This window comes from Mus caroli, chromosome 6 (genome assembly GCF_900094665.2).
Source record: "Mus caroli chromosome 6, CAROLI_EIJ_v1.1, whole genome shotgun sequence".
NCBI lineage: Eukaryota > Metazoa > Chordata > Mammalia > Rodentia > Muridae > Mus > Mus caroli.
In genome coordinates this window covers 28,807,860-28,952,038 of record NC_034575.1, presented here as the reverse complement: position 1 = coordinate 28,952,038, position 144,179 = coordinate 28,807,860, and the positions used below count along the sequence as shown (strand labels likewise).

Below are 144,179 nucleotides of genomic sequence, written 5' to 3'. Positions count from 1 at the left end.
TATTTTGCTTAGGTCTTTCATCTCCACAGTTTGTAAGCTGTGTTATGTAAGTATCCACGTGGAAGAATTTAATTATACTGAAAGACCTTGATAAATGCTGTTTCCCAGTGGCGTCTCCTCATGAGGACATTTGGCAAGAAGCCTTGTAAACTGACTAACAGATGTGACTTAGAGGTTGTGAGGAGGCTGACACTAGTGGTCTCGCATGCCTGTTGCTTTCTTCTCTATGTGAGTTGTCAAGACTGGTAACCCAGCCTGGGCCATGCTTACCCACTGGGCTGCCTGCCCAGCTCCGTATCTAACCAGAAACAAAAGAGAAAGCAAACGTGAGGCTCAGGATTGTTTTATTCTTCAGATGTGCAGATACAAAACTTCAGAAATCTGCCCAAGGGTGAATATTTTATGAACAGTACAGAACCATTGTTTATTTTTACTCTTGATTGTCTAGGCATTTATTTAAAGTTTTAAAAATATTTTTGAATGAATCATAGAATTGCTGATATTTAGTCCCTTGACCTACAAGAACATGACAAGGTGATAAAACCACATGGAAAGATATCTTGACTACATCCTAGGTGGAGATGAAAACACAAATATAAAACGCTTTAATCTGTTTGCTTGCCCTTACTTACCCATAGCATCCATTTACTTATTATATGTGTCCCTTTCCCTTCTGAGTCACCACTGTAGAGTCTCTTTAGCTAGTCTCAGCCTTGAGGTGGAGCTGAGCAGGGCCTTGAACCCCTGACCCTCCCATTTCCCCACTGTATGTGGCACTGGCGACGCAAACCCGGGCCTTATCCATACTAAGCAAGTTATTCTTGCCAAAGGAGCTTCATCTCTAACCCCTAGGATATTTTTTGTTTAATTTTTAATTTTTATCTTAATTTTAAGATAAAATTCTGAAATGACAAAGACTCTGGCCAGGCAGTGTGACACACGCCTTTAATCCCTGCATTTAGGAGGCAGAGGCAGGCAGATCTCTGGTAGTTAAAAGCCACTGTGGGGGCTGGCGAGATGGCTCAGTGGTTAAGAGCGCCAACTACTCTTCTGAAGGTCCCAAGTTCAAATCCCAGCAACCACATGGTGGCTCACAACCATCCGTAACGAAATCTGATGCCCTCTTTTGGAGTATCTGAGGACAGCTACAGTGTACTTACATAAAATAAATAAATAAATCTTAAAAAAAAAAAAGCCACCGTGGTTTATAGAGCCAACCAGAGCTATACAGAGAGACCTTGCCTTTCAAAAATAAAATAAAATAAAATAAAATAAAATAAAATACTCTGATTTTAAGTATACATTCTATTCAAATCAAGGGGTAGCCTCCTGGCTCAGTCTGCAGAATAATTGTCTCGGTAGCTAGGCTGAACATAATCTTGACTTAGCAAATCTTTGGGGCCTTTTTTTTTTTTCAAAATTGAGAAAAAATAATATTATATTCATATCTGTATAGGATAGATTTAAGGTAGTCATTCTCTAGAGGCCTATGAAATATATCTACAAAGAAATTAAATATTAAAAAGGATTACCTGTTCACTTAAACTCTCTAGCTATTAGTTAGGCAACATTGTAAAACCTAGTTCTAAGTTATTTGAAAAATATGCAAGTGTGCCCTTAAGCATAGTCAATAACTCAGACTGTCCCCATGCTAGTCTGACTTTGTCAAGTATTTGTATATGTACTTACATATTTGGCTTTATGTGATAATGCACTCCAAGTGTCTTGTAAAGCGAATACATGTATTTCCTTCTATATCAGAGTTTCTTGTAAAAGTGGATTTGCGCGATGTTCTCTGTCATTGCAGGTACTATGCCATCATGGTAACCATGTTCTTCACTGTCAGCGTGGTGAACAACTATGCCCTGAATCTGAACATTGCCATGCCGCTGCATATGATATTCAGATCAGTAAGTGCTGCCTGCCCACAGTGTGTGAAGGGTGAATGGCTTTCATCTGCAACGTAGGCAGACAGAGACCTGGGGAAGTGGAAAGCGAATGGCTTAATATATCTTTAATAATATTTTTAATAAAATTAAAAATTCTGTGGGAATTTTACTTTCTCTTTCCTTCCCCTGTCTGCTTTTGAGCTCATATTTAACCATCAAGTTTTTGATTTCCCTCACCCTCTGCCTTGCAGTGTTTTGCTTTGTAGTTCAGGCTGGCTTGGAACTCTCCATCTTCCTGCCTCAGTGTCCTCTGTGCTGGGATTACAGACTTGTCCCACCACACCTGGCGGGAAAGTTGTTGATGGAGTGTCTTCTCAGTACTTCATGTATGATGAGCTGTCTCTCTAGCTCGTGTATAAATAAGAGCCGAGTGTTCCCCGAAGAGCAGGGAATACGGCAAGGGACATGTAGGTGGAGTTGCAACAGTCTACAAAATGGGTGCTGACTGGAATATCATTATCTTGTTGCCTGAGAGTTTTATGGGATTAACTATCCTGTTCCTACAGGGACTTGCATTAAATAATTACAGTGACTGAGATGGCCTGAGCTTCAAAAAATTGCCACATGCCATTTGGTTGATTGACACCTTTCTACAGGAGAGGGAGATCCCCACATGCCTTTTTTTTTTATTAAGAATGGAGGTGGGGAAAACTCACTAGAAGTTTTATACAGTAGATACTTGGAAAATATGACAGAAGTAGGTCTCAGATATCACCTAGCCCTATTAGTCATAGCTTGTGTTATGACTTTAGTGCGAACTGACCAATTTTTACACTTATTTATTCATTTTATGTATGAGTGCTCTAGCTGCACGTACACCCGCATGCCAGAAGAGGACATTAGATCCCAGTATAGATGGCTGTGAGCCACCATGTAGTTGCTGGGAATTGAACTCAGGACCTATGGAAGAGCAGCCAGTGCTCCTAACTGCTGAGCCATCTCTCCAGTCCCAAGAATTGGTCATTTTTTTTCATATTGTGTCTTGCAATGATTTTATTATTTCACAGGACAGATTTTCTTGTTTTATTTTTGTCTTAGTGACTGTTCATCCTTCACCCCATGTTTTCCTTTGTCAGTTTTCCTGCCCATCATGAATCATGATGGTTTTTTCCCTAGTGCACTAAAACCTCCATCCTTGTCTTTTACAGGGCTCTCTGATTGCCAACATGATTCTAGGAATTATCATTTTGAAGAAAAGGTAACAGCACACCTTCATGTCCTGCATGTGGGAGTGACATTCCAGGCCACCTCTGTTCATGTCCTGCATGTCGAAGTGACATTCCAGGCCACCTCTGTGCACTGCTCACCTTCCCTCTTCCCACGCTGGTGATAGGACTCTTCTTGGCCATCAGCCTTTTCCTGTTTTCTTTCTCTAAGAATCATGGCTAATCATGACTTTCCAAAGGCAACTGACCAGGTCTGAGACTCTCGCTGTGGCTTCTTGTAGAGCCAAACAGCTCTTATTATCACTGGATCTTCAGTGCTCTGCCAACTAAAATTAGTCAACACAGAACTTCCCCGTGCAGTATGGTCACCGTTAGCCACATGCGACTCCACATGTGAACCTAAAATTAAGCGAAATAAAAGGCAGGATTTCCCTACTTTGGCTTGTTGCACTTTAGACACCGAGCATCCGTGCATGGCAAGTGGTACCCATTTTGGAGAGTGTGGATATGGAGCATCTCCAGGGTGTGCATGGTAGGTCTGAGGGGCAGCTGTTCTAGACAGTGCTTTGCAGTCCATTTTGTTTTTATTCTTGGCATTCCTGGGGCTAGATCCCAGGGCCTCACAGTGCTGTAAACACTCTGACCATTAACCTGCACATTCACCACACATAAGATGCTCATCAGTGTAATGAACTAGCAGATAACTTTATATGCTAAGAGAATTCCCAGTAAAGTCCCAGATAGACATGAAGAAGGAGCGGAAAGTTGGGGTTATTCAACTGTGGCCAGTGGTGTGGTAGGACTCGGGTGGGAAATGGCAGACCAGCCTAGGATGGGTTATCAAAGCACCCACCTCCCCCTCGAGCCTCAGCCCTCTCTGCAGGGACATTAGGGAGAGACAGTAGAGAGTCTACAAGATTTCTCACAGCAAGGTCACCTTCGCTGTTAAAACCACAGTTGTGCAAGTGATAACATGTTTTCAGTTGTCCAGTTCCTAGTGTCTTGGTATTAGGGCTCTCTAGGGTAGGGAAGAATCCGCCCATTCAGAGACAGAACCTAAAGGGGTTTTGTTTTGTTTTTGAGATTGTTTTTGAGACAGTCTCATTATGTAACCCTGACTGACCTGGCACTTAGGTTTGTCAACCAGCTGGCCTTGAACCCACAGAGATCCACCTGCCTCTGCCCCTCAAGTGCTGGAATTAAAGATGTGCATCACCACATCTTTAGTAGGATGCTTGTCTAGAACCTACAGTTTTTATGTTACGAGGGCTATATCAAAACAAGGACAGCTGTTCTATCTTGATAGGCTTCTTCTTGTGTCCTGTATCTCCAGAGGTCTTGGAGTCCCCAGGTACGTTCTCTTGCATGTGAGTTCTTTGCAGTCCTCTTTGCTTTAAGCATACGTAGTAAACAGCCATGGTTTTTTGTTTGTTTGTTTGTTTAAGATGAAGACTGTGTGTGTGTGTGTGTGTGTGTGTGTGTGTGTGTGTGTGTATAAAGCATTATAGTCTCCTGATACAATCTTACACCGTCAGGGTTTCTTCTCAGCATCTGTTTCCCCTAAGAGTTTATTCGGACTCTGTTATCTTGAGTCTGAGCCTTTGACCATTCGCAGAGCAGGAATTTCTCTATCATCTCTCTCTTCTCATTCTCCTCTTCCCTCTCCTCCTCTCCCTCCCTGGTGATTAAACCCAGGGCTTTGTCCACGCCAGGAAAATGTCCTTTCACCAAACTCTGTCCCAGGCTTATTTTCTTACTTTCATATACATAAGATTTTATATTTTTTCATATATATTTCTTATATAAGGTTCTATTAACTTATATTATGTATATGTAATTAACTGTGTACATTATAATTTCATACACACATACACATATGTATGTATACAACTGTATATCTATAGCTATATATATGTTTATATGTAAAGTGTGTTCATCCCCGTGCCCTCTGGTCCATCTCCTGCTCCTGCTCAGCCCTGCCTCTTCCCAGCCAGCCCCCTTCCTCTCCCTTGCCTCACTTCTCTGTGGACTCCCCCATCCCTCCCTCAGCCTCATAGCCAGTTGGCCCATGATGAGGCATTGTAATCCAAAGGTACAATGTACTGGAGTAGAAAAGAAACGGTGATTCATTCTGTGAGTTTAATTTCTTTTTATCCTTCCTGGGGTCTTTCCCTTGATTACCGAGACTCTGAGGGGATCATAATGATGCAGTTTTAGTTAATGCGAAATGTCACCAATTATGTTGCCCTCTACGAATCTGTTATTCCTCCATTTATCCAGCATTGCCTACATTGTACAGAACCATTTAAGCTATTGAGATGGTTTTTAATGAAATACCTTTCCTGGAGAATGGACATTATTCCCCAAGTTTTGACTCTTGTATCTGATAATCTCTTGTTCCTCTTGAATAGTGTGTGTATAAAGACTCAATTCTGGGCTTTTAGGCCTGGAAAGGCACAGACACTGGTGAAGCCTGGGTGGGTTGAATTATTGGTTTTTGCAGAGCAGAATGCAGTGTCATGTGACATCGGGTGTGTGTCTGTTTTCTGGTTTTGTTTTCTTTTTCATTTTCTGATAAAACAGTCTGCTGGTCAACAAACTGTTAAAGACAACTACTGGAGAGTATCCCCCAGTGGTACTAAAGAGCTTTGTACTTGAATCGCATACTTCCCGGTGGTAGATCCCATTAGACGTTGTTTCCTTTCCTAAGGTGTCTTGTCCTTATTTTTTCAGATACAGTATGTTCAAGTACACCTCCATTGCCCTGGTGTCTGCAGGGATATTTATTTGCACTTTCATGTCAGCAAAGCAGGTGGTAAGAATCAGCTTTAAATCATTTCTGTTCACTGCTTGTCATTGGGCCGATTATTAGGCACCTATGAGTAATGAAAGGGATTAGAGAGCGTATGTAACACAAGGACGCAGCTCAGAGAACGGGAGGAGGTGGAGAGCAGAAACACTCGTCGTTGCAGTTCTGGTCCCTGTGCACGGTGTGTTTTCTTATTTCCTAGACTGTGCAGTCCGGCTTGAGTGACAAGGATGGGTTCCAGGCCTTTGCATGGTGGTTACTAGGTAAGTACAGTATTTACGAAAAGCTAATGACCTCTGCGCTTATGTTTGCTGAGTCTTCTCCTGTGGGACATGTTTCTTGGCAAGAAGTTTAGGCTAAACTAATTATGCCAAGGAGGAGAGTGGCACCTGGGACCAATATGTCTCTGAACCTTAGTATTCAAAAAATGAAGAGGCGAGTGTTGACTCTTTAGGCATGGTTGTCACTGGCCCAAGAGAGAAAAGTCTGCCATTCTCCTCCGGACTACTGTGGAGGGAGTCTTCTGATTCTTCAGGGCCGGTCCGTGTCTGGAAGGACCTGTAAAAGAAGGGCGTGTTAGAACTCTTGACTCTAAATTTCCCAAGGATGCATTTCTAACTCTGGGGCTTATTTCTTCCTAAGTTAACTGCTCCATATGGCAGTGTTCCCAAGTCAACTCTCATGAGAAGTTTTAAAAATACAAGTATCTCTGTGTGGAGTTAATTAGACAACCCCTCCAGGGCCTCATCCTCACATGGATTTGGAGGGGACACTCCAGTGTGTGTGGTAGGAGCAGGAGCAGGCTGACACTGATTGGGTGGAAGAAGGTAACAGGAGATCACGCCCTCCTTACCTGGGATTTGGACACTCATTAACCCTTTAGTTGCTGTTCTTCAAAGCAAAGATCTCTGTACTGTTAGGAAAGTACTTACTCAATGGGAAAATTCTCAAAGCATACAAATATGCAATTCCTGGGGAAAATTAATGTCCAGTAATCTTATACTCTCTTCATATAGTGATCGCACACGCATGCGCGCATGCACACACGCACACACACACACACACACACGATGACTGTTAAGTTTTGACTTATGGTTTTGACAAGATGGTAAATGGCACTGTGTGAAACTAGAGTAACACAGCCATTTTCATACAAGCTGCTAGCAGAGTGAATCGATTGCCTTTCTCTAGAAATATTGTGTATTGAGTTTTTTAAAGGTCTTAAAGGTTTGTTTGTTTTTTTTTTAAATGTTTGACTCAGCAGTTCCATTTATGAAAGTTTATCCTAAGGAAGCAAGTAGCATTTCAAGTTTTTATGTATATTGATTTCAATAAATAACCGGAAACCTAACTGGTCTCATATCAAGACATTTAAATGTGGTACAAGCACATGATAGGGTGATATACAGAACCTAAATTACATTGAAAACACAGTTAATCAAGGACATAAAGGGAAGGCCCGGAAAGCAACGTGGAAAGATGTGTGGACAATCTCATCCTGTGTCAGTGTGCAGAAGTGAGTGTGGACAGTCTCAGTGATTCAGTGTACAGAAGTGAGTGTGGACAGTCTCATCCTGTGTCAGTGTGCACAAGTGAGTGTGGACAGTCTCATCATGTGTCAGTGTGCAGAAGTGAGTGTGGACAGTCTCATCCTGTTTCAGTGTGCACAAGTGAGTGTAAGGATGGGGACATGGGAAATCAGAGGAGTCAGTGCAAGCACTGTGGTTTTAAAGTTTGCATATCTTATATATAAGTCTATGATAGTTACAGAACTATTTGTATACAGTGTATATAAATTACACTGTCACCTGGAGAAAACAGGTGGGAAGGCTTGTAGTAACCTGGTCCATGGTTTTTTTAGGTATTGCGGCACTGACCTTCGCTCTGCTGATGTCGGCAAGAATGGGCATCTTCCAAGAGACTCTGTACAGACAGTTTGGGAAGCACTCCAAGGAGGCGTTATTTTATAATGTAAGCAACTCCTTAAACTCTGGGAAGGGGAACTTTCCCATGCGTGGTATGATGTGCTGAATGAAATGCTATGTGATGGACAGACTGTGTTTGTATTCGAAACCGGCCTTTAGACAGAACAGTGAAGTATTTTAGGCAGGCGGCTAGTGTGTATTTTGAGTGGCAGGTATTTATATGAGATGATCATGGTCAACCACATAGAACATTTAAAGGACAAGGAACCAAGGCCCACAAAGTTCCTGTAGGTACAGTTGTTCAACCAATATAGAAAGCTGGAATGGGAGCATAAGACACAAAGCAACAGGTCAGGGCTGTGGGTATCAGTGGGGCAGTTGGGGGGTGAGGGCTCAGGGCCTGAGTTTCCCAAAGGGGCTTTAGTCATGTGATGGTTTAGGCCACCACGTGTACCTGAACTTCTTCATCATAAAGGGTCACCTGGCAGGCGCTCCTGTAGCTATCCTCCTCCCCTTCTTTACTGCTGTTGGAATATGACCAGGGAAGTAACTGCCCTCCAAGGCCTGGGGACAGTTCCTCCCATGCTCAGTTAATCCCAACAGGCAGGTGGACACATTCACTTGGCACTAGAGTTTGTGGCTGTGGATTTTTAAAGGTAAATATTCTGCCTGCTTTGTATCTTTCCTTGAGAGCAATGGCAAGCACAGTGACAGCTCAGCAAGAGTCGCTGTGACTTGATTTGACCTTGTGTGGTGTGAGGAGGATGGAGGTTGGCAGGCACTTACGTCCTCTTCCTCTTCAGCCTCTTCTCACCATTTGTTTGTTTCTTGTCCGTAGATTGTCTTCAAATCTCTTTCATACTAGTTTCTAAATCTTTTAAGATCTGTGTGGGCCTTGTAATTTCCAAATATAGTATGTAGCAAATCCTTTTGGGCACAATGTCTGTGTGCTGAGGTCCCCATTTCCCTTGTAGAGGGCAGGACCCTACCCCTGTGCTTTCTCCATGGTGACCATCAGACTCCATAAGATGTCACTCGATGGCACAGAGGCACTACACACCTCACCTTAGGGGGCGCTCGTGCTCCCTGGCCTGCTTGAGCCATTGTAGAGCTACCCTAACTGTGCAGCAGTGGGTTTGCAGTTACCTCTGTGTGATCCGTTTCTTCCCACAGCACGCCCTTCCACTTCCCGGGTTCATCTTCTTGGCCTCTGATATTTATGACCACTTTGTTCTGTTCAACAAGTCTGGTAAGTCTGGGGTCATGTGGCGGTATTCCCCGGCAGTTTCTGAGGCAAAGGCTCACTTTGACATTTGGCTCAAACACGGCTTATCTCATGTTCATCTGAGCCGTTGCTCCTTCGGGCGTTTAGACAGGGTTTAGTAGTCGCAGCAGCGAGAGGAGAGAGAGCTTCACGCGCTCTCTCCTAACCCCCACGAGGAGGACGGATATCCTTTGGCATTGTGTGTCTTGAGAATGCAAACAAGCAGTCTGGGTACGAAGCTGGGGTGGAGCCCTGGGAGGTGGGGTGGCAGCCTGGCTGTCTCTGTCTCTTCTGTGAAAGGCAGAGCTGCTCACAGGTCCCACTCGCCTTTGGCGCCAAGCACGCCGGAGCAAAATGATGACAGGGCTTGTCTCCTAGCTACAGATTAAATAAACAAGATAAAGTAATTACAAACAACATTTTAAAAAAAGAAATGTGAAACCACTGTGAAGTGTCTGTATGAAGGTAGGCTGTTGCTTTTTAGGGTGACTGTGTAGTAAGTTGATGATGGATGGTCACTCCCCTGGAAAGACCTCACACATACAACCTGATCGTCTAAAAGTACTTCTGTTGATAGGTAGACAATAAGAAAAGCCTTGTTTAAATCAAGGCTGTATGTTGCACACAGCACAGGTAGGAAATGCATTGAATACCACATTGGGCCTGATCTGCCTGTGCTAGTGCTGTGTCTGTCGTCTTTCGACCTAAAAATGTGTTATGAAAGTAGTAGTAAAAGAGACCACGAGGCTCCGAATGACAAGACCTCACTTGTCATTATTAATGTCCTCGTTTGTGGAGATCCTGGGGATCCCCATGGAGCCCCACTCCTGTGAGACCAGGTAGTGAAGAGACGTGCATGCCAGCTGCTTTCAAGGGAAACGATGCTGCAGTTCCTGTTCCTGTTTTTGCCTGTATAACCTTGGTCTGCCCATGCCGCCATGATTATGTGGTCTCTTCGCCTCTGCAGAACTCTATCAAGTTCCAGTCATCGGTGTGACGATGCCCGTCATGTGGTTCTACCTCCTCATGAATGTCGTGACTCAGTATCCTTTAGTCCTCTTTTATGTCTGTCCCCATGTTGCTTTGGCAGAGGATTGTTTATTCTAACAATGTGGGGATATGAATTTGGGTTCTGCCTTGATTTATATGGTAAGCTGGAGACAGATAAACCCATTCGTGAAGCCCCTTTGTAGAGGGAAAGAGAGTAACGGTGCAGAAGGTCAGATAGGTCTCACTGAGGAAATAGGACTCCGTGGATTGTTTACAGCTGGTTATGTTATGAAATAGTCTGAGATTCCTGCTTGAGTTTCTGGTATCCTAGAATATATTATAGGTCGACTATTATATAGCGACTATTATAAGTCGCTGCAAGGTTCTGAAACAAACTTCAAATTGAGACTAATTTAAAAGTAAATTATGTTAGTAGAAGGACCTTACTACTGTAAGAGTCGTGGCATCTTTAAAATATTGAAACAGATGGAGGTTGAGTGCCTCCTTCTGAAACCACGTAGATTTGCCATACAGAGTTGCAGGAGAGATTGGAGGGCCTGAGGACAAGACAGAGTAAGGTGAGTAGGGTCCCCTTCCCGAGAGTGGCACTCCGGCATTCACTTCGATGACCTTCATTATAAACTGTAAGGACAATCCGTAGTAATGGGCTTAGGGATGGCAGGGCCAGAGTCCTTCGGGAAGTCCTGCTAAGGAGAAGTCCACACAGCGTTCTTCCTGTTTTCTCAGCATGTCAAGTTGAAGCCAGGACTCGAACCTACACCCTAGTTTACAGAGAATAGCCTTAACCACTCCTCCAGATATGTGTGCATCAGGGGTGTGTTCATCCTTACAACAGAATGTACCTCCCTCACCGTCACACTGGTTGTGACTCTGCGAAAGTTTGTGAGCCTCATCTTTTCTATCTTGTACTTCCAGAACCAGTTCACTATGTGGCACTGGCTGGGCACCTCGTTTGTCTTCATTGGGACCTTAATGTACACAGAGGTGTGGAAAAACCTCGGGACCACAAAAAGTGAGCTGCAAAAGGATGACAAGAAGGACTGAGGTCTGCCGCCTGGGACAGACAGACAGACGGTATTATGTGAGAGCGGCCTCTGCTGCAGGTCTGGCCACCATTTCACTTTAGCTGATGCCAAATTACCAGAGTATTGAAGCAGAAAGGCTCCAGAGCTTCCTCCAAAAGGATGGGACTCATCTGCTCTCACGAGTCTGCATTTGTAGATTCCACATAGGCATCCCTGAGATAGAATAAACAAAACAAGCAAGGCTACCAGGCAGACTGTCGGGCGGCCTCTGCATTTGCTTTTCTATTTCTTTGCCAGAACATCAGAACCGTATTTGTTGAATTCCAAGTCTCAGAGCTTCTAGTTTTCTACCTGTGTCGCACTTGTTGCTACTGATGCCTCTTTGCTATGTACCTCTTTCCTCCCATCACCCCTCCACACTTAAGCACTTTGCAGCACTGCCAACATTCTGGGCACAATCAGGCACTGAGTGATCCAGTGGACATGCGAAAAATTAGACCCCAGGAGTGATGAGACCGGACTCCCTCCAGCGTGTTGGTGTTGGGAGAGAAGCAGTTGTCCCCATGAGCAGAGCCCTTGAGATCCGTGAGCTGGATGCCGGTGATGCTGGAGTAGACGGCTGGATCCCACCACACACATTTCACGTTATTTGATTAGTCAGTGCAGAGATCACACACTTCTTTCACCTGTTGCTTTCTGTAGTTAGAGCAGTCCTGCAGCGCTCATTGCACATTAGAAAGGAAGAAAACTTGGAAGTGGATCGAGAAGAGGGAGACCTTTCCTTCCATCTCCCACATGAAGTCCCTTCGCCTGTTTACGGAGATGGAGAAGGAAGTGTGGCCCAATACAGCTCACTCTTTCAGCACCCTGAGAGACGGTTGCCCCTGTGAACCCAGCCACACACTTCCGTGAGACTCCTGTGGGTTTCAAATATGTGTCTGTGAGAGGCGTTAAGACCTGGTAGCCAGAAGATACTTCTGAGAATGATCACGTGTCAAGTCATCGATGATGATTGATTGATACACAGGTGTGAGTGTGGTCAAACCCCAGCTGCCGCAGGGTGAAGTCTTCTTGTCCGGTAGATATGGGACTGCTTTTGGTGGCTGTGCATGAGAGGTGGCATGACACAGCATGTTTACATACAGAAACAGACCTGTCTCTTTTCTGCTGATCACTCTGAAGGTCTGATTTTCCTCTCTTGGATCCCCTTGAGGAAGAGTAACCCTGTCACACAGCATGTGGCGCTTGTGTGCCCTCAGCTGGATTGTATGTGATTGAAGAACAAGAACATCCATGTTGCTTTCTTTCCTCGTCCCCACTTAGGGCCAGACCCTCATTACCCTCACCTAGCCATCTGTTCCTCTGCAAACAGCTACACGTACTGTTTCTCTCGCACAGACGACAGCCTTCCATTCTTCTGCTATCTGCTGACTGTGCTCAGACTGAGGTGTGGCTCTCCATCTCCTCGGCTCACTGTAGTTCTTTGTTGCACCCTCCAAAGATGCTCTTTGATGGGTCTGAACAGCAGCAGCAAAGAGAACTGTCCCGATCCTCTGGGTCCCCTGGGAAGGCAGTTAAGACTCCTTTGCCTTTCTGTTACATTAAAAGCAGATACTGTTTCTCCACTTAAGTCCCCAGGTTTGCAGACTGATTGTCATTCTGGCCATTGACAGCTTCCCAGTGCTGGTAATGGTCTGTTCTCAAAGACCTGAATTAGATGTGAACCCATTCACAGTCCCAGAAGCTACTTTGAAATATGTGGGGTTGCCTGGACCAATGTTGCTATAAATACCAACTGTTAAAAGCCTCCTTAAAAAGACAGTAATAAAAAGTACTTTTTTCTTCCAGTTTAACAGAAGAATCTGTCCCTCGGGGTTCTTGAGGCTCCATTCTGATTACTCCTAACAGGCTATAACCTTCAGTTACCTAGAGCTTCCCTTTTTATGTTGGGAGAAGTACCACACAGCTTGTAGTTCCCTGAGACTGGCTGATACAATCTAACTGGACCGGTTAGGGCTTCAGAATGTGTATCCCTTTGTGGGTTTTGTTGAAGGAGATGTAAGAACAGATAAGAGTGTGAGCTCTGCTCGCTCAAGCTAGCAAGTGCCCCAGCTGCTTCCTGCCCTGCAGTAGACAGAAGAAAATGTAACCGACACTAGGTAGAGTTTTGTAAAATTGCCCTTCTAAAGGTTCTGTTTTCCTTCTCATTGTGTATGCTTGTTGCACAGGGCCCTGTGGTTGGACACTTCCCTGCAGTTGAGTACTTCCCCCACGCTCTCCTCTCCCCGAGCTGTCCACCCTTTAGGCCCTGCTGTTCCCCTGAACAGTTTTGCGTTCTACCTTCAGATCACATACACACCGTGGTTTCATGTCTCTCTACAGGAGAGCTACAAATAAGGAGCACACATATGCTGTTTGTCCTCCCTACACCAGCTAACCCCTTACTAGGACCATCTCTGGATATATCCATAAAATCACTCTTTATAAAAGTCATTTCTCTTTGCCTTTTATTTATTTATTTTATTTATTTATTTATTTATTTATTTATTTTTGCATGTGAACTGTAAAGGTTTTAAAAGGGCAAATAAGTCATTTTACCAAGGGCCAGGTTCCCTGGAATGTAGAGAACTGCCTATTAAACACCTTTGTTCATCTTCAGAGACAGAGTATATCGTTTGTCTCAAAATAGAGATTAAGACATGTAAAACTCTAGAGTAAAAGCCAAATAGCAAAGGCCTCTAGCCGGGAAATGTAGTGTGTCTGCAGCCACACGACAGCATGACTCGTGTATGAGGTGACAGGACGCTTGGGTTATACTTACTGTCTCACAATCTGCTGTTGTCCACGCCGTCTTTATCACTTTCATTAGAAATGTGTTTTCAGTTCTTAAACTTTTTTCTCGCAGTGCCAGGGATCAGTGCTAGGGCCCCATAGATAGTGTGGATTCTCTTGTTTTCTTCTCACCCAATACACTAGGTAGACTTACAGTTGATTTTATGAGGCTTGTTCTGCGTTTCCTTTCTCCTTCTTCCTGCCCAGCTGACCAAAGTCCAGCACTCAGTTCTCTGCCAGGGTGGTTGGTGCTGCCTGTGGCTGCCCTCTTCTGTTCTGGGAGGAACACATGTTAGTTCTGAGGGTTCTCAGCCTGTAGTCATTTCCCGTGCCCACTTTCCTCCATGCTGGGGTCCGCTTTTGGGTTTTGTGCCTTTGTTCTTCCTGACCCCTGGGTTCCTGACTGCACCTGTATCCCCTTGGGCAGTTGAGCGGCACCTGCCGTACCTGCTCAGGCCTCTGCTCCCTGGGGCTCCTGGTAATTTTCAGGAGTTTTCTAGGGTATTTATATCCATCTAGAATGCCTTGTCTAGTGTTTCTGTAAGCATCGCTAGTAAGAGTCTAGTGTATGGGAAGCACTTGGCAGAGAGCTTGCATGGAAGCTTTATCTGAACCGACTGCATATTCTTGTCCAGCTCAGCCCAGGAGCAGAGAACCACTGCTACATGGCCCTTCTGGTTGGGCTCTTTTTAGCCTAAAGACGGGGAAGGGGAATGGAGTCAATATCTGAGCAGATAGCATACTTAGAGGAAAAAGCATGTGTTAAAGATCTGAGACCCCGATCTTCTCTTTGGCTAGCGACAGATAGAATTAGGAGGAACTCCTGCTACATAAACAGAGTGCTTTGGGCTCAGTGGCTTTCTGCTGAAAGCTGTTGACTGCATCTTGTCTGTGGCAGTTGAAGCTGACATTGAGAGAGTATAGAGAAAATGTGCTCATTACTACCAGTGAAGTGTTTAGAAATAAGTATTTATAGTATTTAAGCACTGGAATATGTTTGCTATGACCAGAGCTGGGATTGGAGGCTGGCCCTTCTCAATTTTATTGTATATATATTTTTTTTTTCTAGAAGTTTCCTCACTGTAGACATTCCAGGAATGGAAGAGGCCGGGAGCATGCATAATTCATTTCTGAACTGCCAGCTCCTGGCAAAGTGTCTGACGTGTGTTACATGAGAAAGTGAATGCTTGCCAAGGCCTCTTCCTCCCTCTCCATAATGGTTCCTAACAGCCAAGGAAGGGAACAGCCCAGTGGCTCCAAAGAAGAAAAGGAGTGGGGAGCAGTTACTGGGAGAGGTTCAGAGAATGCTACCCAGCTTTTTGCTCTCTTGATGCGTGGTGGTAGGGAAGAAGGCAGACTTGTGTGCATGTTACCATGTACAGTTGATGTTCAGAAGAAACTCACCAGATTGTTAGAGTCCTAAGGGTTTTTGAAGTGGCTGCTTGGTGACCAGCACCCTGCAGTCAGTAGTACTGCTCTCCGGAGAGCTGTGTATCTTGGTCTTCTCTGTACCACCATGAGGCAAGCAGCAAAAGAGCCAGAGGCAGAAAAGGCCTGGTCTGCATCCAGACACCGCCCATATTTGAGGGGGGGACGTGTAATGATGCCTTTGACAGACGAGTTATTTTACATCTTTTCTGGTGGAAGGTAGACTCCTCAGGCAAAGTGGGAGGCAGTGGTTATCCCCCAGCAACACAAGAAAGCCTTTGTGCTTTGCTCGCAACTGCGAGCATCTCCGAGCTGTTTGCTTTCTTTCCAGAGAATGGCCTCAGCTTCCCAAGAAGGATGATTTGAAAAGTAGCAAATTATGGTGGTGAGGATTTTATTCATCCAGACTCTGAACGCTTCATTGAGTAGTACATTTTAAGAACAAAGATCAGAGCTGGAGGGAGCACAGAGCAGCCGTGTGTGTAGAACAGCCCAAAGACATTAGTGAGCATTCAGACTTTGAGCTGTGTAAATATCAGGCCTCATTCCCAGCCGTAGGAGCTATTTGAGCAGTTAAGAAGGGAAGGGAGGCTCTTTGAATAAAACGTTTTGCCAAACTGAATGTGCCCTTTTTACTGTCATTTCTTATAAAGAGCCATTTTTCACCTCTGGAAAAAACTCATAAGACATCTGGGTTTTATCTTTAATTTGCAATAGTTGTTTCTTAATAAAAGTGATAAATCCCTGCAGGTGTGTCTAATCACCATTGCCTTCAGGGCTCGTGTGTGGTTTCAAGAGCTCTCTTGTTTTTACCTTGTACATGGTGGCGGTGGGATGCTTCGCCGCGGACCATTGTCAGCAGCCTGTCTTCCTGATGCTTCGCAGCTGGATCAGTAAGAGGCCCCTCCCCAGGCTACTGCCTGCTTCTGCTTCACAAAAGTAAAGTAGATTGGTCTGCCATTGGAGTTCTAGAAGGTTGGGGCAGTGTCTGCAGCGAATCTCTCCAGTATATTGACTTTTATACTAGTCAGTGTGATCAGCCCCTTTTCTCTACAGACTACACTACTTTTACATAAATCCTAGCACAGAAGTCGCACATGCTCCAAGCAGTGTGCCATTCAGTCTGCAGCCACCCACACATGCAAACATAAAACCTCCCCCTTTTAACAGTTTTATAGACTTTTTTCAGGCTGAGCTGGGTGTTTTAAGTAGACCCACAGTTTTGAGCTGGAATGGCCTCTGAAAGCCCCATATGCTGAAGCCCCAAAGGGGTTAATGCGTGTTGAACTCCAGAATGTTCTGAACTGCCAGCCTGAGAAGAGAGACTTCTTAAGACGGTAAATTATGGTTTAGTTCAACTTGTGAGCAACCTGCATGTTTCCATGAGCAGGGCGCTCTTTTACACAGTGCCCTGTACTTCTGATACCAGCAGCAGAACAGTTGTGCACACCATTCTCTAGATGCCACTCGTCGAGAAGAGCAACCAGCACTTAGGGAGATGTCACGAGGATCCATTTCCTTTGACCCCTTTCTTACATGAAACAGTCAAGCACTATCAAAGACTGGTGCATACCACTTGGTTTTCTGTTGTCAAAAAGTCTGTTTCCCAGGAGAAACAAACACGTGGGCATGTGGGTTTGTCAACAGCCAAAGCTTTTAGGGATGTTCTTTATCTGCAAATTAATATAGTCATCTCATCATTAAAATGAAGTTATTTTAACGCCTGATTGTTTCTTAATCAGCACTTTAAGGATCTAGCATATGGCTCTGTTACTACACATGACTCGGCAGCCCAAATACGTCCTGAATCCAAGTAAATCTTATGATGATAACCACTAGAATTTATGACAATGAGTGAAGTTGATTGCATGAACAACACATCCGTGTGGGTTTCCCCGAGTCTCTTAACATTTGATTCATGTAATTAAATAATACTATTCTCAATGGAAACCAACTGTGAGGGAAATTCGTTTTGTTTTACTAACTAGGAAACTGAGGCGTGGAAGAACTACCTAGCGTAAGTACATAGCTCAGTTGCTCATATGTTGTTGGAGCTGAGTTTTGAGCTGTTAGACCCCGGAGTCTGAGCTCTAAGGATTGTCCTGTGCTATCTCCCAAGGCAAGACTTCGATCCCGATCTACTCACTGGCTTTGGTCTCCATATGCTAAATGCCACCAATGAGCCTCGACTCTGTGTTCTTAGCATGTTAGTTGTTAAGGCCTAGATGGAATGTTAAGGCCTAGGTAACTGTTACCTGGCTAGCCTACCATTTTGTGCTGTTACTAATATTATAAGGAAACGTTCTCACGTTGTTTCTGCTAGTTACTAGGAAATGTCCTCATGCCCATGTTGATTACATATTCTGTTATACTCTGTGTCCTTGGAAACTGATTGTAATAGAAGGCAGTAGACCTGCTTTGAATAGTTACGTACAGTAAGCTTAGATCCCAACGTAAGAGAGACACCTTCACTAAGATAGGAAGCTATTTGGAATAAGACTTCCATTTTGAGTAGAGGGTCCAGTAAAATTTAATTTCCCAAGACCAACCTGGGAACTGATATCCTGGTTGGCAAGTTAAGACATGAATGTTAGACAAGTCCCATCCCGGTTGACAAGACATGAGTGTGTTAGACAAAGCAAGTCCCCTGCCACAGTTGAACACCCCAACCAATGGGAACAGGATAAGTGTACAACAAAGACTTGTTCCTAAGGAAATCCCCTATCCCTACATCCCGATTGGTGGAATAACTTGGCACAGACGTTTGTGTATTTCAGGCTTAAAAGCCCTGTAGGAGCTTGACTCAGTGTCATGGTTCAACTCCCAAGTCCGGAACATGGCCCTGATCAATTGGTCTTGGGGTGTGGCATTCAATAAACCATCCCTATTTGGCTGAGATTGGTATTTATGTGGTCTATACAGTGATTCCCAGACCTCAACATTAGTTTTGTTTCGATTCATATTCTATTCTCTCAGAGCTTGAATTCTGTTCTCCAGAACAAACAAGAAAATAACACCTCAAAAATCTGGTTACAAGACATCCTGGTTCCTCGGTGTTTACACCAGGGTTTACCCATTTTTCCTAGTGCTCAAGTCTGTAACATTAGCCAACGCCGTCAGATGCGGAGCAGAACATAAGCCACAGCTTTTACAATGATTTGCTTAAGTCTCTGTCGTTTACGGAATGTTTAATGCGTGCGTTAACTGTTCTTTTCATTCCTCTAAGTTCTGTTCCAGAAGGCATTTTAATTAGGTTATCTCATCTACCTGGCTGAATGCCATCTCTGAACTATACTTTGATAACAAATCTTCAGCCATTCCACAAGGATCATTGCAAGAGTTTTCAGTTTCCATGATTCAGAATCTTTGCACTGATGAAGTTAAATCCATTACCCACTAGGTTGCTTCATACCCTCCATTTAAACAGGAGTTACTGTTAGATTATTGCTCACTCCTGGCTCTAGAACACATTCGCCTCTGCAGATGCAATTGCAGATGCAATTCTGTCAGGAAATGAAAACTGTCACCCCTTCTATAAAAAAAATGCATCAGGCTTATGTTTTGAGCTGCATGGAACAGGAACCCCAATTTAGTCCCCTAACCTAGTTTATTCTTTACAGGGATAGGGTACTGGCTGCTTTTGTGTGTCAACCTGGCATGTACTAGAATCATAAGAGGTTGGACCCTCAGTTGAGGAAATGCCTCCATGAGATCCAGCTATAAGGCATTTTCTCAGTTAGTGATCAATGGGGGAGGGCCTAGACCACTATGGGTGGTGTATCCCCGGCCAAGTGGTCCTCGGTTCTATAAGAAAGCAGGCTGAACAAGTCAGGAAGCAAGCCAAAAAGCAGCATTCATCTATAGCCTCTGCATCAGCTCCTGCCTCTCGGATCCTGCCCTGTTTGAGTTCCTGTCCTGACTTCCCATGGTGATGAACAATGTGGAAGTGTTAGATGAATAAACCTTTTCCTCCCCAACTTGTTTTTTGGTCATGATGTTTCACCACAGCAATAGAAACCCTCACCGAGACAGATGGGCGGGTTGGGGCTGGTACAATCACTCCAGGAAGTTGTTGAAGAAAATGACAGAACTTGCTATACAAATGGCACATCTGCAGAAGGCGTACTCACTGCAAAAGCCAGAGGGCAGTTGAACAGCTTCTGCTGACAGAGCGCTTACTGCACACTCCTTTGATGTTTTTATTGCCACCCTGCTCCTCGGGTGTCACATGGGTCTTGATCTTGTAGAGTGACCCAACCCTTCAGTCTTGAAGAATCTGGCCTAGCTCCTCTTGTAGCAGAGTCTCCATTAGCTTTTGGTTCTAGGCATGGAAGTATTATGAAGTTTCCTGAAGAATATCTCCAGTTTCAAATATCCCTATCCTCGTGATGCGACAGGGAGCCAGCTTTCCTTTAACTGCTGCCTCGATTTCCGCAGCAACCATCATAATCCTTTCCCCTTCACTGCTTCTGTGACTTAAGAAAGCAGATGCAACTAACAGGAGGCTCAGTTCCCTTCTCAAACGAGCCTTTATTGCATTCTTTGGCTCACCTCAGGACCGTTGTTTGTCTGGGAGTGAAAGCTTTGAGTTGAGCAGCCCTTCCTAGTTGTAGATAAAGGAAACAGTGTTGCCTGTGCGTTCTTGGGAGCGACAGTGAGTTTGCTTTGGCTTCTACCTTGTTTCCACCTGTGGGTGAAACGGTCCAGTCTTACAGGCTGCAGTTCAAACATACACCATACCCTGTAGAACAGACCCTTTTCATTGGTTTCACGACCGACCGGCTTACATTGAAAAGGATCCAGGCGACCAGGACGTATCAGGGTACCTGGATCCTTTCCCCTTAGCCGACATATGGAGTTTCAGTTGTCCATTAGTAGTTTAATATGACTTGAGTGGCATAAGGGGATTTAGCTTACCTCCATCTGCCTGTGATGTCTTCCTTAGACAGTAACACATGCAAATGCCACACGCGTACATTTTTTGTGTTTTTGCTGCAAGTTTTAAAAGCTAATTTTTCTTTCTTTTTTGAAGAGTCCCCAGCCTCCCCGCCTCCGCCCCCCCCCAAATGTGTTAAATCTAGGAAAAGATGTTATCAAAAGGAGAAAAACAGGTGGGAAAGAAAGAGATGAAAACACCCTGACAGTTCACTTGTGTTTTTGCAGCTGTGAGAGCCGTCGTTGGAATTGTTACCTCCCTTACCAAGATAATTAATTCTCTTTTAAAAAATAGAAGGCACATCTCCTTCCTTCAATCAGTGTCAACAGCCAATTACACTCTTTCATCACCCGAAGTGTGAGAACACAAATGTTATCAAGGAAGAAAACAGTTGGACTGACAAGATTAGCGATTCACTTCTTCCTAATCTTGTAATCACACAGTATGCAGCAGTTTATAATATTACATGCCCAAATTTGCTAGTAAATCATTCCATAAAGGCCCTGTGTGAACCCCCCACCGCTTCGCCTGCACTTGGTGCAGGAGAGCCTGTCTCCCCGTAGAAGACACGAGATAAATGAAGACTACCTCCTCCTCGTAGAGTTTTCCCTCATCCATTACCCTCTGCAGAGGGATGTTAATTATGGAAAGAGAGTCATATTCAGTAGAACATATAACTGCAAATGGCTTTTAGGGATAACAGAAAAATTAAACCTTCTGGTGGCAGAAGGTTTGTCACCATCGATAAGATAACACTTTGCTGTCAACTGCTGGAAAACAAAAGGCTCCTCATCTTTATGAGGGTCAGACATTTGTTACAGCATTTGGCATTTGTCACTAAAGTCTTTGGGGAGCCCAACTATGTCACTGGTACTCAAAAATCACACTCGTCACCCTAGGTGTGAGTGTGATGGGCATGAGTGTTAGATTATGACAGAGATGACACTTGTATTTGACAGGGGGAAACTGATTGAGGAAACCAGTCCCCATTCTGCCAGGGTGGTGACACTGTCACACTCCATCTTTGTCAGGGCTCTTCATGTCCTATAGGCAGGAATGGGGGAGGGGTGTTAATAATGTTCTGTTCAATCTGGAGCTGGGCTATCCCAAAAGCTGTTGCCTGTTCATGGGATATGTTGTTCTAGCTGGGCTGCCTTGTCTAGCTTCAGTGGGAGAGGATGCGCCTAGCCTTGCAGACTTGATGTGCCAAGGTGGGGGTGGGGGGATACCCAGGGGGTGGGGGGCATACCCAGGGGAGGCCCTACCTGCTAAGAGGAAAAGGGGAAGGAAATGGGGGGAAGGAGTGTGGGAGGGGGTGACTGGGAAGGGTAGTGAGTGGAATGTAAAGTGAATAAGTATAAATAAATAAATGAAAGAAAAAGAAATTAATGTTATGTTCAGAAGATGAATGAAGAGTTCTGAATTTCTACCCATTCTTAGATATTGGGATACTATGAAGCCTGGTGACCCTGTAGCTCCAGAGGCTACTCTTGGACACATGGCCTTGGCTTTTTCCCTGGGTGTGTTACTCCTAGAATTCCCCAGTGTCCAAACATGTTGACCTTAAGAGCACAAAGGACATGAAATGGGGCAGTTAAAAATCCAAAGACATTGCTTTCAATGAAGAACAGAATGGGACAGATTCATGCTCCATGAAACATTATAGGCTAGACATTGTTGTTCCCCTGCTACGGGGTGGAAGAAGGAATGGGGGCTTGGTTCAGAACTTTCCAGTGATCCACCCAACATTAAAGTCCCACTTTTCAAGGGGCATTGCTGCCTCCATGGAGGAGATGGTGCAGCTGTACCCTCTGTGAGACATGGTCACACCAGACACCCTGGCCTTTGATGCTGCATCCATGCCCATTCCTTGACTTGACATGTGCAGACTTTCTTCTCCCAGGGTGACCACAGAATTGGGTGGTCAGCCAATTTTAGGTCTCTGAGAGCAGAACAATCACACTATGATTTCCAACCCTGCTGCTGAGGTACCCAGAAAGCACTCACAGCTTCCTAAAGCATTATCGTTTCTCCTAGGGGATCTCTAGGAAGCTGTCAAGAGAAAGACATAGACATTGCCTCAAGGACATTTTCCCCTGTGTATGCACATCTCAGGAAGGCTTGATGACTGAGTTCCATAGTGTGGTGGTTGAATAAGTGTGGTCTCCATAGAATCATGAGTTTGAATGTTTGGTCTGTGGGAAGTGGCACTATTAGGAAGTGTGACCTTATTGGAGGAAGTGTGTCACTGTTGAGGTGTTCTGGTCTCCACAGTCTCTGATGGGACACGAACAACACAGACACCAAGTCGGGTTCACGCAGCAACTTTACCTCGGGCTTTTTCTTTTACAGCTCCCTTCCCCAGCAGCTTCTTCTTAGGGCATGGGCTAAGCTACTCATATTCTACTTCTGGCTTCTACCTAGGGCAAGGGCTAAACTCCTCACTACTCTACTTCTGGCTTCTACCTAAGGCCAGGGCTAAAAACTACTCTCCTCGCTACTCGAGACTCCTCTCTCTCTAGCTCCACCTCATCCAATCAGAATTCACACACACACACACACACACACACACACACACACACACACACACGCTCCAGGCATGAGCTTAGGTCATTCACAGATTGGCTGGCAGATCTGGATCATGAGGAACTGTCCAGCCTGGCAGGCAGCCCACGCGTGCAGCCTCACTGCGCATGCTCAGGCAAGGCAGTAAACAAGTGGGTTTCACAGGGCCTGCAGCCGCACCTGCTTCCCACATTGGGGCAGGCTTTGTAGTCTCCTATGCTCAAGCTATGCCCAGTGTGGCACAGTCTCCTTCTGCTGCCTTCAGATCAAGATGTGGACTCATTTCTTTCTCCAGCACCATGTCTCCTGCCATGATGATAATGGACTAAGCCTCTGAAAACTGTAATTTAATCCAGCCTCGATTAAATGTTTTCCTTCCTAAGAGTTACCATGAGTGTGGTGTCTCTTTACAGCAATAAAGACCTAACTAAAACACACAAGTGACAACTGGAGTCACCAACAGAAAAAGATCATAATATTTCCAAACAAAAATGTCCCCAAGTCCTCAGAGCATTCTTAAGTAGCCTAAATGTAGCCATGGTTGATAAATTATGGAAGACAGCAACAAAGTGCTTGACAATCTCCCACCAAGAGTGGATGAAAATGTGTCTGTTGCAAAGTTGCAAAATAAACAGAACTCCACATACCCCTGTGGATAGTACATGCTGAGGCCAAAAATACACTTGACTGTGACAGGACATGAGCATTCCGAGTGCTGGTAGAAAATATGTGCCTCTGTCACTTCTGGTGCCCAGAATGGCCCCACGGATGATGCCAACCTTCTGTTTTACAAACAGGAAGACATGATGATAAATACAAATTCAGAATACATGATCAAGTTACCCGTTACTAACAAGGAGCTATGAGGACTAAGAACTGTTCCTATGTTTTAAAGCTCTGTAAGACAGCATGCATGTGTAACTCCAGATGGGGGAGTACAGTGGCCGGGGGAGTGGTGGTGTCTAGCTGAAAGGGAATAGTTCACATTCCAAAAGAGCTGTTTATTTATTTTTCCGGCAAGTTATTTAAGGAAAAAAAAAAAAACATTAGGAACAAGGACGATTGGGAGGACGAAGGAACCTCGGAGGATCCCTGTGTGACGAGGTGGGTTTCCTTGCTATTCCGAAGTCCTGTGAGAAGTGCAGCCAGGGAGGGAGGGGGAGGACAGGCACAGAGGGAGGACAACATAAGTCATACACAATCCCCATCGAACCTTAACATCCAGCGTTTACCAGAACTCTTGAGCCAACAAAGAAGTAATGGTTCATTTTAAAGAAGTACAAAAAAAGACATGAACAGTATTTCACAAGAGAGATGCCACAGAATAAAAAACATAGTGGTTAAAAAAAAAAGTGAAAGAAGGACCTTCTGTCTCATTAATAATGGGGTGTATCCAAAATTCCGGGTGATAAGCTATTTTATATGTGTCATATTGGCTGAAAAGCAAGATATACTATGTTGGGGCTATCTTTTTTACATTGTGTGAAGGTATGTCTTTGTATTTTCAATCATTAATTCTTACCAGCAGAGAGCTAAAGGCTGGTGGGATATTAGAATTGTCATTTCTGTGATCCATCGTGGCCTTATATTTGTAAATACTTGTCCTTCCATACCTGCTCAGATACCCGAAGGTCAGACAGCCATCTATATCTAGAAGCAATCTAGAATTGTATCAGAGATTGTCTTGCTGCTGACTGGTTGAAATAAAGAGCTGGTGGCCAATAGCTGAAGCAGGAAATAGAGGGCGGGAACTTCTGGGCAGAGAGAATGAAGCCAGGGAAGAAAGCAGTAGCAGGAGATTCAGAGAGTGGACACAGAGGGAACACTGCCCGCAGTAGAGCAGAGAAAGGTATAGAGCTAGTTACATGGTGGGCCATAGGCTAGTTAGTTGGGTTGAGTTTAGAGTAATTGGGGGATTGCCCAAGCAAAAGGCCTAAGATTAAATTATATAGAAGTCTCATGTCATTTTTTAATAGTGCCGGTTGGTCTGAGAAAGTTCCACTATAATGCTAAATACGGACAAGGATTGTATCCACAAAATCCATTTGTAACTTTCTGAGTTGGAAAATAATCTGGCACTTTAAGACAGAAAACTTTATTTGACCATTATTTTTCACTCCTAACCATAATGATAGAGAACTTGAGCACTGTAAGACTGTTTATAATTGAGCTGCTTATTTTTATTTTACTTAATCTATTTAGTGTGTGTGTGTGTGTGTGTGTGTGTGTGTGTGTGTGTGTGTGTACGTGTGTGTACAGGTGCCTCTGGAGGCCAGAACAGGGTGTCAGATACCCTGGCGCTGGAGTTACAGGTAGCCGTGCGCCATCTCACATAGGTGCTAGGAAGTGAACTCCAGTCCTCTGCTGGAATAGTTCATGCTCCTAACTGCTGAGCCACCTCCCATCTCAAAGCTGCTAGTTTTGAAAAAAACCAAAAACCAAAAAACAAAAACGAAACAAAACTGGAAAGACCACAATTACATTAACAAGAAACATGTAAAACAAAACAAAAAACCCCAGAGAAGTAATAAGCGAACTACAATCTCAGCTGTCAATGAAATGGACACATCCAAAATCTTAACATTGAGTGTGAAAAACGTAATCTTGGAAGAATGGTTGCATTTTCCTAAAGCTTGAAACTTAGCAGTTGGGGCTGCCTCCGAGTTCCCCAGCTTTCATGTTAATGAGGAGTAACACAGTTTGCAAGGCCAATAATGAAGGTAAGTGGAGATGAATGAGACAGGGGACCGTGGAAGGTGGGATGGTGGTGGCATCTCTAGATGAGTTATAGATAAACTGACCAGAGAAGATCTGGGCAGGGCAGTGTGAGCCAAGCCTGAAATGGGAGGGGGCCCTCCGGTCATCTGGGCAAGGTCTGTCCTTAGAGAGTCACTCGAGTGTAGACTTGATGCCATACTCAATTTACCAGCACTTTACAATGAAGCAAGTCACCTTATTCACCCAAGCTTAGCTTTCCCTTCCTGTTATTCTCTTCCCTCATTTCTAAACCACGTTTTGTATTGACAGTCTTCAAGGATCTTTCCCTACACAAAGCAAGTATAGTTATTCTTGAGTGGTTTGTTGGTTTTGCCTGCAAGTATGTACGTGCACCACATGCCTTCATGGTTCCCTGTAGAGATCAGAAAAGTGGATTGGATTCCCTGCAACCAGAGTTAAGGATAGACTTGAACTATCACATGGATGCTGGGAGCTGGACCTGAGTTCTCTGCAAGAGGAAGAGCTCTTACCACCAAGCCATCTATCCAGTCCCGTTTGGTGTTTTGTTTTGTTTTTAAGACGGGGGTTTCATGTATCCTGCTGGTCTCCAGCTTACTATCCACCTGGCTCTGTTCCCCCAGTGCTGAGATTCCAGGTGTGGCCCACCACCCATGGTTTATGTGGTACTGGGGATCGAATCCAGGGCTGTGTGCATGCCACTCTATCAAGTTACATCCCCAGCCTATATTACTCTTCAGGTAATTTAGTGGCCTGAGTAAAGTATTTTGTAAACCTCACAGTTAGAGCAAGAATTTTGGTATGATTTATAAGTACTGCAATTTCAGAGAAAATAGATTAGATAGCTGTACCTAAGTTCAATGACCCAGTAAATATAAAATTTACATATTCTGTGGCAGTTGAGAATATTTTTGGTTTGATAATCCGTAGGAAGTACTGTGCCTTTTAGGAGTTGGGGCATTAGACACATACATTAGGATAATAGAGTTTTCAAGAAAACCTTATAAACCAGGGTGAAAATTAGATTTGGGGCTTTAGTGGCTGGGATTCTAATTTAATATTCACCTCATCAAATGGCTAAACTAATCTCTCATGCCAACAACAGCCTGGGTTAAAAAAATATGAAGCTGTTTGCATGTTAATAAATAAGAAAAAATATAAAACATGCCAACCTCTCCCCTTCCCGAGTGTAAGCTGCATGTGACCCTAATGGAACCTCTTGGATTTGATGGCGGCATTCTAATTAGTGCATCACACCTATCTCAGGTTTCATCGTTGCCATTTAACGAGGCTGCTGCATGCGGGGTGGAAGCAGTGCTCCCCCAGGCGCTGTCTGATGCCACGCTGATTACTCTTACGGAGTAGATGTTCTTCCGGTGACCATCTCATCACCTTCCTATACAGCTCCCTGTGCTAGCCGCATGGCTGGAGATGGGGCCATTTTCATTAATCACAAACTTCCGCAAAGAGTTTTCAGCTATGAGCACTTTAAAAAGAAGGGAGGGGGGCATCAAAAAGGTAAGGCACTTGTGTGCATTCACAGGTATGCAGTGTCCCAGCTGTCCTGTCACAGGGAGTCTGGGCGTGTGGTGTCTCACGGGCCTGGCATGGCTTAGACTTGCTCTCGAAAGTCCCTAGGAGCTCTCACCTCTGGGCTCTGCCTGGGCTCTGTGCTGAGACCATCTGACCACAGTCTTCTCTGAATTGCTGCTGCTCTCTGCCTCAGCTAAGGCCTGGACTTCAAGCCTTCCCATTTTTGGTCTGTTTTGTTAGGGAGATAATGTTATGTACATGGAAACAGATAACATGTTTGTTAGGTACAGATGTGTGGGTTTTCTGAGGTTTTCCTTGCTTTATTTTTTTTAATTTAATTTGGGGGGGGGGGTTCAAGACAGGGTTTCTCTGTGTAACCCTGGCTGTCCTGGAACCTGGAACTCACTTTGTAGACCAGGCTGGCCTCGAACTCAGAAATCTGCCTGCCTCTGCCTCCCGAGTGCTGGGATTAAAGGCGTGCACCATCACACCTGGCTCTTTGCTTTATTTTTATTCTTTCTTTTTCCTGTTCATTCATTCATTTATAACTGTAAACTGCTCAAGGGCTGTTTTTTTTTTCCTTTTAAGATTTATGCTTACATGTCTTAATGCATGCTTTTAAAAAAAACTTATTTTTAATTTAAAAATACTAATGGAAGCCTTGTTAAAAATTTCACTGAGATAACAGGCTCATCTGGGACAGACCCCAAAGAACGGAGGGTGCAGGGTCACTCAACCCACAGCGTGGCTAACTGGGTCTTTCCCATCCTCAGCACTCCAGCCACTCTGAGGATGGTAGTATTTCCACGTCTCCCTAGTAAGTTGATTATTTCAAAGCTTTCAGACATCCCTTCCCAAATACAATTATAATAATAGCCAATGGCAATTTATTGCCTGGCAAGTGCTTATTCTGAACATTTCTAGAAGGAATGTGGTGTAAGTTTCTCTTGAAGACAGACATAGTTTCTTCTAAGACTGAGAGTGGCTAGTCTTCCCTCCTGTGTGTCTGAGTTCTATGCACAAGACCCAGGGGTCTTGGAGCTAGAGACATGGTTCTGTAAATAAGGTGCCATGCATAAGGACCTGGGCTCAGATGCCCCTCCTCTAGAATCCCAGAACCTAGGGAAGTCCAGTGAGCTTCAGGTTCAGTTAGAGACTGTCTGGAAACCAAGGTGGATGATCAAGGGAGACCTCAATGCCTCAATTCACAACATGTTGTGAATGCCAACAAATTCATCTATGCCAATGAATTTAAGGCCATCCTGAATATCATGACATCTCAGTAGGGTACCCTCATAGAAGGGACAACTGGCCATGTTCTCTCAGCAGTCCTACATAACTGGTGGGGAAAAAAAATGTGTATTTATAAGTGACCATGCGCAAGATTTTGGTAGGCGGCCGTGACTTTGACTCTGCTCCTGGTAGAGGAATGGAGTTCCAACTACATGCAATTTCTTCTCTTTTCATCATTATGGGAACCCTAGAAAGAAGGCTAAGGAAAGAGCTAGCCCTAGTAAGGTCTCTTACTTCTGCTGACAACCTTCTCTCCTGAGAGCCAACCCTGGATGTGTATACCATATTCATCTTAGCTCAGCCATCCCTGGAGCTTCATGGGGCAGCTACAGCCCACACAGGTCTCCAGGACAGTGTCGGGATCCACCTGCCCACACAGATCTCGGCTGCCTCTGAGGGACAGCTGGTTCCTTGGGATATTTAGCCACACCATATTTTATCAAACCTAGGATCTTATAATATATACCATCATTTTGTATCCTACCAAGAAAGAAAAACAGTGCCGTCAGTTCCACCATGGAATGCCATCCATTTAAGAACGTGCCCCAATTTTTACAGATATTAAAATGTGACAAATGTGTCTCTTAGAATCAGCAGGGAAATATTTTTGCCTTTCCATTTCATACCACTTGATTATTAGTTCTGTTTCAAGACCCAGCGACAGAGGACATGGAGCTGGAAGCCTGCTTGCTATTCTAACCCGATTCATTATATCCCCCATCCCACCCTCAGACTTTCCCCAACCCCTGGTTCTATCAATGAAATATCCATCAATCCTCATGACTCAGCCTAACAACGGAAGAAGCAAAGAGCCTGTCTAACTAAATCAAACTTGGCTGGGCCAGGATTTGAACTGAGAAATTCCGACACAGTTTTGCACAGCATATCATTGGAATGCACCATTGCATACTCGGACACGGCCTCTTCACTAAGGGCTTTAGTGGAGGTAAAGGAGAATCATGATGTCTGTATTATATAATCTATACTTGAGAGGACATGGTAAGACACGGCATTGTCTGTTCAGAACATATGGAATGCCCAAGCTAAATACGGTGCACACATTCATTTGGTGCCTGCTGTAGGAGAGCATGGGGGCAGGGGAGGGGCAGGGCGGGGGAGGGGAGGGATGCCTCAAGTTATTCTCAAGGACGGCGCTGCTGTTCCTACAAACACTTTCTAACTTTATCTTAGGTCACCTGAAGCTGTCCGTGAGACTGTTCTTCCTTCTTTGCTAATACTTCTTTTGTTTACACTGAAGTGTAACACTGTAAGTGCTATAGACCTTTCTGGGGGATGGCGATAAGGACATATAGGCATCTAAGCTACATGGCAGTGTGGGACTGCCTGCCCATCCTATCCATGAGTTACTGACTTTCCACTGAGCACAGAGGCATAGGAGCAAGTAAGCATATCCCGGGAATAAAAAAAAAAATGTGCTTAAAACTGTCACTTGCCTGTCATGGCGGACAGAGAATTTGAGTGGACTTCTCTAGACATACTCTGAAATGCCTCTTCTCTTGGCTCTAGTTGTAGACAATGGAGGCTGAGGTGATCACTCAAGTGCTTACCAACAGAGGAGGAGGAGCCCCGACAGGATCCCTAGCAGGCTCATGCCTGTGGTCACACCCCTGGGAGATGGATTAGAAGGGTCCCTGGGGCATGCTGACCAGCTAATACAGCTGAATTGGTGAGCTCTAGGTTCAGCGAGACCCTGTCTCAAAAAGTATGGTGGACACCAGGCATGCCTCCCCGTACTAGGGAGGCAGAGGCAGGTGAACTCTGTGCTTGAGGATAGCCTGATCTACAAAGTGAGTTCCAAGACAGCCAGAGCTATGTAGAGAGTCTCAGAAATAAATGAACAAATAAATAAATAATAAATAAGATGATGGAGATCAACCTAAGAGGACACCTGACATCAACTTCTGACTTCCACATACATTCTCGAACACACACACAGACATACACACACACACCACCACCACCACCACCACTAGTACCACCAGGTACACAGATACATAAAAATAAAAACAGTTTTAAAAGAATTCGACAATGATAGAAAAGCAAAACAATTAGTATTGTAATAAACATTGAAACTACTGAAAAATTCAAAAGGAATAAAACAATACAAATCTTTAATATAAAGCAATATTAATATAAAATAGCTCTTAAAGAGTTTACTTGGGAAAAAATAGTGAGTCTATAAGCCTTTTTTTTTCCTGGTACCATGTATCAAACCGTAAGGACTGAGCTGGCCCGAGCCAGGCTGACTCCACGATAGGCTGTAAACTAACAGTTCAGGAGTCCCGGCCTGAGTTTCTACTTCTCAGAATTAGGCAAGTCAGTTTCTGAAACAACTGCAGGCTTAAGCCAAGGGTTCAAGAGGTACCCCTCCCCAGCTTGTGAAAGGACAGTAAACCAAGCTTGTGGCCAAGAGGACAAGAGCTACCCCTACTTGGCATGACCATAGCATCATTCGGACCCCAGCGATAGACCCACCAATAAAGATACAGATCATCCACCCCTCCCTAATGTTCTTCTTTTTGGCTTTAAAACTAAATCTGCAAATTCAGTTGGGGTCCTTTATCCCGATGGAATTGGGTCCCTTTATGAAGAAATAAACACTTTATTTTTACATACTATTTGAATCTGGAGTACCATTTGTCAACAATTCACGTACCCTAACAAAACCCAGGGCCTTTACATGATAAGCAAGGATGCTGCCACTGAACTATGTCCCCAGCTTTTGCTTATTTTGAAACAGGATCTCTTTGTGTGATACTGACTGGTCTTGAAGTTGTTTTGTAGCCTAGGCCAGCCTTGATCCCACAATCATTCTTCATTGGCTTCCCAAGTGATACAGGCATACACCGCCATACCATACAGATCCTACCAGTCTTAATTAAATGCATAATTTTAGAACTGTGAAGAAGAAATAAAGACATCTTAATTTACATGACAAATAACAGGGTTGGGAAAATTTACCTTCTAAATTACTGTAATTGAAAAGAGCAACGTGTACAGGGAAAGGCATAAACTAATCACTGGAGTGGAAAAAAAATTAAACAAACAAACCACCATCAAAACAAAACTTCAGCCTCGGCAATCTCTGACCCATCTGAAAATATACAGCAATATAATAGAAACGGGATGGGATTTGTATTAAAATTTATAAAAAAGAAGCAGCCTTGTTCCATAATTGAAGTAAAAGACAGGCTTGGGTTTGGTTAAAAAAAGGAAAACCAGGCAGACCAAAATTAAATTGCAATCAAAGACTTAGATTAAAAGGAGAGGTGAAAGGGGCAGAGAAGAGAGAGCAGGGGTGGAAGTGTTACCAAGGGAAGTTCAAAGCCAGACCATCCCAGAGAACAAGGAACAAAAGGGCCCTTTGATAGCAAAACCAGATGAAATCTCTGAACTCACAACAATAGCGCTGAGCATTTACGGGCTGATTAACATAACATCAAAATTGATAAAAACAAAACCTATTTTACACATAAGAAAAAAGAGACCGAACCGTAATTTATAATGTAGCACTAAATACTGTGATCATGTATCTGAGAGCAAACTGATAAAAAGTAAAGGATGTATCTGGCCATTGAGATAGTGCAATTAACAAAACTTAGAGAGAAGCAACATTTTACATACTAGATTTTTTTTTCAGTTCCACTGATAGCTTTTCAAATATTTAAGGAAATAGCACACAAAATTGATAAAGATGAGTTTGAGGCCAGCCTGGTCAACAAAGTGAGTTCCAGGACAGCCAGGGCTATACAGAGGAGCCCTGTCTCAAAAAGCAAAACAAAACAAAACAAAACGCTATCTCTAAAATAGCTCATTTATTCATAATAAAAATTTTTTTTTCTGAAAGTAAATGTAGGGACCCAAAGAGTGAAACTCAGATGAACTTTCTAGTGTCCGACTTTTCAGCATGGTAGCCCTCCATCTCATACAGCTACTTGCATTAATGACGTGACGCTCCTCAGCTTGCCACATCTAAGCACTCAATAGCCTTTAAGCCAATGGCCATCACACGAACAACACAGATGCCTCTACACATCTCACCACAGAAAGCTTTCCTGGACACTGAGTATTGCTTTCAGAAATCAGAATGCATGGACACACCAAGGCAAACACCACATAAGAAAACAGACATCAAAGTCCACTTAAAGTAGACACAGCCTGATACAATGGACTGGTATGTTGGACGGTGTAACAAATGAGGACTACATAATTATTATTTGATATATTTGTTCATGAAGAGCATAGGAGGAAACTAGTATTTCAGACTAGAAAAAACAAGAGTGTGATCAGTAGTAAAAAGTAAAAACTAATAAATATATAAAAATAGTAAACCTAGGTGCTGGAGAGATGGCCCCATGGTTAGAGCACTGACTGCTCTCCCAGAGATCCTGGGTTAAATTCTTAACGCCACATGGTGGCCCACAAGCATCTCTAACTCCAGTTCCAGAGGATCTAAACTCTTCTGGTTTCTGCAGGTTGTGCATGCACATGGAGCATAGACACGAATGCAGACACATATTCAAACACATTGGGGAAAAAAGCCTATTCAGTAAGACAAATGTATTTTCAAACACCAAAGTCAGTAATGATAAAATAATTATGCTAATGATATACTTGATGCTAATGAAGGTGTGGTGAGAAGACCACTCATAAACTACTGAAGGCAAAACATATCTTAAAATTCTGACAAAATCGTTCTAGAAAGCTCCTTCTAGATTCCAGTGAACTGACTCCCAAACTTGGCTGCATACTGGACTCGCTCTAGAGACTTAACCAGTGAGATACCCTAGCCTCCATCCCCAGACACCTTTATTTAATTGGCTTGAGATAGCGTCTGGGCATTAGTATTTTTCATGTTAACAGAAAATCTGATACACAGACCAAGCTGAGCACCACAATGGAGGAGGGACAGCTTCAGGAAGAGGGACAGCCCATTGGAGTGCAGGGCATGGAAGGTGAGGGCGTTCATAGTCTGGATTACCAACTACAGCTCTACCAGGCAGCAGAATCACTGGCCACCAATTCATCCAACTTGGCGGGACCTAGTCAAGGAAAGGTGACTACTCGAGTGTCAAAGCAGAGGACAGCTGAGACTGACCCCAGACCTGGGAGCATTTGGCTTATGATGTACTTTTAGGAAGACAACTAAAGTTACCTTAAAAAAAAAGAGAGAGCTGATACAGTTGACCTAGAATGGCTGAAATGATGAGGCTATAGGAACAGACTCTGGCAAACAGGATCTTCTCAAGACTGAGTTCTTGCAGGATCCAGATGACACCTCGTTAGGTTTTGAACAGCTGTGGCTTCCTGGATGCTGGATTTGATTCAAGATGAAAAGCTAGAGAGGGAGAAACCTCAGGTGGACTGCAATTGCTCAAAATGGACCGGGGATAAGGTATAAGGTAAGTTTCCTTCACTTAGGGTTTAAGCTGTGGCATGAGGTCATCCTCCTTACCACATGCTATGATCAGACATGCTGGAAACCTATTCCCCAGTGCAGAAGTGCTAGGAGGTAGAGCCAAATGAGCCGTGATGAGATGGAGAAATCCCACCTTCATGAATAGATTGATGCTGTCAGACAGGAATTACTTGCCCTTTGGCCTGGTTGAAAATGGTTGTAATATCATCTAAAGTCATCAAGTTTTGCAATAGCAAGAAGTCCATGCTAACCAAAACAGTGCTGATCAGGGATGCACCTTGAGAAGCCATAGCAAGCAGCTGGAATTATTGTGCCGTTCTCTCTAGGAACCTGTGAACAGTCTTTCTGCTCAAGGCAGGCAGGGAAGTAAGGGAAGAGTCCAGCAGTTGCCAAGTTGCCAATTAGGAAGTGAAACTGCGCTTTCCCCCAAGCAATATCGTTGATTACGGGAAGATGAACATCAGAAGGAGTGCTTATAATGTGAACTTATGGATCTTATCATTAGCACTGGCAGTGATTTTTTTTTTTAAATGATGACTAACAACTTTCCAGCATCCCAGGAAGAGGAGGTAGGTCCCCTCATGTATCTCAATACCTTGCTGGATGGTATTAGGAAGAGGAGCTCAATACCGCTTCCCATTTGGCAGCTCCTAGCCCTGTGGAGAAAGGGCAATGGTGAAAGGCTGGCTTTCTACAAGACTTCTCAGGGTTCTGATCTCATCCATAGGCTAGTAATTTGATGGGCTATCAAAAAATGATAGACAGTAAGCAGGACCCAGTAAAAAGGATTAGGTCCTCAGAAGAATACTCTTGAAGACTCTTATCTTGTTCCTGGGCCTTTCTTTCTTCTCTTTGCTTGCTGGTGGCCTTGAGGTGAACAGTGCCCCCTGTCCTTTGCCTCAAGCTCCTGCAGCCTTGAGATTCTGTCTTGCCCCAGGCTCCAAATAGTGGAGCCAGATAACCATGGTATGAAATGGAAACCAAAATGAACCCTTCCTCCTCTAGACTGTTTATCTCATATTTTGTCCAAGTGGGAGACAGATGACTAACACAGATTTTAATCTGCTCCAGTTTGGGAGCAAGGCAAGGAAAGGCACAATAGTTAAATAGTTATGGGTCATGTTAAAGCTGAGGCTCTGTTATGGAGAAGGTTATTGGCAGGGCTAATGTGTTAAGATGGGGTTGACATTAGATAATAAAAAATAGTCAACAAGAACAGTAGTATTATGCAGAGGGTCCCACTGGTCATCGATGCAAGGAGAAGAGGCTACTTACCAACCCAGAAGGATGGGTTTCAACCTTTTCGAAGTGAGGATAGCCTTATGGGCACATAGTAAATGGATCTCAGCCTTAAGTACACAGTAGTATTTCCTGTAAACACCATGGGGTAAGATCACAAGGATAATGAAAGCTGTTGCAAAATATTTCTAATAATAGGTATATAATTAGTCTGGAAAGGGCGAAAAGGAAATATATTTTTTTTATTCCTTAACGGTACTAAAGAGCTCCCCCAAATTATATTAATTCTCTTTGAGAGATGCAGTAGATATGATGTTGGTCACAAGTTAAATGGTGCTCTATCATGTTTTCATAATTAGAACAAAAACATTAATATTTTGGGTGAATCATCATAGTCCTGGAACTCTGAGCCATACAATCGTAGTTAGATAAAGCCAAAGGACCCATTGTACATAAAATGAAAAAATGTAGGGAGATTTTTGGTATCTGAGATCTCAGAACAGGAATCTCTGGGAAAATCAGTTGTGGGAAGAGAAAAACTCAAATAACATTTTTCAAAGCTAAGAATAACTAACATGCAAAACAAAAATCAATAAAAGATGCTCTTCAGAGAATCACAGTGTAAATTGATCAAGAGATTTAGAATCTTTCTTTGGTCATGAGTCGTGTGAATGAGAAACAGCTGAGACCCGTGGCCAGGCCAGGCGGAAGGACTGAACTCCTTCTGCGTGTTTAGATGAGATGGCAACAGCGCTGGTCTGTTCGCCAGATCCAAGATCCCAGTGCTGGTCTATCTGCGGCCGTGTGGGATCGGAGGAAGGGTGGGTTTGGTGTTGGAACCCGGGTCCATTATTGTAATCGCAGACAGTCTTTTGTGCTGGGCCACTTTTTCCTGCATAGATGATGCTACACGAAGAGCTATAAAACATCGAGAGAAAAGAAAGACGGTACATGCAGTTAGTCCCTTGGTACACAGGAATATAAGTTTAGAATTCCTGCAGCACAAAGCATCAGCGATCCTCAGATGAGGTGGAGGGCCAGCATCACATGCTCATGGTTGCACGGGATAGGCTTGTGCACACTTCCCCGGCGATCGTAAGTCTTTTGAGCAGGAGAAGGCAATACTGGGGGTGAAGTTAGGGCATCATGTATGTGAGGCAAGGGATCTACCATGGCTGGTTTTTAAAAAATTATTTACAATTTATCTTGAACTATTTCCTACTGACAAAACCAGGGAAAGGGGAGAGCCGTTCTGGACCCTCTGGTATCCCCACCAGACTCCAAGTGATCATTCCTGTGATTACACACATGGCTCTGGTTAAACTAAATGTATCACAAAACAAAACCAAAGTCATGGATTTGGGGAAGGGATAGGTAGGGAGATAGAAGTGAGAGGGAGATGAGAGATCAGTCAGCCTGTCTTTGCTTCCTGTAGGTACCACCACACAGTGCCCTCATGGCCAAGGCAAACTACGACCTCTAGCTTCTTTTGAGATGCTCTGGTCACTCTCACGAGCAGGGGTTCAGTCAGGGCCTTCTCTCTCTGCTCCCAGGCAGAACATTTCCTGGGCCTGCAAATGTTCCCTTTCTTCCCATCTTCCAAGTTCTGGAGAAGTCTGCCAACTTAAGCATCCTAAATCAATGACTCAGAAAGTGCCCCTATTCATCCTGATTTTGGGGCCTTCCCAGTTTTCCCTACAGCCCTTCAGTCTCCCCACAGTGCTCAAGGGTTTCACGCAGTGTTGCTCATGAACTTAGCCACACAGCGCTGGGGGAAAAGTGCACTGGTCATTCTGTCTTTACATGGGCATGCGCATTCACTCGGATGTAAAGGAGCAAAAAAAGAGAGTGAACGGGGAGACATCGCGCCAGCTCCTTCAACACAAAAACCTCATCAGAATTCCACCAACTGCAGGAAGAGACTGGGCAGCGATCTGAATCCCTCTGCTGCCCTTCCCTTTCACTGAGGGAGTCGGCACAGAGTTGTCCAGAGAACATGTGCCCCAGCCCAGACTCAGGTAACCAGAATTGTGGCTTCAATTCTAAGTTGCTAAGTGACCAAGGGTGATCTTCCAACCATTCTACACTTTTGTTTCTCACCTTTAACAGCGGGGCACAAAAGTTCACAGGGATCCTCTGCTTTGAAACAGTCGTTTACTTTCCAATCATTGTGAAGGATCACAACAGTTGGAAGAAAACTATGATAGTATGCAGAGCCCTAACATAGAACAGTACATACCTTTCAATGCCCCGTCGACTTCATCACTCCCTGCTGATCCTGGGCGCGATGAGACCCCACCCTCTGGAAGCTGAAAGGGAAGTTCTTTGGACCATGGACAAGTATGAAAGTATGTAGAATATCTCTTAGAAATATTGGAATCCTTGCTGTGGAAAAAAAATGAAGATGATTTTGAGGTTCAAAACTCCTACTGGCCATAAACTTTACCCCCAATGACTTTACAGGTTACCTTTATAGAGTAAAGTCAGTAGCTTGCTAACAAACCTCCACCTACCTGGCTCTAAACAGTATCTGCAGCACGTGACCCAGCTTAATGTGTGCTAAGGACTGTACATAACAGCAAAAACTTCTTATCTGTTGTACAAACATGACATAAGTGCAGATACATAAAACAAGGTGAGGAAGCACAGATCCTGTGTACAGGAGCTTAGAAATAAGCGTGTGTGTATGTGTGTGTGCATGTATGTGCAAGCACATGTGTGTGTATGCATGTTCATATAGGTATGGGGTTTAAAAATAAATTTTTTTCTTTATATAATATCTGATGTTGTCAGAGCAGCTTCAATAAACATTATCAATTCTGTAAATTATCTCCATTTCACAGTGAGGTAAGTGGCCCCATAGTAAGTACAGCTTTTCGGATTCTGATATAAGTATCTGTGCTGGTTATTTTGTTACAAGCTGGAGTTCCCCTGGGAGAAGGAGCCTCAGCGGCGGAATCGTCTCCATCAGATTGGCCTGGAGCACGTCTATGGGAGCATTTTCTTGATTAATGATTTATGTGGGAAGGCCCTGAGGGCAGCGCCATCCCTGGGCAGGTGGTCCTGGGCAGCCTGAGAAAGCCATGGGGAGCAAGCCATGGCCTCTGCATCAGCTCCTGGGTCCAGGTTCCTGCCCTGACTTCCTTCAGCCATTGACTGTTATCTGGATCTGTAGGCTGCAACAAGCCCTTTCCTTCCCAAGTGGCTTTTTGTCAGTGTGTTACCACAGTGACACAAAGGCAAACCAGGAGGTTCAAGCTGATTTCCAAACGTTGTGCATTTCCCCCCCAATAAAATCTAGGCCCTCTCATAGTCCACCCCTCTCCCTCCCCCCTCTCTCTCTCCTTTAAAATAATTAATATGAGGCTTTGCTAATTCACCAATACCTAAAACTGGTTTCCAATTACAAGCTAGGTCGAACACTGTTTCTCTTATGTATCCAATAGTCCTAAGCCTCTCCCCCCTACCCTTGTAAACAATGTATAACTTTTGCTCATGTATTCATTAAGGGCTTTAGTATTTTTCAAGATACTCTGTGTGAATTCTTTATTAACAGTAAATGTTCAGAAGTAATCAAAACATTTTTGCCTTTTCCTTTATATTTTTCAATGTCTTCAACAACATATTAGGAATATTCAAATTCATTTTTTTTCGTTGTATGTGAGGGAGAGCACGTGAGCAGGCACTCATGAGCCCTGGAGCATGCGTGGAAGCCAGCAGACAACTTGAAGGAGTCGTGCTTCACGTTCCACCTTTCTGTGAGTTCTGGGATCAAACTCAGGTCATCAGCCTAGCACAGCAAGTGGCTTGCCTCCCAGCCAACTTGCCAGCCCTAAGTGACATTTATATTTAAAAAAAAAAACCCTGTGATTATGTTTTTGTGTGTGCACGTGTGTGATATAGTGTACATGCATGTATGTGTATGTGCATGTGGAGGTCAGAGGTTGAGACGAACACTGCATGTCTTCTTCAAATTTAAATTCATTTATTTATTTACTTATCTACTTATTGATTTATTCAATTCTTATTTTTTGAGACAAGGTCTCTCACCAGACTTACTTATCAAGATGGCTTGGCCAGCAAGCCCCAGGGATCCTCTTGCCTGTGTCTTCTCAGTTGTAGGATTAAAGGTGTGTACTGCTGTGCCCAATTTTGGGTGCTGGGGATCCTAATTCCGGTCCCCAGGCTTGTGTGGCAAGCACTTTACCTTCTAAGCCACCTTCCCAGCTCACTCTAAATAAAATTTTAAGCAACCGGTTGTATGCAGCTTTTGTACTGCCTTTTGACATATTAGAACATTGAGACCTTGAAATGGCCTTTTAAATGCCAGCCATCAGTCAATAATCAGAGACGTTAGTTGCAAATTACAGGTACCAATCTGGCTCACGTCGATATTAAGGAAGATGATGTTGAAAAGCTACTGGATGCCTTCAGAATCAGTGGAAACCAAGAGAACTTCGTTAAATACTGGACCAGGAGTGGGGGTCGGGGGAGCTGGGGAGATGGCTCAGTGGTTAAGACCACTGACTGCTTGTCCAGAGGTTCTGAGTTCAATTCCCAGCAACCACAAGGTGGCTCACACCCATCTGAAATGGGATCTGATGCCCTTTTCTGGTGTGTCTGAAGAGATCGACAGTATATTCACATAAAATAAATAAATAAATCTTTAAACAACAACAACAAAAACCACCTGAAGGGGGACAAAGGCCAGGAGTCAAGGTCACAGCTGAGTCACAGCACAGGGAGACTGGAGGCCTATCACCCTCTGCTCTACCAGGAAGGATGCCTGCAGTACTGTCGAGTTCTTGTTTTATCTGCTGCTAGATGGAATACTGCCCCCTGCTCTGCTTTAGTGTGTCTGTCCCTCCCCCAGAATACAGAGAAGGTGTCACATGCTCTCTACAAAGCCTGCTCCTCACAGATCTTAGTGACAGGCGGGCCTCCTGCACAGTTTCAGAATTTCTCCAAAGCTTACAAGTGGAAACCATGATTTTAACAAACCTGTAGAAAATAACTGTTCAATCCAACTAACCTTGTTTCAGGGTATGGTCCAGAGGGGATTTTAAAGTGATCGTCAGAGAGCTCAAACGTTTTCTGTAGTTCATCTATTGTTGCAAAATACTGTTGGCCACTGACAGTAGGTATCGGTACTGGACCCCTGAAAACAGAAAGGATCCTATAGTGCGATCACATATACATACAGGCAAAATCTTAATACTGAGCACCGTTTCTACAGAACTACACAAGCTGAGAGAAATTACTCACTTCAGGACTTGCCTTGCATGGCGGCATTATTGCAACCTAACATTAAGAAGACACACACATGTACTGGAAACAGTCCTCCTCCACCTAGTCACTGATACTGAGAATCATGTATGTACTCCACTATAACCCTCATCCATTTAGATCTAACTATATAGCATTATGCTAATTGCTAGAAAAACTAAAAGGGGTATTTCCCTTTCTTGTTTCCAATCTAATTCTTTGAAATGGTCCATAAGTAAAACAGTTCTAAAAACTCTAATATTATCCTCTGAATTAAATACTAGCTATGGAACACTACTTCTCCTCTATTCAGATGTGTAGGATTTCTATGCCTGCTGCCTCAGATCACAGTGACCTGGGCACTCACTGCAGCCTTGCTAGTGATGCTGTGTGCACAGCAACCAACTCCACAGAAGTGCACAGAGGTCCACAGCATCCATCTGCCCCTGGCAGTCCATTTGGACCTCATACTTTCAACCCTCTGATCATGGGTTTGAAGAGGCAGGATATCTGTTGCTCAGCGCTCATACAGGACTTAGCTTCAGATGTAGTGGTGAACACCATCTTCTAGCTACCACCTGCCCCCCCCCCCCGCAGAACTTTGCATATACCATACAACCTCACATTTTGAATCAGACCACCTAAAGATAATGTCATGTGGAAAAAAGTAATTACACTTTCTTGGATGTGAGAGCAAATAGACAAAAATTTAATATCATTTATACTGACTAAAGATTCCCAACACATATCACAGACAGGAGAGGCAACACTGATGCAAAAAAACCAAAAAACCAAAAAACAAAAAACCTTCAAATGGCTTTTAAGATTCAGCTACCTAGGTATTTGCATTCATAACATTACTAAAAAGAATTTTTGAATGCTGTACTTGAGATTTGGTTATTGATCTTAGCAACTTTCTAAAACCTGGGACTTTCTCCATTACTCAAACATTCCATACTTGATTTCAGCCAAAAGGCCAGGACACGGTCATTACTCAAATATTCTAAAAGGTCACATAGAAAGGATGATTCAGAACACTGAAACCCATGACATTAATGAGAAAATAACAAGAAATATATAACCATCTCATGATCTGGTTATTTTGAGTTAAACTTAAAAAGGCTCAGTTGTGCCTTTTCATACATGGTAATTAATAAAACAGTAATTAATAAGAGCTGTTACAGCCAGTAATACCTATGATGCTCTCACTATGTGGTGGGCACTAAGTAAAACATTTTATACCCAGGACCAAAAGTTCATGGATTGATAGGGATGCCCTGGTCCTCATGCTTCTGGGACTTATAGCCTGGTGTGGAAGGGAAACACTGACCAAATGACTCCACAAATAATTCCCATTGTTTGGGCAGTGGTGACAGACAAGTACAGGGAACTCAACAGGCTGTGATTAACCTTCAGGCCAAGAACAGCCGTGGTCCAGGCCGATACTGATACTCAAACACCTACTAGAAAGGTCGTTTTCATTTCAGTCAGCAAACCCACCAATTTCTAGTAGCTGTAGGCCTGCGGTGCCTCTTGAAACAATATATAAATGAAGAGCTACAACTTCTAGACAGAGTTTGCTACTGGACCACAAGCATCCATTTGGGTGCAGAGATCTCTGCTTATATTGTTGATTATTTGGTCTATGCAGACCCCGGAACATCAATTCAAGATCTCCCAGGCAGGCATCAACCAGTGTAGTAAATCACTACCTTTGAAACAGGAGCGTGTGATCCCGGGGCGTCTTCCCCATGAGTGCCTGCCGGGCTGCCTCATGCTGTCTGTGGAGAGACTCTCTTTCCTAGGCAAGACACATGATCAGAAAATCAATGTGAAAAAGATGTCAGGTGATCAAAATAGCTATAATCATTTTCTCCTTACCTGAGGTTTCCAAGTACATGATGCGGAAAAGGGGGCAGGGCAGACAAACATAGAAAACAATTAGCAATTATTTAGTAGGAAGATTAAAAACAAATTTTACAAATAAGCCAAATACTTTGCAGACACTAAAATTTAATTCGGAATTTTTTACTTGACAAATAATAATGTCAAGATCTTTACTTTGTAATTTTACTTCTTATTTATTTATTCAGAGACAGGATTGATATCACGGATCAGCCTGATCTCAAACAACTCACTACATAGTCAAAGATGACCTTGAACTTCTGATCCTCCTGCCTTCTCTCAGTGCTGGGATTATAGCCATCATGCCCTGGTCCTGCAGTGCTAAGGATCAAAGCCAGGCTCTCTCTGCATGCTAGGCATTCTCTCTGCAACTGAGCCCCACCCAAGCCCAGAATATGATAGTTTTCAATAGTATTTCACGGTCGCATGTTTTATGCTGGTGTGAGACAAGGTCTCGCTATCTGGTCCTGGCTGGCCTGGAGCTCACTCTGTGGACCAGGTTTGCAGTGACCTCTGCTGCCTTTGCCTCCTAAGTACTATGAAAACAGACATATGCTATCATGCCAGGCCTTGGGTTTTATTTTAAATCATTCTTACGAGATTATAGACTTCTGAAGGGCACAGGGTAGAGTTGACTTTCATCTTCTCACATGAAGTAAATGATTGAACAAATATATTTAACCATAATTAAGTATGACCTGGAAACAGTGAAAATGAGAGGTTTTTTTCTTCTGCATTTCATCATCATTATCATTATAAATCCTTAAAAAACACTGGGTGGCAATATAGGAATATAAAAGACATTTTTTTTCCAAATAAAAGGGTTCATGATTTTGGCAAAAAGGGACATGGAAAAACATAGGGCTAAAAGGGAGGGGGTGGAGGAAAAAAGTGTACACACCATTTTACAAGTGCCACGGGTGTTTCTACTCAGACCTTCCAGTGGACTGCCGACCCGTTTAACAACTATACAGACACTGGGTCACCCCACTTTTAAGCTCCAGACATAAAATTCTTACTTACTAAAGAAGATTTAGCAAGTGCGCATTTGTTTTGCATAAAAGACTGTTATTTAAGAAGAGGCATATTCTAGCATGTACTTTAACGGCGAGTGCGTTTGAAGTACCCTAATCACCGTGTGCAGTAACTTCATCGTAAATAAGCCTAGGTGCTTTGATTTTCCGTTTCATGACCAGACTCCACTGTAGGTTATTTTCATGGAAAGCTGAAGAAGGAATGGTGGCAAATGGGCATGCCAGGGTACCGGCCACAGTCAGTTACAGTAAACCTTGGGAACTGGCCTGGTGTCGAGAGTTTTAACGTCAAGCATGCCAGGATACCAGCCAGTTAAAGTTACAGTAAGCCTTGGGAAGTGGCCTGGTGTCGAGTGTTTTAACGTCTTTGGGGAAACTTTTTTTTTAAGATTAAATGTTTTGAGACTGGCACTGATGTGCGTCTCATTGTGTTTATTACAAGCATGTGCCTGCAGGAGTGGCTCTGCTCTGTCCTAGTACTGTCATAACTGGCACACTCAGCATCTCAGACACCAGATATCTCGTGGGTCACTACATCACTACTGCATGCCTTGCACACAGCACAAGGCTGAACTCAATAATTATCTTTACTGTATAGCGGTGTGGATGATGCTTCCCTTTCTAAAATTATCTGGGGTGCAATTAACTGTCAACTGCTCCTATATTGAAAAAAAATTGAGGTTAAGTGTTTGAATTTAAAATTAATTTTAGCGCCCGATTCACGGGAGCTCTCATGAGCTCACTGGCCACAGGCTCTCGATGGACACTCTGTCTATCAAGATCATTTCCTCCTTCCTCTTTCTCTGGCCATGCGCTCTGGTCTCTTAGAGAGGCCAGGGGAGAAGAAGAAGATGTGTGTTGAGATCTGGAAGGAGCCTGTGATAAGATGAGAAAGGAAGACGTGCTATTCAAGCCTCACAGAGGAAAAGCTGTAAGTAACGCCACAGACGCATCTAATGGGTTCGAGTTGAAATAGAATACCAACACACTAGCCAACTCTGGGAATATTTTTTTAAAGAATTATTTATGTACTCTTTCTTTTAAAATTAATACTGTTATATATGTATATGTCAATGGAGGGGGCAGGGTGTGTTTCAGTGCATGTGTGCAGGTTGTAAGGCTTCGTGCATTGTTGCTTTTTCCATATTTTTCATTTAAAAGGGTTTTTTAAAAATATGATATATTTTGATCATATTCTTTTCCTTCCTTCAACTCCAAGTTCCTCCCACCTCCTTACCCACCTGACTTTATGGTTTTTATCTTTTCGTTCTCAAAATATCTCAAAAAATGAAATAAAAACAATAAGACAGAAAAATACAAAAGCTCAAAAGGAAACACATACAAAACATGGCATTCATGTTATGTTGGCCAATTACTCGTGGGCATGGGGCCTGCCCTGGAGTGTGCTTGATAGACCCAGCAATACTCTATTGGAGAAAATGTATTCTCAATCCCCCTTCCCAACAGCTGTCAGTTTCAAACAGCGGCTTGGTTAGAGGCGGGCCTATCTCTGCACTGTCTGTCTGTTTGAACCTGTGTGGGTCTTGTGTGCGCTATCACAGCGTCTGTGGGTTTGTATGTGCACCAGTCCTGTTGTGTCTGGAAGAAGCTGTTTCTTTTGGTCATCAACCACCCCTGGTTCACAATTGTCCAGCCTTTCTTCCGCACAGATCCCTGAGCCTTGAGGAGAAGAGCTGATGAAGACATCCCACTCAGGACCCAGTGCTCCAAAGTCTCTCGCTCTCTGCATGCTGTCAGTTGTGGGTCTCTGTGTTCCCAGATACTGCAAGAAGTTTCGCTGTCGAGAGCTGAGCAATGCACTGATCTGAGTCCCGGCCAAATGTCTGTCCTTCCATATTGCCAAGGGTTCCAGAGACTGAACGTAGGTCACTAGGCTTGTGTAGCAAATGCCTTTACCCACTGACCATCTTGCTGGATCCTTTTTGGTTATTATTCAATGCCATATGAATTCATTATGCTTTTGCCCTGAATCACACCATGCTCAAACATTTACTGCTGCAATTCCTCTTATATTCTTTTTATTATGATGATAACTTGATGCTTGATCTAAACTATGTCATAGCTGGGGAAGATAACTCCTCCTAATGGTGTATCGACAGGGCTGCATTTTTGTTTTCATTTTGAGGTGCTGGGGGTAGAATCTTGGGTGCACATGCTAGGCAGTGCTCAATCTCTGGGCTAACTGCTCCCCACTCCAAGGCTCAAAATAACTTTTGGATCTCCCACGGCCTGCACATAAAAACACATAGCAACCATAACTTCCTCCCTGCATGCATACAGGCAACTCTACACTCAGTGGGCCACACACACGGAGTACACGTGGAAGGAAGGGATGGGCTTGTTAGGAAAATGGAAGGCTTCAGTGGGAAGGGGAAAGGGATGAGAGGGGAGACATGGGGGATGGTGGAAACTGTTAAAATTCATATTCATGCATATATGAAACTGTCAAAGAATAAAAAACTAGGAGCTAAATAGCAAAATCAAAATCTCTACAAGAAAACCAGTAGCCAAAATACCCCCTCAAGCCCACGGCTGAAACCAAGATGGGCATCCTCAACCCTACCAGTGGGTGAGGATGGACCTCGGCCATAGCTGGAGGAACTGAAGGAACTAAACATTTGAAGCTGCCTCACTGGGGCTATTTGCTGAGGCCAGCTCCCACAGTTACTTATTCTTCTGTTGCTGTAATAGAACACCATTGCCAATGGAAGGGTTCATTCGGGCTTGTGGTTCCAGGGGCTCCATGAGGAGAACGGGGTGGGGGGAAGGAGAGAGGGAGGGAGGAAGGGAGGGAGGGAGGGAGGAAGGGAGGGAGGGAAAGGGAGAGAGGGAGAGGGAGAGAGGGGGAGGGGGAGGGGGAGAGGGGGAGGGAGGGAGAGAGAGAGAGAGAGAGAGAGAGAGAGAGAGAGAGAGAGACCCACAGAGGGATCCAATTGAGGCTCAAGCATTCAGATGCCAGCGGATACAGGGGACATCTCATGCCAACCACCACATGCACCAAGAGCAGCTAAGGAGAATGAAAGACAAATGTAATTGGGCAAACCCACAGAATGGTGTAAACTGAGGAGGAGCTCAGGTAGTGGCGACAGAAAGTACCCAGTTAAATTTCATATGCGGGTATCCTGAGAGGAAAAATAAAGGTGAGCCCCAGACCTCCAGACAAAGCTTTCATATAGAACAGATTAAAATCTGTAACCTGCTGTTTCAAAGTAAACACAAAGACGTAAGTAAAAGACACAAGGCATTAAAAAAAACAAATAAAATTATAATCAGATTGCCTACAAATGGAGTGGCAGAACTCAAAAATGAACTAGAGATATAAGGGGAAATATTACTACAGAAACAACTAAATCAGAAGAAATATAAGGATGAGAGAAAGAGAGGGAGAGAGAGAGAGAGAGAGAGAGAGAGAGAGAGAGAGAGGATATGAATTAAGATCTGGGAGAAAAGGACAGGTATTTCAGGAGTGGAGACTCCACATACAAATGCTAAGCACCCGTGACAGGGATAAGGAACAGTACACTCTGAAGACAGTGCCTACACGTGGAACAGACAGGCATTAGCTTATAAGAACTCAGAAAATATTTTTCAATAGCTTTTTCTGTACACAGAATACACTCATACAACAACTGGATGCTAAGCCATAGTCTAATGAATCTTAAGTATATATATATATTTTTAGAATTAATATAAAATACAGACCAACTATGTGTAGCTGTCACACAGCCTTAAACAACATGGTGGAACATGAGAATGAACGCCCCACCCCTAGATGAGAGGATACTGGCCACTGACAGCTGCTGGAGAGGAAGAGTCCGGTGGGTGGACCACACATCCACTGAAGACCACACATGCAAGAATTCATGGGCAACACAAACTGTACTTAATGGGGTTTGAAAAAAAATCAGCAGAGGACTCAGAATCAGTTAGGGAGGGAAGGGGGGATGCAGCAGGGAGGAGTCGTGGAGGGTGAATATGAACAAAATGGTTTCTATGACATTCTCAAAAAAAAAAAACAATTTAAAAAATGAGAGAAGAAAAGAAGACATTTAAAAAAAGCAAATTTCAGTTTTCAGAACGGGTTGATTGTATTAGTATTGTTATTCAGAGGCTGTTCTCATGATGTGGGATAGAGCAGAAGAGTAATTTAATGGGCTATCATAATCCTATCATCACCTAGGTCTCTGAGAAGCCTTTGGGAAGGATTCTCAGTGTGCAAGAAAGATAAAGGTGTAATAGAAAAAGCAAAACTCACGAGGCTCTGAATTTTAATTAGAAATATCAGGTTGAACTCATGGAATATTTTATCTAGCCAGGGAAAAGGACCAGAGGGCAGAGACTATAGATCAGTGGTAGAAACTTACCTAGCATGAGCACGGCCCTGGGTGTGGTCCCTAGTGTCTTTTCCTCTAAAGAGTCCCAGAAGTAATGGCCACCCCAATAGCGATGGGTGTCCCCGATGGCCACAATGTGTCATTGAACCTCTCACTTAAGGAAACCAAGCCTGCTTACTGTAAAAACAGCTCTAAGTTGTCTTTGCTACGTTTCTGTTACTGTGACAGAATTCCCAGACAAAAGCAAGTTAGGGAAGGAGAGGGTTTATTTGGGCTTGTGTGTCCAGAAGGACATAGTTCATCATAGCAGGGGAAGATAGGGCTTGAGGCAGAGAAGGCCTGGTGGCAGGAGTAGGGGCTGGCTGGTCACACCACATCCACACTCAGGAAGCAGAGAATGAAAGAAAGGGGGGCCAGGCTACATACCCCAAGGCCCACACCAGCAACCCACTGCCTTCAACAAGGCTTTACCTCCTAAAAGTTCCCCAGCTTTCCCAACAGTGTCAGTAGTTGGGGACCACGTGTTCACATAGCCCATGGGGGTCATTTGACATTCAACAACAGGTCTGTGCCAGGGAACATACAAGAGCACCAACCAGCTTGCTATGCCAAATGGCAAAGGCTCCATTTCAGGGAGGTCAACTAGAAAAGGTCACCACCGACCAAAGGCGAGATTATTTGGATGCTGTTAAAAGTGCAGAAAGTCAGTGCCTTTCAAATATGCTTAAATCAAAGTATGCTCTTTTACATTACTGTACACAGTTCACTATATATTTGACACTTTCCACATCTGGATTACCAGCTTAGGGCAGCTGTGAGTGACACTACTGTAAATACTCCGTACTCCTGGTGTGTACGCCTCTCCTTCCTATCGAGCGTATGTCAGGAATGTCTTAACTGAGGCATAGCGCACATGCATGTTCAATGTCAGTATGTCCACCTGCTGTCTACATACACTGTTTAACCTCCCATCCGTTGTCATATAAGAGTTTTCTCTGTCATGTGTTATAAGTCTGTTTTATAATTTAACACTTTTAGTTTATTCTTATAAGCATCTCAATATGGTTATAACCTGCATTGTCTTGTGGTTATATACACCTGTCATATAACATCACTGGTCACCTAGGTATTGTGTGTGTGTGTGTGTGTGTGTTTCCTATGGATTGTATGCTTTGCCCTTAGTAACCAGTAAGGGTTCTTTATGTATTGTGAATATAAATATTCTGTCACTTGTGCACCGTGAGTATCTTGGTGTGGTTTGTCTTTTTAAAGTTTAATGGCACTTTTATTAACAGAAGTTCTTAATTTAAATTTTATTACACTTGTTTATTTATTTAGTATGTATGCATACATGCCTCAGGGTATGTGCGGCACTCAGAGAAGAACTTTCAGGGGTCAGTTCTCTCCTTCTGCCATAGGGGTTCCAGGAATTGAACTCTGGTCCTCATGGTCAGAGCACAGCCATCTATCTCCCCTGCCCACAAGTTCTTAATTTTAGTGTAATTCGGTGTTTCCATATTTTTTTTGAGTTATCATTGTTTGTGTTTATAGTTAAGAAATTATTCATGGTGTCATGGTCATAAGAATCTCTCTTACATTATCTTTTAGAAGTATTGTTTTGCTTTTCACAGTTATATAGAGTGCGTAGGTTACATAGATTGCAAACCTCTGAGGTTTTGTGTGTGGTGTAGGACTGGTGGAAAATGTAATCCCTCATTTGTAAGCAGCTAATTCTATCAAAGCTCTCATCTTCTTCCTGCCACGCTCGTCACAGGTCAGTCCCATGCATGTACAGGTTTGTCTCTGAGATAGTGCTAGCATTTCCATACAAATATTAAAATCAATTTCACAAAGAGCTCTGGGTATTTTTGACTGGCTTGCATATCTGTAGATTTGAAGAGAGCTGACATGAGCATAGTGGTAATTCTTGTAATTCATAAATGCACTTAGTTTTTTTTTCTAAATAATATTTTTATATTTTCCTATGTAGAGACATTATACATCTTTTTATCAGATGTATTATTAACCTTTTTACTTTAAGACCCTCGTCAAAACATCTTAGGGAGCTATGAAGACGGCCCAGGGTGGGGTGGTTAGGAACAGTTGCTGCTGTCGTAGAAGCCCCAGGTTTGGTTCCCAGCCCCCACATGGCAGATCACTACCATCTGTAACCCAGCCCTCTTTTGGGCTTCACAGGCATTGCATACATGTGATGCACATGCACACATACAGGCATTGCATACATGTGACACACAGGCACACATGCAGGCAAATCACCTAAATACAAACTGGCTTTCTCTGAGTGGCCCTGGCTGTCCTGGAACTCACTCTGTAAACTAGGCTGGCCTCGAACTCAGAGATCCACCTGCCTCTGCCTCCTGAGTGCTGGGATTAAAGGCAGATGGTATTATACCATCTAAGAAATGTCTTTTTAAAGGATACTTAAAACTATTGCTATAATACTGAAGTTCCTTGTACTAAAAACCATACTTATTGAATGTCTGATGGCTTTGATGGCTGAACTCCACACTGTTTATTCTGGGGTTATTTGTTGCACTGGTTAGCAATGCCAATACAATGTTACACTATTTGTTGGTTAGATTATAACCTATGCTTCTCTTAATTCTCTTTTAGTAACTTTCCAGAGGCTGAACTATGTGTGCTTAAGCCACCACAGTCTGATGGGCTGGTGTTAGTCATTACATTCGCATTCTACCAGCCCTAAGACATCTTGTCTCCATTTAGACCCTTCTCCTGAATTATAGGTGGTCATGAGCCAGCATGTGGGCAATGGAATTGCTTGCTCTCTGTCAGAGCAGCAAGTGCTCTTACCCACTGAGCCATCTCTCCAGCCTCTTCCTGTAGAGCCTTCATGTCTTTCTTATTAGAACTGAGGTACAACACATAAAAAGTTTACTTAGATTTTTTATATTAAACATCTTAATTGTATGTGCATTTAAAGAAAGATTATTATTTCATAATATCAACATCTTTGGGTGGTTTTTTTTTGACATTTATTAGTTTGTGTGTATGTGTGGACCATGGCATACATGTAAAACGAAAACTGGCTCAAGTCAGTTCCTTCCAGCCTGTGGGCTCAACTCAGATGGCCAGGAGGTGACAAGTGCCTCTACTCAATGAGCCAATCTTTTTATATTCTTTTCTTTTTTTCTTCTTCTTCTTTCTCTTCTCTTCTCTTCTCTTCTCTTCTCTTCTCTTCTCTTCTCTTCTCTTCTCTTCTCTTCTCTTCTCTTTGAGACATGGTCTCTTTACATAGCCCTGGCTATCCTAAAACTTGATAAATAGACCAGGCTAGCCTCTAACTCACAAAAAATCCATCTGACTCTGTACCCCAAGTGCTAGGCTTAAAAGTATACCACTATGTCTAGCTTATTTTTATATTTTCTTTCTTCTCTTTTGAAACTAAGATAGTTTTGGTTAGAATGCAAAGAAATGGGTTTGGTGAGGACACATTCATATAACTGGCTCTTATTCTTCCCTTATAGCCCTCTCAGCTCTCTTTCCTTCTTTCCCCTTTTCTTTCCAAGACAGAAGGTCCACTACCTCTCCTGATCCTCCTTACTTTACTAGGCCTCCTCCTGCTCTCCTAGTCTCTCTGCTTTCATGCTACACACACACACACACACACACACACACACACACACACACACACACAGAGAGAGAGAGAGAGAGAGAGAGAGAGAGGCAGAGACAGAGAAAGACACCACAACTCAATAGATTCCACATATGAAATATTTAGTATTTGACTAAGTCTTGAGTCTTGATAGTTTTGTTCAACACAGTGATCTCCATTTCCATCTGTTTCCTATGAATGACATTATCTCATTCTTCTCTAGAGATGAATAAAATTTCATTGTGTACATGTACCGCATATTCTTTATCCATTCACTCATCTTTTGATAGACATCTAGCAAGGGTCCATGTTTTGGCTATTTTGAATTATGTGGCAATGAACACAGATGTGTAAAATAGCTCTGTGGTATGCTGCCTCAGAATCCATCAGGCACACAGCCAGGGGTGGAACAGTCGGGTCATATTGTAGTTCTATTTGGAGTTATGTTGCAAACATCCATATTGATTTCAACAGTGGCTCTCTTGGTTTACATTGTCATTAGCATATATCAGACCTGCCTGCCCCCTTCCTTGATAGAATTTATTATCACTTGTGTTCTTGATACTAGCCATTCTGATTTGGACAAGCGAGAATCTCAGAGTAGTTTTGATCTGCACTTCCTTAAACTGAGGATATAGAACACTTATTTTTTCTCTTCTTTTCTTTCTTTCTTTCTTTCTTTCTTTCTTTCTTTCTTTCTTTCCTTTCTTTCTTTCTTTCTTTCTTTCTTTCTTTCTTTCTTTTTTTTTGAGACAGGGTTTCTCTGACTAGCTTTGGCTATCCTGGAACTCACTCTGTAGACCAGGCTGGCCTCAAACTCAGAAATCCACCTTCCTCTGCTTCCTAAGTGCTGGGATTAAAGGCGTGTGCCACCACTGCCCAGCTTATTTTTTTTTTAAAAAAAACAACCCAGTCTCAAAAAACCAAAAAGGAGAGAAAGAAAGAATCAAAAGCCCATCTAGATTGCAAATGCTGTGTGAAGGTAGCATGGGGTTGCTGCCAGCTCTTGAGGGGATGCATGGTCAGTTCTTAGAAGACATCACTTGCTTTCTATGAAAAGTCCTTGTTATTAGGGACCTCCTCCTGGGTATAGGGAGGCAAAGGGGCTTTGCACACCATCGCCATAACTGATTGGTAAATGCCAACTCTAACATATGATACAATGAGCACTCCCCCCCCCATTACACACTGTGCTTAAGGGGGTGCCTTGAGGAGGCACAGGCAACTGGACCACAATACTCTTCTACAGCAGGTGACCATGGCAACTGCCCCTTCCCTCATCTGTCGCCACCAGGATCACCCCTTCTACTTACACATCACCTTTACTGTACCTTCCCTTTCTGGGATGACAATGGTTAATGGGGATGACTCACATTTGAGAGCTCTGAGTGGGGTTTTTATCTGTTTTTGTCACCGGTTCCTGGTACCTTGGTGGCCATGACCCGAGAAAAGCCATCTTAAAAGGCACGAAAGGCTTCTAACAGATGCTGTCTGACCCTACTTAAATAAACCTTGACTATGCAAACCATGAATGCCCACTCAAAGGCCAAGCATGTGCATCAGTGGTGTGTATTCTCAACTGTTTGAGTCAGGCTGTACTGCGGCACAGCCTCATGATGAAGTGGGGCAGAACTGTCTGTCAGGGCACATGTCAGCATGAATGAGTGAGGGTGTCCATGATGCTGGGGTGTGGAGCTTTCAACCCTGGATGCTGATGCTGCAGAGAGAGATTTGAGAGCTTATGTCTGAGCACCTCAGCTCTTAGAAACAACACAGCATACCTTTCAAGAAAGCCAGGGTGTCAAGGGCACACGAAGAAACTATGTACCGACAGGAAGGGCCCTGAATGTCCCAGAACCAGAATGACAGAGAGCAGTGGCTACTCCAGGTTAAGGCAGCCTTACCTGATCATTTCTCCCGGATGTTCCAGGGGATGGAGAGATCACAGGGCTACCTAAGACAGCCAGGAAAAAAAGAAGAGCAACCTGCCAGCCGGAAAGAATGTGGGGAAAGCCAGAACCAGCAGCTTGAAAAGAAATCCAGGAACTTACAAGAACATTTCCAAAGTTACCACGTGATCTGAAGACTGCAGGTCCTCCTGAAATCTCCCAGAATAGCCAGAAGCCTTTGGATTCTTAACTTAATCCAAAGATGGAGAGTGGCCTCCATTGCTAATGACTGATTTTTCATTTCTCGTAAGTCCTGGTGAGCAGGCATAATTCTAGACTTGACTGAGCCTGGCTAAGGTGTCAGTCAGGTTCACTATACTCTTGTCTTCAGCAGTGTGAACTGAAGAACTGGAGGGAAGTTTGTGGGAATGTGGGGGACTGCTTCTACGTGAGTGGGTGAGAGAGGCAGGCCTACCCTCAGAGTCAGTGCAAGAGGCCACACAGAGAAGCGAAGCAGAAACACTTGTTTCATTCACTCAGAACTCCCAGCAGCTGTCATGTCTTACAGGAGAAGGCTCTGGCACGCCCCTTTCCACCAGCACAAGGCCTGATCCACCGATACTTTTGACCACTGGCCTTAGTTCTGACTTTGGAAGGTGGTGTGGTAACTTGCTTTGAAAATAGCTTTACGTTTACAACCATCTTAGATTTTTCTATCACTGTGAAGAGACACTATGACCCCAGCAACTATTTTTATTTATTTATTTATTTATTTATTTATTTGCATGGTTTGTTTGTTTATGTGCACTGTCGTGTTTTGCTTGAATTACAGACAGTTGTGAGCTGCCATGTGCATGCTGGGAATTGAATCCAGGTCCTCTGGAAGAATAGCCAGTGCTCTTTACCACAGAGCCATCTCTCCAGCCCCGACCATAGCAACTCTTATTAAAGGAAAACATTTCATTGGGGCTGGCTTACAGTTTCAAAGGGTTAGCCCATTATAGTCAGGGTGAGAAGCATGACGTGTCCAGGCAGACGTGGTGCTGGAGAAGGAGCTGAGAGTTCTACATCTTGACCCACAGACAGCCAAGTAGTGACTGTGTGCCCCACTAGGCCTAGCTTGAGCATATGAGACCTCAAAGCCTACCTCCTCAGTGACACACTTCCTCCAATGAGGCCACACCTATTTCAACAAGGCCACACCTCCTTATAGTGCCACTCCCTATGGGCCAACCATTCCCACATATGAGTCTATGGGAGGCAGTCCTATTCAAACCACCACAGGTATATTCTGCAACTGTAATTTTTTTTTAAGTCTCTGCATTCCCAGATCATTACATAAAAAATTATTACTCATGAAAATGAGCACAACCTACTCTGAACACGGGCCCTATTGTGAATTAGACACTCCTACATGGGCCAATTTCCAGATGTTCCCAGAGCGCTGAGTTAGGACAACGTTACAGGCCTGCTTTATATAGCGCTGTCATAAAACACACTTCTGGAGTGGACTTGATTTTCCCCCAGATACTCATAGTCACCTCCCGCTCAGAGCCGCTCGCCCCTTGAAATATACATTTTACTGTGTTTGTTTTATTGTGGTGTTTTCTACTGCAAAACAGAAGAGCTGGACGCCAGCGTTTTTACTGGGAGCCTGAGAAAACGTTACTAGAAAACTTACATTGAAAATTCAATTTTAAACACAGGAACTATTCCTAGGGATGCGGTTGCAGCGGGAGAAAGAATCCTGTTTTCAGCTCACATAAGTAAGAGAATAATTTAGGAAAACGCAATAATCTCCGAATCCCCTCACCCCCATTTTTAAGACAGGGTCTCGCTATGTAATCCCGGCTGGTCTCAAACTCACAGCGTCCCACTTGTCTCTGCCTCCCGAGTGCTGGGATTAAAGGCGTGACCCTGAACCCCTTTACGGTTCTATAATCACATTTACCCCACCTGCCCTGCCCTTACCACTGGTGACTTTTTGGATGAAAGTTTGGCCCATAATTTGGTAAAGTAGTTTCTGTCTGTTGAATCCAAGAATTCAACCGTACTGGACTTCCTAGAATAGTCTTCGCATTTCAGGTAAGACGACGTCTTAGTATCTGGTGAGGAAAACATAAATTTGTGAACGAAACATCTGACAGAGTAAATTTCTTGATGTGACATGACAGCGATGTTTTATATTTTATTTCTTCAAACACAAGAAATTGTGTACTTAAAGTTTGTGCATTTCAACTTGGAAATAAATAAGATACATTTTACAGTAACGATAAAATTAATGCTGGCCTATAGCATCCAGAAGGCACAACCACTTGGAAGGTAACCAGTGCTCAGTCAGCACAGGTTTGAACCTTTCCTTTAGAAAACCCAGAGATGGTGGCGCAGTGGTGGCGCACGCCTTTAATCCCAGCACTTGGGAGGCAGAGACAGGACGATTTCTGAGTTCAAGTCCAGCCTGGTCTACAGAGTAAGTTCCAGGACAGTTCTACACAGAGAAACCCTGTCTCAAAAAAACAAAAACAAAAACAAAAACAACCCCCAAAAAACAGAGATATAGAATACACATTTCTAGTCACACTCATAAAGACAGGTGCTGAGTTTCAGTCCTTTGAGATGTATGGAAGCATCAAGCATTTTAGGAGCATTGCTTACAAAATGCTAAAATAAAGAACTCTGACATGTATCATTAGCTAATATGCTTAACTAAGAGATGTGGGAAACTCGCTGTACTAGCTGGTTTTGTGTGTCAACTTGACACAGCTGGAGTTATCACGGAGAAAGGAGCTTCAGTTGAGGAAATGCCTCCATGAGATCCAACTGTAAGGCATTTTCTCAATTAGTAATCAAGGGGGAAAGGCCCGTTGTGGGTGGGACCATCTCTGGGCTGGTAGTCTTGGTTCTATAAGAGAGCAGGCTGAGCAAGCCAGAGGAGGCAAGCCAGTAAAGAACATCCCTCCATGGTCTCTGCATCAGCTCCTGCTTTCTGACCTGCTTGAGTTCCAGTCCTGACTTCCTTTGGTGAGGAACAGCAGTATGGAAGTGTAAGCCGAATAAACCCTTTCCTCCCCAACTTGCTTCCCAACTTGCTTCTTGGTCATGATGTTTGTGCAGGAACAGAAACCCTGACTAAGACACTCGCCCTCACCCAAAGCCCACAGGAAACATCTGTGCTCAGCAGAAGCATGGTCTCTATCAGGGGAGAAACAGTTCTAGGTGAGGGTGAGAAGTCGGGGATGGGCAAATGGGCATAGATGCCAAGAAGTCAGAGGTACCGAGGGCTAAAGCTCACACCCCTGACCTAAGATGGAAGGCAGGTTCTCTGAACTGGGCAGACAAGGCCTGGGCTCTTTGGCATGGCGAGAAGCTGCAAAGAAGGTATCTGGAACTCAGCCCACAGATGGAGGAACTGTACACACAGAGATGCGACAGAGATGCGCCTGGCCAGAGGATAGAAATACCTGTAAAAACATGAGACCTCGAGGTTGGTTTTTAGAGTGATGGCTTACCACACACAGAGCCTTCGGGGTGACCCGCAGCTCTGAGCAGCTGGGCATGGTGGCATCCATCTACTTGTAAGGCCAGCTCTTGAGGCGAAGAGATAGGAGGGTCAAAGTTCAAGGTTATCCTTAGCAAAAAAGAGCACTTGAGGCCAGGCCAAACTATGTGAGATGCAGTCTCAAGGAAATTACTAGAGAAGGGGGGATGGGGCTGAGGTGGGAGAAGGGCAGGGAACTATCCTTTGTATGGCTGTGCTGTGTGCTGGGACTGAACACGAACTTGAACCCAATTGTGATCGCCTGAAACTAATAAAAGAAAGCGAATGCTACTTCTAAGTAATCCCGGCAGGAGTCTAGAATTCCGCATCCCAACACCTGTGAGAGCGGAGAGTGATTCTCTGGTGCAGTAGATGGTCCGGGCACAAAGCCCAGGAAATCTAGGGAAGGAGGAAACTCAAGAGGTACATTAAGGAAACCATACTTATCACAACAAAACGGATCAAAAGGAACGGCATGGGGAACAGTCTTCCCCGGGTCTTCTGGATAACAGTCACTCGATCCGTATCCCTGGGGCACTTACCGCGTGGTGTATGATGGAGACAGGAATAAATAGAAACTCCTTAACCTGTGGGGACTTTACTAAAGCTGCAGGCAGACAAATAACACAGTTTTAAAGGTTAGAGGATAAACACAATGAAGTCAGCTAAAGGGATAGAGACAGCATGGTGGTCAGAAGAAGTCCTCTGAGGAGGGTGGGGTGAGAAGGGAAGACTTATCCATTCTCTGTATGGAAGAGAGACTTCAGAAGTTTAAAGATCTAAAGGAAGAAAACATTCAAACACCTTGAGGGGTGCCTAATGAACACGAGGCAGTTTTATACAAAGAGCCAGAAGTAGGCTTGATAGATGCCCCAGTGTAGGGGAATCGAGGGCGGGGAGGTGGGAGTGGGTGGGTGGAGGAGCACCCTCATAGAAGCAGGGGAAGGGAGGATGTGATAGGGAGGAAAACCGGGAAAGGGGATAACATTTGAAATGTAAATAAAGAAAATATCCAATTAGGAAAAAAAATTAAATTGTAAAAAAAAAAAAAAGTATGGAGGTATCAGTGTTAAGAATTCTCTGCTTGGGTAACTGGATTTCTATGTGTGGAAGTGTGGGTTATTTCTGCAGCTGTATGTTTCTTGTGCTTTCTCTTTGTTTTCTGTTTGTTTTGTCTTATTCTGACTTGTTTTAATTTTATCTTATTTTATTTTTATTATTTTTTAGGTGCCCAATTGTTTTCTAATAAAAGAAAGAAAGGAAAGAAAGAAAGAAAGAAGAGAAAGAGAAAGAAAGAGAAAGCTAGAAGAAGGAAGAAAGAAAGAAAGAAAGGAAAGAAAGAAAGAGAGAAAGAAAGAAGAGAAAGAGAAAGAAAGAGAAAGCTAGAGGAAGAAACAAAGGAAGAAAGGGTACAGATTTGGGATTTGGGTGGGTGGGGAGGTGGGGAGGATCTGCAGAGGAAACATAATCAGACTATATTTTATGGAAAAAATCATTTCCAAGTAAAAATCAACCAGACTTCAGCACTAAGGTTGGAGAGATGCCTTAGTGTCTGCCACAGTGTATAAAACCTGAGCTTGGTTCCTTAGCGTCCACACAAGTCTGCTGTGCAGTGCATGTCTGTTACCTCAATGCTGGGTGTGTGGGCACATAGGCAGGAGGGTCCTTGGTGCTTGCTGGTCATCAGTCAACTCTGGGTTCTGTACTTAGGCGTATACACACACACACACACACACACACTCACATATATACTTCCCAGCTGCACTCTCCTCCTAAAATTCACTGTAGCTAAAAAAGATGGATAATGGAGGAGGTATGCCCATGTTTGTTTGCTTTCTCTCTCCTCTCCTCTTCTCTCTCTCTCTCTCTCTCTCTCTCTCTCTCTCTCCCCCCACTTGTCCTCTTGATTGGAATATGATGGGAAAGACCAGAAGATTCTAGCCAAATTGAGTAAAACTTGTGTAACTGCTCCATATTTTCATTATCTTTTCATTTGCTGACTAATAATAAGCTCATTGCCAGGAAGAGGTTACCTCTCCTGGAGCTGTTACCAGTAGGGTCCCATAGACCACCAAACCTTACAGGCTGCTCTTTCTCTTGGTTACTCCCTACACTTTAGCAGTAAGACCCTACTGTTGACCACCACAAGCTTAAGTCATAGAACATGAAGAAATGGAGCTGGTGGTGCTAACCTAGAAACTTCATTGCTCCTGGCTAGTTTTCACAGTGTTGGAACGTACTCTGCATACTACCAAAGGAGAAGCAGTCACCATTCGTACCCAGCTGTGAACCCTGAGAGGTTCGAGGATGAATGTTCTGGCAAGAGATGCCCCTGACACAATAGCGGCAGAAGCACCATGGAATAACCAACCACTCTCTGGTTGGATTTAAGGCCTGCTCCTTAACTTGGAACTCATACCTGGCACTGTCATCAGGAACTGTGGCTAGTCAGATTACAGGTCAGGGCAGAACCTACTACAGCAGTAAAGCTGAATCCAGGTGCTTTATCGTAGATCAGAACATCCCTCAAATCTCAGCAGAGAAGCTGCTTTTTGCAGTAGAAGGTGATTAACACAGAGACCCACCAACAGTCAAGATGCAGAGAATAAGCGACTGTGGAATCCTTTGTCCTCACTAGGGCATCTATGTCACACTCACTGTCCGCAAGGCTCAGGGATCATTGTGGAAGAGGGAAGTGTAAAGATCATAAGAGCAGTGGATGCCTAACACAAAAACAGTGTTTTCCAGACACACAAGGCAGCTGCACATATGAACTCACAGGATCTATGACGCAGTGCATAGCTCAAGGAATCCAGGAAGGATGGAGGTGGCCATGAGGTCCCACTATTGCCATGGGAGGATGCTGGGGCTGGGGAGGTTTGTTCTCTCCTAGGCGGTGTCCCCCAGGTTGCTTGATCAGCGGATGGCCACATGCATACAGGCAGCACAAATAGGACGTCGTGTGTTTAAAAACTGACCAGGACACAAGAGTTGGGTGGACATGGAAGAGGGTGTGGACTTGGGAGGAGTTAGGGGAAGGAGGGTGAATATCATCAAAGTTCAGTGTATGAGATTTTCAAAGATTTAATAAAAATATTTTTAAAAGATAAAAACTAAAGACCAATTTCATTGAAATAACTGCCATGGAGAAGATCATAAATCACATATATGGTGTACACTCCTCATTTCCTATCTACTGGATCTTTCTCACGGGACTGTATTATATATAAGCTAATTCAAAATTGTGTTTTCATGTGGGCTTCTTTTCCTCACTTTCTAAGACACGAGCCATCTGTCCCATCGTGTGACACAGCCACATTCACTCTGACTGTAGTGCAGCTGTCATTCTAACCACTTAATGTCTTACTAGCTGGCAACACAACATCTGAGGCACAGACAATGTGTTTATATTACTTAAACCACATTATAATGCCACAATTTTAGTGACTTGAACTCCAGTAAAGAAGAGTTTCATATCATTTAAAATATATTTTCTTAATACATCAGAAGACAAAAGATCTCCCTTCTTAGTAAAAAAAAAAAAAAAAAAAAAAAAAAAAAAAAAAAAAAAAAAAAAAAANAGTTTCATATCATTTAAAATATATTTTCTTAATAAAAAAAAAAAAAAAAAATCTCCCTTCTTAAAAAAAAAAAAAAAAAAAAAAAAAAAAAAAAAAAAAAAAAACGAGAGAATTACCCATGGTACAATGCCCTGCCTCAAACTTCCTGAGTGTCATCTTAAGTCAAAGTATCTAAATTTAGGTGTACCTTGAGGCAATGCTTAAAAAGCATGTAAACTACTTTATAGTCCACAAAAGACACAAGCCCTTCATTTATATAGGCCAGTTAAATTTATTTAATTGCCTACGGTGAAGCGTAAATGCGTTTAATGGAGCGTGGTGGATTTTAAAGTTGCTTTATGGATAGGATCATTACCAGATGCAGGGCAATGCAGAAAGATATGGAAATAACTGGAATGTAGTTCCACATTATCTAAAATGACTTACACCTTGTATTTAGACACATTCCTTTGAAGTTAAATGACTTAAATACTATTTGCACAATGCATCTTAAAGGAATAGGCACAGAATCCAATCTGATCATCACATACAGTAGAGACAAACTATCTAGGAACAAGTCATGTGCGTGCATGCTTACCAGTGCACCACACAGGCTACCTAGGGTAGTTCACACACAGGGCAGGAGAAACCAGCCTATGTTAAGGATGGGGTAGCACAGGCAATCACGCAGGTCAGTAAGGACAATTCAATTGCCTCGTGGCAACCAGACTGTGAATAATATGACCAGTGAACGCTGCAGCTTATTAACCAGTGTTTCTCTGGTAGTCAGACGACTTACACGAGGCTCATCATTCTTCCAAAGGAGACTCTGTGAATAGCTAAACAAAAGTCTGAAAAGGAATTGTACTTTAACTAGTTCTCTCTTCGAAAGGAACAGTTTCTGGAAATGGATGACTTGGGAAATAGGCTCCAGTTTTCAGAAAGAAAAAAAAAAAATTGCAGTACCCAACGACTTCAAAAGTATTCATTTTCTTCCTCCCACGCAAAGAAGGCTCTAAAAACATGCAGTTTTATTTTAACTAAGAGTAATTTACCCCTGCCACGATTAATACATACACACAAGTAAACTCCCACAACCCTTTACAAGAAATATGCATAGAAATATACATCATGAATATACAAGCATGAAAATGACTCACAACAAATTAAAACATAATAATGCGCTATAGAATGTAAAGTATTTATTTCTAATAGAACTGCTACACAATTTGTGTTGGGAAATGAAAAACATTGGGTTCATTAGGGAGTATTTCCACAAAACTGAAGGTACCAAAAGAAGCTATTTTTCCAAGGCAGAATTGCATCTCAAAAAACATCATGTCTATTTGTGTACTAAGAAAGGAATAATAAGAAGTAGAAAAATCATTTCATATAATGCCCATGATAATTTTCCATAGCAAAATAAGATTCTATGTACAAAGAAAGCAATCTCATAAATCCAAGGAAATAGAGTAATAATGTTCATGTTCCAATGGCAAAATGAATACATTTGCTAAAATATGCGAACAGTGAGGTGCTCTATTCTTCGGTGTCCAATCAAAGGGATAGCTAGCTATTTAAACAGAAACAGACTCCACACCAGGAAAAAGACGCATGAGAAAATATATTCATATACAGAGAAAATGAAGTTCAAAACCTTTTCTTTCTTCCAGACTTTATATTTTGTAATGTCTTCAATGGCGCTCAACCAACAAGCCAGCATTCAGATACTGCATTCAGAATGTTCCAATTAAAATGTACGATAATGACAGAACGTTTTACAAAATGAGTAAGTTTATCATAAAGTTGTTAGTGGATGCTTTGAAGGAAATAAACTATGGGGCGGCAGGGCAAATGTCAAGAGGGGAAGGTTGGTTTATACAATCTGTAGTATATGGGAAACTGGAGTCAGGGGGAGCTAGCAGTGACAGGCAGGAGGGGACAGAAATCCACAGGGAGCATTAATGCAGGCCTAAAGTTTCCTTTCCTTTGACCAATATATCTGAGTAAATATTTCTGATGCCCCACACTGCTGCATCTGAAAGTGAGTGCCTTGCTGCTAACCTCCCTTGACTTAAGGGACCCTCTTTCCTCAGCCTCTTAAGTAGCTGGGAGCCAGGGTCATACTGCTGCACCTGGCCCAACTCAGCCTTAGGAACAATTTTCTCTTAGGCACTATTTTATCGCTTGCTTTCCCCAGCAAAGGCTTTTCTGCCTTTCTCCACTTGGATGTTTAGCTTTGTTCTTGGAAACTGAGGGTTCGTAGATCCAGGAGTAAAAGCCACCACAAAGAGAAAACAAAACAGCTATTACCCAGACACGTAATGGTGATGAGGCAAGCATTTGCTCTCTATACAGTAAAATATATTTGATATCATCAACAAGGTAACAATAAAAAGAACAGATAGCATTTATTGAGCGTGTACTATAGGCCAGCTGTTATCCTAAGAGTTTGATGTGTATGCCACAAGGAGATTCACCATTGGCTCCAATTTGATGCCCCCACCCCTGTCTTCTGCAGTGGCAGGTTGCCTGTGAATGCCTACTGAGGAAGCCCTCTATCTTAGGAATATTATACTGAAGTATCATTTTTCTAATATCATTCTAGTTTTGTCTAAGCTCTTTAATTTAGACAAGGCTGAAGTCATGAAGGGATTTTCAGAGAAGATTGTTTCACTTAACAAACACTTCCACTTAAACAGGATACATTGTCCTGTTCTAATTCATGATCGAATGTAATATTCTTTTGCTGTTTATGTGTTAGTGCTAACGAACGCTCATCTCGGTACTAACCATGTAGCAGATGTTGTTCTGGGCACTTTCAGTACACTCCCTCCCTCACTCCTGACTGTATTGTATGTAGTGTGCCTCAAGTTTCCAGGGATGGTTTTGACATTCAGTGTCCTTTGTAATTGAGAGTTTCTAAGGTTACAATCATTAGCATCATTTTGATGCTCATGACCGATATCGCGTGTTGTCACCACAGTAGGCCTTAAGCCTAGCGGTCTGCATTAGCTATCAGCTAACATTAGCTACCAGCACACAGAAAGAGGGGCAGGCATTTGCTCTCTTCTCTGGATACTTAGTCAACACAAAACCATTATTTCAAACCCTACCACACACGTAGATTCATTTATGGATAAATTGTGCTGGATACCGTATCAACAGCTCAGTGACCTGAAGAGGAACTCAGAGGCTCCTTTACTGTAACAGTGTTGTTTATAGGGTTGTCATGGCGCTGAGGGCATGGGGACTGACTATTTAGTGGTAGCATTACCATTGATAACGAATGTTTTGAAGTGTTTTGTAAGCTTTATATAAGAGCTTATAGCTATGTATAGGAAGCTTGGATATATTCAGGCTGATGCCAACAATAACAAAAGGCGTAACTGCCAGAATGCCAGCTCCTGTTCCCCGAGAACTCAGTCTGAGGTGAGGTTAGACTATCCAGCCAACCTGAAGGGAGACAGAGAAAGCAGGAGACCTGGCAAGCAGGCCCTAGGAACTGGACTACAATGTGCAGACTACAATGTGAAATTGATTTAGTAGGCCACAACCTACTGCATTTAAAAATTTAAACTCAACACCATAGAAAATACAAGTCCATCGCCTATGAAGGGTGTCTTAGAATATTTTATTTCCTTTATGTAGTTGTGTTTACTGGGTTGTGATACTGTGAAATATACTTCTATCTATGGAACTTGCTCCAAAAACATTCTTTAGGCCAGGGAGCTAGTGGATACTAACAGCATTTCATTTTCTACTACAAAAACACTCTACTTAATGAAAAAGGCATCCTGATTTTTCATAACCAACAAGTAGACCAGTTGTTCTAAGTGGATCATAGATCATAAAGAAAAACAGGCTCCATCCATACTATAAAATCACCCAAGATAGAAGCTTTTTCGTAAGGTGATACATCTGACGCCCGGAGGAGGCCATTCTGTTTCTCTGCAGATCACCTTGGACTCTTAGAAAGTTCTTTATTATGTCAAATTGAAATAGACTAAATAGACATGGCAGAAAATTTAGAAAGTACCAAAAACATAAATGAGAGAAAAAAAATTGCCACAACTTAGTATTCTGGAACTAACACAAGCGCCAAGTTGACCGTACCTTCTTAACCCTCTTTCTCCCTCATATGTAATGAACACTGTTTTTCAAAAAAAAATATTTTACATGGTTATAATGGCAACATAAGGCAGATGTCTATGTTGTAAATGTATTTCAAAAATTCTATTACATAGAGTATTTCTAACCTTCATTGTAAAATTTGATATGAACATTCTCGTGTACTTTCCTTCATGGTAACCCTTGGATCTAAATGGTCAGACTAAAAGTGTGCAAACTGTAACTCTTTGACAGAGGGTGGAAAACTGTTCTTCAGAAAAGTATGCTCATCAACTTCCTCACCCGGACAGGCCTTAACCTGTTTTATATGTCCCAGCCTGCTATCTATCAAAAAAGTCTGTTCTGTTTTAACTTACAATGAGGCTACATTGTTACTGACATACTTATGGGACAACCTTTACTTCCTTCTTTTGTGAGCTATGATTGTGCCTTCTCTGTCTTGTGGGAGCTCAGCTCTTTCCATGTGTGCAGAAGGCTCTTATACCTGGTGGGAATGCCCTCATCCTTTGAGCACTAAATGCCAGACTTCCCTAAGAAGGTGTCATTATGAGTACAGTGACTTTTAAAGCCAACCCTGGCTTTTCTTTTCCTCTCTAAAGATCATTTTGTGACAAACCCAGGTGGAGGCGATGTGAACTTTGCAGGTTGGTGCAGATGGAGAAACGATCATTTTAAATATTTATTCTCTGCATTGAAAATTACATTTTTTCCTTGTAGCAAGGTAATCAATACTAGCCGCAAAAATCCCCGCAGTCTTTCCCACTCCTCTGAAAATGTCCAACAGCAGTGAGTCTGAGGCATACAACTTCAAACCACAGAAATAAAAGAAGCACAAAGAAAAAAAACAAACCCTTTCTTATTATTATGAATTCCAGGCCTAGAGCCCCCTTACAGCAGAGAGACACTTGCTTAGTGTGTCCACTCCAACATGAATGAAAAAGGCAGCCACAAGGGCCTCCAAACAGCAGCCAAAGAGGACACCTGATGTGATTCTGAAGCCTGCTAACCAGGTGAGGCTCTGGTTCCTTACAGCACCCCGAATGCCATATCCAGAAAATGAGTGGCGACCTGGGCATCGGGGCCCACCCCTTTAATCCCAACACTCAGGAAGCAGACACAGGTGGACCTCTCTGAGTTCAAAGTCCACCTGGTCTATATAGCAAGCTCTAGTCCAGGAAGGGCTACACTGTGACACCCTCTCAAAAACAAAAAAAGAAAGAAGGAAGGAAGGAAGGGAGAAAGAAAAGGAAGGAAGGAAGGAAGGAAGGAAGGAAGGAAGGAAGGAGGGAGGGAGGGAGGGAGGGAGGAAGAGAAATGGAGGCAACCCTTTGCTTGCTGTCTTTTATAATCCACCCCCTCTACAGCTAAGCTAAATGAGCATTTGGCCTTCCCTGACACCAGTGCCATCTTTCAGGCCCTTGCCTCGCCCTGTCCTGACTCCCACCATGATGTGCCAGTCATTCTGCCGCCAGGATTGTTTTTCTTAACTTTATCTCTGAAGTACAGATTGAAGCACCCAGCCCTCCCTTTGCTGCTACAAGATGTGGCTTCCCAAGCTCCTTCTCACAGCACGGGTTGGATAGGCCTACAGGTCACCTGGCGGCTGGGCCCTTAGGAGACACTAGCTGCCCCTGCCTGTGTATTTAGGCAACAGGAAGCATCCTCTACCCCATCTATGCGCAACCAATTCTACAGCCCTGCAGGTTTGGCTGAGGCATTGGCTTTTCCCTGGAGTGTTTCCTGGGACAGCTCTAGTAGGCTGCACTCCGTGGCCTTCTCAGAGAGCACTCTTACTACAATCTAGAAAAGCAGACCAACAGGTTTTCTTATCTGTGGGGTGCCACATAAATCTCAGCATGCTTTGGGGCTCCCAGGTACCCTAATTACATGAACCTAATTGAATGGACCTTTGTCAGACCCGTCAGCATCGTCTTACTCCACACCTAGCCACCATCACTATGTCTGGCTCAGAGAAAGTGCTCCACAAAGGCTTACTTGAGAATGACTTTACTTAATAAACATAAATTACTCTCAAAAATCATTCTATAGCTTTTTATGTTGGAGAAGGGAGATAAATCAGAAGATAACGTCTAATATTGTAGTTACAAGAACAGCCTTGTTCGCTGAGAGGCTCCGTTACATCCCTGATTTAAAAAATATCAATGTCCTCTATTGCACTTGACATAACATTTGCTAGTCATACAGGCTTGTGGACACATAGCTTTTATATTAAGACAAGACACAGGCTCTAGTCATTCTCTACATGATCAAATACGGGACAGCAAACATAGCTTCAGAACATTCCTGTATACATGGTTATCATTCAATGATTATCTTCTAACATTTTTTTTTAAAGAGTGGAATTGAGGGCTGATGTCTATCGGCAATTATCCTTCCTTCTGGAAATGTAAGTGTCCATCTAGAGCGGTGGACCCAGTGGGCTGTGGGTGGTGGTGGCCATGCCCAGGCCAGAGTTGTTGGTTGGAAATGAATGTTTGATCAAAGAGGCAATCGGTCTTTCCTTGGATTTTCTTTTAAATTTTAGGATTAAGGATGATTTAGATTAACGTCTTTATAACAAAGGTAAGAGATGCCACCGGATGTAATTGGAGAGTTGTTCGTGTTCATGTCCCTGCTATGTAGAGAGAATGGCTTTAAACCATCTGTAGTTTAAAGAACGAAGCCAACATGGAGAACAACAGAAATGAGAATTGATGTGGGTCCTAGGCTCTTGCTTGGTCCAGAAGATAACGAGACCCCTGGTGATGTTCAATAGCTGACCCCTTGTTTCTCTGAGAGCCCTGACCTACCTGTGTCCTTCTGGTAGTTTGGTTATATGAGATGTACACATACTTCCTGCTAATAGCTTTCCACAGGCTAGCCCTGGCTGCACCTTAGTCATTGACAGGAATATAAGAGAATAATATGGAGAGATAAATGAAAACTGATTCCCCTGAATTTTCTCCCCACAAATTTCTTGGGATTCAATCAGATGCTGTGGCATGAGGAAGGCATGAACCATGAGATTCCTATTTGAAGATAGAAGGAAGGTATTCATTTGGAAAAATGTAGAAACAAAAGGAAGTTTCATAACATAGACCAATGCTCAAACCTTCGGCTCGGCCAGTGTCTGGCTTGTAGAGATGCACTCTCACAAGTGAACTGCAGGTTGGCAATCCTTAAAAACAGCAAGGTTTCTTTTTGCAGAGTTCCTTTTGCTGCAGTCCCCCCCCCCCCAATAATGTAAAAAGCACGAGGAAAATTTCTAATCTAGAAGTGAATTTTCCTAAGGAAGACGGCAATCTGCCCGGGTTCAGCCATGAAATCCCATTGACATTTGTAGTCGAACGCGAGGACCTCTTGATGACACCAGTCATCAAGTGTTCTAGACTAAATTGCTGGCAGCAACCAGCCAGCAGTCTTCCCCCAAGGCTGTCCCATGAGAAGCAGAATTACAACGACTTCTGGGACCCCGCCAAGCAAGGTGCTGACCAGTGGCTGCAGATGGAAGCCGTTGGACTTGCATCCACTGACAACACAGCTTCTCCGGAGCCAAGGCTCACACTTTGATACTCTGACTGCCCCTGGCTCGCAGTCTTCCTGTCCGGCTACCCTGATCCTCCTCTGACACCTGATTCTGGGGAGCAGTAGGACTTCTGTCCTGTGCTACACCTCCATTTTTTCGGGTTCGTTTTTCTTTGGATTGCTGCTTCGATACAAGTATGCTGTGCCTCTGGGCATAGCTCTGTCTGTTCTCCCTGGTGTCCCTATGGGCTTGTGTCTCTTTGACCCGCAGCTGGCTAGGGACCGCAATCTCCTCGCCTACGGGCTTCCCCGCAACCTCTCTCTTCTGAGACTTTTCCCCTTTTTGAGCCTGTTCCCTTTCCCCGGGATGCAGCACGGGAGCAGAACCCTCCTGCGCAGACTTGGCAGGGTCCTGCGGCGGCTGACCCTCTCCTGTTGGCTGATCCTCACCGAGGGCAGTTTCATTTCCTTCAGACATTTCTCCGCTAGGGGATGTGCGTGTGGACTGAGCCACGTCCTTAGGGGTGGGATTGGTCTGGGCCTTCTTTCTTGGCTTGCGTGCTTTGTGGTTTTTCTCCTGGTTCTGGGGGTCTGCTGGCACTGGTTCAGTGTGGCTCGGAGAAGACCTGAAGTCAAGAGGGTCTGATTCATTTCTTGGAGTTGGCTTGCCGTGGGATTCTAGCTGCGGGGCTGTCTGAGAGTTCCCATCTGGCATCTTTCTCTGCTGTGGCGACTCTTTAGCTGTCTCTCTTTGCATGAGGCTTTTTTTCCTCGTTCCTTTCTGCTTAGTGAGCCCCTGGCTGTGAGGTGTGGCCTGCAGATCTAGAACCTTCTTACTGGAGGCACGGCCTACTTTCGGAGTTTTCTTTTCCCTTGCGGGCTTCGAAGCAGGCCTTGGCTCGGTGTTCTGAGGAAGCTGGGGTTCCGTGGAGGGAGCAGGAATAGTTGGGAGCCGGACTGTGGGTGCCTCCTCTTCCTGGGATGGGTTGGGGGTGTGCTGCTGGGCTTGTTCCTGGACTGGGGGGCTAATAAGTGGGAGCTTCGCCTCACTGGCTTTTCCTACCTGGGCTTGCTGTGGGCTGTGGACTGTATGGGGGCTCGAGTTTCGGGGTGGTTTGGATTGGGGCGGGCTGATGGGAGGAAGCTTACTGGGGTCTCCATCCTGAGCTGGAAGAGATCTGGGAGAGGGATTCGGGGTCTGATCTGAGCTTGTCCCCAAAGCCTCTTCCCTGCTGGGAGAGAGAAGCTTGGGTGTGGGTCTCCGGCTCTGGAGAGGAGCCAAGGTCTGGGGCTGTGGCAATCTGGTAGGAGCCAGCCTGCTTTTCGGAAGCAAGGCTACTGGCTGTTCCCTGACTTTTGTGGTTGAGTCTTGGGGAGGTGGAATTTCTGGGTAAGGAGTACCGGCCCGCATAACTTCTGCTTTGGGGGTTCCCTCCTTCAGAGGTTGTTGAGATCCCCCAGTAGGCTTCTCTACTTCAGCATGGGAAGGATCTTCTGGAACACTGTGCGTGGAGCTCCTGGGTGCAGGGTTGGCTGACTCGGTTTCTTCATCCTGCACTCTCTGAGGACTGAGGGAAGCTGGGTCAGCTCGCTGTGCAGGTTCAGATAGGGCTGGGTTGCTAGGGGCTACTTTGGTCTCTCCGGATTCCTTATCCTGGTCTGGCTGAGGGCTGAGTGTGGGAGCAGGAGCAGGCTGCTGAGGCGGCTCTTGAGACACAACAGCGGAAGACTGGTCTGCTTTTAGCACGGGTGGCCCAGGCTCATCTTCGGGGCCATCCATCTCGGTGGTTATTTTTGGAGGAAGGTTGGCTGGCTGGCCATCCTCTCCCTTCACCTTTGGTGGTAAGTCCTGGGCCTGCTGAGGAATACCAAGTGTTGAAGAACTGACCTGCTGAGGTAGATTGGTCTCCTCCTCAGGGGGTTCGCCCTCCTCAGTTAACTCCTGGCTCTGTGGGAGAGTGGGGTCCTGATTTTCAGGGACCACTGCGTGAGTCTGCACTTCCAGGAAAGCCTCTGTTTTCTGGCCATCGGCTTGTAGTCTTGCCAAGCGCCTGGGGGAGGGGACCAGGTGTGCGGGGACCCCAGAGGCGGTCTTCTTGCTAGAGGGAGCTCCTGCTTTAATATAAAGAGAAGTTAGCTACAAAGGCTCTTTCCTGCTAGAAACTAACATCAAAAACCCTGTTTTCCTGTGGTGATGCACAGGGACCCTTAAAACAAGAAAACCACTCGTAGACCTTCCCCTTCTCCTTGGGGGAGACTAAGTAGCTACAACTTTCTAGGTCGATAGAAGTTAGGACAAATCTAGTGAATTGAGAAGAAATTTAAATGAATAAGCATCCAGATATTTGCTCAAAACCAATTGGATCTGTGGATGATAAAGAAAGTTTCTAAACAAATGAGATTGGTTTTGCTGTTCAATGGTTAAGACATAGTCCGAATGCTGCAAGGAGCCTTGCCTGTTTACTAATAATACCCTTGAGGCTCAGAGTTCAGCAGGAACTCAGTGAGGAAGGAGAGGAAGAAGGAAGACATGGGTTCGAGGGCATCCTAAGACACCAGGGTCTGCTCCTGGAGATGAAGGCTCCAACCCCACCCCCAGCCACAGATTTCCCTGGCTACAGAAACAGCTCCCAGAGGCCCTGGCAATGCTGATGCTGCAGAGAGGGACTGCTTCCTCCAATTCCACCTTCTCAGAGTGGCTCTGGTCTCCTGGATACAGTCATCTCATCATACATGACAGAAGCCTTGACGTATTCCTGGTGACCTAAATACCATCTAAACCCAGCCCAGACAGCATAGCTCTGAAGTGTGCATTAGTCAGAGCTAACACATCAGCCTGGAATAACCTTGAAGAATCACCTGGGCTCCATTTGGGAGAGACCTTGGTGACCCCAGAGTGGTCCGTCTCCAGCAGCCAATGTATCCCTGACCGTTGTCTCTCCTCCACTGAGGAAGGATGGGTTTGTGCCACTTTGGGTTCACAATGAGCCTTCCAGTCTGGTCCTCTTTTGTAACAAGTCAAGCTAGAAGCCCCCTCCCCCCAAGAATGGAAAGGGCAAGCGGGCAGACCGAAAAGCCTCCCTCCTGGTAGGACTCCTGATGATGCCCTCGGCTCATCATTTTCACCACTGAATTTATCACAGATATAAACTAAAACACAACTTTAGTGAAGAAACAAGGTTAGATTAAAAGATGAGGCTAACTCCAGTAGGTAAACTGGCAGAGAACAGGAAGTGGATCAGAGGTTACCGGGGCAAGGGGATTACTGCTGAATGAATATAGGGATGATGTTTCAGACAATGAAAAACTCTGAAAACAGGTGGCAGTGATGGCTACACAGCACTGGGGATGCAGTCGCTGGCACCGAATTCCACACCTAACATGATTGAAATGGAAAACGAGGGTTCGCACGATTGCTCGATCAGTGGTTAGAGCTCTTGCTGCTGAGTGAGTCCGAGCTCTGGAACCCACATGGGGGAAGGGACAATCAGTTCCCACAAGTTGTTGACTGATCGTCACAAGTGCATGTGTGTAAGTAAATGTAAAATTTGCTAAAAAAAAAAATGGCGAGTTATAGATGCTTACAGGATGCATGCAACACATGTATACAACTTTAAAAGAAAAGCATAAGAAGAATGGGACTCAGGGCTGAGGGAGCTCTCCTTTTAATCTTACAGTCGGGCAGACAGGGTTTTCTTTATCTACTTTGATGATTTAACAACTCATGAAATTTGGCTAAATGACCCCATGCCCTTTACTAGAAGATAACAGCACCACTTTATGGGCTGGCAAATTGGTCCATTTTCCCTTTATCATTAATCAGAATTAGGAAAACTATAATTTCATTCCATAACCTTGATGGCAAGACCACAGGCTGCTCATTAGTTCCACTTCCTCAAGGTCTCCCCGGAAGCAGTGACAAACTAAGACCCAGGCGCTGTACCAGTGGTTCTCAGCCTGTGGGTCACGACCCCTGTCAAATGACCCTTGTGCTGGAGACAACTAAGACCATCAGAAAGGACAGATATTTATGAATCATAACAGTAGCAAAATTACAGTTATGGGGAATCAATGAAACTAATTTTATGGTTGGGGTGACAACACGAGGATCTGTATTAAAGGGTCGCAGCATTAAAAGGGAGAGACAAGTTGCCAATCAATTGAGTTTATTCTTGTTTCATAGAAGCTATATTGTTAACTGCACGCTTTAAAAACAAGCATTTCCTACATTTCTATGGGAAAAGTAGGACCGTGTCATACTTAATTGGTATGCACTTAAAATTAACGGCACATCTAAGGAGCTTATCATCACGGTATAGCTACAGCTCTTTATGCATGCATAATTCACCTAGCCCATCTTGGCGAGGGTTCAGGTGTCCAGGGCTGGGTTGGTGGATGCTGACCTCAGGACACAGCTCCTAGCCTTCCCTTTCTCATTCTGTTTCAACCTTACTGTTACGTGGACATTATCATCGTGTTCCCAGTGACAAGCAGGCAACTTCTGATTACTAGGGATGAAGCTGTGTATCATTACTTCACATATTTGAGAACTGTCTTTAGGCTGCACTGACACAGGATTATCCTTTTTGGAAAGATGATGTTACTGAACATAAGATTTCTGTTTGTACTGGGGCTCAGCACATGGATTGTCTTAATCTAGCTGTGAAAAGACTTAGCTTTCCAAGCCAGACTTCAATAATGTGCCACAATGTTACATACGGTTTTCTTTTCCTTTCTTCCTTTTTTAAGAAAAAGATGATTTTACAAATTTATCTCTATTTGAAATAATGATTACTAGTTAAATTTAAGACAGAAAAGTGAGGCCTCAGATACCCAATCCAGATATATAATCCTTCAGACTAACCTCTCACAAAATTGTAAATACGTATTTTACTTTCTTTCCCTTAAAATCTTAATTATTTTTTAAATTTTCCTATACTAAGATGTTTAATTTCTAGATTATATATTATATATAAAGTATATTTACATCACAATATATATGCATATATCATATTCTATGATATATCATATATCTTCATATATATATATATATATATATATACAAATACATACATACACACACACACATATATATACACACACATATATATGTATATGTATATGTATATGTATATGTATATGTATATGTATATGTATGTATTAGAAATTAGGAACAAAATAACTCAGTTCTGAGCAGAGGGAAAGAGGCAAGGCTCCAGCTAGGCCCAGGATGCTACACCTGCTTGGGGCTGGCTCCTTCTCATGGGATCTACAGTTTCATGGGAAGGCAAATATGTCTGTGGCCTATGATGTTTACTTTGGCCAATTAGACCCAAAACCTAGACTTTCCTGGGAAGAGAGTTGTGATGGTTTGTATATGCTTGGCCTACGGAGTGGCACTATTAGAGGGTGTGGCCCTGTTGGAGTAGGTGTGTCACTGTGGGTGTGAGCTTGAAGACCCTCATCCTAGCTGCCTGGAAGTCAGTATTCTGCTAGCAGCCTTCAGATGAAGATGTAGAACTCTCAGCTCCTCCTGCACCATGCCTGCCTGGATGCTGCCATGCTAATGATAATGGGCTGAACCTCTGAACCTGTAAGCCAGCCCCAAGTAAATGTCCTTGTAAGAGTTGCCTTGGTCATGGTATCTGTTTATAGCAGTAGAACCTTAACTAAGATAAGGGTCTCAGTGAAAAATTGTATACATTGGTTTGACCTGAAGGCATGTCAGAGGGGAACTTTATGTTAATTATGTGAAAAACTCAGCTCAATGTGCGTGCATGGCCCGCCCCATTCCATAGGCAGGGGGTTCTGAGCTACACGAGAACAGAGAATTCAAGCTAAGCACTCACAAGCAAGCAAGCGTACATGCACTCATTTTTCTTGATTCCGAATGTGATGTGACCTGACTTTCGCACAGTGATGAGCTGTCACCTGAAAGCCTTTTTCTCCAAATTGCTTTTTGTCAGGGAATTTGACTACAGAAGCAGCAATGAAACAGACCAGGCCCCATTCACTTGCACTAACCCTACGACCAAGTGACCCTCACTCTTGGCAAGGATTTTACAGTCCTGCAATTCACAGATGCCACTGGCTTGACTCCTGGGGCCACCAGAGATGCCCTAAAAGCTTATTAATAAGGACTATATTCATTAGAATTTCAAATATACTCACTTGAATGTTGTCTGATCTCTACAATGCCACTCAAGTGGAAGTTTATCTTTAATTATCAACTGAAAAAAAAAAAAACTCCCTGTGCAAATTAACTGTAAACATGAGATAAGGTTTTGCCTTAAGAAAACACAGTCTTTTTCAGAATATTAAACCTTTTAGAAAAGTAAGGTTCTGTTGATGATATAGATCTGATGACTGACTGTATTCCATCCTGTCTATTTTCAAGCTAAAATTTCATTAGTCAATAACAAGATGCCACGGTTTCGATTAGTAAATGTTTCTGAGAAGTTATAACACTTTTATAAATTCTATAACTTATACCTTCATTAAATCAGATAGGCGTAACCTAATTATTCCAAATAAGTAAGATTTTGCTATACACTTTAAAGTGGCAGTCTACTTTCCTGTGCACACATTATTTTGCCTGTTAATTTGCTAGGTAGTCACTGCACGCTATAGTCGGGGTCCTGATCTCTGTAGGAATAGGAAGAGGAACAGAATACAGTGACGGAGCCTGCAGGCCACTGTGCCAAGTCTTGCTCATTGCTCCTCAGTTCAGCAGCACCACACAGAAACACACATCTCTCTGCTACCCAGGGGACTAATCACTGTTTATCCAAATCCACAAGAGACTGATGTAAAAGCCAGCACACCAATTTATTAATTTACAATGGGAGATGGGGCAGGTTCAGGGAGCAGGGCAGCGTGTTCTCACGTAAGATATAGCCCGCACAGGGGCCAGTTCCACCCAGGGGACCAAATTAAAGATTACAAGGTTGCTTGGATAGCAAGGAATTAAAGCACAGGGAGCCATATTTCCTCAAGAGAGAGCTCCATGGAGGTCACTAGCCTATTTGGACAGACCAAGCTTTCATCAAGTATCTTCTAGTTGGCATGTCCTAACCTCCATTCCTTTAACATATGAGATACATTTCTGCGTGGCAGAAATGGCATTCCTATCTGTGAGTAACTGGTACTGCACGGACCTCTGTCCAAAATATAAGGAGTACTTGACTTAGGAAGAGAGTACACAACTGCAAAGGGCCCAGTGGGCTTTAGTGCTTGAATTCTGTCAAGGTCATCGCCTGGCCTCCCTTTTCAGCCTGTACGAAAGCCATCAGGCAAGCAGAATCCTATTTGGACCACCAAGCTACAAGGCTTCTACAAAGCAGCAACCATCTTAGGTTAACATTTTGCAAATAATGTTAACAGTAGCGCTCCATTCCCCACAGCCTCTTGTCATTAGGCGTCTGTTTCCTGTCTGTTCCCTTGACTGCTCTAAATACCTCAAAGAGATGCATTTGTACAGGATCTAGTCTGCTCTGACCAGCTGGCTTTACTCACCACACTGTCTTCAAGGTTCATGTCCCACTGTGTGCCAAGACTTCCTTCCCTCTTAAGATGAGATAACATAAAAGAGTATACGTCCATCACTGGACCGCCATGGTGGCTTCAACTTTTGGCTAATGTGAATGGAACTGCTATGAACAGGGTGTCTTATTTCCTCGGGATCTCACTTTCAGTGGCTTAGGGTATTTATCCAGAAGTGAAACAGCTGGATCACACAAAAGTTGTCTTTTTTTTTTGAGGACTTTACATACCATTAATTTTTTGTAGCAGCCACATACCTTTTACATACCATTAAGCACAAGGTTCTAATTTCTCCAGATACTTTTTTAGTAAGTCGCCATCCAAGTAGGTGTGAGGCAAACTTGAGGGACAAGCAGCTCAAACACATCTCAAAATAGTCATGTCTTGAAATTTCTAGGCTTTGAATTCCTAGACTTCAAGTCAATGCCCTTGCACGTCCCTCAACATTTGCTGCTCAGGACTCATGAGGCAGGAGGGAAGTGTGGTATCTATTCTTCAGGACAAGAAACCGGAGCCCAAAACAGCCAAGCAGCTCGGCCAGTGAGTGGCAGGGCTAGCCCCTCCCCTGCCCCACCCCGATCAAGCATCATTAACAGACCCACAGGGGCTGATTCATATATCCCAAGAAAAAAAAAATGTAGGAATTAAACATTGTGAGCCAGCATTAGCCCAGCTAATGAGTAACCAAGAGGAACAAGGCTGCCTTATTTTCCATGGAAAATCAACTTGGTACAAAGGAGAGAGGTCAATACCTGCAGTTGGAGCCAAGGTCTTAGCAGCTGTCTCAGTCAACCCCAGGTATTCTCTAATGAGCTCGCTGAGCTTTTGGTAGGCAATGTCCAGGTCATCTACAGCAAACAACACAACATTTTAATGTGCTACAATCATGTCCAAACACTCAGTGTTCAATGGTGAGGGAACTGACTGGATCACTACATTTCATCCTATTGCTGTTGTGTTAGATAAAATTCTAAGATGACTCTCACATTTCCCTCTCCTATAACACCCCTCACCCCCTCAAGTGTGGGCAGAACCTATGGAGGTGAAGAGAAGTCATGCCCACGAATATTTTACATTATACACAGAAGGGATGAACGGTACAGTTAAGGTCACCAACAGCACAAGTGACTGTAAAGGGAGATTTCCCAGGTGGTTCACTCAGATCATAGCCAGGGAAGGATAGATTTGTCTAGTTGGTGACAGAATAAAAGTCAGACATTCAACCTGCTCTCTGCTGTCTAGAAGATGGCCAGCACCATATAGACAAGACTAAAGAATAACCTCAAGGAGTTATGCACAGCCTTCTAGAGGCAGCCAGCCAAGAAGTAGGAGCTCAGGCCCATACCTCAAGGAACTGCAGTCTGCCAACGAGAAGGTAATTGGGAGCTAAGTTTTTCCCCAGAGCCTTCAGATGAGATCTCAGCTCATCCAACACCTTAATCTTAGCACTTAACTGAGTCCTGTTATGCTGACCTAACAGGCTAAGCAGGCTCTGGGTTAGGCATTAACTGTGAGCATTTGTATGCAGCAGTATAAAACCAATATAGATAAGCAATACGTTAACACAATTTAGAGGCTTGAGAAAACGATTAAATGAACCATGTAAAATTGTCATTTGCATAATAGTGGGATACTAGCAATATCATATGGCTCAACGTAATGTCTCCCTTTCTACCCAGCATCTCACCAAAAGGCTATTAAGAGTTTATTTAATTTACTCATTTAAAATTCACTTATTTATTTTGAAAAAGAGTGTCACTGTGTAACTCTGGCTAGCCTTGAACTCTCTATATGTAGACCAGGTTTGGCCCAAAACTCAGAGATCTGCTTGTGGATGCCTCTAGGTAGAGGCAGCTGGATCTCTGAGTTTGAGGCCAGCCTGGTCTACAGAATGGGTTCCAGGATAGCCAGGGCTACCCAGAGAAACCGTATCTCAAAAAGCAGAAAAACAAAACAAAACAAAACAAAAGCCAGTCAGTTCTCTTCTTCCACCGTGCAACATGAGTCCGAGAGATTGAATCCAGGTCATCAGGCTTGGAAGTAAAGGCATCTTTACCCGCTGAGCCATCTTACCGCTCCAAGGTATCATCTCCTTATTATACAGAGTGCTTCCCGCTCTTTCATGGATATATGAAGTACTATAATTAAAAGCATACAGAAAGTTCCATTTTTTCAACAATTTCCCTATCTTTCTCTCTGGCTTCTGCTTCAAATTAGTAGCCATTTTTATCTTTAATTTTTTATTTGATATAATTTTAATTGACATAATTATTCCATATTTATTGAACACATTATGGTTTCAACACATAAATACAATGTATTTATGATCAAATTTGGATAACTACCACATCCTTCACGTCAAACATCTATTATTTCTTTGTGGTGATAAAATTTGAAAATATCTGGGTTAAAAAAAAAAAGACGTGCTTTATTCTAAGTTAGTTTTTAAAGGTGTTTTACCCAGATATTTTAAATTTTTCAATATTTTCAGTAGTCATGATTCTTTGTAAAGATAGGTTATGATAAAAATACCCGAGCTTCATGTGCCTTTAAAAGCTTAAATATGTTTTTCAAATGAGATATCTTTGTTATCACAATGTCCCCAGGGGAAGAAATCTGTGTCCCCATTTTATACAACTGAATTAGTCTCAACCTTATGGACTGATGAAGCTTAACTTCTGATGGGAAGAGTGGGAGCCTGGCTCTCACAGGTGCTTACCCACTTCTGCAGCTTTTTGCAGCTTGTAATTACAACAGGCTGTCAACCTGAGTACGTGTGGAATGGACTACAGACTAGAAATGGAGGGCACATCTGTGATCCAGACCTTGAAGCATAGTGGCCATGAAAAGCTTAGACCCAGACAAGGTAGTACACACCTTTAATCCCAAGAGACTGAGGTAAACAGATATCTGAGTTCAAGGCCAGCCTGGGACAAAGCAATTTCCAAATCCAGGGGTGGAGGTGCACACCTTTAATCTGGGCTACACCTTCTACTGGAGGCCTACATAAGGACCATGGAAGAAGGAAGGCTCTCTCTTCTGCACCTGCTTGCACTTACTTGCCAGCACATCTGTTGGAACCTACCTCCTGTGGATTCCAGCTTATACAGAAGAGCAGGGGAAACACCCAGCCTCGTGGGACTGAGCAACTACTAGATTCTTGGACTTCCCATTCACAGCTGCCCATTGTTGGGCTAATTGGAGTGCAGACTGTAAGTCATCACAATAAATTCCCTTAATATATAGAGACATTCCATAAGTTCTGTGACTCTAGAGAACCCTGACTAATATAGCACTGATTGTATACTTAAATAAATAAATAAATAAATAAATAAATAAAAACCAATAAAACTCCGGGCATTACTGACCTGCATTGATTACTGCATCAAAATATCCTGGATATTTCTGGTTAACTTTAACATAAAGGTCCACCCTGGAGACGGCAATTTCGATTTCTGCGCGACTGAACAATCCCTTTCTCCGCAAGTATCCCTCATATTTTTCCTTGTCCATAGGCACCACCAAGATATATCGAGGCTCAAAATAGGAATATTTCAAACTTCTTACACCCTGGGTGGTTAAAGGAGGTAAGTCAGAAACAGCTTACACTGTGGACATCACTGTGGGAACATGTGACAACTCAGGGCCACCACACAGCATCACACTCAAGAGCACATTTCTTCTGTACAATCAGGTGCTAGTTCCCTATAAATAGTCCAAGGCTGGCCTACTTTTCCCTCTTCGTTGAATATTAAATTGTCGTAGGAACTATTACAATTAATTCCACCTGGTTGTCCTCAAATGAATCCTTCTAATGAATATGGCTGTTAAAAAAAAAAAAAAGAAAGGAAAAAGAAAATTGCTGGGCATAAAATAGGGCAGCATTGCCATTTTATTATTGAGCAGTAATTTGATTCCATATTTCAACGGGCATCCTTGAAGCACTAGAAGACAGAGCTCTTCCCAGGGAAAAAGGGTTCCCATGGTGCTTTTCTTCCATTCATCACCTTGGTACCACAGGATAGATAGGTAGAGGTAGAGATATATAAAACTTAGCACCATGGTCAGAGTACTACAGTCACAGAGACAGTCCTTGAACTTAGCGGGGTTGGGGAAGGGGCTGCCAAATATGAGTGAGTGTTGTCTAAAACATGTCTTCTTTATGGAGGCTAGACCCTGCTACCACTGTGATTGGCTAAGTTCACGCATCTATGCCACCTGTCACTTCTCTGAGGAAATAAGAGGCAATACATCTTGAATGGGGCTGTGATCTAAATCTTGTCACTTACTTTTACGGGTCTTACCCCACAGTGACAATCAGCTTACCACTTGACATTTCTACAGCATTTCTCTTGTGCCCAGCAGTATGTTAGCCCGATATTGTAGCCCCAACTTCAGACATTCAACATACACACATACACACCACACATACTCACAGTTGAATGAAAAATACTTACTTCCAATTCCATATGTATGCAGCTTGCTAATCCATCTCTTGCAATACCTTCTATCGTGTCCCTATTTAATCCATAATTGTGATTGCCATAATTAAATGTTAAAATAAATTTCCCCTGGAATTAGAAAAAATACAAAAGTTTGCACATAACAGTTGCTGTAATGTAATGACTAAATGACTTAATGTCTTACTCTCATGTAAGTCTATAGAACTGAAAAGTTGTTAGGAAGTGCAGAAGAGCAACAGGGACATGGGGCAGTGGAACAGCTAAGCTCTGGCGGGTTCTTCAGGAGTCTACCTATGACAAGGTTTACTGAGACAGGCTACTGACAGGATGTGTGAGAGGGTTATGGGTGGAAGCTTCTGATAGATCAGACCATGGTGCTTGCTTACCTATTTCCTGACAAATTCCTACCACAAACCTTCTTCATGGAGGGAGTAAAACTAATGGCTCGCCCTCTCCCTTGTAGCTATGCCAGCATCCCAGGCCTCCAGACAAGGACCCCAATCCTCAATTCCTTGCATTTAAAGATAAGCCATGAGCAATGGGTAACCCTGAAGGCTGTTTAGATATCCTAAAAAGCTTGGCAAGAAGAAAAATAAGCCCAGCCTGGTTTTCCTTGTAAAGATGGCTTTTTATTGAAAGTACCCTAAATGTTAGTCAACAAAATTGTTGCCTGCACTATAGTCATTTAAATAGAAATACCACCCTCTCTGTATATCCTGGAGGCCCATTTCCTGTGTCAGCTGTATTCCTTACAAAAAGAAAAGAAAATGTAGGTTAAAAAACCACACCCTTCAAATGGTAACTTTTTCTTTGATGATATATTTATTAATCCATTAGGCCTACCCTAAACTTCGAAGCTGATAACAGTAGAAGTAATAAAAAACCTCGTTGACCTTGGTAAAATGCCTTCTGAAATGCATGACTTTAAAATAAATAATGTTCAGGGGTGCACCCAACCCCATCAAATGGTGGAAGCATCATTAAAAATAGCGAGCAGTTGGGGAGTCTAATGCTGCCATCATTAACAGCAGCAGCAGCCCCAGAGTCTCTTGCTACCCTCCTGGCTCCAGATGTTCTGCAGATATGTATAGATGACAGACTGGCTATCTGCCAGAGGAGAGAGTTTTGGCAGGAGACACAGAGTGCCTTTTGAGGTTGGGTGGGTTTCAGGGGACGATGTGTACTGGGGTTGGTGAGGAAAATCATTACAATCAAAGTTAAAAACCCACCAACGCATGTCCTTCATTTTTTATTCTTTCAACCTCATGATTTCCTTGTTCTTTGAAAAAAAAAAGTTGTGATTCTTTTCCATATGTATGTATGTATGCATTTAAATATGTACATCTATGAATGTAGCTATGGCTCACCTTTCATGCTTCGGTGTGTTTACCATGTGTGATGGTTAATTAAGTTCATGGGTCAACTTGGAGAGTGACTGGGGGTGAGGTTAACATTGAAACTGGTGAACTTGGAACAAGCAGACTGGTCTGGAGTGTGGGTGGGCTGCATCCAATCCCTTTAAGACTTGTATGGAACAGAAAGGTGAGCCTTGGACCTCACCTGTACTGCGGCATCTCCTAAGTCTCCAGCTTGCCCACCCACACAGAAGGTTCCGGCTTGCCAATCTCCACACGTGTGTGATACTCTAATAAGCCAATCTCTCTCTACATATATGTATATGTATAAATATGTGTCTTTGTGTGTGTGTGCACGCACATGTGTGACTAGATATGCATATAAATGTGTGTGTGTGTGTGTATAAAAGAGAGATTATACAAATACACACACACACACCCTATTTACTGCGTCTGTTTCTCTGGAAAGCTAATACTCTATCATGTGCTCTGTCTCCAAAATGTACACATATCTGAATTATTTTTCAGATAGATATTTGTTTACTTCTCCTGTGTATCTCATAAACATTTTCTGGAAACAGGCATGGTTGGAAGAGACCTTGCATCGTACATATAACATAAAAGAGACCCCACTCAACTGACTTGTTAAGCCTTGAGATGATGCAACTCCCCAGCTCTGGCCAGGCACACAGTGCATGTGGATTTCCTAGTAAGTAGCAATGGTCACACAATAGAAGCCTCCAGTGGTTGCATTTCCACCAGAGAAGGGGCGCCTTGACTAAGTGCAGCGCGTGTAGAAAGGGCTGATGTACTTCTGTGGACTGTGGACTGTGAACTGTGGACTGTGGGCTGTGGGCTGTGAACTGTGGGCTAAGGAATGAGGAATGATTTGCTGGTTATAGGAAAGTGTTGGTTGAAAAGACACATGACCATGGGAGAGCGTGGGGGTCCATATGCTTTCTCTGTCACAGTGGCTAGGTAGGCTTGCTCACAGTAGGCATCTGGGGGTGGACAGGCCACAGTGTCTGTTGAGAGAGTCAGGCTGTGTGGGCAGGTGGTGCGTGGAGGGGTGTTCTACGTGCACAAGGCTGACAGTGTGGGCATGGTTGGGGGGCTGACAGCGTATCATGGATTTATGACTCTCTTGGTTTAGCTCTCTCTACGAAACAGTGTCACACGCTAAAGAAAAGGAGATCAGGGTGAAACTCTGATGAGAATTACATTGGAGTAACATGTGTTGGCAGAGACAGGAAAAATGAGTGCTTCTCAAATACATGGGGATTTCTGTGGGGCATTAAACCGTAAAGCTAAATATAGCCTAGCAGTGCATCGATGTCCTAGACTGGGGACTGAAACAGACTAACTTGATTATAGACCTGATAAGCTATGGACATCGGGGAGCAGGTGGTGCGGGTGGAGAACAGAATAAACCAAACTCCCAGAGAGGGTGTCCCACTCTCACAGCAGAATTTAACTCCCATGGTGGGATCGAAGGAGATTTCATCCTAGGATTCTGAGGAAAAAAAAATGCTTCTTAGTACAGTGAAGACACGCCTCAAATCTCCTTTAAAGGCTGGTAGAAATACGAACTTCTAGAAGACTCTTAATAACTCAAGCAGACCTGTCAAACTACAGCCCCAAGAGAAGAGGCTTATGATGTCCAAGACATTCTTTTGACAAGGTTATGGGGAAAGCTGATGGGTGAATGGGACTTGCTCACGTGCTTTCTCTGTGAGTACACAATGAGCCCTAAGAACACATACCACAGTAGTCAGCTGGGCAAAACCAAGCTAATGTAATTGCATGGCCCAAGCTTAGTTAGCCATGACTGTGCACAATGGAGGTTTATGGCAGGCCCATTGTTTGGGGGTGAAGACAGAGAAAGAAGGGAAGGAGAAAAGAGAAAGAAGAGATACAGTACTCCTGGCTGAATGCTGACTGCTCACGGCACAAAGGAAGGACTGGTCCTTCACTGGTCCTCGGTGCTGCATTCGATGACAGGAAGGATTGTGGTGTAGGCAAAACTACGAGGTGTGGTGTAAGAGAAGCGCGAGAGATATGGTGATTGGAGATGCTCTTTCTGGGTAACAAAGTTGGGAGTGAGTATGCACTGCGTTAGCGTGTACTCACAACTGGGAAAACACATCCAAGTTGTGAGGAGTCCCTTCCAGGTGAAGGCAGAGAAGAAACAAGTGTTTAAGAAAATGTATTTGAAGCCAAAGGACTGTGTACCGCCTTCAGCAATGAGCACATCTCACACAGAACCAGATTTAGCAAGTGCAAAACATTTCATCTTTATCTTTACCATTTCAGAAACCACTGTTTCCTTAGACTCCTGGTAAAGAGCATCTATTTCTTACCTGATAAAAACGAACCAAAACCAAGACAAACAACAAAACAAAAACAGAAAAGCAGGGACCTGCCTTACCATGCTCAGCATTTCGTCAAAAACTTCTTGGGAAATGAAATGATAATCAACTCGATCCCCTTCACCAAAGTAAGGCGGTCTTGTGGTGTGACAGGCCCTGAAGTCATAGAAACAGAGAGCTCATGTGACAGGCCCCAAAGTCAGAAACAGAGAGCTCAGTCTATTTTCATGAACTTGAAAGTCACAATGGAAATGCTTTCATTGTGAAGAATGTTTTACAAATGAAATCGACCCCACCAATCATAAATCATAAAGTAATGCAATTGTGAAAACAGTGTGCCTTAGAAGTGTTAGACTATAGTTAATCACTATAATCTATGAGGATTATACAAATTTGGGTTCATCGATATCCAATTTTTACTTACATTATTTATTGCTTTCTGAATCGCCCCCCTTGCCACCACATAATGACAGTTGAAGAAGTATAGCATCGATTGCTTTCACATTCTCTCTGATCTATGAGCATTTTCTGTAGGCTCCTCTCCCCTCTCTCCACACACATGGCTGCTTCTTTGTCAGGACTGTGCTTAAGCGTCACCTTCCGAATGCTTCTCCTAACCTCCTCTGGTACAGTATACAGGTCTTTATGCTCCCACAATCGCAGCCTGCACCATCTGCATTCCCAACTGCTTGTGCAGGGCCCATCTCTTCCTCCACTTGAGGGCAGAGACACCTCATTCTTCCTGGATTGTGATTTTAGACTAGAATTATGCACAAGCCTCTGTGGGAACACACAGTTCTAGTGTTGAATGAATTCTTAACTACAGAAACCTTAGCTATCTACTGTCTTGAGACAGCATTGGCAACCACACATGTGCACGTGCGCAGGCACACACACACACAGACACACAGACAGATGCACACATACACACAGAGACAGACACACACACACACACAGAGACAGACACACAAAGAGACAGACACACATAGAGACAGACACACAGAGACAGACAGACAGACAGACAGACAGACAGACAGACAGACAGATACACACACACACACCCTTACTCTGAAATCTCCTTTGATAACTTTCCTGTCGTCCCAGCACACTATCTAGCTGGAAGACCTTTGCCCTCTAGTTTGTCCTTGCATTCCCAACACCTGGCACATTGTAGGCATTCACTATAATTACTGTAACATCAAGAGAAAATGAAAGGTGTGAGGTGCACAGCTGCGAAGCTCACCATTATAAAGGTGACTACAAAGGTGACCTGTCCAAGGTCACCCTGCAGGCTGGTGATGGCCCCAGAACCAGAACACAGAGTTCGCAACTCCCCAAGACTCTAGATCTCCTAGCCTTCTGCCTTCGAAGTAGTAAGTTCTGGGAATAAGACTGAAGTTTAGAGTATCTAACAGCTCTGAAATAGGAGAGGAGAATCAGTAGATGCTTGACATGCTGATTCATTTACAAAAGAGAAAGAAGAGACCACAGAGCAGGTATGGTTTCTTATTTTGCACAGCATTTAAAAGCAGAGTTAAACAGTCATACCAGGATGGCTCCAGTCAACTTCTGTGACAACACATTAATTAGGAAATACAAAACTGAGCCTCAAAAGCCTCCATGTTACAAGTCAGAACCAGAGATGGTTAAAATTCATATGGCTGCTCTCTTTCTATTATGATCAAGAATTAAACATACCAGGAAAATTTCAGGTCTCAATGTTACATTTACATGGTAGATGCCAAAAGAGAACATGTTAAAAACACAGTGACATTTGTTTTGTTGTTGGAATGCACTGGCATTTCTCTCTGTGCCTGGGCAGAGACCTGGGCCTCTCTCTCTATTGCTGTCCCTGACAGTCGGGAAGGATAAGTCTGTGGCCTGGCATCCCAGGCTGTGCACCCTCAGCAAAGTCTTTACAAGCTATGTTGAATTTACATTTCCCAACAAAGGGACTGAGTGGCAGGGAGCTGTGAAGGGTTTCTAAACAGAGACTACACAAAGAAGCAATTTCAAGCAAGTGGGCAGGTAAACAAAGGAATGGCTTCAGTGATGTGGAGACCAGGATGACAGAGGCTGAGGGACCTTCTATTAAGAAAGACCTGCGATGACCTGTGGGCTTTTCCATCTGTCATCCCGATTTTTACATACAGACACCTGCACTGTGTGTGTGTGTGTGTGTGCTGCCTGAATATGAACACCCTGAAAAGGAAAGACATCCCGATGTTTCACCAAGCTCACTTAGGAGCAGCAGCACCAACTTTAACCTAAGTGGATTTCTTTGGGCCACCCCGTCAGCATCTGTCCCCTCCTCCAAACATGTATTTCTATGACTTTATTATTTGCTAATTAGTTTACTAGTAATATCCTGGTTAAGTCATGGCTTCAGATGGGAGCCACACTCCCTGGTGGTTGCACTTTGCCACCAAAGGACTAGGCTGGAGACTAAGCACGGGCTGCATCTCCAGTTATAAAGGACGGAGGGGAACTTTGGCATTTTAGAGAGGGCTGTCATTGAAACAGCTAACAAGCCATGCCCATAGAAAGGACACTGTGGGAAGGAAGGACATCTGGATGGCTGTCCCTAATAACATTCTAAAGTAGCTAGGATAAGGCTAGGTAGGAAGAAAAGCTATCTAAGAAGAAAGAGTGAGCCACTGGTTGGGGAAGTAGACCGTCTCAGTGAGACTCGAAGCACAGATTTAAAACCTTGGTTCTGGAGACTTGAGTGCCTCAGGAAACAGTGACAGGACAGCAAGCCCCGTGCTAATTCAGGGAGCTTGGCTGTGAACGCATGACTCAGTACATGGTGATATGCTAGATTGTGATTTCTCTCAACATGTAGACACGAAAGCCCAGGCATTCCCACGCCTCTGAGTAGGCTAACGATGTGGTCTGCACACCCAGGGCAAATACACATCAGGAGATCAGCGGACACAGCGAAGGGATCATGAGCACAAGGGATTCCATGAAGCCACTACTGTGCTCACCTTCTGGTGAGTATACCCTACCTGGCTCGGGCCAGCATCACCTGCCTACTTTATCGAAACTGGTCTTCTTGTCTCCAATTTTCTTTTTCTTTTTTCTTTTTTTATTAAATATTTTCTTCATTTACATTTCAAATGCTATCCTGAAAGTCCCCTATACCCTCCCCCAACCCTGTTCCCCAACCCACCCACTCCTGCTTCTTGGCCCTGGCATTCCCCTGTACTGGGACATATAATCTTCACAAGACCAAGGACCTCTCCTCCCATTGATGGCCGATTAGGCCATCCTCTGCTATATATGCAACTAGAGACATGAGCTCTGGGGGTACTGGTTAGTTCATATTGTTGTTCCACCTATAGGGTTGCAGACCCCTTCAGCTCCTTGGCTACTTTCTCTAGCTCCTCCAATGGGGGCCCTGTGTTCCATCCAATACATGACTGTCAGCATTCACCTCTTTGTTTGCCAGGCCCCAGCATAGCCTCATGAGAGACAGCTATATCAGGGTCCTTTCAGCAAAATCTTGCTGGCATATGCAACATCCTGCTCCTGCTGAGACACTTGTAGTCATCTGCCTAGCCTTGCCTTTTGTCTGCATGCCTTCCCACTTTCAAGCTTAGCCTTCAGACTTGTTCTATGGTGTGTCCTCTCTCTTAGCAAAGTGTGTCTGTGCCTAAATAGGAGAGTGTTTCCATCAGGCCCTACAGCCCACTATGCTGTCGTGGGCTCTTACAGAACTCAGCCAAGTCTCTTGTTAGACAATATTTCCTACGTAAATCCCATCCAACACTTACTGTTTTATGAAGCCAGAAGGATGGGGCCCATATTTCCTCGTTTCAGTTTTATCATCGGTGCATGGACCGTTACGTATTACTGAATAAGTCAAGCAGACATGCTACAAGGCTATTACATTTGTAGAAAGGGACACATCAGAGAAAAATGACCTTAAGCTATCTCATGCAGCTAAACAGCATGTGGTCTTTTTACTTTAATGCTAAAAATAAAAGCACATTTAATAGTCAATATCACAGAAAACTAAGGAAGATAGAGATAATTATAAAACAGAGATGCAGGGAAGAACAGTTTTTCTTTCAGGATGCTTCAGATCACATGACTGGCCTTAAGACTGGACGATGGTCTTGGTGGGGCCTTCTTCATCCAACACATTTCTAGGTCATGGCTTGTATGGTAATAGCAGTACCTTTATATCTCTAGGCCACCAGTAACTAATACTGGTAAAGAAATGGCATCTGGCCTAGTTCTAAACCAAGAACAAACAGTAAAACCAAAGCCTAATACCACGGAAGAAAACCCCTGCCCTCCACTGTTGGTTATACAACAGAATCATGCTCTTTCTTCATGTATCTGTACATGCAAGTTGGCATGTGAGAATTTCCCTGATTGTCTTGATCATGGTGCATGTAATTTTAAGAAGAAAACCACCAAAGTAAAGAAAATAAATAAGAGAGAAGAAGAGACGAGTAAATAGCCGGGGAAATGTTGCAATAAGATTGTATTTGTGCCTGCTTTCATTTAATTAAAAATCTACAATCTACGTTGGATAAGAAACATTAAAAAGAAACTGTAAGTGAAAGTAATGGCTTGTCTCTGAAGATGTGCTTTGGTTCAGCTTCAGTTTTAATCACAAAGTAGCTTTGTAGAATGGCAGGCCTATCTTGGCTTTCTCAAGGGATGAAATCATTAGCTACCTAGTGCCCTTCTTTGTGACCCAAGGACATGGACTTTGACCCAGACCTTGGTGGTATTCTTAGAATGATCTGCCATGGGACGAGCCTGGCTCTCTACCTCCATGAAGATGCTGAGACCAGTAGGTGGACCAATTTCTGACTCTCCGAGGTGGGGGATGGGGGGGTGTTGGAGCAGTTGGTAGTACTGTGAGCAAAGTCAGCGGCAGCTCCAGCAGAACAGCCATGAAGCTCTTTCTGAGGGCTTTGCCACCTCACACCTGCACAAATGCTGCACAGTCCATGAGTTAAGGCGGCAGCTCGTTACCAGGTTATACACTGCACAAAGGAAATGACCTCAGGCGTCTGTTTCTCACTGTATCATCAGGGACCAGATCATGGGAGCAACTCAGTAAAGATTCACTGCATGAATGTATGTATGTATATATGTATGTATGTATGTATGTATGGATGGATGGATGAATCTATCCATCTGTCCATTTCTCCACAGAGCCATCGGGAAAGCCATCAATACTTCCAGTTGCTGTCATTTCAGCTAAATTTGCATACATAGCCATTAACCTAGCTGTCCATTTATTCAATTAGTTATTCACTTAATAAATATTTATTATATGTATATTAAGTACCTGGTCATATGTTAGACAGTTAGAACTCACTGGTAAACAAGGTTGAGGTGGCCACTCATCTACCTGGGCTTAGACACTAAGGAAAAAGACACTAAGTAAACCAATAGAGTCAGGATGGGTAAGCATTTGAATAAGGGACACATGGGATTGGGTGGAAATGAGTAATTGAGCCAGATAAGAACATCAGAGCAGACTGCATTAGAAATCTTGAGGGTAAATCAATAAACATTTCCAAAAACATATCAGACCAAACATGCTCTGGCAAGAGCAGTAATAAATAAAAAGGACCAGGCCACCAACTATTGCCAGATGCTGCCACAGACGTGACAGGGACAAGAGAAAGCCCTGGTTCCCTAGGTGGCTTTGGTTTGCTAAAAGGTTCCAAATGTATACCCTGGCACAATGGTCAGTGTGTACCCTTGACCTCTAGTTTGACCTTTCATTCACTGTGCTCAGCTTATCTTTGGAAGCAGGCTGGGTGTCCCCACTGAACATAATGGCCGCTAGCTAAGCTTTTAAGGCAAGTGCTAACTTTTAGCTTATTTTTGTAACGTTGTGGTATTTCTATTCTATAGCATTTATGTCTAGAAATGTCCAAATGTGTGCTGTAATTTTAAGTATCTCAGTAAATGGGCCTTTTAAGGATGGTATTTGCACTGCTTGAGCATGTACAGCTTCAGGAAGGGGCTGTTTCTGTAACGGCATTAGAGACTCACGTTTCTTACTAGCCTACATAGCTTTATAGTAACATCTTCAACTCACTGGCATTCACCATTAATTACAAGGTAAATCCTTTGCCACATATAAAGGCTAAAGAGGAAACAGGTCAGAAGATCACAGTTCAATTCTAAATATGATTTCCAGAAACTTCTAAAACTCTTGTAAGTCTAGTAGGCTGGTTTTTTTTCAGATGTCTCCTTTGGTTTTGTTTTGTTTTGTACCCCCACCACGTCCCCCACCGACCCCCACTCCCACCGACCCCCACCCCATCTTCTCCATTTGCTACAGGAAACCCTGAGCTTGTTGAGCCACCTGAGGGAAGGGACAGGAAGAGACAGGAAACACTTAGGTTGTCCCCTCTCTGCTGCTATGCACCTCTGGGGAGGAGGCAAGGAACTCCAGAGTGGCCAGCCTGTGTTCCAGGCCCAGCTGGGGGAAGGCTGTCCCTGGAAGACAGACCACCACGGAAGTGTGACCCACACTGTGACCTTGCAAGTACTGTATGTCAATTCCCTCCTAACTGAAACACTCCATTCCCAAGGGAAGCTCATTAAGACTCAGGGAGTCCTGACGGGGAGGTGCCTTCCGACTCAGGAAAAAAGTTCCAGAAAGTTCCAGACACAAGATTCATGAGCAGAGCTCCCATCAGCACGCCACCACCCCACCCACCCCTGCTCCCTGAGGCCTCTATTTCCCTGAGATTATATATGTAGTAAGAAATGCTGAGGGCCTGCAAGCGGAACTGTGGAACCGTGGAACCGTGGAACCGTGGAACCAGGATCGGGGAAGGTCCCAGCTTTTGTGAGTCATCTCCTTGCTGAGATGGGTTTTGGTGAGGCAACTGCCTTTGAGTTGTATAAGTAACCCCAATAAACTTACTGGTTCAATAAGTTGGTCTCTGGTGGAATTACCATTTTGGTCTGTCATAGATTCTCTACCTGGAAGGAGTGGACATTGGTCACCTCTCCCCAGAGAACAGTGGCGCACAACAGCAGGTCCATAGGATACCGCCTTCAAACCCCATTATGCTCAATCAGGAAGACCAGTACTTTCAGATCTTGGAGAATGATTTGAGTTGGCACTGCATTAGCTTAAGCATCTGAAGAACTCAAATAAAGCCCAGGGTAGATTACAGTAGAGTAAGTGGCAAAGAAGCTAACAGACCTTGTGTGGGAAAGGTATGCAAAGCAATGGGTGTGCCCTGCTTGCTTACTTGTTTGGCTGGTGGCTGGTCACCAACATATTTACTACTTATCTCATCGAAGACAAATCTTTTGTCTCGTTTGGCTAATTGCTAAGTTCTTCTGTAAATGGAATAAACTTCAATAAACATCTTTACTACATCAGTGAGGACAGCAGGAGAAGAAAGATTCCATAAGACCACGAAATCATCCCAATCCAACTGTAGAGATAAATGACCTTCAAGGGTACACGGTAGTTGGGACTTGTGAGAACTTGTCATCTACCTAACTTTCACTTTCTTTACTACTCCTAGTTTTTAAATATAACTTACAGAAATTGCTGCATCTATGTAAGAATTTGCTCAAAACAGAGAGATTTTGCAACATCTGAGAACTTGGTGGAAGGAAACGTTGATGTTCCCAACAAGGTGGACTATTCTCCCAGACTTACATGCCAACAGGCAAACTTACCCATATCTGAAGTAAGTACTAAACTGTCTGCAGAGGCGGTGGGCGAGCTCTCGTTTCCCGCAAGCTGCAGGCCCAGTTAGTATGAGCATGGGATAAGGGGCATCCAGACTCGGCAGGGTGCTGCAATGAGATCCAGCAGAGATGCCCTGTGTTAGCCATCTGCACGAGCTAAAGTTTCTGCATCACAGTCATAACTAATGAGCACTTGCTGAATGCTCATAATATACCCAAAATAATCTACCCGCAATAACATTTAGGGCTGGAGAGACAGACCAGTGGGTCATGTCATTTGCCGCTCTCTCGAGAAGACCCAGGCTTGGTTTCTAACAGCCATATCCAGCAGCTCACAGCCAACTATAACTCCAGTTCCACAAGAATCTGATGTCCTCTTCTGGCCTCCACAGGCACCTACGCACACTTGGTGCACACATATGTGCACTTGGGCACACACAGAGATATACAACATGAAATATAACCTTTGGGGGAAAAATAACACTCAAGGGATAGATACTAATGTAAAAATACAAATTTACCTCAATTTACCTTACCAAGCTTTTCTAGAGGAAAAACATGGAAGGACACATTAGGTCCTGATTGCTAATCGGTTCCTCCTGGAACTCATCAAGGAGCAAAGTGGGTGAATTCTGGGGGCAGTGTTTAGACTCCATGTCTGCTGCCCCGGAACACAGGCATGCCAAGCAGGCTTCAGAGTGAAGGATGTCACATGTGAGCAGTCACTGCACGCCAGGCCCTCCTCTCTGTGCTCTACACAGCCCTCATGGAATGACCACAAGAGCTAAGGAGGCTGTTTCTATCATTCCTCGTTTAACACCAGCTGGGGTAAAGAAAGGCAGGCTGACTTGCTCAAAGGAAAGGAAGGGCTGGAACATGACTCTAGACTGGAAAACTGAAGAAAGAATACAATTCTTCCAGGCCTAGTGGCACACTCCTTTAATCCAGCACAGATTCTGAGACAGAGAAAGGAAGATCTCTGTGCACTGAAGGCTAACTTGGTCTACATAGCAAAGTCCAGGCCAGTCAGAGTTGCATAAAGAGACCCCATGTTTAAAAAGAAAAATGATTTTTTTTTTTTTGAGATAGGGTTTCTCTGTATAGCCCTGGCTGTGCTGGAACTCACTCTGTAGACCAGGCTGGCCTCGAACTCAGAAATCCACCTGCCTCTGCCTCCCGAGTGCTGGGATTAAAGGTGTGCACCACCATGCCCGGCTATGAGCAGGGTTTCTAATCTCTATGGATATGGATAAAAATGGGGAAATCTTGGAGACAAATGCCCGTGGAAAACACACCTAACAGAAGTGTCTCTGGTACTGGAGCCTGTGCAGGACAAGGAAGCAGCCGGTGCCATCTAATGGATCTGAGGTCAGGAAAACCTCCAAACAGCCCTAAGTACTCACTGGAAACAACAGGCTCAAACTGACATGTGCAAACACCTGCTCATGGATATTCACAGTGTCATTATCCCAAACTGGAGTCAGCCCAAATAACCTTTCACATGTGAGTGGTTAAATTAATGCCCACAAACCTATGCCCTGGAATGCTACTTAGCAATGAAAAACGAATTCAACCACATGGACGAAATTCCAGGAAGGAATCCTGCATAGGGCGAGAGGGTGCCAGTTTGGGAAGGTTACTCTGTATGATCCACACACATCTTCTTGAAGTGACAATAAATACAATACAGTGAGAGTCGATCCCTAGATGGCAGAGATGAGAGATGAGGACAGGAGGGGAGGAAGTTCCAGCTATCTAAAGGCACCCAGGGGACACTTGTGACACTGCTAAGTCTTGAGAGTGGTGCTCAGGTGACTGACCTAATGAACCTGCATAGAACCAAGATGGAGCTGAACACACAGGAGCGCCTGAGGGGCTGCAGAAGCCTGAGGTCTCAGAGGCCCCCCTGTCAGTCTCCTAGTTTGGGCACCTGGCTAACACCTGTACAGGGAACCACCATTGCGGAATATGGGGGAAAGGCACAGAGTTCCCACAATTGCATGGGTATTACTGACTCCCTCAAAGTACATTTTCAAGAAAAAAAAAAAAAAGACAGTGACAAATATAGAAAATAGGCAAATGAACAAAACAACAACAAATCAACCACACAAAAACAATGTTAGACAAGTCAAAAAATAAATACAAATGAAAGCATACACTATATCCAAAGTAGCCCCCAAACAAAGCCAAAGCCTCTTTAAAAAAGGCCTAGTGCCAGAACATGCCAGGGACAAAGCATGCACAAGATGATTCTGGGAAGTTGGCCATACTACGGAGCAAGGAGCTGCCAGTGACTACCAGGCTGTTCACAGTTTGTCTTTATCTTAATCAGGCATCCTCACCCCAGTGACATCAGGTGAGGGGACACTGATTCTCTAACAATGCAGCATACAATTGACAGGGCCAGGTGCCAGCAGCGGCTGGTACCCTACTCCAGCTGCAGGGCCTGCTCTGTCCTGGCACAGTAGGAAAGGCAATGGTTGGGCTACACGGCAGCCATTGATGCAGAACTGTGAACGGTGCCCTATACTTCGCCATCCTGACCTGCATGGCCTCTGCCCTTGTTTGTCTGGCAGTCAGACATGACCATGAAATATAAGCTTCCCAAACACTGCTGTCTTATGTTCTTACATAAATACAACCTTAAACATCAAATAGCCACGTTACAAATCAGAGAGGAGACCTTCTTCCAAGTCCAATGCACTTTCCTGATGTACACAAAGGAAGAATAAGTCATCTCACCCAGAGGGCTCTCATAAACATGCAAACCTGTCAGTGTCGACATGATTACATTATATGTAATATCCATGTCCTGGATTGTGAAATAAAACATTCTACTCTCTGTGGGAAGCCGACCGTGAGGCACAGAAGCGAACACCACATGAAGAAGAAAAGTGCTTATATCCAAGAGTTTTACAAGTATTTTTAAAATGCCTCTGGGTATTGATAGAACGTCTATGTTATACTTATGGCATAAATGGCCATCTGCTCTGGCAGACTGTTCAAAAAGAAATGGAGAAACCGTGGTAAATCTGTCTTTGGATCTGGAGGTGAGAGACGGGAATCATGTGCACAGCCAGGCAAGGTGGCTCCTCCCTGCTGGGCTGACGGTGGCTCTGGAAGGGACCAGTCTGAGGTGAGCTGGGCTTCCTTCTAGGGACTCCCTAGAAGTCTGAATTCACAGGATGCTCTCTGGCAGGGGTATATAACATCTGCTCACCGTTAAGGAAGGGTTTACAATTGATGGTGTGATGGTTAGCTATGATGCTCAGCCTGTTTGGATTGAGAAAGCAAGCCTAGAATATCAGTGAAGCACACCTTTGGGTGCATCTTTGAGGATTTGTCCAGAGAAGATTAACTGAGGGAAATATGACCCATGCGCAACGTGAACGTGTATGGTACTGTATTAGTGACTTCTGAGGCTGTGATAAAATATCATGGCCAAAAGCAGCTAATAGAAGAATTTACAAGTTTGGAGCTGTGACGAAAGGATGGAGCATCTAAAGACTGCCATATCCAGGGATCCATCCCATAATCAGCTTCCAAATGCTGACACCATTGCATACACTAGCAAGATTTTGCTGAAAGGACCCAGATATAGCTGTCTCTTGTGAGACTATGCCGGGGCCTAGCAAACACAGAAGTGGATGCTCACAGTCAGCTATTGGATGGATCACAGGGCCCCCAATGGGGGAGCTAGAGAAAGTACCCAAGGAGCTAAAGGGATCTGCAACCCTATAGGTGGAACAATATTATGAACTAACCAGTACCCCGGAGCTCTTGACTCTAGCTGCATATGTATCAAAAGATGGCCTAGTCGGCCATCNCTGGAAAGAGAGGCCCATTGGACTTGCAAACTTTATATGCCCCAGTACAGGGGAACCCCAGGGCCAAAAAAGTGGGAGTGGGTGGGTAGGGNAGTGGGGGGGGTGTATTGGGGACTNTTNGGATAGCATTGGAAATGTAAATGAGGAAAATTCGTAATAAAAAAATTAAAAAAAGAAGAATTTACTTTAGTTTCAAGTTCTTCATCAAATACAAGAAAGGTAACAAATGTGTTTATAAATGATGAGAGGCTCTGCCAGTGCCTGACAATACAGAAGTGGATGCTCATAGCCATCCATTGGACTGAGCACAGGGTCCCCAATGGAGGAGCTATAAAGGACCTAAGGAGCTGAAGGGGTCTGCAGCCCCATAGGAGGAACAACAATATGAACTAACCAGTACCTCCAGAGCTTCCAGGGACTAAACCACCAACCAAAAAGTGCACAAGGAGGGACTCAAGGCTCCAACCACGTATGTAGCAGAGGATGGCTTTGTGGGACATCAATGAGAAGAGAAGCCCTTGGTCTTGTGAAGGCTCAATGCCCCCGTGTAGGGGAATGCCAGGACAGGGGAGCAGGAGTGGGTGGGTTAGTGAGCAGGGGGAGCGGGGATGGGATGGGGGGGGGTTCAGAGGGGAAATGAGGAAAGGGGATAACATTTGAAATATAAATAAAGAAAATATATAATAATAATAATTAATTCTGTTAATGAGATAAAGGCCTATGTTTCTATTCTATGGCAGAAAAATTAACACTTTTATTTTAGAATTCAAATTCACTGACATTTGGCTCAGGCTAGCTAGACACAAGGTGCCCATGATAGAGAAAAGAATCAGATCACCATTAGGTCACCAAAGGGAGAATGAACAGCACATTCAAGTACACGATAACAGGCCATGATTGATCACTTGGTCCCTTACCTCTGAGAGGACAATAAAGGGCTTTGGAAAAAAAATTGTGCTGGAGAGATGGCTCAGCGGTTAAGAGCACTGGCTGCTCTACCAGAGGTCCTGAGTTGATTCCCAGCAACCACAAGGTGGCTCACAACCATCTGTAATGGAATCCAATGTCCATTCTGGTGTGTCTAAAGACAGCTACAGTGTACTCATATAAATAAAAATAAATAAATCTTTAAAAATGGGCTGGAGAGATGGCTCAGCAGTTAAAAGCACTGACTACTCTTCCAGAGGTACTGAGTTCAAGTCCCAGCAACCACATAGTGGCTCACAACCATCTGTAATGGGATCTGATGCCCTCTTCTGGTATGCATGAAGACAGCTACAGTGTACTCATAAAATAAATAAACAATTTTTTTTAAAAGAATTGTATTATTTAATGTGCTCTGCCTGCATGTCATCTGGGTACTATGTGTGCACCTGGTGTTCATGGAGAACAGAAGAGAGAATGTCAGATTGCCTGGGACTGGAGTTGCAGTTATGAACTGACATGTAGGTGCTGGGATTGAACCCAGGTCCCATGGAAGAACACCCAGTGCTCTAAAATGCTGAGCTATCTCTCCAGCCCTGAGAAAGCAGCTGCCATGGGGACCAAGTGAGTCACAGAAGAGAGGATTAGAGAAAATGACAATACTGTCTTTTACTTACCTGCTCTCCCCCCCACCACCTCCCAACCCCCCAGTTCTATCTGTGCGGCCCTAATAAATACCTGTCCCAGATCCTCTGTGGCTGCGACATGCTGTTGACAACATGGGTCATGTGATCTTGGACAGCAACCACCTCAGGGGGAGGGTCATACTTATTCACTGCAAAAACCTTTTCCAGAATTAGAAAAGTAAAGAGAGACATGTTTGTTTCTCAAAAGAACAAGGATTGACTGCCCTTAGTGTAATTCCTAGATACACAATCAAACTGACAAGGTAAGTCACGTGGTCCCCAGCCTTGCACGCAGTCTCTTTGGTCAACTCTAACTTTCCTAAAATCCCAATAACGAAAGTTACTGTAAAAAGTTAAGGAGTCCCTTTTATCCTTTTTCTTTATATTCTTTGGTTTGGGATGAGCTAAAGAAAAAAGTCAAAACAAAATTTCTGAAGTGCTGGATTAATTTTAATATAATAAACAATCCAACTTGTAGTTCAAGAAGAAGGAAAACCAAGTTGCTGTGTAAGATTCTGGGTAGTTGACACCAGAGAGCCATTTCCTGATGTCCCCTTGTCCAGAACTGTTCCCACCCCTTCACATTCTCCCAGACTTGCACCCCCTTACCTTGGCTTTCTCTAGCCATGGATACAGGCCCTTTCCTTGGTGTAGAGGCCTCTCTGTCTTTACTACCCTCCTAAATACATTATCCCTTTACTTAATAGTGACCTTCATTCTGATTCTATTTACAAAATGTTAAAAGAGGCATGTACCCATGGCCCAGGGCGTGGAGACAAGGATGAGGAAGCATTGGGGACTATTTCTAGACTGGGCTGCAGAAACATTTATGGGATGGAATATGTGCCCACTGATATACATTCCTTTATTCCCGTCTCAAATTGGATCTGGTTTAGGAAACCCCTCCTAGGTATTGATTCCTGCCACAGCTGTGGGAGGGAGGGAAGGAGGGACTCAGGTGCTGGCCAGCATGCCATGGCTCATTCCTCTGGAGCTATGTGGATCTGATGGGTCCTCAGAAAGAGCAGCATTAAGGAAATCGCAATATTAGAAAAGTGATTTAAGCACCGTAGTGTGGCGCAATGTATTTCACTGTTAATTTCCAATCTGACATAGGTAGAATCTCAGACTCTGTGGTTATGTAGGGAAGCTATACATATTGCAAACCAGCCATGAGCAGCAGGAGGGGTACCTGGACTCCTCGATGCCAGACTTCCCGTTGTACCCATGGAACACCTGTAATTGCTCAGCTTAACAGAGGGTTCAGCTGGCAAATCCTAGGACAAGGAAGTTGATTCTAAATGAAGAATTAATTTGCATACTGCTCTGCTTCTCACTGATTGGTTACATGTCCTGCTGTAAGCACGTGACACTTTTGAATGTATCAACCAGAAAACACGTGAGGCAACATGGTTACCTACCTTTTCTTCTACCTTAATCTTCTGCTGGTCTAACTCTGTCAGTCGCAGCAGCATATATATCACGAAGGACCAGTACTCGGGCTTGATCTGTTTAAAACAAGAGGACTATTGAAGGGCCTTCCTCTTTCCCAGGTCAGCAAGTGCCAATCTTCTATTCTCGGGGGCCTCTCTCAACACTTGCTACCATGACCCTGCCTTCCAGACCCCAACACAGGGCTCAGCATTCTCACGTCCGTCAGGCCCCCTTCAATTAACAACCAAGCTACAGAATGTGTCCTGTAATTTATAAAGCTCTTCAAATGTGCGGATCTCACTAATCTCTGTGAGATACGCGGGGAAGGCAGGATTATCCTCTGGTGTCGAGGCTGAGCCCACAGACACAGGCAGCTCATCTAAGACGCCAAACCCTTCTCTACTAAAGCCAAGGAGTTTCATTACTGAAAATAATGACATTTGACGATTTCTTATGATTTCATTATGGGTTGATTATTTATTGTGTTCTTTTGTATTAGTTGGGATCACTCTGAACTTGTCTTACAGTAATAAAATGTCAATTGCTTAGGAACAGGTTCCTCCTTATTCCCTGACTGCTCTTAGGATGGCCTGACTTTAAAGCGGTAACTGAGGGGTTTATTTTGAATAAGATGCTTCTCTCCCTGAATAGCAAGCCTTGGGTGTAAGATGCCTTTCACAGACGGGAATGCATGAGAAGTAAATGTGTAACAGCATCTTCGATTAGGGTCCCAACACAGAGACACAGGACTAGATCACTCCGTGTTGTATGTGTGAGTGGACCGCCACACTGCACCCCAGAAACCTGTATGATTATTAAACACCAGTTGGAGCATTTTAAAGCTTCTCTTGCATACATCAAAGCGTGTTGTGAGAGTGTTTGTTTATAAATGAATTCATCTGCTTTCCCTGTTATAAAATAGGAACCACATTCTGTCTGGACCTCTGGGCTCTTTATTCTCCGATATAAAAGAATGCTGCTTTACAATTTTAATTACAATTCTCTGTTGTAATGTTTAGCTCCACCCACCATCTGTCTTAAAGGACCATGAACTAAGTGACTTTCAAATGTGGGCTTTAGGGGAACTGGGGCAGTTGACAGTTTATTGGCCATGAGAGACAATCTCACTTTTCCAAAACAAGTTGTTTGAAGTGGTAGCTGTCGTAATTGTTTTCGGAGGGGTGGGAAGTTGGGGGCTGTATTCACCTTCCTGATGCTCCCAATCAATGCTGAATCAAAATTCCAAGACTTGGCCCCTGTTCCTCTCCCCTCCCCTACCCCTGAGGGAAACAAACTCTCACCTGAATTGGATTCCTTAGCAGATTGAGAACTCGAAGGATAGGAAGATTTTCAATGTATTCTATTTCACTCAGCTCCTTAATCTATTTGATCAAAATAAATAAATAAATAAATAAATCCACTGTCAACAGCCAGTGAGCAGAAGACAATAGGCAACACAATATAAAAAGAGCCAATAAAATCAGCTCCTTTAAATGTAATTTATTTTAAACATGTCCTGTTGAATATCCAGCTTTTCAATGAGAATACCACAAGGCCATTGCAGAACACAGGAAAGCGCACATTAACTTCGGTAAGATAGTGTGTAAAGGAAGAGAAACAGCCAGACCCCCCTGTCCTAGCCCTCCAGGCTCTGGCTTCACTCCTCAGGGCCTCTCCTCCCCTGCTGTGTCTGTGGCTGGTTAGGCCTTCTGACAGCTAGGAGACATGCAACTCTATGCTCTCCCCATAAGAACTACTTTACAGTGGAAACTGTATGATTTGTTTGTTTGTTTGTTTGTTTGTTTGGAGGTCCCTATGCAACCCTAGCTGGCCTAGCTGGCCTTGAATTCACAAAGATACTCCTGGCTCTGCATCCCAAGTGCTGTAACTAAAGGTGTGTCCCATTGCCCGGGTTGTATGTTAAGAACTTCCAGGTTGAAAAAAAATGGAAATGATTCTACAGATGGACGTGTGCCTTGGTTTTGCCAGGGGGACAGCCTGGGTTACAGTGGTCCTGCACCCTCAACCATACTAAAGACACAAATAGGCTTACTTAAATTTTCTACAATAAACAATTACAATCTAATTTCAGATACAGAGAGTGAGTTTTGTGATAAATTAGTGTTTCTCACAGCATTCTGCATGCCTCATAAAAGTATTTTACCAATGGGTTCACAGATAATTTCTGAGTTGTCCAAATTCAAGTGACATCAAAATGCAAATTATCCCAAAACTAAGTCAGGGGTGGACACACACATGCCACTTTCAAAGGATGACATTTCCAATAACGTAATCAGAAAGGCAAACTCCAAAATTCCAGTGTCCCCCATCCCTAAATCAATCTAGCTAGAGTAGTGGCAAGCTGTCACACACATTTTGATGTATTAGGATGTAAAGGACTATCCTTTAGACCACCATTTCAGTTATAATACAAACTAAATTATAGATTAAGGATTCAAGATAGCTGTGTGCGGTGTCACATGACCTGCATCCCAGCCCTCAGAAGGCAGAGGTGGACAGATCTCTGTGGTTTCATGGCCAGCTTGGACTACACAGTGAGTGTCAGGCCAGAGTGCTGTAACTAACAAACAAAAGAACAGAAACAACCATGGAGGGAGGGGTCAGAGAGATGGGAGGGGGGATTAAGAACACTGGCTGCTCCTCCAGAAAACCAGGACTCTGTTCCCAGCACCCACATGACAGTCCCAGGAGACCTGGGACTCTTCTGGTCTCAGTGACACTGCCTGCATATAGTGCACATCCATTCATGTTTATCCACATGCTAAACAAATAAGTAAATACAAAAAAGAGGAGAGTGAGATATGAAAGTCTCCTACTCTTTTTGTTTGTTTGTTTGTTTTCGAGACAGGGTTTCTCTGTATGGCCCTGGCTGTCCTGGAACTCACTCTGTAGACCAGGCTGGCCTCGAACTCAGAAATCCGCCTGCCTCTGCCTCCCAAGTGCTGGGATTAAAGGCGTGCGCCACCATGCCTGGCTGATAATTTTTAAAAAGAAATAAAATTTTAAAAAATGTTTAACCTCATTGATAATCAAAGACATGTATATAAAACAGTATATAAGGCACCAGGTTTCACCACCAGATAGACAATTTTTAAATGATCCTGTTGACAAACGAACAGCCAGATATGCCTACAGTAAGTTATCCTAACTTCATAACTGCAGTGGGAAGAGAAAGCATGAACGTTCAAAACAGAAATCAACAAGCTTTATGACAGCCATTCCCAGAAATGGCATTTCCAGAAATCCATCATAAGGAAATAATAAAAAATGCATGTAACGATGGATTTATGTGTGAGCATATATACTTCAACATTATTTTAACAGCAAGTTGTAAACACAACAAATTTCAATAAGTAAATAATTCAATAAATCCTGACAGATCCATTAATAGATTATCTTATGCTATTAAATCAGCTTTTTGAAATGTTGGGACAATTTGTTTTCTATATGGGAATTCAATGTCTATTGCACACTGCACACACACACACACACACACACACATACACACACACACACCCTACTTACAAACTACATAATGAAAAAGAAAAATTCCAAAACTTGAAATTACAAGAAAACCCAAAAATGTAAGAATATTTTTAAAATTAAAATAAGGAAGATTTATTAAAACACAAAATTCAGAAAAGATAATAGATCACAGTTAAATATAACTCCCAAACTCCCCTCCATTCCCCAGACATAGCACCACACATACATGAGCCTTGGAAGGTCCATAACAACCCCAAAACTTATAGGCCAAGATAACAGGAGCCAATCCTTCTGGCTCTGAAGATGAGCCTACAATCTGGGGCTGGCTGGAGAGCCTGAGGTTCCTTCGAGGGCTCTAGAGGAGAACCCTTCCTTGTCTTTCCCAGCTTCTGGTAATGTCAGACAGCACTGACTTAGAGCAACAAAAGCCAGCCCGTGTCTGCTTTCTCCCCTCTGTCTCTTGTAAGAACACCCAGGCCTGAGAGATGGGTCATCAGTTAGGAGGAGCTAAGTTCCATTCCCAGCTTCCTACGTGGAAACTTGAAACCATCACAACTCCTACATGTACACAGACATACATGTACCCACAGACATAAAATAAACTGATAACTGAAAAACAAACAAACAAAAAACCACTGTCTTTCAGGCCTCCCTAACTCCTGATTCCAGGGTGACAATCTCATCTTGAAATCACTAACCACATCTGTAGAAACTCCTTTTCTAATCAAGGCCGAGGGGCTTGGCACATCCTTGGTGGGGGATGTCACAGTTTAACCCATTCTACCTTGAAGCATTAGCTTCCAGGGGAAGTTGTTCCACAACCACGTTTACCTGAGAGAGAGGGTGTCGTGCAGCTCCCTACACAGCAGCTACCCTGGAGTGGGATCCTGCATCTAAAACATTTAGGGACATCCTGCCCCACCTCCATGCTGATTATCACCCAGTCACCTGTCACCTGACAAAGACTTCAATCATTTGCAACATCTTGTCCTCATCCACTACCTCTATTCTGCCTCACTATTTCCTTCTCAGATGGCTCTCTGGAATCTTCCTTCTTCTTCACTGCCTCTGCCGTACAGAAGACCCTCACGGTCTCCATTAAAACAAGTATACTGATCTCCATGCCCCTTTTCCCTTTCTTCGCCCAGTAGGGAAACTTCTAAGCCTCCTTCTTATACATGGTCTTCCTAGAATTTTACCACACCTTAAACATCACCCATACCCTTCAGAGGTGAGGGGCTGAGGGCTCCTGAGAGTCATATTTTCATCCAACAACCTTCTTAAGTACCAACTACAAACCAGATATTGCAAAATTTGAACAAAATAAACTCCCCAAGGTCAACTATCACGCTAGCGCAGTGGTTCTCATGCTCCTGAACACTGCTACCCTTTACTGCAGTTCCTCATGTTGGGTGGACCCCAACCATAACATTACTTTCGTTGCTACTCTAGAATGGTAACTTTGCTACTGTTATAAATAGTAATGTAAATATATGTTTTCTGATGGCCCGAGGCCACCCCTGTGAGGGTCATTTGACCCCCAAAGAGGTTGCGATCCACAAGTTGAGAAACACTATTCTAGAGGGAAGGAAAATAACTCGTCACGATATAAAGTATAAAACATGACATGATGTAATCTTCAGCAATAATAACAATGAAAAGCCCTGTGGAGGTCCGGGAACACAGGAGGAGGTGCTGGAGAGGCTAGACATGGAGCCCATGAGGCAGACAGGAGGAAAATGACGGCACTTCTGCCCTCTAATCCCTAACCAGAAAGCATGTGGCCCATGCTTAGCCCGAAGTGAACTGGTCCCATCCCTAAGTAGTGTAGACCTGATGACCCTAACACATCTTCTGTCCTACACCGATGGGCTAATGATCTTAGTCAAGTCCTTGACTTCTCTAGCGGGCTCACTCCAACCCCATGAACTGGTTTAAGTGCAGGCAGGCCAAGTTTGCTGCTATGGAGTCCACATTAAGTAAGACTCATGACTAAAGGAAAAGTCACATTGGTCTTGACCTGAAATCTCAGAAAGTGCTGACGAGCCAACGAAGCAGCTTAGGAACAGGGCTGCAAGTGAACATCCATCGGCACTCAGCAGAGAACCCGGGATACTGCCACTATTTCTAGGACTGGATAGCAGCTCAGGCTACCTAGCCTGGGCTAACCTCCCCCTCGCTCATCCCCAATGGCAGGAGTAGAAGAGAGACTGACTGTAACAGTGATGTGACCATGACAGCATCTCTAATAGCCCAACCTTGGGCTGCCTCTGCTTCAGGGTTAGCCTCTGCATAACCCAGGACCCCACCCCCACCCCCAAGATCATGTACCCAGCCATTCCTCAAGCCTAATAAATGTAAATTCAGAGAGAGGGAGGTCAAGTTCACTCAGCACTCAGCTCCCCACGAATTCTTTTTGCTTATACACATGAACAAAAGTATGAAGCCAGGCTCCAGGGGAAGATCCTTTCACTGCTTGCCTGAGCCATTGAAAAGAGCATATCGCTCAACAGTGGCAAGCATGAAATCCTTCGTATCCGACCACACCCCATCTAAAGCGCTACAGAAGCAACACTTAGCTGTTGCCACCTCCGTCCGTATCACGGGAGAGTGTCCAGGGCTTACTTAGGACTGAAATTCTTTCTTTGCACCTGTCGTTTTACAAGCATTATATTGCTACTCCTTACAATCACTGGCAAGAAGTACTGATAATACATTCTGAGGTATGAGCCAGACAGAGTGGTGCACGCCTTTAATCCCAGAGGCAGGCAGATCTATGAATCTGAGGCCAGCTTGGTCTACAAAGTAAATTCCAGAATAGTCAGGGCTACACAGACAAACCCTGTCTCCAAAAAAACAACAGCACCTACCCCTAGCCCCACCACCAAGCACCAAGATTCAGAGTCACCTCTGACAAGAATAGCGCTTCTGGGAGGAAGTAGGGAGGTTGGAGAACTGAGAGTCTGGGTCAGTTTTTAAGTGCTAGCCACGGTTTGGGATGTCACAGGGACCACAGAGAGGAAGCTGGCAGAGGCCTCTCTAATCAGCAGACAGTAGACGCTGGTAAGGGCAGTCAGGCACATGCATACGCACAGGTGTACCACGGATGAAACTGCTACCAAGAACACAGTATTTCTAACATCAAATTTAATCATGGAGGAAGCAGCATACCTATGTTGTGTTCCCTGTACAAATACATTTTCCATCCCTCAATCAAAGAATTATCAGCTATCCCGGAGAAACCCCTTAGGGCTCTTCAGATGGTCCAAATGACATTTCAAAGGACTGTAGTACTCCCTAGCATGCTGGTGGGGGACCAGGGAATTATGTTACCATCAATGACTGATTTGCCAGAGGAGTCCTCTGTAAGGCATGTGGCCACTTTTTACAAAATAGAGTCGCTAACATTTGTGAACTCCTTCATTTGAACATATCTCCCCCTCCCCAACTTTTCCCTGTGTTCTGGCTAAATGAAGGGAGATGCACTCCCAACTATAACATGTTTGACTCATGTCAAAAGGCCAGTACAAAACAATGGGAGACAAGATAACTCTAATAATTTCATTTATAGCTTGTGTGCTAAAGTTAAATTTCAGATATTGTGATGGTTTGTATATGCTTGGCCCAGGGAGTGGCACTGTTGGGAGGTGTGACCTTGTTGTGAGTAAGTGTGCCACTCTGGGTGTGGGCTTTAATACCCTTATTTTAGCTGCCTGGAAATCAGTATTCTGCTAGCAGCCTTCAGATGAAGATGTAGAACTCTCAGCTCCTCCTGCACCATGTCTGCCTGGATGCAGCCATGCTCCTACCTTGATGATAATGGGCTGAACCTCTGAACCTGCAATCCAGCCCCAATTAAATATTGTCCTTTATAAGACTTGCCTTGGTCATGGTGTCTGCTCACAGCAGTACAACCTTAAGATAGTTATACCTAGTTTAATAATGTGTACTACTAAAGTTAGCATTTCCTGTTTCTTTTTTCTATTATTAACTCGAGACACTTTACTTTACGCCCATGGCTCACATCCAGGCCTCATGTTCTCAAGTATTACCCCACACCCATTTCGGAGGGAAGGGCCCTTGATTCTCATCTACTGTAACTGTTTTATACACCTTGCTGTTTCTTCTCTTGAATTCTGAGATGTACTGAGTTAGTATTTAATGAGCATATTCTACCTTCTCAGCATCCCCCATATAAATATGAAAACCATTTTAAGCACAAAATGTTTCCCTAGTCAATCTTCAAAGGCAACTTCAGAAAAAGAACAATAAAGGCCATTTGGAACAGAAATTATACTGACTTCCTACCACACAGATGCAAGGACCAAGGTCATTAATAGAATTAATTACCTTGTAAGAAGTCACTAGATCTACTCAGTAAACAGAGCAAGTGAGATGAAGATCAATATTAAAACTGTTTATTCTCGGACCTTAATAACTGACTTGTGTTGGGTTGTTTACAGCCTAAGGAATGATGTGAGCTTGCTGGGGGAAAGGTTAAGTTGCTGGGAACACAACTCAGTCATGGGCTCGTGGGCACCTGTGCGAGGCCCAGCACTGTGCAAGGAAAGAAGAATGGAAAGAAAGAGGGAAGAAAGAAGAACAGGAGGGAGGAAGGGAGGGAGGAAGAATTAGGTAAATTAATCTGAGATACAGCTCAGTGGTAGAGAAATCAAAGAGTTCTGGGTTCAGTCCCCAGTACCACCAAAACAGAGAGAGGGGATGAAGAAGGGAGGGGGGAAGGGAGGGGGAAGGGAGGGGGAAGGGAGGGGGGAAGGGAAGAATATGAATATATTTTGAATAGAAAAGGGTACATTAAGCCAGATATGCAAACAAGTTTATTCGCCAACCCATCAAAGAGACACTATTGCTACCAGCAGTTTATAAGGAATCACTTCTATGTCTCTTCTTTTTCTGGCTTAATTTTTATGGTTAAGCCTTTCCTGTGGTGTTTACATTTATTAAATTACAGATACGACTGTATATATTTAACAGATACAGCATGATACTTTCAAATATATGCACATTTTGTAAGGGCTAAAAATGTACTATTTTCTAAAGTGTATCATCTTTGTGGTAAGAACATTAAAAACCCATTCCCAGCACTTCTCAAGACCACTACTGCGAACTAGTGCTAGTGGCTCTTGTCTATAAATTCTAGCACCTTGGAGGTGGAGGCAGAAGGATCAATGGTTCAAAGCTGACTTTGGCTATATAGCAAGTTTGAGGCTGGCTTAAACTACCTCAGACCTTGTCTCAACATCCACAACTCTACAACCACCACCACCATCACCAAAAGAAAACCCAGTTAACCCCATTTAGTGGTATTAATAGATCTTTGACTGCATCCCTTTGCCTTGCCGCTAACTGAAGCTTTGTATTCTTTTTAGTGGTACCCCTCCCCCCACAAGCCTTCTCCACCAACAGTCATTTTCCTCTGAGTGTAGACAAGAGGAGACATTAGCCTGTGGATATTCTCTTTGCCTCTTCTTGCTTGGACATTTCAAATGTTCCTGATGCTCTTTTTCTACAGAGAATGTTGCACGATCATAACAACTTCAGAAAACTACACGTGCCCGATGACAGTTTGAACCTTTAAAACAATGTAAGTAAGAATCGTCAAGGGTTTAAAAATGGCTGAGTTTTTCAAAAAGTCATACTCTAAGAACTGTCCTCTGGAAACTTGCTAGAGCAGCATTCCTAAGAGGCCATTTCATGTAATGTCCTTGAAAAGCCAATGTGAATGGCTGGAGAGATGGCTCAGTGGTTAAGAGCACTGACTGCTCTTCCAGAGATCTTGAGTTCAATTCTCAGCAACCACATGGTGGCTGACAACCATTTGTAATGGGATCCGATGCCCTCTTCTGGTGTGGCTGACAACTACAGTGTACTCATATCTAAAATAGATAAATCTTAAAAAAAAAAAAAGCCAATGTGAAGACATTGGGCCAACTCTTTAATGTGCCAACTTCCTGAAGCCTCTGAAGCCACGCCCTGCCCTGCAGCCTTTAGCCGGCTTCCTGAAGCCACACCCTACATTACCAACCTTGTTATCCTCCAGGTTAATCACTTCCAGGAGGTCATGGTTCTCCAAGCCCTGGAGGCTGCTGATCTGATTGTGGGACAGGTCCAGGTTCTGCAAGGCTTTCAGCTCCTCCAAACCTGTGATGGTCTCAATCATGTTGTTACTCTAGAATGGATAAAATACAGTTTTTCATTGAAAGCAATGGCTAAGAAAACTTGTAGTGGCAAATGTTCACATTTGGACATGGTCCCCAATTCACTAAAAGTAAAGCCAAACCAACAAGCTGTTCTTGCCTCACCCCCATTTCCATCATTCACCTATCTAAATGTCTACATAGCTACCCAAGAAGAAAATCCTAGATTTTCTATCTAAAAGGCCAAGAGGTAGTCTTTTCATTTAGTATTTTAATATTTTCATCATCAGCATAAACTTTCAAGTCAGTAGGAAAGCCAGGCAATTAAGTGATACAAGCTTTAAAAATGCATGATATAACGACATTAGTGCTTTGACTTTTCAAATTACTTCATTTATTTTTAAGATTATCATTTATATCATTTCCCTTTCCTTTCTTTCCCCCAAACCTTCCCATATGCTCCTCTTTGCTCCTTTTTCAAGTCCATAGACTCCTTTTTTCCATTAATATTTACTACAAACATATTGCTTGGGAAGGGGATCTCAAGAAAAGATTGGTGAGATGGGTTGCCTGTGGGCATGGCTGAGATGGATTATATAGATTATGTTGATTGAAGTGGAAGCCGCATCCACTGTGGGCACCAGCATTCCCTAGGCAGAGGATCTTAGAGAGGGAGCTAAGTACTCACATACAGGCACCAATTCATTGCTCTCTGCTTCTGTGAATTCTGTGAATCCCACTAGACATGCTTCCTCAATCCCTGCTATGGTGGACTGTGACCCAGAACTGTGAGCTGAGGAAGCACTCTTAAGTTGCTTTGTCGAAGCTGTTTATCAGTGTTTATCACTAGGAAAGAGACTCAGACACACACCTGAAACCCGAACATCAGTTCAGCTTGACTGTGGTCTCTAAAGACAGGACACGGATCTGCTCACTCTTTTAGCACCATCACAGTAAGCCAATACTGTAACTCCACAGACACCTTGTCCACTGACACAGTCTAAAGTGACATCATCTCAAAGTCGGTGGTGATGGCTGTCTCGGTAGAGTCTGGCTATTTCTGCTCTTGCACAGTACCTCCTCTTTAACCTGCACTAGCCTACTATGGCCTCCCTTAACCAAAGGTGTAGGACAGAACTGTGTAGTCCTAATTCTAAGATATAACCAAGTCACTTCTGCTTTCAGGTCTGAGCAGCTTAGACACCATGTAAGAATGCCAGGATGGGAAAATACAGAGACTAAATTGTGAGAATCTAGTCATCATAGCAGATTCAATAATTCACATAAGAGCATTTCTCCGACAATGAGAATAGGAGGGTGTTTCCCATACTCAAATGGCTGTCCACTTCCTCAGTCTCCACACACCCAGAGCAATAGCAGTAATAAGAATAGTTTCCATTTTTGAATATTTTCAACATACTCATTATTTGGCTCCTTTGTTTTAAGGAACAGGAAAATGTCATAGTAAAATTTAACCTCTGGTTTGAGTCCAAAGTTGTCATAAAGAATAATTTCAAATTTTTGGTTAGTATTATGTTTTACCCACCCTTAAGACATTCAAAACCTTCAGGCCTGGTGTGGTGATGCAGAGGCAGGTGGATCTCTTAAGTTCATAAGGTCAATTTTTCAGCTAACATTATGTCTTACCTAGCCTTAAAACATTCTAAACTTTCTAGCTGAGTGAGGTGACACAGAGGCATGGGGATCTCTTTAAGTTCAAGGCCAGCCTGGTCTCCATAGCGAGTTCCAGAATATCCAGGACTACATAGAGAGACCGTGCCTCAAAAAACAAAAACAAAAACAGAATGAAACAAACAAAAACCATTCAATACTTTCAAGATTGACCTAAGAACTGAAAAATTAAATTAATGTATTCCCTTTAATCTGAATATTTTCACTGGTAAATGTTCCATGGCACATTGAATAGCAAGAGCTCATTTTCAGCCCATTCTTCATAAAATTTCATTTTAATAATGAGCCAGATTTGTGCTCACTGGTAACTTTATAGCCCTTAAAATATCATAATAGAATGTTAATAATCTTTAAAGGTAGGTTATAGCCTATGAGGGTTTATAATACTATTCTTTTTACCTCTATATGCTTGAAAAATGTAATAAAAAGAAAAAAAAAACCCATAACCTTATTTGCCAAAGTGAAATCAAATTTTCCTGTTTAAAGTTCAAAAAAGTTATAAAAAGTGAAAAGAGGAGAGAGACCACGCTGAGCTCACCATCATCGATTTAATGTATTGAAATGAGGGTTCAGCCTCCCATTCAAATACTGCCTGCATATCCAATCTATATACAATACACTTTCCCCCAAAGGACTCTGAAGCATTTTCTATGTGCAAGACAGATGTAATATTCTTCAGTGTCTCTGATGGCTTTCAAAGTGGTAGATGGTCTGAGCAGAGCGAGGCACAGAAAAGTTTAATTAGATAGCCTGTGGTCATAAAAGGGAAGAGACTGAGACAAGTTGAGAAGCACAGAATTGCTGGTTGAAAACCAGCTAGGAAGTGCCTTTGTCTAGCACTGAGAACCCAAAGGCTCACTCCTGGGTGTGGACATGAAGTTTCTGCGCAGTTCTTCCAGCCTCATAAGTGAATAGCAGAAAAAAAGAAAAGAAAAAAGAAAGAAAGAAAGAAACCCACCATTGTTAGAGAGAAGCTGTTTTGTTTGAAGTAAATTAAATTAGAAAATATTCCTCACTTACCAGTGTGTCAGGAAGACCCAACTGGCTTTTACTTTGACAAAGCGAAGTTTGCAGTACAGTGTCACTGTGTTCTGTGTTCTAATAAGGATGTAGTGGCCACTGGCACACTGTGCGGTTCCCCTGCCAGCTTTTACGGGTCCCAGAGAGGTAGAAGGGCAAATGTTTGTAGGTGAACTGCTCTTCTTGCTATGCTGCAAACTAAATTCCTGCCAATTGCTAAAGCACATTATGTTGTGATTCCATGAGTTAAAAATAAAGTCAAGAAAATCTCCTGAAGCAAATGTATATCATTTTAGGTTATACATTTTATTCAAATTTGGGAAAAAACAATTTTTCAATTCTCAGAATCTCAGTGAAAATAAGTAAGAGCATTTTCAGTGTTTTCTAGTCTATCCTGGGTGCTGGGTGCTGGGTGCAGGGACTAGAACAATCTATCTCACTTGTTGGCAGAAAACAAAAATGGTAAAAAGTGATAGTGTCAGTGAGAGGCCTGTGGTTATTGAAGAGCAGGAAAAAAAGGAATGCACTGTTTTAATAATAACTGTCCCCCACCCCCGTAAGCACTCATGTCTTTCCACTCTACTGCAGGTCGATGGGACTGTCAGTACAGACAAGACATGGAAAAGTCTGCAGTGGAGGCTCACAGCTGCAATCAAGTGCAATCAGGTGGCAGAGGCAAAAAGATCATCACAAGTTCAAGGCCAGCCTGGTCCTCATAGCAAGTTCCAACCAAAATGGTAAAATATAACACATATGTGCACACAAACACACACACACACACACACAGAGAGAGAGAGAGAGAGAGAGAGAGAGAGAGAGAGAGAGAGAGAGAGATGAGGAGGAGGAAGAGAAGATAAATTTCTGAGAAATTTCAAAATGGTGAGCAAAATAGCAATATACTAACAACTGCTCTTTGGATAGTTGAAATTTTCCAATGTGATTGACTTTATTTTATAACTGGAAGTTTTATATCTAATTTATTAGATTCTCCTTCACTGACATTTTGCTAGCATGCCTTAGCAGGCAGAAAACATAAAATCTCAGGTGAGCTATGAAACCTCTGTATACATGGTAGGAGAATGCCTGCCCTCTGCCCTCACTAAATTGTATGGCGGGCTAGAGGAGTCTTTACATAGCATTTTGAGCTTTAAGAGGAGCCAAGCATCAGTGATCTATGGTTAAGTAAAGAATTTCTATGTGTATGTAACCAATGTGCGCAAGAGGCTGGAGAGATGGCTCAGCAGTTAAGAGCACTAGCCACTTTTCCAGGTTCAATTCCCACTACCTGGTAGCTACACGGTAGCTCACAATTGTCTGTAACTCCAGTTTCAGGGGATTCTACATACTCTTCTTGCTTCCATGGGCACTAGGCATGAAAGCGGTACACAGATATTCACGCAGGCAAAACACTCATACACACAAAATAAAAAATAATTTTAAATTTAAAAAAATGTCCACATAACCCAATACATGAGTTCATGTTAAACACCCTCCTGTGAGAGAGACATGACATTACTAAGATGCAAGCCGTGATGAAAGGCTCCCTGCCTACCCTCTGGTGGGTATAATAAAGGCCAAGAGAACCTAAGGCTAAGAGGGAGGAGAAAAGAAAGAAAGAAGAATCCTGTATATAAACAACATCAGTCCCCTCTCTCAGATACTAGTAACCCATATCGTTAATTTATAACTATCATATGTATCTTTGAATCTTATTGGTGAACAGTCTCCATTTGCATTTGAGTTTTGGTCTCGGGGCGTGCCATAGGGCTGAAAAAGACACTTTCTTTGGGAAACGGTAATCAGATGGAATCTTTCTGACAGGAACTACGTTTTTATTCTCAGCACGACTTACAACTCCTAGAGCAGGGGACTAGCACGCATTTCTGTATGATGGGCTGCCTGAGTTCAAGTGTCTAGGAAGCATTTTGTGGTCCATTTGCATCCAGTAAAGGGTGAGCAATGAAACATATATTAAAAACTACTTGTAAAAATATACCTTCTTTCACAGCATAGAAAATCAACTATTTTTTTTTTTACCCTGGATACCAAATATGGAACTGGCTTTACTTGAACATGGACTATTGATGACATACATATACAGAAACACACAGACAAACGAAGCAAGAGAAGGAGAAGGGGAGGGGGTAGGAGGAGGGAGGGAGAAAAAAAGGGAGAGGGGCAGACATGCATGCACACCAGACACCATAAGGAGTAAAGAAAAGTTCCAAGCAGTCACAATTCAAACACTTCTTAAACAATATCCACCACTTCTACAAAGAATGATATCATGTTGGACTCACCAAAGAAAGCACTTTGATGGGTAATGTCCCTAAGCCTTTGATGGTAGTGATCTTGTTGCCAGCCAGACTAAGGTGGGTCAGGCTGATGCAGTTCTCTAGCCCAGTGATTTCTTCTATCTCGTTGTCTGTACGTGATGACTACGTTTAAGGAAAATGTTATTCAAAGTTTTTGGAAAGATCACACACACACACAAACACACACACACACACACACACAGAGTTTGGGCCAGGAAGTTGGCTGAGCAGGTAAAAATATGAGTATCCGGAGTTCAATCCCTAGGTCCAATATGGTAAAAGGAGAGAACCAATTCCTAAAAATGGTCCTTTGACATTTACACAAGCACCTTGGAAAACACACACACACACACACACACACACACACACACACACACATACACACACTAAATCAGGGTTAAATAATCACTAGAAAAATCAGACAAGAGTTTAAATAAGGGAATGTTATGTACCCCACATAGGATAAGCCCCAAATCTTGATGTATTTTTCATATAGACAAAATACCAATTCTATAAAATGATAAAGGAATAGTGGTGTGTCTCTATGTAACTCATTTAAACTACGGGAGGAAACAGCAGCTCAGAGCTGCCACCTGGGCTATGCATGCTGCCATGGGGCTCCTCTCAGGCAGGGATTTGGAAGACACGCTCATCTTACTGAGGCAATGGGAATGGGGCTTTATCACCTTGTAGGTGTCCTCTGGAGCAAATAGGAAGGCCAGTCACCACCCTCTCACAGAAGGGAGCAGTCCTTCCAATTCGTATTGGCTTCTCTTCTCTCATTCAAATACAGAAAGCTGGAAGTCTAACATCATTTGTGGTTTCTGTTCTCGCCGATCACATTTTAAGTTTATCTTGTGTCCAAAGCTGAGTTATGTACTCACTGATGAGCCACCGGGCTCCAATGGATAGTTTTAAACCCATGACCACACAGACAGCCCTTGTTAAATTCAGTGAGTCACAAAACAGAATGAAAATACATGAGTGAAGGAAAGGAGCCTGGTAAGACAGGGGTGGGGTGGAGATGAGAGTGGGTGGGGATAGAAACAGCCAGGACCCACTGTATACATGCAGGCTGTCAAAGAACAATTTTAATTGTTTTTAAAAGGGTGTGAATGAGGTATTCTTCCATTTAGAAGGCACTCATATCATCACTAAATTACAATCACATGGGGCCGTCCTCTAACTCTTAGCATGGAAATGGATAACTCAAGGCTAGGATCTAATCCAAAAAAGACCTGTACTAGGGAAAGAAATAAACAAGAAAACTGGACAAAGACATGTTACCAAATGTAGCAGAAATTTTTAGGTCTCCCTTATTGGTTCCAGATCTCACCCATGGGCAGAAACAGTTTTTGCAGTGTCCAATATGCCATCTCAAATCTCCTATGAGCAAGGTCTCTGCCAAAACCACCATGCAAACAGACACTCACAAACACTGTCTTTCAGATCCCATTTTCTTTGGGCTGGCTAAACAATGATTTTTGGAAATAGAATAAAGGCCAGTTCTTTGTGAATATGGACTCTCATGAAAGATGGACATGAAATATAGGAAATAAGAGATTAAATTATCTCCCACAGCTGTTTATGAAATATCTTTGCAGCGAGCAATTGTTGGCAACAAAAATTAAGCCACGGAAACTTCAAATAGCCATCTGCTCAGCATCAGGGAGAATGGAGTGTCTAAGCCTGATTCAGAACACTCGTGTCCTGGAAGCTTTGTTCCCACTGAGAGGAGGATGCTCCAAAACCCAGCAGAGTAACTGGATGCAGTGGGCAGGCAAGGGCAGGGAGCTCAAAGACAGGAATCCTAGCAGTGACAGTGATGCCAGGGATTCGAAGCTTGTTTCTGAGACCCCAGATGCAGCCTCAGCTCCCCTGGGACCTCCAGAAAGGAGGTGAAATGAGGGTACCTTACTGCAACCACAGCCCAGGCTCCAGCAGATTCCACTCAATGCTCAAGGTGTTTTGCAGAGCAAGGGATCTAACAAGCACTCCTGTTGAGATCAGTGCTCATGTCCTACCATTGCCTCCCACCTCCCATGCTTCACTTCCCCTTGACACAGAAGGGTGTCCAGGCACCCTAGGTTAGGCTCGCAAGTAAAGGGTATGCTGGCCCTGCATCTGCATGGATGCCACAGCCTTTCATTCAATCTACCACATAATGGAAAACTTGATGTGAAAACCATACAACTGCATCAAAGCATGCAGACTCTCCCCTTGTCATCATTCCCTAGCAATACGGCATAATGACGTTTGAGACAGCGTCTAACTCATTATACACAAGGATTTGAGCATCTGTGCCTTGGGCATCTGAGGAGTCCTGGAACACGCTCCCCAGGAATGGCCACACAGTCACCTGCTTCTTCCCCCTACTTATTCCAACAGTCACATTAAGTGTCACTGCGTGTGGTGATTCCAATCAGAACACGTGACTGGGTTGTGATGAGCTCTGAGTTCCCCGCTAGCCACTCCTTCACATCGCCCATCTTCCTTTCTTGCCCTTCCTCCTAGCATTATCTTTCCTGTTCTTTCTGGGGTCTTGGGAGTTGCTGATAAGAAGAAGTACAATCTGATAAGTCACTAAACTATTCTGATGAATTAGCTTACTGGATCAATCCTCTTAGGTGCATTATAATATTAAAAGAGGGCTATCAGGAGAAACACTCCAAGAACTCAAACTCATCACAGTTGCTTTCCAGTTCTGAAGTTTTGCCATTCTTGTGAATAAATCATTTACAGTGGAATTTTAGATTGTTCTGGAAACCAAGTGAAGGAGCCCTGTGGCGCTTAAGCATAGCCACGGCTGAGGTCTAGGGAACCCAACAATATATTTTTACATTTCGGCAATGCTGCCAGTAGTTCATAAATGCTTGACATGAATTATTCACTAGCTCAGCATTTGCTCTTATTCATTTGTCTACAATCATAAAATATGGTTTGGGTGCACAGAAAACCGTTACTGAGAAAAAAATGCCGAAATCCATCACCATTCTCTTAGTGGAGAGACCCGTGGTGAAGGCTTTAATCACAACCAATCCTGAGAGATCTCTGTCACCTTACCAGTGAAAAATGATTCTTGCCACCAGAGTGAATCTCGAGGAGGAAGGACATGTGCACATCACTTAGATGGTAGCATTAGAAAAGTCGTAAGTGCTCAGCGCACTGCAAAGTGAGCAAACCAAGAGGCTTCCCTCAGACGCGTAAACTCTCTCATCAGCTGCTTACCAGGTAGCTCCAGAAAGGTGCTGCCCACCCTGGGTCTCTGGCTCCTTTTCCATAAAATACATAAAATAATGATTAGTCTGGGTGACCTCGAAAATCCTGTCTAGATTTTAAATTCTACAACTCCTGTTTTTAACTTTCAACAACCAGTCAAGGCTTGTAAGGTAAAGAATAAACTACATCTTTACTTGATAGTAAGTACATTTACCTTGACTTGGTTTCTTGTAATTTAGGATGCTTGTCAATTAATTATCAATTATCTATACGGGGAAGGACAAAGTAATCTAATAATGATAAGCTGAGAATTTGACACCTTGTAGTTAACAATGTAGTTCAAGATATTAACACAAACTACCATAATCACTTTACATTACAAGCATAATTGGTTTAAATTATTTTCAAATGACTCAATTAAGACTTTCCAGGGTTTGGGGCTGGAGAGGTGGCTCATGGTTATGGATATGTACTGTTCTTGCACAGGACCTGAGTTTGGTTCCCAGCACCCACATTAGGCAGCTTATAACTCCAGTTCCAGGGTATCCTCTTCTGACCTCTGTGGACACTGAACACATGTGATGCACAAACAGAAAAGCAGGCGTTCACACACATCCATGCTCACGCACACACAAATAAAAAGAAATCCAGATTTTAATTCTTAGATAAAATGGACTGTTAAGCTTATTTTTACTTTTAAAAATATAAGGGGGCTGGGATTTTGGCTCTGTTGTAGAACAGTAGCCTAGCATATACAAGATCCTGAACCTGTCCTAAAGCGTGCATGTGCACACATACACACACACACACACACACACACACACACACACACACACACCACCCATACCACACATCTTTCCTGTTTGATCTATGTATATTCCTCTCAAAAATGCTTACTATAGGGGCTGGAGAGATGGCTCAGCAGTTAAGAGCATTGACTGCTCTTCCAGAGGTCCTGAGTTCAATTACCAACAACCACATGGTGGCTCACAACCATCTGTAATGGGATCTGACACCCTCTTCTGGAGTGCCTGAAGACAGCAACAGTGTACTCACATGAAATAAATAAATCTTAAAAAAAAAACCAAAAACCAAAAAAAAACCCCAAAAAACAAAACAACCACTTACTATACTGAGTTGTCTTTTTCCACTTTGTACCTAGATTGTATTTACTTTTATTAAAATTCATCTCTAGGATAGAGAACTTGTTGCTCTTGCAGAGGACCCAGGCACCACAAGAAGGCCAACAAACATCTGTTACTTTAGTTCCAGGGGACATGCCACCCTCTTCTGACCTCCATAGGCACCATACAGGCACACACGGTGCACCTACATACAGGCAGGCAGAATATTCACAAACATAAAAGTAAAGTAAGGTCAAAAAGAGCTTTTAAATAGCCCTCTCTGCTGCAGCCCGCTGGTGCCCCTGCTCCGTCGCCGCCACCGCTGTAACATTCGCTATTACCTGACAGTAGCATGATTGATGGACAGTGTCTCTTCCTGATGGGCACTCGGTGTGTCTGCATTCTTGCTATTACAGCCAACACCACAGCAAGCAAGCGCTCTTCCGCAAGCCTCCACCAGGCACACTCATGATCAACTTCACACTGTCAGCAGCGCCAGGTTCTAGTGACTGCAGACTCACCTTCATAAGAAAACTCACAGCTGTTTTCTCCAAGAGGATGAGCTAGTTTCAAGAAGCACAGACAAGTTACAAAGGGGTTCTCTTGATCTCTGTGCTTCCCAGCAGCTGCCATTTTTAGATGAGTGTGCTTCGACTACCTTTGCAGAGAGCGCACACACACAGAGCATGCACACAGAGAGAACCCCATATTTCTAGTTTCCTGGGTTGGACTGGGAAAAGGCACTAGATTTGGGAGCTGCAAAGATGCCTAAAGGCACCTGTCACCATGTTTGATGACTTGAGTTGAGTTCCTGAGACCCACATGGTGGAGAGAGAGAACTCCCAAAAGTTGTCCTCCGACCTCCAGACAGACATTGTGCTGTGTGCACTCACAAACATGCGTGTACACAAAATAAGTTACAGAATGTAATAAAAAAATTAAAAGAGTGATAGATTTCATTAAAATTTACTTGAGTTTCTTCACAGGAAAAGCAAAACAATATATTTATGGAATTTATAGAATTTTTAATATTAAATATTTGTGTAATGGCTCAAGAAGAATGGGTTTTTTTTGTTGTTGTTTTGGTTTGGGTTGGGTTTTTTTGGCTATTTGTCTCTAGTTTTTCATACATGGTTTGCAAACATGTTACACTCTATCTGCCTATGTTCTGATTTCCATTCGTCTTGACTTAACAATTACTTCTCTTTGTTTGTCAATGGTGAGAGCAGACTGCTATGCCGAATGTCAACACTTAAAAGGGAAAGCTGGCTTCTTTCTTTACGATGTCACTATATTACTTGACATGTACAAAGTGCTAATGTTTTACTTTTGCACATGGAAAGCTAAATTTATTTTAAAAATTAAAACCCTCGTGGTAGGAATGTTTTGTGTCTACAGTGTGAGGGTTATTTTCTTTGGCAGTTCTGGGCTGCACACTGAAGCTATGGTTCCAGAGCGACCATTGTCCATGCCTGACTCTACGCTGCTCTCTGGGTACCCTGAGGCCTGGACAGGGCCTCCGAGTGCTGAGCCTCTTCTGACAGGCAAGGCCCGAGGGTACAGTCAGCTTCTTAGCTTTCATGTGTACTCACACTGTCTAGACACTTGGTTCAGAGAGGCCTTGGGCAGGGCCCAAGGATCTGGATTTCTAGACAGTTCCAGGCTATGCTATGCTGGTCCCTGTGGGCAGCACTCTTCTGTGGGGCCAGAGTGAGTGGATTTCTGGGCCAGGTGGCTTCTGAGTTCCCCTTCTCTGAACACTCAGTACACATGATGGTCAAGCATGAAGTCAGGGTTCCACAGGAAGGTGTGTGTGTGTGTGTGTGTGTGTGTGTCTGATTTGCCATGGAAACATTTTGTTTAAATTCTTATCTGGGTGTCTCCATTGGGCTGATCATGAGCACCACCTAACTGCTCACTCCCTGATTATTGACATCTGTCTTACAGTTCAAAAGGGAGTGTGGCTGTGTTCTAGCTCTCCCCCTGGAAGAAAGCCTTTCTCTACAAAATACATCTCCAAACGCTCCACTTCTGAAGTCTCAGACTTAACACAAACAGGCTGCTGCCTCATCCCTGGAATGAGACACTCAGGGGTAATCAACTCAGCCTCCATTCTGCCCCACCCCCACCCCGACCGCCCACAATTCTCAAGTGGAGAGGACGATACTTGCTGAGCAACAGAAGGCATTGCTCTCTTATTACCCAGAGAGCATCAGTCCCTGGTGTAAAGGAGACTCAAGCTCATTAGAGTCACAGATCTTCAGTTAACTCTTTAGGCGACACAAGCTGAAGTTGGCATTCTGTCTGCATGGGAGCCTGACTCGTGCAATGCATGCATGCATGATCCTGAAGGAACCTGCACATCAAAAACTCGACTTTTGTTTTGAGTTAAACATGTTTTAAATATACTCAAAGGGATGGAGGTATAGGTCTGTAGTAGAGCACTTAACCAAGCATGTCCCCAGTAGGAAGGTAGACAGACAGACAGGTAAAATACTAAGACACCTTGCTTTATTTAAAAGCAGAAGTATGAATTCCTCTGTAGAATGACTACTCATTTTCCTGATGATAAATCTAAGTTTTCAGACTCTGAATTTGTATAAAATAAGACAAAGGCTTAAGTAAGGCTGAAGAAACACGTTCCTTAGACAGAACTTTGTTTTAGTTGAAGAATCAAGAGCAATCTTTGTTCTATGACTGCCTATTCTTAGTTACGTGAGCCGCACTCTTCCGGGAATCACTTCTCTGGTGCCTTTCCACGTCGTTTGTGGCAGCCTCTTCAGTGGGGCCACTCACCATCGTCTCCCCTTCCCACAGTCAAAGGATACTGTCCAAAATTAGTTGAGTGAGAGTATGGTACGCTGACAGGTCATACATCTCGGAAATCAGGTTGGAGGAAAAATCCACCTTCTAGTGACAAAAAAAAAAAAGAGAAAGGAAGAAGGTTACATGTTGTCTCCCTTCAGGCTCACTACGGTGTTTAACAGCAGAAGAGAAGACATGCTTCTGGGCACAGACTTAGAATCGACTCCTGCAGGTGCACTAGAGTCAAACCCAGCAACCCCCTCTCTGTCTTGTGTTGTTGGTTTGCTTGTTTTTTCCCTCTGTCTTTTCTAACCTGGACCCTAACTGTCACCATCTTGAGAAGGAACTGAGGAGGAAAGTCTTCTTCGTGGCCCGGAGGATTGATCCACAATCTGATCCTCCCTCTCCCTCCCTCCTGTGGCCTCCAGGGTCTCACCCACCAATAGACCAGGCTGGCCTTGAACTCAGAGATCTGCCTGCCTCTGCCTCCAGTGCTGGGATCAAAGGCGTGAGCCGCCGTGCCCCACTCACTCTTTCCTTCTCAGCTGTACTTCAAGCTTCCTTGGTCTTCCTCCAGGATTTAGTTCAGCTTCACCCATAGCACCATGTCCCCAGTTTTCTCTAATACCCAGCAGACCACATTCACTTCCCGTCTGTGCATGCACATCTTCTTCTTCTGTCTGCCAGACACTGTCCCATGCCACCCCTGACTGTCGGGGCAGCAGTCCTTACAAGCTCTCGGGCTTCTGCTTAATATCCTTTTTCAAAATGAGTCGTTTAGACAGGCATTTGTCAGCAACATCCCTTGACCCTAGTCTAGAGTGAGATTAAAAACAAACTAACCAATTAAATAAATAGCCTTGCCTAATTTCATTTACTAGAAAAAAAAAACTTTAAAAAATAGCAAGAAAACTCAAGAATTTTGAAACAGTATATTGAACACTCCACGAGGATGTTACAGTCTCCTTCTGGAAGGTCATCAGGCGGATACTGAATAAACACGGCCCCTCTTGTGCGCTTTAAGTCAGTGAGTGCACTTCCCCCAGACTAAGACTATGGTTTCGTGGACTAAATCCTAGAAAGCCCTGTGAGGCAAGAACAGACCACTGGCCGGGACAGTTACAGCTCGAACGGGAAGGGAGGACTATACCGTCAGTGAGCCAGTGCTGCACAGCACCGGGAGGAGGAGAGTGTGACATCAACAGTTTTGGCGCCATGAATCCAAATGGAAACTTTGGCCTGCACACATGAGGGGTATGGGAAAGGCATTACGGTATGACATCAGCCAAGGTGGCATGGCAGAAACAGAGTTCAACATTCACCCTTTTTGCTTTTACGTAATAGTGATAGACTGGAAGTAAGGCCTTATATACAACAGGGGTCTCCATTCTTATGCCATAACACAGCATGCACACATGCCTGAGCCAAGGCTGTACGTCAACACGATGTCTTCTATGTATCTGTGATGTTAGGTTTTTGAGCAATTTCAAAAGGTTATTTTTTTCCTATGATTCCCATTGAAACCTACAGTTCATACAAGACACCCACCAAATCAAATGAACAGTTTCACCTGCTAAGATCAAGTATATGAAAAGTTATTTATTTTAACCACTGTGCCAGCTCTTCGGCCCTGAGATCAAAATGTTTCAAGTAACACAAACATGTAAGTACAAAGTTCTGCCCCTTACAAAGGAAATGCATGCTTTCTCTTGTTGGTGGCACAAGCTTCACCAGTATGACAGAGGAAAGAAGCCTATCTTCTCAAGTGTGTGAGGGAGTTGTTCTATTTCAGCTTGTTTTATAGAAAACGGTGGACCCTGGACTCTTAGTGGTTCTTCCGTCTCCCTCCACAGCTTAAGTAAGACTCTTAACCATTTTGTGCTTTGGTGTTTTCATCCACAGATAGGCCAGTATCAGCTGGCTCACAGCTTTGTTGGATTAAATAAGACAATGTATTGATGTCAGCAGAAAGCCTTAGCATGGGACTGCGCAGGCGCCCTAGCATTGGACAGACCTCATTGGAGGCAGTCTGGTACACAGCACGCACTTCTCTGGGAGACTGGATATAAATTCTCCAAGAAGTTAGACCCCTGAAGGTGGAACATGTGGTTTGTTTGGTTGACTTGCAAGGTCTTCTGGAGAGGGGGTGGGGGTGAGAAGAAACTCCTAGAATAACATCTGAGGGGAGGGTCAGGCTTCTCCTGTGACCTACTTCCCTGGGATGCAAAGCAAAAAGGGCAGCCGAGGAGACTGAGCTGTTTAACTCTGCAAATGCAGCTCTTGATATGCTCAGAGCCCCTGCTGAGTACAGACAGGCTTCTGAGGCGGCCTCTCTGGACAAAGGAATATTGCCCAGGAGAGGTGGGTGGCGGGAAGAGAGGGAGACAGAGAGTCTGTGTGTCTCTGTGTGTGTCTGTGTGTATTTGTGTCTATGTGTGTGTCTGTCTCTGTATGTGTTTGTGTGTCTGTTTGTGTCTGCCTCTGTGTGTGTGTGTTTGTGTGTCTATCTGTCTCTGTGAGTGTGTCTGTCTGTCTGTCTGTTTGTCTGTGTGTACATGTGTGTGAGAGTGTGCATGTGTGTTGATCAAAGCAGAATGACAGAATGACTGGAAACTACAGAAAAGACCACAGTGTTTTGACGTCAGTATGAAGAATGCCAAATTCTTGATTCCATATAGACTTTCATTTTGGTCCAGGCCTAAGTTAGAAGACTTTGGATCTAAGTTAACTAGGTTTATAAACAAAATAAATCTAAAATAAAAGGTAAGAGTTGTCCGTTCATTCCTTAAAATAATGTTTTTGTTAAATATTTGAGACTAACAAAAGGAAGCTTAGCCCATGTTCTTGGACAATGGTTCTCCAATTGGTTAGAATATTGGGCTCATCTGGGGGCCATTTATCAAGTCCAAAACCCCAGGCCTTTCCTTGAGCCTCCTAAATCAGATATTCTGGCAATGGGATCTAAGTTCCCCCAAGTGATCCCGGTGGTGAAAGGCCTAGAAACCAGCACCCTGTGACCCATGCACACAGCACGGCCCATGCACGCTGCAGCCACCCTGACAGCCAACTGGACCAGAAAGCTTAATCTCAGACACAGCTCCCACCAAACTGCCCAGTTAGAACCACAGGTGACCTGGGCAAACGGCTCTCCACACATAGCTAACTCTTTCCCAAACCACTATCCATACATGATTCACTCCTGCCTTCAAAGACCAAGCTCAAAAACAAGTACAGGAGACAAACATGGAGGTGGTGAGGAGGAGGCCCCCACCTCTCTCTGGGGCACTGCTCAGGTGGTCAGCTCTGTTAAGCTCTATTTAAAATCACAGGTGTGTAGATCGTAAGTTCATAAAATTCTTCTTGTAAGCATTCCTTCTGGTGGATGTTTTTCTGTAAGCAAGGTAAGAGGTAGGGGATAGGACAATCTGGCCCCCTAACTGACAGCTGTCAGACTCTCTTGTGATGCCCGGCCACCTTGACAAAAGAAACGTTAGGCAGCCAGCCAGCCAGCCTATCCTTATGCCAGCACCAGTCATTTTGAGCAACCCTTAGAAGCCTTACAAAAGGCACAGCTTCAGCCAGGGCTGCTTCGCTTTTACACCAGACTTGTTTGTTTGTTTGTTTGTTTGTTTGTTTGTTTGTTTTTGTCATCACAACTCAGGATGGCCTTGCCATCATCTCCACCTAGGTTCGAGGAGGCTCACTTCCCTGACAGCCTAGCTGGGAGACTGTTCTAACTGGTGGGGAAGTAGGGAGGCTGTTCACTGGTGCAAACACAACCCTTCATTTGCATGCAAGGTGAGCTGTGATTGGTCCAACACTCCTTCTCTGGCTCTAAGAGCCGGCTGTTCAGGTTCCAGGAGCAAGCTGGCTGAGAGACCCACTCCTGTGCTGGCTCCACTGGTTACATACAGCGGCAGGCCCAACCAAGGCTTCGATGAGGGGTGAGCCAGGGACGTGAAGAAGGAGGCAACAGAGACAGGGAGCAGCAATATTAGAAGAAGCATCAAAGCAATGGCAGCAACCGCTGTACAGCTAATGAGCCAAGTGACAAAAGGCAGGGCATCAGGCTGCTTGATCGCTGAAGAAGAGGCAGCATGGCCGGCTGAGAGAATGGTCAGAGCAGGAATAGGGTGACCAAAGAAACTAGGGGAGACAGGGAGCAGAGGCTGAAGCCGACAGAGACTGGAAGGCTAGAAGAGCCAGAGAATGGAAACAGCTGGCCACTGTCACTGAAGAGTTCCAGAGCCCTGTCAAGTCTTTAGGGTCCAGAGTCAGCTACCACATGCCCTGGAATTCTATCTAGCACTAGTCACTGTCAAAGGCTGAGAGAAACCCTGCTAACCAGGCCTTACTAGAAGCTGCGGTGTCAACTGCTGCCAAAGGCTCTCTATGGAGGTCTGACCTCCCAGGCTACACGGGAGCCTACACAAGGCTTGCAGGGGCTCTAACAGCACAGGGTGCTGCATGCTGCTGCTCCCACGTATGCTGTGCTGCAGGCTGCTGTCAAACACTAGGGAACAAAAGCAGCCAGACGCCAGCACTGAGAGAGCCTGCATTGCTGAACGTGATGGCTATCTGGGCTGAGCCAGCCGACTCGTAATAAAAGCATCTTTTCACTAAAAAGCCAAAGTTGGATAGGCAAGAGGACAGAGTGTGCACCCAGGAAAACATTATCACTTTTTCAGATAGACTCATGCTGCTGTAAGAAAAGAAACACAACAGCCATGGCTACTTAGAGCAAAGGTGCTGTGTGTGGTGGCTCATGCCTGAGCTCCCAGCTTCCGGGAGCCTGCGGCAGGAAGGGAAGAAGTTCGAGGCCAACTGGAACTGCACAACAAGACCTACGTCTCCAAACCAAAGAAATAATAATCAATTAAAATCCTATTTTTAACCTAAGAAAATAAAATGGGTGGGCAGTGGTGGTGAACACCTTTAGTCTCAGGCACTTGGAGGGCAGAGGCAGGCAGAGTTCTACAAGTTTGAGGCCAGCCTGGTCAACAGAGTGAGTTCCAGGGCAACCAGAGCTACACAGAGAACCCCTGTCTCGAAAATCCAAAAAGAAGAGAAGAGAAAAGACAAGACAAGACATATGTCCAAGAAAACAGAAGGAAGCTGCTCTTTGAACATAAGTTCTCAAGGATAAGTTGTTGGAGCATCTTTTGGCAAGGCCAGCTGTACAGACACTTGTCTGTGTTCCAATGCAGACACCCATACTCCTAGTCTGCATCTGCCCAGCTCTCTGTTAGCTCTCTCCACATTGTTCAAGTGCGGTGGCAACCACTTACCGGATGTGATTAGTGTACTGATAAGTGTACCTTGAGATTTTGGGGTGGTTTGAAATTGAAGAAGGCAGTCAGCTTGTTCTGAGAAGCATTTAGTTCTAGAAGATACGGCATGCAGCTCACACAAGACAAATCTGGGGGGCAAAAACGGCAAACCAATAAGATACTGGGAAAAGCCATTAAGCACGTTATATCAGAACACATATATTTTTCCCCAGACAGGATCTCACTCTGTAGCCCTGGCTGTCCTGGAACTCCCTGGAGACCAGGCTAACCTAGAACTTAGAGGAATCTGCCTGCCTCTGACTTCCAAGTGCTGGGATCAAAGGACTGCACTACCACACCTGGCCCATGTCGGAATAATTTTTAATTATGATGGGTACAAGCACATCTCTAATATTTCAGCTTAGTCAAATTAGTAAAATCAGGAATATGTGAAGTACTTTTTTTCCAAAGATATATTTATTTATTTTATGTATCTGAGAACACTGTAGCTGTCTTCAGACACACCAGAAGAGGGCATGAGAGCCCATTACAGATGGTTGTGAGCCACCATGTGGTTGCTGGGAATTGAACTCAGGACCTCTGGCAGAGCAGTCAGTGCTCTTAAGCGCTGAGTCATCTCTCCATCCTGTGAAGTACTTTTTAAAGTGTAGGGCAGACAAAAGCAGGCATGTCTGGGGTCTAGGGGAAGGCAGAGGGTAAATAAGAGGGAGAGGAACCACAGGACACACTTTGTTATGATGTCCTAACAGTATCCAACACAGTCTGAGCTGACTTAGAGAATCAGTGATTTCTCTTTCTCCTCTAGGCCCTACCCACTCCCTCCATCTCCTGTATCTCTAGGATACCTGAGTAGCCAGTGGCTGCGGCCCCTTGCATGACCCCGCTTATTTTTCCCACAATCTGCTAACCCCTGAGGGCTTCAAATATTACCAACCTTACAGGAAGGGATGAGAGACTGTAAAGCCTTAGATAATCCTCTTGATAATTAGCTCCTAAATGACTGAATTAGGTCTTTTCAGAAGATTGGAAATACCACAATTAGGGAAGTCTCAGTTGCAAATTCAATTTTGTTGTAGTTGGACTTAATCCTAAATCTCATTAATTATTCGAGGTGATTTAGATCATTGCTTGTTATTGTGCCTTGGCTCTGGATTGGTTCAAACTCGCATCTGAGCTCGGCATTTTATCCCAAGCAGATAGCCCCAAAACGTGATGCTAAGGAGAACTCTGCCCTAACGGAGTTCACATGTAATGGAATTACAGGCGAGCTGGGGCTGGGAGCCAGCATTTGCCACTCTTTGTTGCAGCCCAGTCATCCTGGGCACCAGAATGAAAGAATCCACACAGTAGACGTTCTAGCCTTGTCTGTACAAGAGACTCATTCTCCACCAGAAAGAGGTGTGGTGATAGCACCCTCTTTCTCTCTCAGTCTCTAGGAAACGACAAACCAAGGACAGTTGTGCCAACTGCAGGCAAAGCCAGGCCAAGTGGCACAGACACACGCAGAGAGGCGGGCATACCAGCTGTCTTGGGCAGGGTTGGCAGGCAGTGAGAGATGGCTCTGCCATCCTACATTTTGTGATGGTTTGAGTGGGAAATATTCCCCCCCACCCAGTCTTGGGTGTCTGAATGCTTGTTCTCCAGCTGGCGGCTGTCTGGGTAGGTTTGGGAGGTGGGGCTGGCTGTAGGAAGTGTGTCACTGGGGGCAGGCTTGGAGGTTTTAAAAGCCACGCACCATCCCCAGTCAACTCTGCTTCCTGCCTGAGGTTCCAGATGTGAGCTCTCCACTCTCAGCTCCCACTGCGGTTGCCATGCCTGCTGTATGATGTCTCTGTCACTATGGGCTCTAAACCTCTGGAACCTTAACATAAACTCTTTCTTCTGTAAGTTGCTTTGGTCATAGAATTTATCACCAAAACAGAAAGCCAGTTAATATGCCTGATCAAGAGTCTGGGAAGCCAGAAAATCTTACCAACTTCTACTTCACTTCTCTGGATCAAACAATACTGCAGGTGTGAGCACCTCTCAAAGAGGTAGGTAATTCGCTGGGTATTAACACTTTGTTAGGAGTCAACAGGCCAATCAAAGAAGGTTGCCTGTGAGACAAACCCTATGGGGAAGTCAGACGCTTAACAGTTTATACCGATCAGCCCATAAACCTATCAGCCCATAACCTGCCCATTTTGCAGCCAACTGCATGTCTGTTAAGAGTTGTCTCAATTCTATTAGTTTCCACCGAGCCTGAACTCCTGCTGGGGTTCATCCTTAATGCCAGTCTGTTTTAGAGTAGAAGCATCAGCTAATATTTGGACAGATACAACGAGATGGTAAATATATCTCATACTCTGTATGAGACACTCACACAGTCCCTCACTGTCACACATACAGACACTCATACACTGTGACAGAAACAGTCCCTGGCTTGCTAACTTCTATGTCGTCCCTCCTTGGTGCAGTAACCTCTTTGTCCACCAGATGGCAGAAGCACCTTGAGTCTACACCAAGGGTTCTAAACCAGCAGTATTGGCCTCACCCTCCCTTACTGCAAATGCAAATTCTCAACCCTTCCCCCCAATTCCACTGAGTCAGAAACTCCGCAGGTGGGGCTCAGCAACCTGTGTGCTAACAGCTCCCACTCTAGCACAAGTGAGTCTATTGAAAGTCGAAATGTGGTCTACCTCAGGATACTTGTAAGACTGACGTCAGTACCCCCCCCACACACACACACACATACACACACTCACACACACATACACACACACACACACACAAAACCATTCTGCAATCCCGACCCGTGACAGACTCTCAGACTCCCGATGAATTAATACAGTGGGTCATGGAGAACCAGAGGAGTGATCTTCACAGAGAGACATGTGCCATGAGCGTCAGGGCATGGAGCTAAGTCTCTGGCATTGAGCACGGTCGGAGCCTCCCCCAAGGCTGCAATTTCTTCAGTAAAGGTGGAAAAGCAACCTTGGACATGTGGGGTAGCAGAGCATCATCAACCTGGGAGGTGTCGGGTGGGCAGGGCACTGCTGCCAGTAACAGTTAAAATGCCTTCCTAATGGGTGGATCGTCTCATAGTCTGGTGGGATCTGCTTTGAAGTAACACGGAGGAAGAGGGACAGGGAGGGTCGAGCTTGTTACTCTGGAGCCTCAGTACTCATCCCAGACATTTCTTGGCTCATGAATTTGTTTGCAGTTTCCTAAAGTGAGTTTATTAAAACTTGAAAAACAACAAACCAGGCTTTTGAGCAGGGCTACCTGAAAGGGCGCAGTGCTTCCCAGCTCTCAGTGCCTGCACTTTGGTTATCAGAGTCAGCTGAGGGGGGCTGGGAAGTGCAATGGAGAGACCATCGTCAGTGCGTTATGGGTTTCTGCTAAGGCAGGTAAAAGACAAGACGCAAGCAGAAAGATGCTCAGTGGAGAAAGCGGGTCAGAAGTAAGTATTCCCTTGTATCTCTAGGAATCTAACGGGAAAAAAATGGGCACGGTTCCATCAAAGATCAGAAAATCAGAAACAAGAACCGGCTATGAAGAAAATCTGATAGTTACTGGACTACATTCCTTAAGTGTGAAGAAGGAAAGTCTACCGATAAATACATGGACCTGCAGACAGTGTGGTCAGGAAAGCTGGTGGAGCACATGGGGACCGGGAAGAATGACTCTGGGAAGCCCTGGTGTTTAGATATTAAAAATAGGAGGAGCTAGCTAGGATGGAACCGCAAAAGCAAGCCAAAGGCGGGTGGGGAAGGCTGATCCATCTGAGCTGATACAGCTGAAGGGTGTTGTCCATACCAGGAGGGCCTGGGAGAGAGGGGAGGGGAGGAGACTGTGGAAAAGGAAGGTATGGTCCCGATATGATCTATGAGAGATGAACAAAAACAAATAAATAAAGGCAGCATCAAACAGTCTGCAAGGCTGTCAATGACGCTGTGAGGCTCCGTGGATGGCTGCCACTGTTCAAAACACTCTTCTCTCCATTGGGGGCGGGGGGCATTGCCCTCACTCATTCCCTTCCTCCCTGCCTCCCTCCCTGGACAACAATGAATCGATATGTAAATTGATCTACAAATCACTTACATCAAATTCAGTATTATTAAACTACATTAAGTTCCATACGCAGCCTGTAGATTTCTGTACTAGCTCAGCAATCAGTCTCCTCAAGCGACAGTCACGTACCTTCGATTCTATTTCCCGAAAGATTCAACTTCTGCAGGTGGACATAGCCGCACAGAATGCTGATGTCGACCAACTCACAGTGCTGAGGGGAAGAAGAGGGAGAGGGGCTTAAATATGGCCACTTCTGTTTGTGTGAGCCTTCCTGCAACATCTAGAAACAACACTGGTGAAAAGAAAATCAGAATTTCTTTCAAAACTATAGAAGAGCCGGGTGATGGTGGCGCACGCCTTTAATCCCAGCACTCGGGAGGCAGAGGCAGGCGGATTTCTGAGTTCGAGGCCAGCCTGGTCTACAAAGTGAGTACACAGAGAAACCCTGTCTCGAAAAAAAAAACCAAAACAACACAAAAAAAAGTATAGAAGAGAGAAATGAAACCTAAGACCCACTATTAATGGGACTCCACAGCAGACTACAGATCCCGCCAAAAGAAAGTGTTCTTTCAGAAGAAACACTAGTCTGTCGGTGTAGCGGTACAGGCTTTTAATCAAGGCAGAGGCAGGTGAATCTCTGTGAGTCTGAAGCCAGCCAAGACTACCCAATAAGACCCTGACTCAAAAAGAAGAAGAAAAAATAATTTATCAGCATAAGAAATTAGTGTTATCAGCAAGAGCAAATCTGGTGAAAAGATAAACAGTTTGTGAGAACTGTTAGGCGGGGTTTGAAAGAAAAGTTATAGCAATAAAGACCACATTTTCATCCAGCCAGAGAAAAGCAAACGCTGGGAGTTTAAATGAAGTCTTAAGGGACATCACACGATGCAGAGAGAAGCACAGAGAGGCATGTGGCTAAGCCTAGAGTGACACAGCACCCTGGGGAGCCGCAGCATCTGACTCTGCGGAGTCTCTGTCCAAAATTCATACCAGAAAACGGTACTCAAAGAAAGTTCAGGTGGACTTAGGAGGGGAATCTGATCCCTTGGCATAGAGACTTAGACTAGTGGTACATGTCACTCTGTCTCAAGCTGTAAAAAACAAAAAAACAAAACAAAAAACAAAACAAATAAAAAACAAAAAAAAAATGACTCTAATAGAGAGTCATTTGAAAGCAGGTTCTCATGTGAGGAGTGATGGCTGCTTCAAGTGGCAAACCAGCATTGAGTACCCACTGTGTACATCACCATGGTAATGAGAAAACAGGGAAGGGTGGAGCTTTGCCATGCCTTTAAGAATGTAGGACTGTGGCAGGAGAGAAGATATGTATGCAAGTAATTAGAGGAGTCAAATAAATAACAATGCATTGTTGTTGTTGTTGTTGTTGTATTACCATGTATAGCATGAGTAAGATACTGAGCCAGAAAATGTACTCATTGAGACAGGGTTTTGAGGCCAAGTAACTCAACATGTAGTCTCTCAACAGTAAGGAGGGCAGGGGCAAAGTGAGTTAAGCTCCCTCCCTCTGGCTGAAATAAGATTCAAAGGGTTGCTTTTGTTAGCAGACCAACCTAAGGCATAGCTCTACATACATAAGTAGACTGACTATTGGTGGAAATGGCCCTTCACGGGGCTGTACTGGCTGCCAGAACGACAGCATCTCAATGGCTCACACAGTGCTGTGTGTACAGGGCACTCCCCAGACGTCACACCTGAGTGCCTGGGACACCCACAGAAGGTTAGACATTGCTAGGGATGGAGACCATGGCTGTCATTAGCTGACGGACATACTATGAAGCCAGCACCAGGGACCACACTTCATTAGTCCTTGGGTGTTTTATTAGTTCAAATCCAAGGCAGGACACGCTTTCCGTTGGGAACGAAGCGAACCAGAAAGCTATAGTAAAAGTTCGATGTGCTTTTCTTTAAGTACACGTAGAGTGCACAGTTGTGCAGGTATGGGTGCACTTGTGTATAAGAGGGGTGTGTGTGTGAGCAGGTAGCGGCCCATGCTCGATATCAGCTGTCTTCCTCCCTGGCATTTACTTTGTATGCTGACGCTGCCTCTCTGGCTAAATCTGGAGCTCAGGATTTTACCTTGACCAGGCTGACACACCAGCATGACCAAGATCCCAACTCCAGCCTTCACACTTGCAGCTCAAGCACTTTACCCATGAGCCATTGCACCAACCCCTTGACTTTTTTTTTTTTTTTTTTTCTAATGGAAGCAAAAAGAACTAAACTATTTTTCCAGGACTACGGGCAACAGCAGAGAAGCTGCAGTGTTGGCGGTCAGCTCTTGCAGCCCCTCACAGTCAAAGTGGAGCCAAGACCCTGCGCTACTCGCTGACTAGGGTTGAAATCTTGAAAATTGATGGGTAACAATAGATTTTTTTTTTTGCTTTGATGATAGGCATCTTTATGAAAATAAAAGACAGCTCAGAGCTACTTACTTCTTGACATACTTCAGGGAGAAATCAATAGTACTCGGTTCCCTGGGATTCAGACAGAGTTTAGCTCAGCTTTGGCCGATCAGAGCAAAAATTCTTACAGAGTTTTTGATTGGTTTTACACATCCAGATTCAAGTTCCCGAAGAAAGCATTGATTGCTATAATATAGGCTACTTAGGATGAAAGAGGGTGCCGAGGAGGATAAAAACAGAAGAATTAGAGGAGCTGACAGTTGGACAGCAAGGCTCCCTGAAGTCTGCCATTCATGGGCCCATCTCTCATTTCTGGCAGACATGAGGCCCTGAGATCTGCCACCACCACATGAATGCCAAAGAAGATGAATGTCATCTGCCCATGTCGCCAGCCTAAAGTGATCCTGTCACACTCACCGATAGATTCAGGTTGAGGTAAACCTGCTCCGTGCCACGGCCTGACCACCCCAATCCAGTGAGTGCCTCAGCCACGGCCTCCTCTCTCAGGATCCCGTCATACTCGTCCTGCGGAAAGAGAATGGTGGGCAAAGAACTTGCATTAGAAAGGCAACTGTCAGCCGGGCGTGGTGGCACACGCCTTTAATCCCAGCACTCGGGAGGCAGAGGCAGGCAGATTTCTGAGTTCGAGGCCAGCCTGGTCTACAAAGTGAGCTCCAGGACAGCCAGGGCTATACAGAGAAACCCTGTCTCGAAAAACAAAAAAACAAAAAAAACAAAAAAAAAAGAAAGGCAACTGTCTACCTCGTTCTACCCAGCTTCTGTGGGGGCGCACTTCCGAAGTCAACTTTGGCTGATAGCTTGCTTGTGATTAATCATGAATGAGCATGCTGGCATCTGTCTTTGTTTTTAATTAAGATGCACGTTATACCTTGACAAGTTCCTCCCCTTACACATACATCCTCGAGAGACTGTCCCTTCCTGAAGGGAAAGGCCTTAGTCAAACATAGATACCGGGAACCATAAAGTCACTGCATAAGCATTTGTGGTCACTGTTTATCTTCCTGGAATTGGCCATGCTTTCTGTTGCTCACCTTTAAGAGACACTGAGAGAATACACTCATTGCTGGCATGGTATTGGCCAGCAGCTCTCCCATCTCTATCTCCTGCTTCTTCTTTCTGCCTTTCCTATGATCATCCTCACTCCCCCAGTCATGGTTCCCACTGACTGACTGCCAGGCTCCAACAAGCTTCCAGAGAAAAGGCCGTGTGTGTGTGTGTGTGTGTGTGTGTGTGTGTGTGTGTGTGTGTGGTACACGCGCGAGTGCCCAACATGTACATACTGTATACAATTAAGTAAACGCTCATCAAAGCCATGCCTTGCCACCACCCGCCACCGGTTTGTCAGGTGCCACTTCCCTGTGGTGTCCAAGGCTGGGAGAGCACAGGGGCCACAGGGACATGAATGTTGGTGGCCCTGTGCAAGAGCTCTGCTCTCAACCTGCTAATCCTGCTGACAGCCCTGGGGCAGCACTCTTATCTCCAATTTAAGTAACTAAGGCTTAGAGGTTACCCCTGCTCAAAATGACATGGCAGTAGGTAACAGAGCTGGAATGAAATGTCAGTCTGTCAGTCTGTCTGTGATTCTGCACTAGGCTGCTTACCTACCCCTCAAAAGACAGTTGTATCAAACAAAGGCAATCATGTCTTGAAATCTGGTATTCTTGCTGAACAAACCAAGTCCTCACTTCCTGGTTGCTGATTCTGTAAGATTCACCTAATTTACAAGATGATTTAGTGGGTCACTTCCATGAGGAAGCTTGCCCTTGGTCTACAGTCAGTGGATGGGCAAGGCAGTTCTCCAGTGATGGCAGACAGGAGAGACAACACGCCGATCTATGTCTCCTACCCTGAACTCTACAATGGCCAGCACGGACACTGACATCAGCAAGATGACAGAAAACGGTCACCATGGCAGCCACGCTGACATAAAGTACTTAACCATGAAGAGCAAGCATATGAACTGTGATGGAAAACATCTGCTTGTTAGTTCTTTATTAACCCGGGAGCCAAGAATGCTGTTTGCTGTTGGTCCTGAGGACCTAAGTATACAGAGTCATGTTGGTATAAAAAGAGGATGTCCCCAGGGAATATTGCCTGCATGGAGATAGTGCATGTTTTTTGGAGTCAGGTGGGCTCAGTTTGAACCCCACAACCTGTCATGTGACTTGGGGAAGGGCAAAGCTTTCTCTGAACCTCATTTCTCCACCTATAAATAGAAAGTGTGTTTTTCTTTAAAGTCGTTCTAGACACACCATCCCTCCAAAGTAGGCTGCGTTTGGTGTATTGATTGTTTGATGCTGAAGGCACTTGAAAAACCAGCGAACGCCCGCCAAGGAGAGACTTTCTCTGAACTGCTTTTATCTACAGAAAGGCAGATCCTTCAAAAGGAACTCGATTGTTATAAATCCCCTCCCCGGGAGTTTCATCAGCTGGAGGAGACTGACCCTTATCACAGGAGCAAAGAGAGGCTGACGACACCACAGTGAGGCAGGCTGTGTCACCAGCTCTCAAATCTCCCAACTGTCCTAAGAGAGCCCGTGTGTCTTTCTATAAAAGCATTTGCCCCCTCCCCATCTCTTTAAGCGGCCCACATCCCCTCTCCCCTTCCCTTGTTAGCATGGTGTGCAGACCCTCAAATCTCACATCAAAATTGTTTCCAGATCGGCAGGATGACTGACTCAGTAGGTGGAAGCCCTTGCCTCTAAGCTTGAGGACCGGAACCCCATGGCAGCAAGAGAGAACAAATGCCTACGAGTTGCTGTCTGACCTCCACATGTGTGTCGCACACCTGAATAAATAATTATAATAGATTTCTTTGACACTTGTTGATTTTATATGTAGGAGTGTTTTGCCTGCAGGCTCCATAGGCATTTAGTGCCTGAGGAGGACAGAGAGGGTGTTAGAGCCCCTGGAATTGGAGTTATGGATGGTGGTGAGTCACCAGTTGCATTCTGGGAACCAGAGCAGGATCCTCTGCAAGAGCAACACGTGCTCTGAACTGCTGAGACACCTCTCCAGACTCTTCCATACTTCGTTTGTAGGATTTGTTTGCTTGTTTAATTTTATCTGTATGGGGGTTCTTGTTTGCATTTAAGTCTGTGTACCACATAACTTATCTGGTGCCTTTGGAAGTCAGAAAAGGGCTTTGGAGCCCCCTGGAAATGGATTAAGAAGATAAGATTAGAAGCCACAGTGTAAGTGTTAGAAATCAAACCTGGGTCCTCTGGAAGAACAGCCAGTGCTCTTAACCACTGAGCCATCTCTCCAGCCTTTCCCCTGGACTGGTTCTGGACATCTAGCTAACTATTCAGTGCTTGTTAAACTATTCGTTGTTAAACGGTGGTTATTAGAGGAGAATCTACAACGGCTCATTTACTAACCCAGCATAATCCTTGACAACGATCTATAAACATCTGTCCTTGAACCCACAGAGAAATGGAGTCTTCAGCCCTCAGCAAGGAAAACTTTGGTTTGCAACTGATGAGGGCCATTACAAAAACAAACAAACAAACAAACAACTGTAAGAGGAGGTTTTAAAAAAGTCTTTTCCTATGCTACCCCGATGCATGTAATATTAAAAACCACCATGCTCACACCCTTAGTCTGCGTTAACCTGCTCGTCCTCACTTTACCTCATAGTGACCTCATGGGTCCGGCTAGGAGAGCTAGGAGATTAGGAAGACCATCACTTCTCTTCTATTCCTTATTTTTAATATTTTAAGGAGAATTAAAGAGACAATGTATAGAAAGCCCTTGGCATGGTGTCTGGGACACATCGAATGTGTCAATAAAAGTTCTGTGTGCAAAAGTCCCATGCCTGCCATGCTGCTCACAGGTAGGAAAGACATTCATGCCTGTGTATGGAGTGTCTTGTAAAACCTAGGAGGGAGTGAGGTGGAGGGATCCTGCCTTCCTCCCAAACTTCCCACCTAGTGCTCCAGAGGTCACCTCACCTCACAGGACACCATTTCCTTACTGATTCAGGAAGGCCTGTTGGTCACCACAGCTGTGGACATCGAGTGGGTAAAACTACCAGGGTTCGTTCTCTCAGATTCCGAAGCCAAGGCTCCACACTCGAGGTTCCTGGAAGACGTAGCAGACCTTTTTGCCAATGGGCAAACAGTCTCTTCCCGTCTGACCTATTGGCAGAATAACCCACTTCCTTGTTCTGGAGATGTCCTTGCCCTGGCTGAGCGTGATCATACAGCTAGCATGTAGCTCTTCTTCTCCTACACCTCTGGATTGGTCCCTTCTCACACTCGTCTTCACCTGCACATCAGCGAAGAATCTGTTTTCCTATACTGCTGTCTCCTTCCCACCTCCCCTCCTCTCCCTGGCTTTTCCTTTCTTCCTTCCTGGCCTATTTCACAGACCTAGAGCTATGAAATCCACAGCTTCTGCCTCTGTGACCCCTCTTCCCTGATTTTCAGTCATATGATTCTTAAACCCAATTCCTTAATATATAGTAATGTCTGTCTCTGATTCCCTTTGCCATGACCCAGTATCCCCCACTGTCCTATCTCACAGTGACATCCCAGGTCTCTGACACTCAATTAGTGATTGTTTCATCTTAAGTGTTTTATCTTTATCCTACTTTATGTTCCAAGCACTCCCTTGGCCCAGAATCTCCCCGCTCCCCTAGAGATACTGCTAGAATACATAACACCCTATCACCTAAATTTACCTGGTCATCAGAGAACTGCTTACAGTATCGAGTGTCTGTGCACAGCCCAGAGCCTAGCCCTACCCCAGCTTCAGCTGCTTGTTCCGCTCTTATGTGTAACTCCTGAGTGCGGCTGATCCTGTCTCTGTATATGAAACTCCAGGTGCTGCTTGCTGTGACATACTCCTATGTCACTCTGAGAACATGGACCATGTGTGTCTTCAGTCACATCTCAGTCACAGTGTCGTCTTCTATTTTAACTGCTATCACTTACTTATTCCATCTGTAACTTCTGAGAGCCTACTCTATCCAGCAGATATTATACTGAAAACTTTACAGCAGTCTCTTACTAAATCTAGAGTCTGTAGCTATCCCAGTGAATAGGCACTGTGGCTCATGCTGAGTGACTGGTACTGGCAATGGGAAGTTTTCATGCACCAAATGTTGGGTCAAGACACGGTCAAAGAGTGTTTCCTACTAAGCAATCATTCGGTAAATGTTCGTTCAATAAGGCTAAAACCACTTATTTTTAAAAGCTACAGGTAGCAATTAGAAATGTCTGAGTTACTGTTTTTAGTATCAGGACTCTATTATGCTAAGTGTTTGGGATTTTTACTACACTTTCTATTTGTATGTGTATTGTGTACATGTACACACACCACAGCACACATGTGGACGTCATAGGACCACGTTGGAGAGTCAAGTCTCTTCTTCCACTATGTGGGTCAAGGGGATTGAACTCAGGTTATCAAGCTTGGCAGCGAGTGTCTTTACATGAAAAGCCATCTCACTGGCCTGATGCTAAGCATTTTACATATAGGATAGCATTTAGTTATCCTACGAGACAGAGGGGACTCTCAAGCCCATTATAAGCTAAATAACTTATTCAGAATCTTGGTACTAACCAAAGGCTAGCCCACGTCCCAGCCACAAGCCTTTCATCCCAAAGGCTGTGCTCCAAACAGCTAGTCTCAGCTGCTTCCCTTAAAGTCATCAGGGCTTCTGGAGTCTGAAGCAGGCTGCACTGATGAATATGGCACCACGTGATTACTTGGAATCAGGGTGAGAAACGGGAAATCAACCACACAACATGAACGTATAGTTCTTTACAACTTTTCAGTTCATTCCACATTTTAAAATGTCATACCGTGAAAAGTCAGTATCAGTATTTAGAATCTAACCGGAGGAAATAATAAACTTTTTCTCAACATAGTCTCCAAACCCGAAAGGATGGATGGACCCCTTCTAACGGCATCCTGAAGACAGATTAATGATGACGCTAATGAACTCATATCCAAGGAGCCTGTGCTAATTAGAATCATAAGTAATGCTGGTGGTTCATTTGTGAATTCCTCTGGGGTGGAAGATGGTAGAAACCACACAAACATTTTGAAAGAGCACAAACACAGCTACGGTTTGTCGTAGTCTCAGCTGAAGGTGGAAAATTAACCAACAAAGGGAGAATAAAATAAATGATGGCCTTTTTGGTTGTTTGTTATCATTATCTTCATCATCATCACCAGTATTACCATCATCATCATCATCATCATTGTTGTTGTCGTGTTTTAAGGCAAGGTCTCACTGTGTGGTTCTATCAGTGTTTCTAGCTGATCAGGAACTGGGTGTGTAGACCAGGCTAACCTCTAACTCACGACAATCACCCTATTTCTGCCTCTCAGTGCAGGGAGAGAATGGCAAGAACGCCATTGCCAGCACACTGCTATAGCCAACTTCAAGCAACGTTAGCATGCAACTAGCCCAGGAAGAAAGATGTGGACTAGGAAAAACAAAAAGAGGGATGAGGGGGAAAATAGGCCAAATATTCCAAGTTCAGGAAAGGGCATTAGAGACAAGAGCCCAGGGAAAGGAGGGCAGAAGTGGAGTAACGGGAGGTCAGAGGCAGGAAGGACAAGAAAGAAGGCAGACCAGGAGCCATGTTTGACAAGGGGGAGAAGGGTGGCTTGTGAAGAAGCTGAGCGAAAAGAAGGGGGAGCAGCGAAAAAAGGCAAGACGTGAAATCAAGAAAGATGTTGGTTCTGAGTAGCTATGACAGAGAGAAAAGCCTAACTGGGTATGAGAGGGAAACAGATCAACCTACGAGTTTGAAAAAGCACAATAAATAGAAGCCAATACTAGGCATAAGGGAATGCAAGGTGGAAGGAAGCGAAGGGAGATGAGGAAGGACAGTCGGTGTGTGGGAATACAGTCAAGTGTGGAAGGGAAGTGGAATCAGAAGATTAGGAAAATAGTTAAGAGCGTTGGGAACACTCCCCATAAGCCAAACTCTAAAGACTGGGGGTGAGCTAGCTCTCTCTGATCATGCTGTGGCTCCCTTCTTAACCAGAAAGAGTGGAAGTGCTTAAATAGGCACATAAATACCCCTAGCAGAAGTAACATATAAAACTTATATGTTATTTCATCTTCAGCAAAGCATTGGGATTTTTTTTTTTTTTTACCACCCTGGAGGAAGGAAGAAGATGGATGGTCCGCATAAGTTTGTCAATAAGTAATTTTAAAAGCATTAAACCCATACTGGTACACTGATTTTTTTCCTCCCCATTATATCAGTGTGTAATCTGACAGATAAGAAACTAGGAAAAGAAACTAAATATTTGGAGGGTTTCACCCCCTTGCTCCAAGACAGGAGGTGAAGCACATGAGAAATGGGGGAATAGAAATAAGCAGCAAAGAAAAGCCCTTGCCCTCTGGCCAGAGGGGAGTGGGCTGAGCCCAGGACGGGAGGAAGGCAGAAGCAAGCTGCCGCTGAGGCAGCCAGGCTGAGCGGCTGGAGGATGCCTGAGACTGGGGTGCGGGTTGGGGAGGGGGGAGGCACACCTCCAAATTCTGCATTTCGGACTCCTCTGACTCTTCAGATTCTCCTTCCTCCTGTTGCTGCTCTTCTTGCTCCGCTTCTGTCTCATGAGAGCGGTGGATGAGCTGGTGGAGGAGGTAAGAGGAGGCGCTTCTGAAAGTCCCTTTTGACTTCAGACCCATGGGGAAAGAAGGCCAACGTCTCTGACGTTGTTTTTCTGTGAGCGACAGTATCGCCTGGGCCGCAATGCGAGAGGCGCCCAAACCCTGCCGGAAACGGGTGCCTTTCCATCTCGAGGGGTTTCGCTCGAAGGACGCCATCTTGTTTATACGCGTTGCCTAGGTGACTGACGTCATGGCCCGCGGCGCTGCAAGGAACTCTGGGGGCTGTAGTCCAAGCTTCCGTACTTGCACAGTCTGTCAAGGTCTCCATTGGCGTTCACTTTTGCAGCGCTCTGCTGCTTCTTTTATTTTCCTCTTTACCTTCAGTCGCTAGTTTTGTTCCTTTTTACATGTACTTTTAATCCCTTTTCTCCACCCACTTTCTTTGTCTTCTTGCTGCCGGTCCTTCTTTGAGCTTGTTCATCTCACATTTGATAACATTCACACAAGCATCTCCAGTCTGGCTTCATTCACACCATCGAACTTTGGAAGCATTTGACATTCCTAATTCTGTCGGTCGGAAAGCTAGTAAAGATGAAATTTAACACTATGCACAGCGCCGTGGGAGGAGATGAGGCCGTGACATAGATGATTGAGAAGACCTGACTCCTCTCCTTTTCCTTTCATTGTAGATAATGAAGAGAAACTACCAAAGGATTTTAAGAGCTCATTTGCAGTTAATTTACATACCTGTCCAACTCTGGGTCTGGTCCTTGGGAAGGAAAAATCTAGCAGTAGGATAGGAGGGGCAGATTGGGAAAGGAAAGGAAGGGAAAGGGAGGAGAGAGAAGGAAAATGAATCAAACAAACTGTAGTGTATCTGAACCCCTCTGAAGAGCTGTTAGTATTCCATCAATAATTATTGCATCTGTAATTATTTTCATCGTGCTGAATAGTTTTATCAAATGTTCTTCTTGAAGGATTAGAAAAAGCATGGCTCTCTGCTAGTGTGATTTTATGAAACCCAAATCCTATAGCCTTAAGCTCCACAAAATAGACACGCCATAGAAAAACAGAACGAGAACTGTAGCAACTATTATTGCCATAGCAATGACAACGGAGATCCTGACAGGAAAGTTGTCTTCATCCTCTGGCCTTACTGGGCCATTTCTCCATGCTTCAGTGACAGCCATTACAAATACAAAATGATCCTATCAATGGCTGTCAGGGGAAAAGGAGAAAAAATTCTTATGGACACCACCCATTGACTATTATCTTTCTCAGTGCTTGAGGGACCATTAAAACTGACATAAAGCTTTCAGAATTACCTTCCTTCATTATCTTGCAGCTCGTAACAGGAAAGGGCGCAATGAAAGTATCTCCCTGCTAGGTTTGCCTTGCCTCTTATTTCTTTTCCTAGTGGGTACCGATTCTGACAAGGGATTTCTCTCCAACCTCATTGCCTTAGGGTCTGGCTCCACCTAACTAAGAAGACTAGAGTGTTCACTCTGCTCTTGCAGAAATTATAAAAATGCAAACCCTATGTGTGTCTTCAATAACTTAATCAGCATTTGTAGCAGAGGGAACTTTGCTAACGGCAATCTACTGAGAAAAATGTTTGATGGTAGAGTTAGGATCTGTCAAAGAATAATTTCAAAACGTGAAAAACATGTTTGCCCTACAAAGACTAGAATGAAACAGGCTGGGAAGAGATTATTTGTTGGAGTTGGTCTCGTGAACTGTGCATTCAGAGGCTTGTTCTGTGTCCCAAGGTCACATTTCAGTCTAGACATGGGCATTGTATTCACCAATGTGCTATAAAGAATTCTCCCCAATCTCTGCTTGGACAATAAAAGGCTAGAGCCCAAGACTGGGAAGGAGGTAGAGGAAGGCAGAACTTGAGATGGAGTAGGGGGTCTTACTTAGGGACTACGAGGAGAAAGGAAAAGGTAAAGGAAGAAGGAGGACTCTATGAGGCAGGATGGCCCATGATCACGTGGCCAAGAGAAGCTCACCCTGAGGCCACACATGAAACAGAACAAGACTCAGTTGGCAAGCAGTGGGTATATTCATCTGGTTATTAATAGCCTCATTGGGTTGTCATAGTGTCGGAACCTGCCCAGTTTAGGTTTGTAGCTTGTTAATGAATTCTGATGTTTTTGTGTTGTTTACTCAGGAGCTAAATGGGAAGGAGTGTAGCAGAAACAATAAATGACATCAATAATTATTCAAGTCAATCAGAGTTAAAGATGGCAACCATATTCAGAATCCACAAGATAAGGAATTGTGACATGGGCTTGCTAAGTTAGAGACTGTCAGAACTAGCTTTGAGGTCCCAAAGACAGAGCCCACCCCTCCAAGCGTCTCAACAAGGCAAAATGTCACTCTTTTTCAGGAGGATGATTTAGAGAGAATGAAGGCACAGAGACAGGAACTCCACTTGATGATGGCAACTGTATTTTTCCACTGGCTGGAGTCTGATTTCAGGCTCTCAAGATTGGATAGTTTTTTAAAATCAAAGCTAGAGATATGAAGGTGAAAGGAAGTCAATGACTTTACTCTGAGAATGTAGCAGGGGCTTCGTATGAACAAAGGAGTTACTGGGTTGGTGCTATTAAAACATTTACGTAAAAGTCTTACTGGGTGGGAGAGATAAAAGATCTGAATTCCTTGTCCTAAACACAGGTTTTATAGTTGTATGGGAGCTGATAGAGAAGACTGGTATTTAATATTCCTTTCAGAGACAAAACTGGCTAATTGACTACAACATATTAAGACCTAACGATGGGCATATGATACTGATGTGTATTTGGTCTTTTCATCTCCATACCTACCTTTACTTTCACTTGATGGATGGGTCCACTGAAGGTCCAGGGAGGTCAACAATTGGCCTAAGGCAGGATGGGGGTCGGGAGCAGTGTGAGACACCTAATGTAGACTGAGCAGCACTGCCAAAGTTACAACTTTTTCAGCAAGTAAGAAAGAGAGAGAGAGAGAGAGAGAGAGAGAGGACTGAAGAAAGAGAGAGAGAGAAAGAAAGAAAATAGGAAGGAAAGGAAGAAAGAGAGGGAAAGAAAGAGAGAAAGAAAAGAAAGAAAGAAAGAAAGAAAGAAAGAAAGAAAGAAAGAAAGGAAGGAAGGAAGGAAGGAAGGAAGGAAGGAAGGAAGGAAGGGGAGAGAAAGAGAGGAGAGAGAGAGAGAGAGAGAGAGAGAGAGAGAGAGAGAGAACAAGATAAAACTTCACCAAAAGACTCATCATAAAAATATACTAGTTGGAGCCGGAGAGATGTCTCAGCGGGTAAGAGCACTGACTGTTCTTCCAGAAGTCCCAAGTTTAATTCCCAGCAACCACATGGTGGTTCACAACCATTTAATGGGATCTGATGCAGTCTTCTGGTGTGTCAGAAGACAGCTACAGTATACTCACATACATAAAATAAATAAAGCTTTACACAAACAAACATGCCAGTCAAGGTTCTTCAGTATGAACAATGAATCCACTCAAGACACTAGACTCAAAAAGTCTATCTGAGAACCAACGTTTTACACAGCGAATCAATGACCCTCCAGGCACAGTGACGTTCCTCAGACTGCCTGAGTTTGGAGTACTCAGTACTCAGCTTTGGTCTTGTTTTATCACTACTGTGCCTGCCAAGTTGGAAATATACTATGGTACCTTATTTTAGAATTCTGCACATCAAAATAGAAGGTTTTGTCTTTATAAAGGAAGTTGTTTTACCTGGGCTAGTTTTTGTCAACTTGGCACAAGCCTAGCCATTTCTGGGAAGAGAGAATCTTAACTGAGAAAACACTTCTGTAAAATTGGGCCCCAGGAAATCTCTGGGGTATTGTCTTGATTAATAGTTGATGTGGGAAGGTCCATCCATGGGGGATGGTGCCACCCCTGGGCAAGTGGTCCTGAGCTGCTTATGCAAGCTGAGCTAGCCAGTAAGCTCTATGGCTTCTGCTGCAGGTCCTGTCTCTTGGTTCCTTGCCTTGGGTACCTGCCCTGACTTCCCTCATAGATAGAGTGTGGCCTGAAAGTTGTAAGCTGAAAGAAACCCTTTTCTTCCCAACTTGCTTTTGGTTATGTTTCACCACACCAATAGCAGCCCTAAGGTACCAGGTAAAGAGAACGCTAAACAGAGGGTAGAATTTGAGGAAAGGGTATGCTTTGTTTCCAGTTAGTATAAAACACCAACAATTGCATCCATCTATCCATAGCTTCCTGTAGACCAGGACGGTAAAAGACTAGCATGCATGCGTATGTGCATGCGTGCATTCGTAGATGCCCAGGCCAGGGAAGTGGAGTGGCCTAGGCTAAGGCAGTCGGTTATGGCCTGCTATTTGCTAGAAAACAGAACAGTGGCACCGTAAGTCTTGTAACTTCCTCAAGGAGGCACTAGGGAAGGAAGCTATCGGCAGAGGATACGGTTTCCCTATGTTGGAGAGAGTTTACTGATAGTGGCCTTGGCTGCTTGTGGCTTTTCCTCAGTGCTTTTAAGTCTTCCCTCACTTCCTAAGTGCAGCTGCTATCTTCCTCTGTCCGGAGCCAGCTCTCTCCTTAAGACCTTACTTTGTTGAGAGTGGAGAGAAGGCAAGGTGAGTCCTCTGCTGCCTAGATTTAACAAGAGAACAGCCCAGGACTGTGGGCCTTGAGCAAGGAAGAGATATGTATCAACACGCTC

At 44.0% G+C, this 144,179-nt stretch overlaps 2 protein-coding genes and 1 long non-coding RNA gene across 4 annotated transcripts in view; 1 reads left to right on the top strand and 2 right to left on the bottom strand.

Annotated features, from left to right (window-relative positions):
• The window catches only part of Slc35b4 (solute carrier family 35 member B4), a 21,649-nt gene extending 7,842 nt beyond the window's left edge, over positions 1–13,807 (top strand). For both annotated transcript variants that reach the window (XM_021165619.2, XM_021165617.2), the window contains 8 exons: positions 1,808–1,910; positions 3,098–3,147; positions 5,849–5,930; positions 6,127–6,187; positions 7,786–7,895; positions 9,023–9,098; positions 10,081–10,156; positions 10,922–13,807. In XM_021165619.2, coding sequence (XP_021021278.1) covers positions 1,808–1,910; positions 3,098–3,147; positions 5,849–5,930; positions 6,127–6,187; positions 7,786–7,895; positions 9,023–9,098; positions 10,081–10,156; positions 10,922–11,168 — 805 coding nt within the window. In that variant the 3' untranslated portion in view covers positions 11,169–13,807. The remainder of the gene's footprint in view (positions 1–1,807; positions 1,911–3,097; positions 3,148–5,848; positions 5,931–6,126; positions 6,188–7,785; positions 7,896–9,022; positions 9,099–10,080; positions 10,157–10,921) is intronic.
• Positions 1–17,624, bottom strand: part of LOC110296831 — a 22,639-nt gene extending 5,015 nt beyond the window's left edge. Inside the window, exons 1-4 of the long non-coding RNA XR_002378217.1 lie at positions 17,556–17,624; positions 5,453–6,482; positions 3,257–3,441; positions 1,690–1,979 (exon numbers count right to left, since the gene is read on the bottom strand). This is a non-coding gene — a long non-coding RNA (uncharacterized LOC110296831). The remainder of the gene's footprint in view (positions 1–1,689; positions 1,980–3,256; positions 3,442–5,452; positions 6,483–17,555) is intronic.
• Positions 17,625–35,374: 17,750 nt separating this feature from the next.
• Positions 35,375–139,714, bottom strand: Lrguk (leucine rich repeats and guanylate kinase domain containing). The gene is made up of 20 exons (XM_021165014.1): positions 139,415–139,714; positions 132,313–132,420; positions 129,602–129,683; positions 125,447–125,547; positions 120,152–120,233; positions 112,966–113,090; positions 107,842–107,985; positions 99,590–99,670; positions 98,276–98,362; positions 96,907–97,013; positions 91,406–91,525; positions 83,776–83,872; positions 79,987–80,100; positions 78,898–79,099; positions 76,282–76,377; positions 55,205–55,338; positions 42,129–42,217; positions 40,184–40,309; positions 37,391–37,536; positions 35,375–36,069 (listed from the first exon to the last, which is right to left on the bottom strand). The coding sequence occupies exons 1-20, from the start codon at positions 139,709–139,711 to the stop codon at positions 35,942–35,944; spliced, it is 2,466 nt and encodes an 821-aa protein (XP_021020673.1). The 5' UTR covers positions 139,712–139,714; the 3' UTR covers positions 35,375–35,941.
• Between the last annotated feature and the right edge of the window lie 4,465 nt (positions 139,715–144,179).

Excerpts from the sequence above, each read along its gene's own strand:
- Lrguk (XM_021165014.1), bottom strand. The coding sequence starts at position 139,711 with ATGGCGTCCTTCGAGCGAAACCCCTCGAGATGGAAAGGCACCCGTTTC. Across the intron at positions 99,671-107,841 it reads TTAACCTGGAGGATAACAAG|ATTAAGGAGCTGAGTGAAAT; the intron begins GTTGGTAATGTA and ends TTGATCAAATAG. Across the intron at positions 76,378-78,897 it reads TGATGCAGTAATCAATGCAG|ATGACCTGGACATTGCCTAC; the intron begins GTCAGTAATGCC and ends TGTTTGCTGTAG.